At 33.0% G+C, this 144,179-nt stretch overlaps 3 protein-coding genes across 5 annotated transcripts in view; 1 reads left to right on the forward strand and 2 right to left on the reverse strand.

The window, feature by feature from the left end:
* LOC139512414 (transient receptor potential cation channel subfamily V member 5-like) overlaps nt 1-22,498 on the reverse strand; it is a 24,050-nt gene extending 1,552 nt beyond the window's left edge. The window contains exons 1-3 of one of the 3 annotated variants that reach the window (XM_071300024.1): nt 22,234-22,353; nt 17,972-18,060; nt 242-3,478 (exon numbers count right to left, since the gene is read on the reverse strand). In XM_071300024.1, coding sequence (XP_071156125.1) covers nt 681-3,478; nt 17,972-18,017 — 2,844 coding nt within the window. In that variant the 5' untranslated portion in view covers nt 18,018-18,060; nt 22,234-22,353 and the 3' untranslated portion in view covers nt 242-680. Of the gene's footprint in view, nt 3,479-6,424; nt 6,592-17,971; nt 18,061-22,233 lie in introns of those variants that run through there. The other 2 variants (XM_071300025.1, XM_071300023.1) reach the window with 2 other exon arrangements.
* A 6,118-nt stretch (nt 22,499-28,616) lies between these two features.
* Nucleotides 28,617-45,381, reverse strand: LOC139512417 (dolichyldiphosphatase 1-like). Its single transcript, XM_071300027.1, has 8 exons — nt 45,217-45,381; nt 39,436-39,536; nt 38,072-38,156; nt 35,008-35,104; nt 33,832-33,924; nt 31,826-31,954; nt 30,555-30,644; nt 28,617-30,103 (listed from the first exon to the last, which is right to left on the reverse strand). Exons 1-8 carry the CDS (start codon nt 45,320-45,322, stop codon nt 30,064-30,066), a joined length of 741 nt encoding a protein of 246 aa, XP_071156128.1. The 5' UTR covers nt 45,323-45,381; the 3' UTR covers nt 28,617-30,063.
* A 54-nt stretch (nt 45,382-45,435) lies between these two features.
* On the forward strand, nt 45,436-69,105 carry LOC139512416 (queuine tRNA-ribosyltransferase catalytic subunit 1-like). Its single transcript, XM_071300026.1, has 9 exons — nt 45,436-45,688; nt 49,581-49,649; nt 50,546-50,684; nt 51,245-51,323; nt 52,282-52,397; nt 57,297-57,435; nt 64,156-64,231; nt 65,099-65,293; nt 68,844-69,105. Exons 1-9 carry the CDS (start codon nt 45,467-45,469, stop codon nt 69,078-69,080), a joined length of 1,272 nt encoding a protein of 423 aa, XP_071156127.1. The 5' UTR covers nt 45,436-45,466; the 3' UTR covers nt 69,081-69,105.
* The last annotated feature ends 75,074 nt before the right edge of the window (nt 69,106-144,179 follow it).

The following is a 144,179-nucleotide window of genomic DNA, read 5'->3' on the forward strand; positions in this document are numbered from 1 at the left end:
ACAAAAGAAGATAGGCGACAACTGCACTGTCCTTGACAGCTGTTTAAGAGTACATATAAATAGGTGTGTGCATACTGTTGGTACTGAGTGCAAATTGATGATTAAACGGAACAAAAATAATAAAAGAATTATTTAAAAGCTGTATCAAATTCTGAAAATAGACATCACATGATCTAAAGAATGACAACTTTAAATGAAAATAAGCCAGTTTGTAATTGATTGCTATGTAACCATCTTTTTTTTTTTTATTAAAACTGTATACACCCGAGAATTTATGTGGGATTGCTCAAAACAGCTTCTACAATGTTGATTATTGTACAGCACCAAACATAAATTATTGTGGAAGGGATAACGTTAGGCATATGTTTTGTTCTCAGGATGATAAATTTGTCGCCTTTATGTCAATACCAACACCTTTTGAATCACATACAGGAACAAGAAAATATTTACAACTCAATTTTGTTTTTATTTCTCTTCCCTAATTTTCACGTCCCTACTGAAACAAATTATTTTCTTAATGAATTTGAGAGTTAAAAAAATATGAAAGTAAACTTAAAAGTTCAGGCTTTCAGATATTTGCCCATTGGCATAAATTTCAAAATGTTTGTTACGTACTTTAATAACTGGATTCATTAATCTTTAACCATGTCTAAAACTTTCTTTCATATCGAACGTATGATTCATTCACTTGCATGAGGATATGGTTCTATATCAACGTGGGGATAACCATTCGGAATGAAAAGTTCTTTTCTTTCAGGGCAACTGTTTAAATGACCATGAACATGCAATTTATTTTCGACTGGAGTAAGTAGTCCATCTGACCGTGTATAGTCACTCGCCACTGAAGCAACAGACGGAGATTTTCTATTTTCCTTTTCATGCATGTTTTCCGAATGGTATCTTCGCCTTCTGCTCTGAGGTGATTTTTCTGACCTAATCAAATCTGGTTCAGAACCTAACTTTGCAGCCGACTGTTTTGTAATTATTTCCTCTTCTTCCCTCACTCTACTGAGATGCTTATTTCTTCTCGGTGATTTCTTTCGTTGTGTACCATCTACATCATCAATGCTTATAGATGGCGTTTTCATTTCAGGTTGGTTCATTCTACGTGTTGTCCGTCTACGAATGGACGGTGTATATGCTGTTTTCAAAAGATAATTTAATGTTCCTTGATCAGACCGTAACGATCCGTCCATTCTGATTGGCTCTTTTTCTTTCACCGTCTTTTTCATAGCTTCTCGATCTTCCTCTGAAGCATATGTTGTTTGTAATGAATGTATTTTTAAAAAGTATCGACTGTAAATTTTATTTTGCTTTGAAACTGGGTCAAATCCACGAATTTCTTTCTCTGTTCCCGGGGATCCAAATATATATCGAATGCAAGATAAACAAAAGAGATCTTCTAGGAATAACACGACAGAAAGTTGTTGCAGTCGCCATTGTGGGTATCTATCTTCAAGAACCACTGCGCATGTCTGTGACATCATGGCTATAAGTGAATTTATTAATAGCACGTAAGTAAGCAACGCAAACACTATGTAAAGCGCTATTGCTAAACCTGGGATTCTGGCTTGATTTAAAACTCCAAAATCATCCAAACCTAACATTAGTTTAAACATAGTTAACATGGCACCTCCAAAACTACTAAAGTGTTCAGTTACAGCTTCCTCGTATGCAGGAGTTTGCTGATCTAATCTAACAGCACCGACAAAGACGGCATACATGCCTGCGGTAAATGCAAACAACATAAACGAAATAATGACTGAAAATCGCAAAAGATCTCCTATAATGACTCTTCGGATCATTTCTGTGAAAAAACTAAATAGCCGGATAGCTCGTAAGAAAAATACGGAAAACCACCAACCAGCAATTACGGCTAGTATTAAAGCAATATTGTCATGTGTGCTTTTGGTTCTTGTCATGAAAAAGTCAACAAATAAACTTACAGAAAACGCGATTAAAAAGAATACGTATCCTAAGTTATGAAAAATATATCGAAGCGTATTCGGTCTCCTTTTCTTTGCAATCAGCAACAAAAGAACCATTAAGCAATACACTCCACCACCAAGAACGACACTCATCCAGGACACAAATTCAGCAAAAGTCTTTGATGCATCCGGAACAGTTATTTCGAGTGTACTTGTGTTTGAAGCAGTTTTGAGGGCATATAACTCGGACCTGATGACTATTTCCATAGTTAAAAACACGGTCATTAACACATGCAGAAAGCCCCAAATGAAATAAATATACCTTAACTTCTGCCATTTTTCAAGAATTATATTCTTAACTGGTATCGTTTCAATTATTCTGAAGGCAGAATGACTCTGGTAGTCGAAATCAAACATCATTTCTAAAATTGACTCAGTTTCTGGATTATCAAACTGGCTACATTTAAAAGGGTTGCAATTCGTTTTTGACTTGATACTTGTACGAGAAACACCGTCAATATTTCTGGAAACCTTTTTGCTTCCGTAGCCTTCGTTTGCAGTAGTAGTCGATGCCACGTGATGATTAGCAACCGTATCGATTTCGGTGATGTCATACAACTTTACATCAAACAGTCCGTCATGTGTGCTTACAAATGAATAGACGTTTTCAAGATTAATTATAAATTGGAAAATTTCAACGACTCCTAGTTTAGCGGATAATTGTAATGGCGTTAGAAATTCGTCATTTTTCAAAAACCAAACATATGAATCTTCTTTTAAGAAAATGTCGGTATCAATGCCTTGGTATCGACCATGACTCGTATTATTCTCTCTCATCCTCTCGATAAGGTATGTAAACATGTTAATAACATTGTCGGTTTTGTTTGGATAAACAGCAGCGTATTTTACCAGAGAATGTAAAACAGTGTCCCCACAACTGTTTTCAGAATGCATATTAGCACCATGATCTAACAAGAGATCCACGATGGTCTCGTTAAAAGTCAATGCCGCAACACTTAATGGTAGTTCACCCATCATTACCGTATTAGCAAATATCCTGCCAACTGCCGGTGTATTAATCATAGTTAATTTCGTCCGGCTTGAATACTGCTTTCTCTCCGATTCTAAATTCGACGACGAAAGCAATAATTCTGTTACATTATCATCGCCTCTAGTTATTGCAATATGAAGTGGTGTTTGTCCTTGGTAGTTTTCGGACGTTTCCCTTGCCAGAGACAGCAAGTCTGGACATAAATCAATTATTCTCTTTATAATATCAAAATCATCTTCGTATTTTACGGCCATATGAAGTAAAGTCTCACTTTTATCTTCACCTTCGCGGTATTGTTTCATGCAGTGTAAAGGACTACATTTGTTTTCCATTATAGTGAGCAGTTCGCGGACTTTTTCGTTTGAATTCGCTTTGATTCCGGACGACAGTTCTTGTAAAAAACTGTCAGGATTTGTATCCAGTAGTGTGATGAAATGTCTTCTTGTGTTTTTATCCATCTTTCGTCGTGTGCTGAATGTTTTTTTCTTGTGTTTTTCACCTGTAAATATAAGAAATCTAATTAACGTACGTTGTCCGTACAAATATTTCTGAAATTCATAATCAAGTTAACATGAATATTAGTAAGTTATGCACAATAACTGTTTACAGTATCATTTGGTTTAATAAGTAAAGAAAATATATATAGTATTCGACTGAATTATAATAATGGGCTAATAAAATGTGTTGGTTACAACAACAACAACAACAATAAAACTTATATTGATAAAAGATAAAGATAGAAATGACAACAGTAGTAATTACGTGTAGCTCCTATTCTGTTCAACCCGAATATTGTACTTAACATTGTTACTGATAAAATGTGTATTTTGTTTTTATATTGATCCTGTCAGTACTATATGACCTGTGAGAAAAAGGGGATTTTTTTTAATCAGTCAGAAAAAAATGACTAATTTAGGACGATTTTTTTGGTTTCTTTAATAGTACAGTAAGTATGATCAAATATTGGAATAAAAATTAGAACGAAATGATATTTAAAATACAAGAATTTTCCTTTAAAGTATTTGAAAGTCTTTTTCAAAATATTTGTTTTAAATGAACTATGAACTGGGTCCGAAATTAGGGTCAATTCATTATTAAATTAATCTTGTTCTCGTGTCCCTAAATCTTAAATGTATTTTGGGTAAACATGGTAAAGGAATCTTATCCTATTATATATAAGTAATACATATGCAACATGTAACACATATTAAAATATGTTGTATACAATGTAAAAATGTAATCAATTCATATCTTCAATCTAATGTACACGTTAGCAATAACAATTTTGAATTACAACAAAGATCATATGCGACCGGAACTTGCGTCTGAAGTTCAAAGTTTTAATCCTGGTATTTCTTATGAGTTTATGCAAAACCACCGGAGGTTCTTCCCCTGTGGTATCACTTCTATTATTAGCATGAAGTATCATTAATATGGTCATAAATTAATTTTAAAATATTTTATTACAAGACTTTGAATTTTTTATAATACTAAGAATGTTCTATCTACGGAAAAGGTTACATTGGTTGTATTTGGCAAACCCTTTCGTAATTTTGTACCCTCTATGCTCTTTAACCTTTTACTTAATTTTGGTCTCTTTTTTTTTTTCTTCTTTTTTTTTTATTCGAGCATCACTAATGAGTCTTTTGCAGACGAAATTAGCGTCTGGCATACAACATTTGAATCCTGGTATCTATAACAAGATTATTGTATCTACGGTAGCGGTACTCGGTTATGGTGTGGGAATGTTGAACAAAAAATATTCAGAAGTGGAAGTAAATGTTATCTTCATGCAAACAATACTCAATGTTCATTTAGTTAATGTGCTGTGATATTGCTATATATAAAAAGTAAAATCACAAAACTACTGAGCTCCGAAGAAAATTCAAAACGGAAAATACCTGATCAAATGGCAAAATTAAAAGCTCAAACACATCAAACGAATGGATAACAACTGTCATATACAACCTTGGAATATATCTCTGTTTTATATTGTTTAAATGTATTTACGTTTTCAAATCAATACAGTGAAATGGAAAAATCCCGATCACTTGATACTATATATTAGTATTAAAAAATCCTTATCACATCCCACTTTTTATTTTTAAGTCCACCTTACTCTAAAGTGCATATACCTGATGGCTAAGCTTCACTTTTTGAACTAAACTTTATAATGTTTATGTGCCAATTTACCCCCGATGGCATCAGCAACCGCCTTGTATAAGTCAAATATACATACAGTAAGAATGTGGGATACAGATGCAAGCGGGTCTAAACATTGTACGTGACACGTTATACATGTATTAATTGCTGGTGGTAAAGTTGTGATGGGTAATGAATAGCTATGTATTTCAAGAGAGAAATACATGTAGCTACTTTAACAGATAAGTTTCTTGAGGGAATTTTGTATATGTACCACGTTATATTAATCATGTACAGTACTGAAAAAAAAACTTCGATTTTCTTGAAGTTCACACAATTCAGTATCGTGATCTTGAAGAAGATATTGTTTTTTTAATTATTTTTGCGCAAATCATAATATTGTCACCATATTTCGCATGATCTATTAAGTAAATAGACATTGATGTGAATCACGACTCCCCAATCGTGGCAAGTGTCCATACCGTCAGTCATTTAAGCTTCTAATCACCTCGAATATATACAACCTTGGAATAAATCCTGCAGATATTGCCAAGAATTTGTCATCGAAAACAGATTATTTAAAAAAAAATATTGGCAAAGCAATCACAGAAGAGTTAGTCGACAAATTTAAATCAGTGGTATTGCTAATCAAAGTTAAGTACTGCATCCGGCGGATCGTTATTCCTCAGTCAACGTAGATAACACATAGTGCTTAGCCAAATCTGTTTTTAAAATCAGTTTTGAAAAGCACGACATAGTATGTCAACATATTAGTATACACACGATACCCATAAAAAAGAATGATAGGAAAATCGTAAAACATAAAAAAAAAGAGATGACCAAGAGACCAAATGACACAAAAATTAACGACTACAGGTCATCCCATTGCCTTCAACAATGAGAAAAGCCCATACCGCATATTCAGAATCGTTAGGATCTGCAAAACTTACCTTACCTTGCGTGCAATATTCCTGTCTTGATTTCGTTACGCGGAAACATTTTTATTATTCTTAATAAAGATATAAATCTTTTCAAAAATAAAGCCACCACTTTTTGAGTCCGTCAAGACAATTGCACATGCGTTGGGTTTTTTTTTATATTTGTTTGTTAGCATATCATAACGTTTTGGTCGTAATTAATTCTTAACTATTATATGCACACTGTTATATGAATCCATATCTAGATTTTAAATTGTAAAGCTTATAATAAGTCTATAATAATTAGTTAATAACTTGTAACCTAGTAAGATTATTGTCATACTTAAAATGGTTTTGTGAAGCAGTTAGTACATAGCCTATATTACCTGCCGGTTGAGATTTACTCCTTTTAATGATTTTACGACCTTCATCAATTGTTACATATCCCTTTTCTCTTTTACTTTCGAAACTGCTGTATCCCTTTTCGTATTCTTCGTCCATTTTTGTAGTTTCTAACGATATTTATACTAACAAAATACTGTTCATATCGAAGACCATAATTTTTACTGTTATTGAAAATCACTTTTCCATTGAATGCATTTGAATAGTATAATGTTCATTCAGTTATTGTTTTAAATATTGAATTTATAATTGGTGAACTTTGATTTAATTTATTTCATTATTGCTACGAGATTTTACGATAAAATGTTTTCCTTTTTAACGATGAAATAAAAATTCGGGTTTTTTTTCTTCAGAAAACGTTTTCTTGCATGGTGCATGCGATTTGATTCTTATGGTAGGTATACGTTTGAAACGCAATTATATAACGGCCTTACTTATGTTTTAAAAGGAAAGACGATTTTAATATCGTAATTTTACAGCATACCGTCATAGAATACGTAATTATTTAACCAAATACACACAAAAAAGTCCTTTTAAATAACATTTTCTCCACTCGAAACTTTTACAAATTATATAACAAACTTCATTTTGAAGATTTGAAAGAAGTGCTGGTCATGTATATATAAACTAAATAAATGCTTTTTGTACTATCTTTTTAATGCACAATGACCCGACCAATGTCACAGAATTAACCATAGGATACATTTTTAAAGATTGATTTTTACGATCAAAAGGATATTTTGGCTTAATAACCTTGGCAAATGTAATGTTTGATTTAATCCGCCTTTTTTAAAATTCAAAATTAACTGCAACTATTATGCGAGACCTTTAATTATTATATATTTCGAAACTAAAGTCGGCCTTGTTTAAACAGACAATATATATATTGCAGAAGGATGTTTTTAAAGGTTGCCAATTCAATGAATTACATACGAACTGTGAGATAACAGACAACGTAAGATTGTTATTCTTGTCAGGTTCATGAATAAGGACAATCAAAGAATTGAAAAATATATGTCAGCAATTATTACAGACGTACAACAAAAGAATTTATCAATAATATACAGAATGTATTTAATAGCCATCGCTTTACGAAAAATATGTAAACATTTTCAAGATATTTTGCACGCATCGGTACTGGTTAAAGAATGTGAAGATTGTTTTATTGTTGCAGTTTTAAGATTTTGGCAATGTTGTTGTTGTTTTTTGTATTGCCTTAAACATTATTGGACAAACAGAAATTGCCGAAATGCACATCTGCTACAGTAAAATATGTATCGTTATATCGACTTCATCAGCCAAGATAGATAAATCTTATAAGCCTGGTATCTTTGGTGCGTTTTTTTATTCTCCTTTTTAAAAACATTACAAAATGTTAAAGAGGAAATAATTAGTACTTATAAATATATATATAAAAAGAGCGCCATGATTAACAATGAGACAACTATCAACCGTAGACCAAATTACGATAATGTAAGCAAGGATAGTACACTAAATAACCATAACTTATACGATAGAGTTAACTTTAAAAGATCACAGCATGACAAAATGGGAAACAATTTAGAAGAGGGCTTTAAAAAATGACTTTTTTTTAAACCTAATAACATGAAATCAAACAGACCTAGAAAATTCTACTTACACGGGGTCCCTATCTAATTATATTTGTATTTTATGTTAATATCGGGCTATTTGACCGTCGCCAGTCGTCGGATGTCATCTTTATTGTTAGTTAGCTGGCGTCGAGACTAAAATACACACAAAGTCCTGATACATATTATATAATCCATGTATTGTTTATTGTTCTTTTTATGCTTTTTGCGAGTTGGATACACGTTTTAGTAGGTTTATCGTTATAAGCCAAGTATGAGAATTAGGTCAAATCGGTGGATACGAATTTGACAGCTATATGTAGCTTACTCAGAAAATCCCCTTTTGAATGGTTTTACATGAGTTATATAAAGCTATTATAGCGCACATTGCAATGTTCTTAACATAAATTTCTAGAAAAAATGTAGTAAATGAATAAGATAGCAAACTATTTCAAATAAATGAAATCACTTTGAAGCAGCTAAGCGAAATTGGACAAGGTCTTTTTCCCCTTCTGTCACGATCAGAACACGAACAAACTATTAATTGTGCAATTTGATTGCAATTCTGAAAGTTATATTTATATTACCCAAGACACTGATGCTGAATTGAAACTATTGCTAAAGTTACTTTATATTTCATCGGTTATTTCAGTCTTTAGTGATAATCAAAATATAATGTATATTTTAAGCGTTGTTAATTGTTATTCGATTTTTGATTACCAACAAGTACAATATTCAGTGGCGGATCCAGGGGGGGGGGGGGTTCCGGGGGTGCGCACCCCCCCTTTATTTTTGCCGATCAATGCATTTGTATCGGGACATATGTTTTGCACCCCCCCCCCCCCCCCCCCTTTGCCCTGGGTGCCCTGGGTTAGCACCCCCCTTTCGAAAATTCCTGCATCCGCCACTGATATTAGTAGATTTGAAAACGACGATTAAATGAACAAAGTCAGCTGTTTGCATTAGACCACTTTCGAGTTCATCCGTCACCGGCAAAAACTCGTCAATTCTGTGCGCCTTTATGACGTCATTTACCAGATAGAGGGGGTCGCCTGTATCCCTGCACTGTTAACGTTCATCAAGCGTCTTAGTGATCATCATTGTTCAGAATAAACTGGAAATAATATTTGTTTTGTAAGTACTTAATTACAATTCCCAAATGACAGCACTACTATTTGTCAATTATGAGAATTCAATTTGCCGAATAATTCGTGCAATATAACATTATAGTTTCTCAACCACTTGCTCAACATTGGAATGAAAGTGACGATGCCCCTAAACGCACGAATGATGGTCAGAATCTCTAAAACCAGAGTTTTTGACGGAAATGCACCGAACTCGAAAGTTGTCTATTATCACTTAACCATCGAATACTGTCAAAAAAAAGGGTCACGTGATGTGTTAATAATACTTGATGCAATACATGATTGACAAGCAGTAAAACAATTCTTTCCATGATATCAAAGATGGCTTCGTGCATGACATTAGAAACGAAAATGTCGGTATTCGTCCTAAAGAGCAAGACAAAGGAGTTGTATAGACCAAAACCCGTAGTTATTATGTACATTTGCAAAAGGGTAAATATTCAGATGACATTATGATTTTCCGACAGTCTTCCAAACAGTCAATACAACTATTCGATCAGTAACCAACACCTTTAATTTGTGATGATAACAATATTTTAAAAGTGAGAAATACCATAAATAGCACAAAGAGATCATGATCCACTATTGTGAAAATACATGTCAAGCATAGAACTTAATACATTCATGCAATATTGTTGATAAATCAAATTACATTCACAAAACAAGACGTGCTGGATTTTCTTGCTGTGTTGAATACACATTGGTGGCCTTCGATTGTATATTACTCTTTGGTCGGGTGTAGTCTCTTAGACACATTTCCCATTTCTATTCTCAATCTTATTTTTACATCTAGCAGTTAGAATTAAGAAACAAATTATAAACAGACTATACTGTTGCTGTGTAAAATTCCGAAGCAAACCCATGTGAATGGGATTTCACACAGCTAAAGCCTGCTTTGTTCTGTGATTGCTTCTGGATTTTACAGAGATATAGCATGGTCTGTTCTGTGATTGCTTATGGATTTTACACAGATACAGCAAGGTCTGTTCTGTGATTACTTCGGGGTTTTACACATATACAGCAAGGTTTGTTCTGCATGTGATTGCTTCGGCATTTTACAGAGATACAGCAAGGTCTGTTCTATGATTACTTCTGGATTTTACACAGATGCAGCATGGTTTGTTCTTTGATTGCTTCGGGATTTCCCACAGAAACAGAAAGACATGTTCTGTGATTGCTTTGGGATTTTACACCCTGAATTTTTTAATGTTTTGCCAAAAACAGCTACATTTGTAACAGGTCATCCTGGGGTATTATTATGATGTATAATCTCAGATGTAGTTTAAACATGACTTAAAAGACAAATAAACCAAACAAAAAGGCATTTGCCTTATATAGTTTTTGAGAAGTCGTCATAATAAAAATAATTCTACATTTCAAAAGTCAGATTCTTTAATGAGCGTACTGTTTGTTTCTACACAATCTCGTTGATAGGTTGAATCTTCATCCAAAGTCAGGGTTTTCTACAAAAAAAAATGCAACGTTACTTGTTTGGACATATATTGGTCTAAACATATGAATATTTGTGATTTTTAAAGACAAACGCGGGAGGTGTACAGCAACAATATCGATGAGTTACGTAAGCAAATAAAATAAACGGACTGAAATAATTGTTGATTACCTAGTCTGTTATATTCATATTGTTTTACTACAACGTGCTTAAGAACCTTCATTATATGCACTATTTAATGTTAATTTTTTAATGTAAATAACGTTAAAGAGAAAATTTTGCAACACACGGGACTTTATGTTTCCCTTTTATGTTTTTGTTTTGTTATTTTGTTGCTTTCTAATTGAAATGCTGACGTATACTCAGATGTCCTAATTTTTTTCATTAATGTAAATCACTTTTTTAATGTTAACAAATCTCGACATATTCAATGTATCGAATATTGTCCGTCTTTTTTATTTGTCTTAGGCCAATGTGAATTACAATTTCGACACATTTTTGTGCTGCCATATCAAAGAACACTTGTCAGAAGACTCATATTTTGCTATGGATGTTTTGTAGTAAAGGTAACTAGATATGATAAGAAACTTAAATTGGTATCTGTAAATATTTGCAACATCGAAATATAAAGTACCATTATTGGTGCACTTAATTAACATTACCAGAATTTGACAAATTTAACATCTAAGATGAACAAATACGTATAAGGAGCTAATCAATCGAAACTTCATACATGATTATAAACTAATCAAAATGTAATCAAATATAGAATGAAATTCAAAACAGTGTGGCTGTGGCCATTGATTGACACATTAAATTCATCCATTGACTGGGACAATTTACGTGAACGTTTGTCTGTAACGATCACTGTTCACGACGTACCTACGATAGACATTTAAACTGTGGGGTCACCAAAGGTTTCTTACGCCTTTAATTATAAAATAATTCGAAAAATTAATCAGGAATAACCTTTATGTTTTGATTAATATAATTGATATAAATCAAAACATCGTGTTATTTCTGATTAATTTTTTCGAATTACTTTATTAAGGTGTTGAGAACCTTTGGTGACCTCATAGTTTAAGTGTCTTTAAAAAGTACACAGTGAGCAATGGTCGTTACATACAAACGTTCACCTAAATTGTCCCAGTCAATGGATGAATTTAATGTGTCAATCAATGGCCACAGCCACACTGTTTTGAATTTCATTCTATATGAAATTTTGTATTAAGTATTCATATATATGTATTTACCAATTTTCAAAATGGCTTCAATTGAGAAAGAAGTAGGTCCAGTAAGACCCCTTTTTGGCCCCAAAATATAGCAGTTTAACAAAATTGTTAAAATGTAAACTTTTAGTTATTTATAAGACAGTAGAATACTTCTGCTACATAAATATGGACTGTTTTTGACAATACAATACACATATAGCGGGTACTAGCACCATTAAGTCATGCTAAATTACTGAAATCTTCACAATTCTAGCATTTTAGTTCAATTTTAGACGGTTTTCGTGTAAAACGAAAGTGGCCGCATTCGTGTTCATCCTTAATATTAAAATATAAGTTGTATTTTATGATAATACATAACATATATAAAGGTTGAGGATGAACACGGATACGGCCACCTTCATTTTTGACAAAAACCATCTGAAAAGTGACATTTTTTTACATATTAGGTAGATTTTCAAATTTGAGCTTGAATCGGAATGACTAAATCAATTAAAATCTTTCACATAAACTAATTGATTCAAATGAAATAGACACTTAAGTGTTTAAAAAGTGGTCAAAATCTTTCGTCAGATGAACCTGAAATTTGAGGCCAAAATCGGTCCTTACCGGACCTACTTCTTTTCTGTTAATAATATACTTACTTCCGTTACAGGATCACCGTCTGAATATGAATAGACGTGAGCTGAATCAAAAGTAATGTCCGGCGAATGTCTTCCTTTTATCCAAAATATTATAATGCTGGTGACAAAAATTGCTATAAAAATGCCAACAAGAACGACACTCAATGTATTGTTCGTCACTATTACACGAAAATTGTCTAATTCTGTATCCACTGTCATATTTTTCATAACTTATCAGCTAGGCACTCTAAATCAAAATATGATATATTTTAGTCATCACACAATTCTAATGCCGAGTTAAAATATTCTAATGACATTTCGAAATGATAGACAACGTCTGTATGTTAGATCCTTTATATTTTCATGAGCAGCTGCGAACATTGAATTTCCTTGACCTTTTATATATATTATTGTTTTGTCTCATTGGTGTCTACCATATAATGGTTCAGCTCTTTCGTTTACTGATTTTTATTGTGCTTTCATTTACCTTTTTATTTCAATTTGGAAGAAAAAGAGTGAAGATAACTTGTTAAACCTCGACCCATGTTCATGTGTCCTTACCAAATTAGAAAACTTTCAAGATGTTCACGTGTCTTTACCAAGTCAGAAACATCGTCATATGTTCACATGTCTTTACCAGTCAGAAACCTCGTCTAATATTCACGTGTCTTTACCAAGTCAGAAACCTCGTCATATGTTCACGTGTCTTTACCAAGTCAGAAACCTCGTCTAATGTTCACGTGTCTTTACCAAGTCAGAAACCTCGTCATATGTTCACATATATTTACCAAATCAGATACCTCGTCCCATATTCGCATATCTTTACGAAGTCAGAAACCTCACCCATTGTCCAAGTTTTTTTTTTAACTTAATCAGCAACCTCGTCTTATCTTCAAGTGTTAATACCACTTCGGAAATCTACCACATGTTCATGTGTCTTTAAAATCAAGGCAGCAACCTTGCCCCATGTTAACGTGTCTTTCCCAAGTGAGAAACCTTGCCTCTTGTTCAAGTATCGTTACCAAATCAGAAAATTGCCCCATGGTCACGTGTCTTTATCAAGTCAGAAACCTCGTCAATGTTCAAGTATCTTCATCAAGTCGGAGACCTCGACCTATGTTTATGTGTCTTTATCAATGTGTTGAGAAAATGAAGGGACTGCTTTCATTTTGAAATATCAAAGTTTTTAAAAATTTATCATTGTCTATTAAGAAATTAGTTAAAATATTGTAACTTATATGATAATATGTTAACATATATATATATATATATATATATTGTTTTGTAGTAACCATAATAATGACTATATATGTATTTTGCATCTTGTTGCACATGTAAATATGTGTTTCCAAATAAAGTATATTGTTATCGTTATTGCCTAGACAAAAACCTCGCCCAAAATTCACGTTTCTTTACAAAATAAGACAATTTGCTAGATGTTCACCAAGTCAGAAACTTCGTCATATGTTTACATGTCTTTACCAAGTCAGAAACCTCGACACATGGTCACGGGTCTTAAAGTTTACCAAATCAGAAACCCCGTAATATTATGTTCAAGTTTCTTAAACAATTCAGAGACCTCGCCTCATGTTTATGTGTCTTTGCCAAGGCAGAAACCTCGCCTAATGGTCACGTGTCAAAATACCAAGTCAGACTGTACATATTCTAAGTTACATGAACCCCACATATCATTTGGTTATATTTTGTAAAATCACATGATGGTCTCTTTAATTGTAGGTAATATGATAATATATCACTATGGCATGTACTTTTCATGTTTAATTTTGTTTCACATGGGTTTTGTTTGCGATGATATTTTTTTTAATCAATGCATCTTTGAACTAAGAATATATTCTTTGGATATAAATTCGACAATTAGAAATATAGAAGGTTAAATAAACTCAAAATGAACACATAGAGGTTTCACAAAGATTTGGTAAATTTTGCTTAAAAATAGATTAGATATTCTGACTACTAAAGTAATTACCTGTCACATGTACGTCCATTTGCTTGTTGCCAAAAATAAACCGCAAAATAGATCTCGAGACAGATGTTTCAGCAAACACACGTCTGACAAAACGTAGTTTAACACATTTATTTAACAGATTCAAAATTACTGTGTCTTTTAATTCGCACCTCTATATTGAGTGAAGGTTAACGCTTTAGACAAGTAACATATTCTGATCAAATACAGAACACCTGTTCCATAAACCATGCAGACAATATTTAATTTTAGTTTGGCCGTCAATGTTTTACTCTTGAATTCATAAGTGAAATCATCAAATACGATAAGTGTTGTTTTTTCCATTGCTCGTCGATTTTCAACCCTCATCAATAATACAAACCAGGGCTTAATAGTCACAAAAATAACCCCACAAGAGCAGACAAGCGAAATGCCATTTATAGCGCAATTTTACAAGAATTTGTGTGTTTAGAATACATTTTCACGAAAACGCAACGTCGAGCAATGAACCGCAAAAATGAGGTCATGATAGATCTAGTTTAATTCTTGTAGAATGGTACACCGGGCGATAATTTTGTATATCAAATATGCGTGGCACTTTAACTTTTTTTGAGATACTGACCATTTAATGAAAATAAAGATTGGTCTATTATATAGTATCATCGAAAAAGTGAGATCAAGATCAGATGAAGTACATCTTACCCTTGGACAATATCGTATTCACATAAAAAAGACAGATGGTCAAACGCCTATAGTATCTACAAAATTGACCTAATCAATAAAAACACGTAATGTTGATTGTTGAATCCTGTAATTAGGTAAATTTCGGGCTCGCTGTTTCTAACAGCCAAGATATAAAGGTAAGCACATAGCCACCGTATGTCTCGTATTCTGTGTCATTTCTGTTATATCATAAAAATGAGTGAATGGAAAAGATTTCAAGGATAAGACGACAACAATACAACATCATCTGACCAAAGGATATCTGTATTTAAAGTCCATACCAACCTATTAATATAAAACAACTATATATGTACACGAGGAGTGCCAATATGAGAAGGAATTGTTTAGCCAGAAAGGCGCGCCTTTTTTGTTCTCATACTTATGTTCACTTCATGATAATTCTGTGCTTCTTAATGTTGCATTTTATTTTTAGATTGCTAGATTGTTTCTATATTGAGCGTGGACTGGTCTTGTCGATCCTTTTTCTTGAAAACTTTCTTAAACGTATTGTTTTACATCCAATCATCATGTTGTCTTTGCTAGGATTTGTATGTACGACGGTTTGTGCATTTTGTATTGTCTTATGGTTAGAAAAGCGGTATCTACAAATCCATTTTGATATGAAGACTTACCAACGATTATAAATCATAAATCGTGTTTCTCTTTTGAATTGATTTACAATTGTCATTTTATAGCTTGTACGTGGTATGGCTTTTGCTAATTGTTGAAAGCCGTACGTCGACCTTAAGTTAACCTTCATCGTCATTTGGTCTCTGATATAAAGTTGTCTCATTGGCAATCTTCTCGTACCTTCTTATTTTTATATAACTTCTCAAATGGCAATATAAGAAACTAGCAAACATGGAATGCCAATCCTTTTAAGCATCTTACTTCATCCGTGATGTGCGTTCGATTTGTTTTACTCAGGCTTCAGTTCTCGGTTAATTGATTTGACGTACTAAGTTATTTGTCCCTTCTTCATTTTTTTTCTTGACCATTGGACGTTCTATTCCTTTTCGACTTATGATTATTACTACCCTTAGCATTGAACCTTAAAAAATCGTTTTAAAAAAGTTTTTAAAAATTTCAAACCGAATTTATGGAAATCGTGTTTCATTGGAAATATGCAAAACAAACTTATGTCATTAGAAAGCAAAACATATTACCCCCTGACATTTAGGGAAATCGTGTTTCATTGGAAATATGCAAAAACAACTTTATATCATTAGAAAGCAAAATATATTACTACTGAAATATGTTTCTTCAATTCTCGTTGGCACCTTTCCATAAAAACAAGGATTTACATTATTGATAACCTTATGGGGTTAATTTAAGAAATAAAATATCGATTATTAGACCTGTTACATGTTGTGTTTACTTTGATTAGAATTGTGTATCAATATATTATATGATTAAAGGTTAAGGGTAAGTCATGAGAAAAACACCTAAGACTGAATATTTACCAACAAAAATCATCATGGAAGTTCTAGAGAAAAAGAAATTATAAAAGGATATCATTAGAGGCAACACAATATCCATGGCGTTGAAGCGTTGAAACAACACTTTTTGACGAGCAATGCTTTTGAATGGGAAAATATGGTTGGATCCCCCTTTTTTTCTGGGTTGGAACCTCCCTTTAAAATATGGCTGGATCCGCAACTGAACCACGCGATTTGGGAATAAGGTTTTATATATAATTCTCTTTGTTCTTTCAAAGCAATTTTAATAGCATTCTACATCTACTTGAAACTAAACAAACAAAAGTTTAATGAATCATATAATTATAGTTATAAGCGATCATAAATTTCGCCTTGTTCTCACCTTTTCTTTTCTTTAAACAAGTAATTAAAGGGAAATTAAACGGAAATTGACACAAAAGTTGATCATATCAAGTACTACATGCATAAGTAACGATGTTGGACCTTGAACCTGAATTACATAAATAAAACACGAAATATAGGTACGAATGAACTAATTTCGCCGAAAGTTGCTAAACTCTCTAAAGTCAAGCTACATTCTTACAGAAAGTTAATTGAATCTAGGTCTTTCACTATCTAAATAATTAATACAAATATAAGAAATGAAAAGTAAGTCCATGAAGCGTAAAATATAGGTCAGAGTGATCTACTTTATAATAAGCACGTTTACTACACTATAGAACCCACAATTGAGTATTTGTATCTTCCGTTATAAGATCTGAAATCTGCGTACAACGTAATGAAAGTCAACATGAACGCAATAAACGAATACAGTGTGTCTTTTACTTTCTTATATTTGATTCAGATGCATTACCATCAAATTCAAGTAGGCGTAAAATGTAAGGCTTTAGTGACCTACTTTTTTTTCGGTCTGCCACTTTGCTCCCAAATGTGCATCATTACACAGAGTGTTATACTTATAAGTCACTTAATATCTGAGATCCGAGTATAAATTTTTGTTTAGGGGCAAGCTATAGCCCGATTCCGGCTGCAAGATTTGTTCGCTGCTTGGAAGACCAATTGGTGGCCTTGACCTGTTTTCAGCTCTATGGTTATGTTGTTATCTCCTTTACACACTCCCCGTTTCAATTATAAATGCTATGAAAGCTTATTCGATTCTTCGAAATGACTTCAAACGCTAACTTCCAGTAGTCCCGTTGAACTTGGATACGGCAAACAAACAAAAAACATCAAACAAAATAAAACAAAAGACTACTATCATGGTTAAATATGCATGAATGATTTATGCAGCAGAGTTAAGCCAAGCAATTCAAAGGCCACGCAGTAAGTCTAGCAACACAGAACTTCAAACCTTTGATATCCAAAATTACCTGCCAATATGTTCGTGCCAGATCGCTTCTCTCCCTTTTCTGCCATTAAATATTTATTTTTATAGAGACTGTTTCAATAAGTTGATAATCTACGAAAATCCCAAACTAAACTGTGTTTTGTGTCATTGGTTAAGTACATGTGTAAGACAAATTTACCATAATACAAGTAATGTATATTCATTCACAATTTTTTTTTTTTTAACTAAAAACAAGGGCATAACGAGATAAATTGGGGAGGGGAAACTGCTGGAAACCTATGAATGTATATACTGACTGTTTTAACGTCACTTCAATTGTGAGATAAATCAATACAGAAGAATATATTTGATATAGTTTTGATTATATGTGTTGAGTGTGAATATTGAGTAAACAGAATAAAGGAACAATAATGAGTGTCAAATCAAAGAACTGAGAGAAATGGACCAAGAATAAAGAATAACGAATAATAGTGTGCTAAAATATCAAATATAGAGAATAATGGGCAACACCAATAAAGAAAGGAGAAAATTAGTCTAAAAAAGATACACAGAAATCAAGACCCACAATCCAGCCCCTCATACCGTGGCCTATTGATCTACAGTATTAGTTAATTGTTACGGTAGCATGCTCTATTATTAAAATATAATTACATGTAATTAAATTTAATCTATATAAGCCTTATTGGATTTATTATAAAAAGGGATTTTGTAGAATGTGTAATATGTTTTTGAAGTATGACGGTACACTACGTACTGATCTCATCAAATACCAAACTTATAAATGCTTGCGTTGCATTCTGATTATGTATTTAATAAAAATCGATTTATAATTCAAGGTCACCGATTACACGGATAGCTTTTTATAGTCTTCGTATATATATGCAGAAAGAAACTTATCGTGTATATATATATATACATATCGAATATTAATCTTTCGGTGATATCTGTGCAGTTTTTATTTTGATTGACATGTATTTTAATAGTTTCTGTTTAAGATTAGAAGAAGTATAGTCTATATATATCGTATTTTCTTAAAATGTCTCTCTTTGCAATGCATATATATTTAAATCATTCATGTATCAAGTGTACACTGTGGCTTGAACTTTATTCCTACTAATAGTCAAGTCAATCTAGCATAAATTTGACCCTAACCTGAAAGTAATTGCCACAGAAGATTTTAAAGTTTTAATCTTTAGCATTATACCCCAAATATACACCGAAAAAAAGTCCCATAAAATCTTACCTGAGGAAGACTAAAAAAAAATCGCCATTTAAAATTCCTATGGAGATTTGCATTGAAAAGGGAGATAACTCTTGCAAAAAAGGGAGAAATATCAATAAAGATTGATACAAAATTATAACTTCACCGCTTTATAGACCACTTTCGAGTTCATCCGTCACCGGAAAAACTCGTCAATTATACGCGCCTTTATGACGTCATTTACCAGATAAAGGGGGGTCGCTTGTATCCCTGCACTATTTACGTTCATCAAGCGTCTTAGTGATCGTCATTGTGCAGGATAAACAAGAAATAATGGTTGTTCTGTAGGTACTTAATGACAATTCCCTAATGACAGCAATGCTGATTGTCAATTTTGAGAATTCAATTTGCCGAATAATTCGTACAATATAGAATTATAGTTTTCCAACCACTCGCTCAACGTTGGAACGGAAGTGACGACGCCCCTAAACGCACAAATGACGTTCACTAAAACCAGAGTTTTAATTTGACGGAAATACATCGAACTCGAAAGTTGTCTATTCATCAGATATGAATAATGCTTATATGAGTAAGACACTCAGCGTGATTAAAAAAACGGCTTCGCAAATAAATTTTAATATTTTTAAGGGGACGGCCATTTGATTTTCTGTAGGGTGCAAGATGATTTTGAAAAACTTGGCCTAGTAAGAATTAAAAATGAAGGAGTTAGCACAAGACAGGATGAAAATGAATATTTTTCAACATTAAATGCAGGATAGTTGCGGATACAAATGTGTACAAAGGAAAATATGTTTTAGTGCTGCACAGACGCAGAAAAATAAGCATGTGCGTGCTTAACAACAAGTGATAATAATTGATAAATCCGGAAAAATCCTCTTGCCCACCCCTCAAAATATCATATAGTCGTCCCCTAAACTCAAATAGTCGAATTTTATGCAGGTTTAGTTTCTAGATTGTTATTTTGCCTAACATCCATAATAACAAAAAGTACATGCATATTCAGAACAAGAGCACGTTATTTTGATATTCCAATAGATTTTGCAACGTGTGCCGATGATAATGAGAGCAAGCATTTCGATTGCAACTTGAAATTGAAAGGATGTCCTTCCAGACATGGCAGCGTAATCAAACATACCGCACTGATAAACGGACGTCAATTTTAAATGGTTTTATACTGCAATATGAAAGATTTGGGAAAATAGCGTATGGTGAAATGTGTCTGGTTATAGAATACGTACCGGTGCATCCCTAAACGCCAAAACAAACGTCTCCTACTTTCGGCATAGGCTTTACTGTCGCACGGAGCAAGTTGAAGTGACCATGATTCTATTATCCCAGTAAACACTAAGGGTCAATGGTGGTTACAATTTCAATTCCCGGTACAAGTATTCCAATAAAGCCTGAGGCCCTGATTGAGTTCGCCGATAATAGACACAAAAAAATGGGAATATAATTAACTTCAATTATAAAAACGTAAATTTCATATTGCTTATTGTTTTGTAATTCCTTCAGCCCTAAACCAAGTTAATACATCAAATGAATTATTATGTCTCAACACGACTGTATTAACAAGATTGTATAACATGCTACTATCTGTTTACACAAACAATGTACTCTGTTAATTTTCAAATAGAAATTGATAGAAAAAAAACTTAAAATCACCTACTTATAAATCAAATTTGTTGCAAGAAGACAATAAACAATTTAAAAATAAACTACACCTCGTTAAACTATAGCTTTTCATCTTTTTCTTGGTTACAGCAGCAACGGAATATCATCAGTAAAGTATTTTATTTGTTTTTTCAAAGCTGACCACTTTTCCCTATAATGACATTTTCTGTAAGAATAACGGCAACTGTAACCTATTTAACATCACTGTAAGACAAATCAAAATTTGTTGCAAGAAGTTTAAACATTATTCTAAAATAATTGATATCATTAAGGATTATGGTGATCAGAGCATCTAAGAAAACAACTGAGAAGAAAATTAAATATATCGTTTGTTAAAGATTATTTTCCATATAACTTCTATATGACGATTGTATACATGTAGGGTATCTGAATTCACGCATGCGCAGTATGGACCGGACTGATTCTTGACAATGGTTTGTATTAAAGAATAAGATCAACTATATCTTGCAAATTTATACGTTAAGGATTGTTTTCACGGTGCATTGATAAATTGCAACTAGATAAACTATTGAGTCATCCTTGTGTGAGTACAGGAATATGACGCTGATAAGAGGAGCGCAGTTCGTTCCCATATGAATACAAAGTGTCTGTTGAAAACAACGTCCACTAACACAAATAGGTTGGCAATAAAAAATAACTTAGTGTCAGTTTAACTGTTCTGATAACTTGTTTGAACCTATAATAGTTGTTAATTTCTGTGTCATTTTGGTCTCTTGTGGACAGTTGTCTCATTGGAAATCATACCACATCTACTTTTTTATATTTGTTCATACATTGTAGGTATACATTGTCCGTTATCAACACAGGATAGTTGTTTGGGTATATATTTATGAAAACAAGTTGTACTAATAAGTTTGTAATTTAATTATATGGAATGCGTGCATAAAGTGCAGAAAAGCCAGATAATGCAACTTCTTCATTTTTAAGTATGGAATAGATTGTGCATTTCATTTCTCTTTCTCTTTGAGTTTCATTGGTCAAACATTTAGTGAGACTCGCAGCCTAAAGCGAAGCTACGCCACTTCTTGCAATGTGTAAATATAAGCTTGATATATCTTTACTTAATACCAACTGAAACTGATTCAACAGATGAATTTAGAAAAAAAAACATTGAAATAATACGCATTGGACAATCTCAGTTTTAAAGACTAGAAGCTTTAGAAATATCCGAACAAAACAAAGACCTGACCTTATTGATCAAATCCAAAACAAAACTATTGCATGTAGATTGTCTTTATATTGTTCACCCTTTATTAAAAGGTTTGTATCTGAAATTCTCTCTTGCATTTTTTTTTTTTTGCTTTGTCCCCTCCCTTGAAAAAGCCTCTTACGAAATACGTTCTAACTTTTCCGAATTAATAGCATCTTACCTTTGTTTTCAATCAATGTTTAATTGTATCCATTTTGAATGCACCACTATCTTCTGTCCTATGGAATATATATGAATGTTTTTGTCATGTTCCTAAATATAATTTTCGCATTTCGACGTATATCTTCTTTGTGTACAAAAATAGATTTAAATGTCTTCATGTAAACAAAAACAGCTGATCGATCATAAGTATATTTAAATATGAAAAATCCTTTTAAATTTCCCTTTTCATATAAGTAATATGCGATATACAACAGAAAGTATCTGACTAATTCCTTTGTAAGCAATGACCACTTTATTAGCTCACGGATATATAGACAAAGCAATCTGTGTCACGTGGATTGGAAGCTTACACAAAGATTTACCTTAAAAACTGACAAACTTTTTCAATAAATTAATCATATGACCTCAAAAGTGAAAAATTATTTGGAGAAATTCCAAAATCGGACGCTGATTTTTCTTTGTGTACATATTTGGAACGTTATTTTCACTTGGTTAAAACGGAAAACACATGACAGGAACAAAGACGAAATCAATAGGGATTTCTAAATTAGTTCACAGGTAGATCTAGATCTGATCTGCATAATTACAACTTTGCATATATACCACTTTGCAGTTGAAATCGATAATAAGTGAATAGCTTATATCTTGTTATAGTAGTATGAACTTTGGCCATGAAAATCAAAGGTTGTTTCATTATCTAACTTCGATTAAAGCGCAAATGTTTCAATGTCACGAAAACTCTAATTAAAGAACTTTATGCAGGGAAGCGATCGATTACCGATGACCTTATAAGCTCCCTACCTTTCGAAGACATACAAAGTATTGAGCGATACTTTTTATCGATGCTATCAAGAATTACTTCCTTTTGTAGAGAGTGGCAATTTCGTCTAGTTCTTAGAGCACCAAACTGATGATGTGCACGAGAAAATGAATAGAAACAGAATTTTCATATTGGAAGAGATTAGGGAAATGTCACTCGAAGGCTTTCTGAAATTTCGTAGTTGCAGAGCGGGGTTTTATTGGGTTTTTAGACACTGTTGACAAAACGTATTGATTTAAATACCAATTTTGTGCTTTATCATCGCTGAATAAGTTACGACTTCAGTCCAATATTTTGAAAATCGATTGAGGTAAATTGATATAGATTATCACGAATGATAATGCTTGTTCCTGGAAATCGATCATTTCCAGAATTCTTAATACTGTTTTCAGAAGGGCTTTAACTAATCAAAGATACCAGCGACAGTTAACACAAAAAAATCTTATGTTTAAAATTGATCAAAGTTATACTGAAAAGAAAATAGTCGCAGGCTTATAATTTTGTCGCGCGTTTCTTCTACAGAAGGCTCAATCATGTTCGAATAAAAAAAATGCCATATTTAGTAAGAAGTTGAAGAGGATTGAGGAGCAGTACTTCCGAAAGGTTTTACAAACATACATTGTAAGCGATCCTCGACACTGCAATTATTAGTAATTATTTGTAGTAAATAAAGCTTTAAATTTAGAAAGCGATATATAAAAAGCACCAAACTTGGAAATCTGCAACTGGACACAAAATATTAATAGATCATCCCATATTTTCTCCGAATCAATAGAAAATAAGACCTAAATAGGCAGATTCTTGAAACGGAAATGTAAAACATTTACATAAAGCAGTCGCAAATCCAGGAAATATTTCCGCATTTAATCAAGCAAGTCTTAGAAAAACTAAGTAATATATGTAACTTCCCTTTATCAGATTCCCAAAAGACTGCATGTTTGATACTGAGTTGATTTTTACAATCTCGTTAGCTTTAAAAGACAATATCAAACATTTATAAATGAAATTAATGAAATGATATGATCATGAAAGGTTGGGATGGTGCATTAAAGAGGAACGGGGTGGATCCTAGATTTCAAATTCATAGGCTGCAGCTTTCTCATATGATTCATGATCCTCTCATCCTTTTTATAGAAGAGTTTCGGGGATTTTGTCATTTTGTCATTATTGTACGCAAATGCCTTCAATAGTTGCACACCCTTAAATGAGCGCCTGTTTAATCGTTGTTAAGGTAACTTTATAAATCTGAATATTTTTTTTAATATTGAACACAATTGTATTTCTGTTCTTTTACATCAATTGTTTCCTGACATTAGTCCATAAGGGTCAACAGAAGACGAGGCACTATACATATATATTTAATACAATATCGTATCTATACAAATGTAAAATTTAAACTGTTTACATGTTTACAATTTGATTGATTTTAAATTTTATCTATATGTTTTAAGTTGGTTTGAATTAAAATTGATAGAGCAGAAATATGTCAAACTGTGGAAACGTTATTCGAGTGAGGTAAACATGAGGTGAAGTCGTTGAGTTCTTTCTTTGTAAACTATTTACAGTATTGATATTTATTCAACGTGTTGGGTAGATTTGGGTACCAGAAGATTATTTGCGTGTTCAATATTGGCAAAGTTTCATCTTTGTTGAAAAATTAGCTAATATTCACAATATTGGACATGTAATACAAACTTTCTTTGTGACTGTTTCATATAGATAATATACTTACGAGAGTATTAAAATATGAAATATTTAAATGTAAACACAAAGAAAGGAAAGATATCTACATGATCCCTTATTACATTAAAGGTAGAACTTCGACTCTGGATGTAATGAGTCAGAGAAGGACAGATCATAGTATGCGTATATTCATAGATGCCACAAAAATACCTAAATTTCCTGATATATTTCGCGTTAAAAAATCTATTTATACTGCATTTTCACTACAAAAGAAACACGTCGATTGTCACTTTATAGGACATTCTATATTTTTGTTTAAATGTCCTAGATTTGAACCTTTTAAACTACGCAAACTGTTATAATATACCAAAACAGATATTTGTGTTTTAACACTGAAAAGAACAAATAGCGATTATATGCATTGTAGTAAATATACATTGTATGAGTTAAAAATTCTACTGATATACATCTTTATAAATTTCTTTTAGTTATTCTAAGATGACTTTTCGCCTTGCGAAGTTATAGTCCTAGCGTAAGACTGGAAATACATTATAAAATTGGTAGCAACTCCCTCTCTGCTAAACATGCGGCATTTGAATTCGATCAGCTCCCAAATGTGACCGAGATGAGTCCTTTTGAACAAGAAATTTTACTTCTAGAGCTATATAGTTTAAAACCAGCCAAGATTAAACAAACAAGAAAACAAACCGGGTTCGTACTGATATTGCATATACTAAGGACATGTGTTTGTTCTGAAGATGGTTAAAAAATAACATTATATGAAAAACCGTTCACTCAAAATTCTACTTGATGTTCAACAGTATTTCAAATCCGTCTTTTGTACGTTCAATACTAGTATCAATGTATTCATCTGTCTCCGAAATTATGAACATGATAGTTCAAAAATTAGATTAGCAAAGCACCGTCACCGCTGTTCCGGAGTTTGAAACCACAGATGACAGAAAAAAAATATGGCTATCTCGTTTCCGTTACAACCTTTTGCAGGATTGAAGAAAATCAATTTTTATTGTTTTATAATCGTCCACTCTTTCTGCAACTGCATTTAACTACTAATTATTCAGTCCTAGGCTATCACACTTCGTAGATAATTTGGTGAAAAACAAAAAAATATTTGTGCGCTAGAATAGCAATGACCTACAGTGAACTATATGTGTTATATCGTCATATTTTGTATTGAAACATAAATAGTATACCAATTTTAAATGAAGATCGTTCCAGCTGTTTCGTGTACATGTATATCCCTTTAACCAAGCTTTAATTTTGACCATTGACCTCAGTACACACTCGTCTCCTGATTAACAACATTAAAGATTGTCTATAAAAGGTTTAATGAGGTTTGCTTTTTCTGTAATGTGATTATAAGGTAATAAATCACAAACCTGACCTCTGATTGGCAGGGTCATTGGCAGTCACATCTTACCTTGACAATAATGGGAGTCAACATCTTTCATTCTTCTTGATTCTGACTAGAAAATTTGATGAAAAAGGAAGGGTCAACTTCCCCTTCATTTATTTTACACTGGAACCATGTTCAAAGTATTTCAATCTTTATACTAAAAGTTATTGTAACAAGATTACAGCTGTTGAAATGCGTGTACTTTTATGTTGAAACAACTATAAGAATTAGTTCTGAACTTGCAACCAAATCTGAAGGGTTAAAAATGACTAACAGATTGCAATTTTGAAAGATTTTGGGGAATATTGAGTATCTATAGGACATAAGAGTTACGACATTCTTAACCAAAATTGAAGTCTGTAAGACCCATACTAATTCATCTTGGTTAATAAAATTGAGAATGGAAATAGGGAATGTTTCAAAGAGACAACAACCCGACCACAGAACGAACAGACAACAGCAGAAGGTCACCAACAGGTCTTCAATGCAGTGAGAAACTCCCACACCCGGAGGCGTCCCCTAGCTTGCCCACAAAAAAACAAACACATATACTAGTTCAGTGATAATGAACGCCATAAAGTATATATGTTCCAGACCATATGAGTATTTGGACTGTACACGTACGGTCCGGACCGTATACGTATACTCATACGGTCCGACCATACGCGTACGGTCGGACCAAATGAGTATACGCGTATGGTCCAGTATGAGCTGACCATACATGTTATTAGATCATATGGGTTAAATTTAAACAAACATTTAATATTTATTTTTAGTTTTACAAATTGTTATTATTACAATAAGATGGATAAAATAAACAAACGAACACTTGAAATCAAATATTTGTTTAATTGAATATCTGAATCCTATTTTGGTACTCTCGCCCAAGGTGACACTTGCTACCACAAGTAGCGTAATATTTTTTACATTTACATGTTTGCAGTTCATGCTTGTTCCTTTGCATTTGGATTTTCTTTGTAAAGTTGCTAAATTGGCCTCCCACATTATATTTACTTCCGAGAACTTCAAATTCAGTGATCATTATTCAATAAATGTATTATTATATTGATCCAGATGCTAAATACTAGAGATTAACATATTTAATAAGCATAATTTTTTTAAATAGTTAAAATATAAAGTGTTTATTTTAAAAAAAGTACGCATACGGTCTAAATACTCATACAGTCTGGAACATATACATTGTATTCAAAAACAAGTACAAGTTATGATAATTATAATCACAGCAATAGCTTTTTGATTTCATAGCTATATATTAAAATTTAAGTCTTTGAAGCATATCATTTTTCTAGGTTTCAACAACTTTCAAATGTTGTGCTTCTGAGTAAAACAGGTTCAGAGGAAATTTGCCATTATCCATCCGTCTATGCTCTAACAATTTAACTTGCATTGCCTGGGCAGGTTTTTTTTTAGAAACAAGAGTGCACACCCTGAAATGTCTTGCCTTCCTTATAATTACTGATCATTGATTTTATGTTGATAGTTTTACTACATCACATAAAATTCACTTGATCCAAGAAAATGAGACCAGACGGACATACAGACCTTACAACCATTTTATACACCAAATATAGTTGACCTTTTGCTTAAAGTTAAGAAAACCAGACAAAAAGCAAAAAACTTTACACTGAGCTATGAACCGTGAAAATGAAGTCAAGGTCATATAAAACCTGCCAGACTGACAATTTCATAGAAAAATATTTCCATACACCACATATAGTTGACCTATTGCATGTAGTATTTGAAAATTAGACTAAAACAAAAACTTAATTTTAACCACTGAACCAATAAAATAAGGTCAAGGGCAGATGACACCTGCCAGTTGGACTTGAACATCTTAAAATCACTTTATGCACCAAATATAGTGTACCTTTTGCTTATAGTATCCAAGATATGGACTTGACCACGAAAACGTAACCTTGTTCACTGATCCATAAATGAGGTTGAGGTCAAGTAAAAACTGTCTGACTACCAAGAGGACCTTGCAAGGTACACACATACAAGATATTTACCCTATTACTCACAATAAGAGAGAAATTAACTTTTTCTCAAGTTGTTACTGAACCATGAAAATGAGATCAAGGACAATGGACAATTAACAGACAGAAACTTCATACCATATGGCATGTTCAGTGGACCGTGCAAATGGGGTAAAAACTCTAATTTGGCATTAAAATTAGAAAGATCTATCATAGGGAACATATGTACTAAGTTTCAAGTTGATTGGACTTCATCAAAAACTACCTCGACCAAAAACTTTAACCTGAAGCGGGACAGACAGACGGACGGACGCACAGACCAGAAAATATAATGCCCATAAAAGTGTAGGAGAACTGAAATTCAGAATTATGGACAAACTGACCAAAGAACAAAGAGTGAAATATTATTTATAATCAATTATGCTATGCCAATGAAGAATTAAAAATAAGATATTTAAATCTAATGACACTTGTATTTTTTTTTATTACAGAATTATTAAAATTATGACACATAATTTAAAATAAATGGCAGTGTATCAAGAATCACAACATTTAAAACATTTTAAATAATATAAAAAGAACACATACATGAAATGGTCATTTTAATGTATCATAATGCAAACTGGTCAATTAACCATGATTTTTTACATACATTTACTATACATCCATTCATCATTCAATTCAATTAATTTTTCATACTATGATTTATGCAACTGTATTCTGATTATTTGTTTACTCCAAATTAATGCTTTGTAATATCAGAAATTACAGATTTAATGGGAAGAAGGATATGACAGTAACTCTTTCTGTTTCTTTTTTCTACAAAATCATTTTCCAGTCGTTCCTCTAAATTTATTGATGAACATTTTAGTCAGCACTAACATTAGAAAATCATTTGACCTGTTTCTTTTAGGTCAAACTTATAAATAAAACTTATTTAGAACAATTTTATGATACTTCAATTCTTGTATTCATTAAACAGTAAGAGAAATTTCTCATATCTTATGCCCCAGTGGAGAATCATACTATTGTTTTTTTCTACTTCTTTTTCAACCTAGTTTTGGTTCAACCTTCCAACTATTAGTCAATTTAGTCTATGATATTCAGATTATTAAAAGAACCTTCTCCTCTCTTTATCAGGCTAATATTTCACATCACTTTCCTTGGGACCTTGAACTTTTGAACTCAAAGGAATAATCCAATTCAACAAATGGGAGATAACTCAAAAAGAAATTTAAATGCAGAGATAAACAATTATAGTTATCTCCCATCCTTTAAAAGCTTTTAATGGGTAAAGACATTGGTCAGATTTTCCCATAGTATCAGTATCCTGTTCATGATTGAAATGTTAAATGAGTTAATTCAATAGACACCTCTAATCTGGCCATGAATATGTAGTGATTTGCAGAGTTAACATCCAACCAAACCTTGTAGAAACATACTAAGTATTGAACACTTTTGGCATTAAAGGGAAATAAAACACATTGCTCATTAGTGATTAAAGAAATTTACCAAACTGGATGTGAAACAGTAAATTTATCAAAATAAAAACATTTGATAATTTAATTTGGTACTTCTTGCATGTTTTTATCAAAATTTTCACCTGTTTTTATTTTTGATAAACAATTAAATCTGAATAAAAAGTTCCAAATATGAATACAAGTACCTTAAAAAAGGCTATTATTTTAGTGACCTGATGTTTACCAGTACATAATAGCATTTGTGATGTAATTGCAGATATCATTTCCAAAATACATAACAAAATCTTCTATAGAAACATACATATCCTTCATGAAAAATACAACAATACAATATGACCTTCGACTTAAAATCATCAATTGCTGTAATGCATTCTGAATAATGTCTTTGTCTGGGTTTTTATTCTTTGGTTTTTCTCTGAAAAACTTGCTGTTATTGGGATTTTCTGGATGTCATTTTTCTTTGCCTACTTCTACAATAAAAAATATATAAATAAATAATTTTATTTGACAATTTGTAAAAAATTCCTACTTATTCAAATATTGTTTGTTGAATCTTAATTTTCCTGCACAAACCATTATTGTAAAACATTCTGTGCTCTTATCAAGTTATGATTTTTTCAACCCTATATTTTATTAGACTGTCCTGAATCTATTTCCGTCATAACACAATAACAATATTCATGCATTTTATTCCAAAAGTGTCCATTTTGAAACAAGTTGGGAATCATTTACTGTATTATTGTGTTTTTATAAATAAAATTTTTGTAATGAAGGCGAAAACTATATTTTTGTTTTCATTTGGTTACAAGTATATAAATTGTAAAAAAAATAACATCTTTTATAAAACATTCAAGCTATTATTGTAGATTGAGTTAGAGCGTAATAATTATTCATCAACATTTTGATTAATTGAACACTTACCTGGCTTCAGTTCTAGATGAAGTATATTCAAACCACATGACATGAGGAATTAAAGTAGAATCTCGTAACATAAAAAATTCTCCAACAGGACTGAAAGTAAAGATCAGAATGTGTTATTAAGTTATTAAAAAATTTCTAAATCTAGACTGCAGAAAATTATTCTATAATGGTTATATCTTGCCACTAATTGATTATTGTTGTATAGTGTGGAGTAGTTGTAGCAGTGAGGGTTTAAAAAGGATATTAAAATTACAAAAGAGGGCTGCTAGATTAATACTAGAAACAGACCCATTCGCTCCTTCTGCACCCTTATTAAAACATTTAAATTGGATGACAGTTGAACAGAGAATAAAATATCATAAGTTAGTGATGACATTTAAGTGCATTAAAAATGAGGCCCCATCATATCTTACTAACAAGTTTCATTATGTTTCAGACAGAAATCCATACCCCTTGAGAAATGCTGTTCAATGAAACCTCATACTCCCTAAACCAAAAACAGAATTGTTCAAAAAATCTTTTATGTATTCTGGACCATTCTTGTGGAATAATTTGCCAATACCGTTAAGAAATATTACAAATGTTAATTCTTTCAAATACAAAATAACAGATCATTTATTGAAATCAACCTAGCTATATCAATAATATTAAAAACTGATCATGTCATCATGTTTATTTTTTTTTCATCACATTTTATCAAGTTGTATTAAACATTATTATCATACTTGACTTTTTATACTAATGTATGCAATGTATATGTTTGCATTTTGTTTGATTTCTCATGATGAGGGCCTCAGGGAAGATTAGTTGTATAGCTAACTGTGTAACCCTCTTAAAATAAAGTATTGTTGTTGTTGTTGTTGTTCACCTAAAAAAATCATTTACCCTCTCAGGCCATGTTTAGAGTTATGGTTAGTCTAAATGATATATAGAGGATGAAGAAGTTTAAATTTAATTTTGACCTGATCATGGTGTAATATCTTGATAGCAGGAATAATTAGATGAGGCAGAAAGATCTTTTAAATTTCTGTCAGAAATCTGAGCAAAAAAAAACCATCTATGAACCTAACTAAAAATAAATGATTATATATTTTTATACATTTGATTCTATTAGAACAATTAACAAGTTTTACCATAAGATTTTTGAATAACAGCACCATTCTTGAATGTCTATCTTTTTCTGTTATAAAGATATGCTTTCTAATGTTAGTTTCAAATATAGAGCTAGAATTAGATTGATTTTTCTGATTATACTACATGTATTTACTTACTGAGCAGCTAAAGTTGGAAATAAAGGAGTTAAAACAATTTGTACAACACCAAACCATACAGCTCCTAGAAATACACCCATTAAAGCACCACAAGATACTTGGAAAAATGTATGATAGGCTAAATATACCCTGAAATCAAATAAAAAGAAATTATTTAATGTAAGAATTCAGAATGGAAGTCTGAAATATTATACTGCGGATTCATTATTATTTGTTGGATACCAATTTTTGTGGATTTGGTAGGTACAGATGAATCACAAAACTAACTGTTCAACGAATAACAAATTTTCTATAGGCTTGTAGACATTGTCTTATCGGGGCCTTTTATAGCTGACTATGCGGTCATTGTTGTCTGTCTGTTGAAGGCCGTACGGTGACCTATAGTTGTTAATGTCTGTGTCATTTTGGTCTTTTGTGGATAGTTGTCTCATTGGCAATCATACCACAACTTCTTTTTTATATTGTATGCAGACTTTATTTAATCACGGAATTATCCATGAACATGTAAGTTTTCCTTAATCCTCGAAAATTGGTACTTACAAAATAAATGAATCTACAGTAGTACTTTTAGTTATACAGGTATGTTGTTTGTCCCAAATTTTGTAGTTTAGGTTTAAAGTTTCTAATGTTTCAACTTTCCCATGATATTTTGTAACCCCTTTTTGGATTTTACCCAGCTACCCATTGATATTTTTCAACTGCAGTCCATAAAATTATCACTATTCTTAAAATTTAATCTCAAATATACAATCATGTACTTCCTTCTGTTCAATATTTTTTATTTATAAAACTCTGTCCTTTTTATTTCTGCAGCCTGACAGAATTGTATTTAACTATATATACTTATATGTAAAACGCCAAGTTCAATTCTTTTTTGAATTTTGTCAAATGTATTTTAGAATATTGTCAATTTTGAAACCAGGTTTCAGTATTAAACTGTGCCTATTCCATGTACTCTTTTGATCTGTAACTTTTTTACTTATGTGGTTTTTTTTTTCTTTCAAATTCAGTTATTTTTTTCTTGTGCACTTAATGCCTACTTTATAAAATAAGCCCTTTCTAATTTTTTTCCATATATATGTTGAGTCCGTTCTAAGTTGTGCTGATGCACCATTGCCCAAGTTATGAGGATGTTTGAGTCCTCACATAAAAGTTTAACTCCGTAACATTACTCATGTGTCTGACATAAGTCATTAGCATATCCTTAAAGGAGGCTCGTGGGTCTAAATCAAATTTTTTATTTAATATAGGATTTCGCTATATTTTTCTCTAAATGAACTTTATCTTATACTTAATAGAAAAATGAAATAAAAAAATGGGGTCATCGTTCATTTACGCTCACAATCTACCTTCGAAAGAAGCATACATTTTTGTTAATGTCCTATTTTTCTGTTGAACTAATAGGAGAAATAGCGGTAATATCGAAATAAAAAAAGAACTTAATTACAGAAATCGCTTAAATTTTACAATTATTTAGTTTATGTACAGCTTATTCGAAAACAACAATACAAAATATAGGTCACCGATGAGTTAAAAAAGATATTTCAATTTTAATGCAAAAATGTTTATTTTTTTTCTCAAAATCTTATACCCGCGAGCCTCCTTAAGTGGTTGTCATTAGTTGTTGCGCAACTCTTTTTTTCTTAGTTTTTTATAAGCATCAATAAGGCCGTTGGTTCTGTCTTTTGAATTGAGTTACTTTTGCAAAAGCCGAGAACTTTTTATAGCCCACTATTATAAAGTACAATATGGAATAAGCTCATTTTATTGATGACTGTACCAAAGTGTTATATAGTTGCTATAAAGTACAATGGTCTCTGGTGGATTGTTGTCTCAATGGCATGATATCACATCTACTTATCTCAATATTCAGGTCACTACATTTGCAGCCTTCAACAAGGAATAGAATGCATACTTGATAAATGATTGTTTAAATAGTGCATGCTTATAGTAAAACTGATCTGATCATTATGCCTTAAATGATATCAACGCTAATTGGAACTTACCTACTATAAAGAACTAAAGAAGATACAAAAAAACAACCTATACTTGTTATGTATTTCCATAAATCATCTACCCAGTTACTATTTCTGTATACTCTGTAATTAAGAATGATACAAATTTAAAACAATTACAGAAATGATTGTCACTTACCTTTTTTTTAATTGAAGTAGCAATTATTCAGTGTCAATTAAGTATCATGTTTATATGGTACATATATAAATGCAGGTAAAAAGAATGTTCACCATAAATAGTTCTATAAATTTTCACCAATTCAAAATAGATTATCATTTGGACATTGAGATTAAATGGGTACCGTTAAGGGACCACATCAAAAGTTCAATGTAGGATAAAAAACTTAATCCACATAGTTTTTTCACTTTTTATCCTACATCGCTCTTTTGATGTCGTCCCTAAATGAGAAAAACAATTGAACTGAGACGCAAAAGATAATCTGTTTATCTCTACATGAATTTTGCTGTATCTGTACTGGTAAATACATTTTATTAGATCAGCCAATGAAATTTCAGCCTTCAAATTTTTTGAAAGTGTGTTTTTATCTGAGAATCTGAGAATCCAATAAGGTTATTTAAACAAAAATAGAAAAGATCATTATTAGATTATTGCAGGGAAAGTATTAACACAGGACAGGGTCCTTACTTCATTGCTGTTTTACTTTCAATGTAGTATTTATTTGTCAGATTTATTAATCATAGAATTTCTGCACTCTAAATGTTTTTGTATACAATTAATTTAAAGAACCTTAGTGAGTGTTATTAAGTACACTCACCTACCTCAAGCCCCCACATTGAGACTGGACAAACAAATCTCACCAGATTCCTAAATTCAATTCAAAGACTCAAAACTCTACAAAAGTCAACATATCTAGTTTCATGACTGATGTGTTGTTTCAGAGGTGTCTTGATGACATGAACAGGACTGAGAGAGGAACAGGTCAAAAACCTGGAAGCAATACATTGTGTGGGGTATAATAAACATACATGTATTTTTCCTGTTTTCAGTTAATGACAAACACAACTTCTTCATTTGTTTATGTGTGATATTGATTATTTTAACACTTGTGATCATTTATATTCTCAATTCTTTGAAATATTTGAAAATTAAATCCCTTCTGCAATCGACAATTTTTGCAGTGTTTTCCCATATGAATAAACCCTCACCTTATAAATAAAAAGAAAACCATATATGTAGAAAAGAACCAAGCAAACTGTGCATGACTTGATGGCATTCCATATTCTGTAAATAATGTCTGTCTTCCTGCAAATATTGATAAACATGATCAATAACAGCACAAATACATAATTATTAATTAAACAATATAAGATATTTAAGCGAAATGTAAATCAAATGTGAGCATGTACATAAAGATCTTCTGTGAAGCACAAGAGCCTCTCACATCGCATTTTATTCTTTAAATAAAACTATCAACATTTTTTTATTATTGAAACTTATAAAAAGTTGATGAGAACTGGGCTTTTCAGTCCTATAGAATTGATAACAGAAAAATGTTAATTTTAAAAACAATATTTCCATTTAGCAAGTTAATGTATTTACAAAGAAAGCAGTTAACAGAACAGATAATTACAAAGTCCATAACATAATCAAAGAGCAGATTGCTCTGAGGGATACGATTGCCATAGTTTTTCATTGATACATGTATAGCAGTTCTGCCAACTTTTCATTAAGCAAATGCATGAGATTTGGCCAACATTGAAAAGATCAAAGGGAAAAAATAGATCCAAGGATACTGCCGCAAAAAAGCATGAACATGCGTGAGTCTCACGCATTTTTGGCAGCCCTGGTACAGCTGGATAGTATTATTTTCAAAACTAATTCAACTGCACATGCAAAATGTATTAATCTGGATAGTCACTTAACTTTAAAAATAGCCAATCCCGGATACAAGTGTATGAGCAATTTACTTATTAGGTCTTTCCACTTTTCTGTGGAAATACCTATTGTTTTTCTTCTGATTATTTTTTTTTTTTTCTTCCGCCAAATTTTGTTCTTGCGATAAACATTTGTTTCGCAATATGTCGCTTAGATATTTGGTATATGATATCGAACAGTTTATGCGCTTTTGAAATTTACCCTCCGTAACTGAATACTATTCTTTGTAAAAGTTATCTCCCCAAACACTGTTTTCCTTGTGTCCACAACTCCTTCGCAACCGTAAAAGATTACGACAAATTTATTTTATAAAATTGCTCGTTATATCCTTCGCATGATTTGTCCAATTTCGACTGAAGCAATATGAACGCTCCATATGAGAGTTATTTCCCTTTTTGTATTTGAAATTTTGAAATGTATTTTAAACTGGAACACCATAAGTGATAGAGACCTAGGATCTTTTGATTTGAGGTCCTTGGTCCAAAAAAATGAAAATTAGGTCAAGGTCAAAGGTCAAGGTCATATTCTAATTTTTGAATTTGTCTTATTTTCACTCATTTTCATTAACCTTATAAGATATTGACAAATTATTTTGTATAAATTGTTAGTTGCGACATGTGGTAACTAAATAATTTTAGTTGAAAGGGTGCGTAAACAATGAATGGGAGTTTTAGCCCTTATCATATTTTAAATTATGTTTAAAGTGATATAACTTATTAACCATACATATTAGAGACTAGGGTCTTTTGATTTGAAATCCTCAGTTTGTGACCTTGAAATTGAGGTCAAGGTCATAGGTTAATTTGACGTTCTAGATTTTGAACTTTGCTTTAAATTCATATCTATACATCATAAAGCCATATGAACTGACATTTTAGACTGATTTTTTATATTTTAATATCAAAATAGATATTAACTGGTGGAAAGACCTTCAATTGTTCTCTGAACAATTGGTTTTTAATTGTGTTTTATTTTTGTACTATCAATTCCAAGTTTACTTTCCACAGCAGTCACTGAGAGTGAGAGAAGGTATTTCACTTCGTATCTTATCACCGTTAATTCTAGGAGGAACCCCAATTCTAACTCTTTAAATATTAATTTCCTTTGGGTCAGTGCTCTGTTTAAATTGAGATCGTTCTTAATATAATACGATGATAATCGACATCTAACAAGTTAAGTTTTCTTGACGAGTCGTATTGTATTTCGATTTTGACGGAAAATACTTCTGGAAGGGAGACAACTCGAAACGATAATATGAAAGACTCCATGTCAATTATGCAACAACAATAACCCTCAATAGCAGACAGACATAGAAAAAATCCCATGAGTTTCAAACTAATCAATGAAGCAAGGAATCCAGAGCAACCACTCAATCTGATACCCCTTGAAATTAAGAAAACTATACGCATGCGCATTAATACATAAGCAAACCCCCGACTTGGAACAAGAACTTTTATTAAATGATATGGTGAATGGTTTCCATTTCTTTTATGAGAGTACTGTATCAAATCATCAAATATCAGTTTCATAACGGTAAAATATGGAAAAACTCCACTTCAGTTCTTATATGACAGAAATAGAATTATCGGAATTCAGAGAACTTTCGCATTTATGAAAACTGGGGAATTCCCTCTGACGTGTTTCTAAATTTATAAAAACACTAAATATAAATACTGCTTAATTCTGATTTTCCGTGTTGTTAAAAACATGCACATATGTCAAGGAAAATATCAAACATAAATATTATGAGAAGAACATTACAGGAAAGTTGTTTATGTTCAATCCTTTTGCTTGTTTATACCTTTTAAAGCAAGACAATCATAAAAATATGAGATGTTGCCGAATGTTTAGAATAAAACGGTCGACGTGAGGGAATGCAGCCCTGAGTCAACGGTAAAAGTCTACAGATTGCTTGAAAGCAATCGTATCCCAAAAATTAGAATTCTAGGGAACCTTCGATAGATCTGACTTATTTTAGTATAATTTTTACACTTCAAGAAAAAGTTTTGACTTTGTAATTTCAATTGCTGTATAGCTACCCATTCCAAAGATGTAGACATTTGCAATAATTTGCACATCTTTTAATTTGTATTTACATGCTCCTTTAATAAATAAGTTAACATACATGTATGACATGAATATGCCTTAACTAAAAGTTAAAACAAGAAGCACCATACAATATTAAAAATAAAGGTAGTGATAAGCCTTGGAAGATTTAGAAATCTAGCCAGTAACATACATGTAGGGTTTTGATTGCATTTCTTTACCCCCCAAAAAATACCTTCCTCCTCCTGTTCCCTGTTTACAATCAATTATAGAACAGTTCTTAATTACCTCTCAATGGTCTGTGTTCCCTAATTACATGTTTTAATACTAAATTCAACACTTCATTCAGGAGTATACCAATAAAATAGGAAATCTGAAACAAATTAAAATAGAAAGATTAATTAATATCCAAGTATAACTTTTTGAAATAGTTAAAATGTCAATTGGAACTATCGCTTTGCACTTTATGTTATTAGACTAGAGATTTCAAAGAGCCTGCACCACTTATATGGATTAAGAATATTGAAACAACATAGATAAAGGAAGAATTTCAAAAAAAATCATTTGTTTGTATCTGGATATATCATTCAACTATTTATCCATAAGTACTTTTAATGTTTAAATTAACAGTCTTAAAACTCTTAATAGGAAACAAATAATGCATGTGTTTTCCTGACAATAGCACTAGCATTATCAAGAGCCTGCATATCAGTGGTTGTTGTCTGTAATATTAGTTTTTCATGTACATGTTGTGTTAAATTTCATCAATCATGCTGTTTTCAGGTAACTAGTCATTTAGATTGTTACTTTAATCCATCATACCATGTCTTTTGACTCTGATGGAAATTTATCTGACCAACAATCATATCCTTTTTTTTTAAAGGTGTGTAAATCTGAACAAAAACTAAGTAATTACACTTCCATTTGATACACAGATCTGTTATATTTTACACTACAGCTAAGGTGGATTTTGTTATGACCACCCCAATGCAACAGATGGGCAACATTTCTAGCCTTGTCCACTCTGCCCAATCAATTGAAAAAACAGATAAGCATTTGTAATCAATATTTTTACAACAAGAATGTGTCCATAGTACACGGATGCCCCACTCGCACTATCATTTTACATGTTCACTGGACCGTGAAATTGGGGTCAATACTTTAATTTGGCATTAAAATTAGAAAGATCATATCATAGTTAACATGTGTACTAAGTTTCAAGTTGATTGGACTTCAACTTCATCAAAAACTACCTTGACCAAAAACTTTAACCTGAGCTTCACACTATCTTCTTCTTTGTTCAGTGGACCATGAAATTGGGGTCAATACTTTAATTTGACATTAAAATTAGAAAGATCATATCATAGGGAACATGTGTACTAAGTTTCAAATTGATTGGACTTCAACTTCATCAAAAACTACCTTGACCAAAAACTTTAACCTGAAGCGGGACGAATGAACGGACGAATGAATGGACGAACGGAGGCACAGACCAGAAAATATAATGCCCCTCTACTATCGTAGGTGGGGCATAAAAAAGAGAGAATATAGCCAGAGTGGGCACAGGTAGGCTGTCCTCTGTGGGCAGGTGGAAAAAGCAAATCCACTAGGGGCCTAGGGCTGTTGTGTATGTACACAATTCATGTACTTACCGTGTGTAAATCACGTCTAAAAATAATGAGAGCAGCAAATCCAACACATACAAAAATTGGAACCAGACTAAACCATGCTAAAACATATCCAATCAAATCTCCTGGAACAGAAATATGAAAAGGTTTTAATTACGGTACAAAAAAATATTGCATTCATGATTTATTTACATTGAGTACATTTTGTAAGTAAATTATCATGTCATTTGCATGTCAAGTAAATACTTGAAAAAGTTTTCCATGTTTAGTAAAGCTGTAAGGAAAGTAAAAGTCAAAGTTGAAAGGCACTTAATTCTGTATTCGGAGCAAACATTACAATTTGATTTATATTTTTTTAAAGTTTTTCAATTCAGTCCCTTGAACCTTATTTTTCAGTAAATTTTTAAATGAATGTTTTTGAATTTGTGTTCGGTGATATAAATGATAAATAAAGTTGTTCCATCCCCAATCTTTTTGTAATATACATGAAAACATGATAAACGTCAAATTCTTTGCATGACGCACACTTTATTTGGCTTCAGTACATGTTTTTTGTTCATAAGTTAACTAGTGTTGTCAAATTGAGCATTTGAACCTAGAAGCGATTACTAGACAATCCTTTGACTCATTAACCATTTAACCTGTAAAAGAGTTGATATTCAAGGACTGGTCTTGTTTACAGTACAGTACATGTACAACAGGTTGAAGTTTTTAGACATTTTTTAGCATTTAAAGGTATGGCCATAGGTGTTCGAGATAAGTATTATTCAGTAGACTTGTATCACTTATAAAGAATTTGTGACCATTGACCCCAGAACTTCACTCTTGAATTACTGACATAACAAATGTACATGATGTATGCAACAGCCATTTTTCTTTTGTGGTGACAGACAATTTTTTTTTTCTTACAACATCAAAAGTTTTATGAGAATGGCTGTCATGTCCAGGAATGACTGACAAACAGCAATAAGGTGTACATGTACAGTTGAAGGGTAGAATTTATACTTCTCTGTAGTGTTCTCACCAGGCCAATATACAAATGATATAACACAGTCCAGCAGTGCCCTTGAGATATATATTTTTTATCCTGCAGTGCCTTAATCATGTAAAATTGACCAGTCACTTAATACTTGATCCCTCAGCGTGTTAATTTTCATAATTCAATTATGAAATGTAAGATAGTTTGGGATATCTACCAGGGGTCACCACACTTCAAAATTATAGGGAGAAGTCACTTCTCCCTGGCAGCCAAACAGGGAGAAGTGAAGACCCAACAGGGAGACTTCAGGGAGAAGTGAAGGCCCAACAGGGAGCCTTCAGGGAAAATCAACAGATCGCGTTTATACTTTTTATGAATAAAATTTTCTAAGAATCTATACCTTTTTGCTACTTTTCTAATCATTTGTGATTGACAATTGCTAAGGAAGTACATTTTGTAAGTCCTTGTCTTGCCATGCTTGTAGTCTGAAATACTTTTTTATTTACATGTGTACCTATGCAAATTGTCACAAAATATCATGACATAAGGACCATAAGTTAATGGCATAAGAGCTACATGTATGTTTATTCTGGTAGGTCTAAATGAATTGAAGATTTGACATGGATCAAATTATGCTGCATTTCAAAGACTTTAAAATTAAACTAAGTCCAAGAACCTTTTAAAACAAAAATAATAATCAATTGAGAAAAGTTAAAATATGGTTTCAATGTCTTTCATAGCTAAGATCATGATTCAAAAATGTATTTGTTCTTAAAATAATATGTTATTAGAATTCAGAGAGAAAACTGTTTGACATGTGTTGAAAACGTAAAGTAAAACTGTTTATTTCAAATCGTGTATATGTAATCGCACATGTTTGCGATATTTTCATGGAAATGCCGATTTCCAAAATCAAGTTGCCGTTAGAAATGTATGTAATTGATTCTAAAACACTTCACGAGTGTTTAATATGACTAAATCACAAAAAGTAACATCGGAAAAGTCGTATTTTTCATAACCCGAATTGAATTGGTACTTGTAAATTAAAAACAAATACGGTGCGATCCGCGTCAAAAATTCTTACTTTATATTTTTCAAAATATACGACTTTGGAAGTAAATATTGCCGTTCCTAATCAAATTCATGAGCAGATATTCATTGAAATACTGTTTAAGGACCTTTAGCTGAAACAAAGCACATGTATCAGTCTGTTAAACAAAATCCTGAACAAAAAAAACGACTGCGTTATAGTTTATAATCGTTGTGCTGGTTCCCGGCAGTGTACTAAACTACGTACGTAGTAAAAATACAAGCAGATACCAGTTGATAATATTCCGTTTTTGAAAAGAAATCTAAAAATTTTTATGGGACATCACATATTGTCAGTAAATATAAGAAAATCAAAATTAATAGTGCATATCAATATGGATTAGGTAAACGATGAGAGTTGAAAAGATGAAATGGCGCCATCTACAATTTTCAATAACAAAGATGGCGGACAATTAACAATCATAAAAAAATCGAGATTTTTCTTTTTTCTTGCTTATAGTACACCCGGGCAAGCAATTTTTATGTTGAAGTATGATACTATCGCGGAGAAATCAGTTCTGAATTTGAGGAAAACATGCTTTGTATTTCAATACCTATCAGTCGTTTACGTTTGAATCGAGAATTTCTCAAAAACCATGAGGCGACATTGGGGAATTTTACTGAAAATCGAGGGCGACATAAACTTCTCCCTGGAGCTTCTCTAGAGCGAAGTGGGGAGACCTAGAGCGACTTTGTCGCTCACTTCGCCTGGTGTGGTGACCCCTGATCTACTAGACTGTAAAATTTCTTTCTTAGAATTAAAGATTTGTTAAATTCTTTGTCATTTAAAAAGAAGAACTAGAGGCTCTAAAGAGCCTGTGTCGCTCACCTTGGTCTATGTGAATATTAAACAAAGGAAGCAGATGGATTCATGACAAAATTGTGTTTTGGTGATGGTGATGTGTTTGTACATCTTACTTTACTGAACATTCTTGCTACTTACAATTATCTCTATTCTTGCTACTTACAATTATCTCTATCTATAATGAACTTGGCCCAGTAGTTTCAGTGGAAAATGTTAGTTAAAATTTACAAATTTTATGAAAATTGTTAAAAATTGACTATAAAGGACAATAACTTCTAAGGGGGAAAATTGATCATTTCAGTCATGTTGACTTATTTGTAAATCTTACTTTGCTTAACATTATTGATGTTTACAGTTTATCTCTATCTATAATAATATTCAAGATAATAACCAAAAACAGCAAAATTTCCTTAAAATTACCAATTCAGGGGCAGCAACCCAACAACATGTTGTCAGATTCATCTGAAAATTTCAGGGCAGATAGATCTTGACCTGATAAACAATTTTACCCCGATGTCAGATTTGCTCTAAAGGCTGCGGTTTCAGAGTTATAAGCCAAAATCTACATTTCACCCCTATGTTCTATTTTTAGCCATGGCGGCTATCTTGGTTGGTTGGCCAGGTCACAGGACACAATTTTTAAACAATATACCCCAATGATGATTGTGGCCAAGTTTGGTTTAATTTGGCCCAGTAGTTTCAGAGAAGAAGATTTTTGTAAAAGATAACTAAGATTTACGAAAAATGGTTAAAAATTGACTATAAAGGGCAATAACTCCTAAAGAAATCAACAGACCATTTTGGTCTTGGTGACTTATTTGTAGATCTTACTTTGCTGAACATTTTTGCTGTTTACAGTTTATCTCTATCTATAATAATATTCAAGATAATAACCAAAAACAGCAAAATGTCCTTAAAATTACCAATTCAGGGCAGCAACCTATCAACGGGTTGTCCAATTCATCTCAAAATTTCAGGGCAGATAGATCTTGACCTGATAAACAATTTTACCTCATGTCAGATTTGCTCTAAATGCTTTGGTTTTTGAGTGATAAGCCAAAAACTGCATTTTACCCCTATGTTCTTTTTTTAGCCATGGCGGCCATCTTGGTTGGTTGGCCAGGTCACCGGACACAATTTTTTAACTAGATACCCAAATGATGATTATGGTCAAGTTTGGTTTAATTTGGCCCAGTAGTTTCAGAGGAGAAGATTTTTGTAAAAGATGACTAAGATTTACGAAAAATGGTTAAAAATTGACTGTAAAGGGCAATAACTCCTAAAGGGGTCAACAGACCATTTTGGTCCTGTTGACTTATTTGTAGATCTTACTTTACTGAACATTTTTGCTGTTTACAGTTTATCTCTATCTATAATAATATTCAAGATAATAACCAAAAACGGCAAAATTTCCTTAAAATGACCAATTCAGGGGCAGCAACTTATCAACGGGTTGTCCGATTCATTTCAAAATTTCAGGGCAGATAGATCTTGACCTGATTAACAATTTTACCCCATGTCAGATTTGCTCTAAATGCTTTGGTTTTTGAGTTATAAGCCAAAAACTGCATTTTACCCCTATGTTCTATTTTTAGCCATGGCGGCCATCTTGGTTGGTTGGCCGGGTCACCGGACACAATTTTTAAACTAGATACCCCAATGATGATTTTGGCCAAGTTTGGTAAAAATTGGCCCAGTAGTTTCAGAGGAGAAGATTTTTGTAAAAGCTAACGACGACGACGACGACGGACGACGGACGACGGACGCCAAGTGATGAGAAAAGCTCACTTGGCCCTTTGGGCCAGGTGAGCTAAAAAGGTTTACATGCTTCAATTTTTGGTGCCTTAACAATTTCTTGGCTAAACACCGCTCCAGCACTATTCACCTTATTGCAATTTGTCCGCCATCACTGGACACCGCTTTTAGGTTCGCGAAAAATTTTGACATTACAGTCATGACAGTAGAAAATATCAGCAGACACAATGGAAAAGTGGTTGTTAAATGACGTCAAAAGTTCAACTGGCACAGATTCTAAGGGTCAAGCGAAACAGATTTTCAAATAGTGATAAGATGTACCCAAAGGGGTTTGTTACAATTTGCTGTGACAGTGTTTACTATCCGTACGAAGAACATTTCTGGAATAGAATGAATCGAGGACCTACATTTGAAAATGAAAGTACTATAGCAAAATCTACCGGAAAATATATTTTCGGCACTCTCTGGAGTTTACCATAATATGACAAAGAAACACAGTGTGTACCTAATAACTCCCGTCATTTTGACATTATTGAAACCTAAAATACAGTGGACTTCCAAAAAACGTGACAACTATCGTAAACTCCAGAGAGTGCGGAAAATATATTTTCCTGTAGGTGTAGCTTTAGGACTTTCATTTTCAAATGTAGGTCCTTGATTCATTCTATTCCAGAAATGTTGAGTTTGTTTTAAGGATTACAATAGTTATAGAGGTTACTTAAGGGAATAAATATATGTCATTGAAGATATACATGTAATTCAAGTGGGAAGAGATTTATTCAGATCACAATGTAAGTGAAAGTCTTAAAAAAAAATTTTAAACAATAATTTGAAGCATTGTGGCAAATGAGCTTCCTCCCTTGTGATTTTTTCGGGGTTTGTATGGATAGTAAACCCGCAAAATGATTTTTTGTAACAAACCCCTATGATGTACAGTCAGACCTGGACCTCAGAACAAATTGAATGTTTTTCAATGCAATATTCTTAGGCATGTTAATGTTACAAGTACCAACTTTCTCATTGGACTTCGAAATTTTGTAAATAATGATATGATTATCTTCAATTTGGGATAATGTAGGCATTAATGTATCAATCAATATTGTTAATTTATGGGCCTATATTCATTTTAAACGCGGTGGTGCTGTTTTTCATTACTGACATTAGCTCATAACTAGACCTTTAGGATATTCCACATGAGTTAACGATATAGACTTCCATTGTATGGTTTGTGTGCTACTTTCTAAGACATCAGGTGCCAAATTTCCAGTGTTGACATCTGCCATATTGACCGGAAATCGATTGCAACGCAAGCAGCAGCCAACCGACTAATCGCCAAAAGAATGCAATTGATTGGTTAAAAGCAAAACGAAAGTAGGGTTTGATTGAGAAATGAATTTTGATTGGTTTGAATAAAATTAGAAACAAACATGACTTCCAAAGCACATGCACTCTCACTGAAAATCTTAGCAGAATGTTCAACAACAAAAGCCCGAGCATGTCATATGACACTTCCCCATTCTATTGTAGAAACTCCTGTTTTTATGCCAGTTGGTACACAAGGAACGCTGAAGGGTCTGTTACCTGAACAATTAGAGGAGCTAGACTGTAAAATCATGTTAGGAAATACTTACCATCTTGGTAATAGACCTGTAAGATGTTTACTATGTTGAATGATACAACATTAATTTGAAACCAATCAATATCTTGAATAGTGATTGATCATTTAAAGAGTTTAAACATGAGGGATAATAAAGACATGAAAGACATTAAGGATGTACTTAGGTGAGGTTAGGTGAAAATTAATAAATCAAGAAGTTAAAATTGATTCTATAAGCTGGTAGAGCATCAATTAAAGGGATAATTCGCGATTTTTCACTTTTCATCTTATTATGTTCATAATACCATAAAAAACATATTCACCAAGTTTTATTTTGATATGAAATCTAATAAAGAAGAAAATTGGGAATTATTAATTTTATTTTTTGAAACTTCCTGACTTATGTGACGTAGTTAAGTCTTTGATGCATGCCGGGAGTGAAAATATCTCATTTAAGTCTTGTTCGTTAACCATCTAATAACGCGATTTAAAGCGCATCGACGACTTTTGGTGTAGCTATTAACCAACGAAAAATAAGTGATAGCCATGCAACTTTTAAAATAAGATCGTGTGGATTTTTTAAAACGAATTTTAATAATAAAAGTAAATCATACAATAGAACATTTTTATGATTTTTTTTCTAAAAATACTTTAAACAAACATACGAAACTGACATGATCGATAGTGTATTAAAAATACATGTTTGTATTCTGACCATTGTGCTTCATTCCAGCAATCATTTTCACTTGCTTGTACGGGTGGAAACAATAAAATGTGTATTGTTTTGTGACACCTAAAGAATGTGGAATGCGTAGTTTAACTCAAGGTAATTAAAAGATTAGCATTATGTAATTCTAATCTTTTGATCCTCATTCAGTGAAATCTAGGCGTCACGGTTCACTGGCATTTCAGGTGTGAACAACATTTCGTATCAATTGTAAACGGGAGTCGGACAAAGTTTCAGACACATGAATGTAAAAAAAAATAATTAAAATTAATTAACGGGAATAATAAGATTGCACAATAACTGGATAGCTGTTGTATATTTTTATATTTTGCATAAGATCACTTTTAATGAATTATGACTTTTGATTACTTTAGTAACGATAAAATACTGAATTATTTTAATTGAAGAATTTATAAATAAAAAAAATAGCCTTCTAAACACGAGTTTATGAACTAAAAATTGTACTTTTTCAAATTAGGAACGGCAGCCTTAAATATTTCAAACAGATCATTAACAATTGTAATTATATAATTTAGTCCATCCATAGTGATCTTTAATTACCTATTTAGGAATTAAACTGCTCATCAAAATATTTTAAATCTCGCAACACATGAATACTTCAGATATTTGAAAAAAGATGTTTTAAAAAATTGACAGGAAATTAAAGGATCTAATTGGAATGGAATAAACAAATTACGAACAGATATGCTTTTCAAGTGTGAAAAACATCAACAAAATTTATACATAATCGGGAATGTCCTTCTTAAAATACTCTTTGTCTCACACCGTAACTATATATAATACTTTAGCTATTTGACCAACGATGTATTAAAAAAAAAATGAACGAATTAAATGTCATCTTTCCCAATTTTTTAATGTAATTATAAGTCTGTTTCAACTGGCAAGAATACCACTAAAACGGACAAGCAGTTTATTCTTTAAATTGCTGTCATTGAATATCAAGAGAGAAAATAAATCCCCAAATTGATTTGAAACTTTGATACTCTATAGTTTTCCTGGAAAATATTCACATCCCTCGGTATTAGTGTACTTCCAGTTGCGTATATATTACATGCATGTCGGAACAATTGTGATGATGGCGAATTTCTTCCTTTTTTCGAGATATATTACATTTTACCAAATTTACCCTTGGAAAAAATACGTATATAGATTTTTATTTCATCAAATCTGTTTTTTTTTTTTTTGGTATTATTTATATTTTTATAAATAATTTTCTTTTCACCAGAAATGTTATTCATAAACAAGCGTATGAGTTTAGTAATATCACTTTCGGACACGCAAGATAGAGATGTATATTATACACCTAATAGTTCAAAATGGAAAGTTATAAGTTATCGGCCGTGTACACTTATCAATACACTATGAAGTGAAACGATGCATGAATTTGCAAACTCGACAGGAAATCGCTTAAATACCTGGACGTGTCACCTCACACCCCCTACAATATCTTTGGGAGTAATACCTTTAGCCATGCGGGTGATCAGTGGAGCGAAGATCCTAATTTATTTGAATAAAGTTTATTACTTAAAAGAATTATGAACTAATTAGATTTCCGAAAACAATTCAAGTTTCACGGAAGACTTATTTATGATTTGAAATTTTGACTTTTTCACTATTAAATTCCTATATTATCAGTCTAAAAATAACAGATCATGGTTATTTAAAAAAAAAAGAAGAACATTTTCCGTATCAAGTTAGTTAACTAGTTAACTAGTCGGATAAAACAACTGTACGATTGACGAGATATCGACACACAATTACGACTACATCGGGTTACTGTGGTTTTGGTCCTTAGACATATCGTGACTGCAAATCGGAGAAGGTGACAAAATGGCTGACCTCAGAAAATTGATACTCTAAATTTAAAATCGATGGTGATCTCTTATCTAGCAGAATAAAACTTTAATATCTATGAATTTGAGCATTTTTATACAGAATAAACATAATATCAATTTTTGATTTTTTTGCGAAGTTTCCCTTTAAGGATAAAAATAAGCTAAAAATATTGATAGGTCATGGACCTCATTTTCGACATCTTTGAGATTTAAAATATGGCGGGAAAAGGCTGACTCTGACTTTTACCTTATATTTGCATTGGTATTATTAGGTCTCAAAACAAAAGAAAGAAAATTAAGAATCTTCTAAAATTTTGGTAAATGACCTTTCATGAGCTATTAAGTCTTATATGAAAAAATAAATGGGTGTTATGGGGCAAAATATTTTACATTGTATTGTATGGAAAAACACCAAGGAATCCGAACATTTGACACATATTCCAAAACCTCGCCTAAGTACATCCTTAAATTATGAAAGAGGGGACAAGTCCTACAAAACAAATTATACACAAAAATAAAGACTGTGAAGCCCTTATCCCTGTAAGCATGTTTGAGTTTATGTATTTGTCAGTGAACAGCATGATTAGCCTTCCAAATATGACAGCAAGACGAAGGTTTGGAACTTGGGACCTCTTATGCAGATTGAGTTCTAATTTAGGTAGTGATTAACCTACTATTCTATTGGTATGCCCCTTTTTAATGCAGGGACAATTGCAATTTTTCTGTTTCAGCATTATGACTTAAAAAAATGTACGTTTTACTCATCAGGCTTATCTAAATGTTATGAAACTTGTACATACATGTAATTATGATAATGCTAAGAACCTACAATCATGATAAAAGCAGACAGAAATTGGGGTAGTGAGTCATTTTGTGTGTTAGAGTAATGCCCTTTATTAAACCAAAAATTGCATTTTTTTGTTTGTTTCAGCAACCACCCCAAAGTTTGCCCTCACCTATCCAAATTTTATGAATCTCATACACAATGCTAATAATCAAAGCATGCCCCAAGATTTCAAAATTAAGTTGATGTAACTGGAACCACACATTCTATTTTATTTGGCCTTACCATTGCTTCAAGTTACTGTATTTGGTTTGTGTATTAAATGTGGTAAGCAGATCAGTGTTACTTTTCAAATAATTTTCTAATAATTTTGACATAAGGCACAGAACCAGGCATTTACATTTGTTCATTTGTTGAGAGACTTGGAAAAAAAAAATTGATAAGAAAAATGTGGAAGTTAGAATGCATTTCTTTCATGAAAATATTTATAATTCACAGTTAATTCACCAGTATGTAACACTTTTCTTACAAAATTATATTTTCCTTTTAACAAGTTAAAGACTGATTTTTATTTCAGGGTCCAGAACTATTAGAAAAAGCTGGAGGTCTTCATAAATTTATGAATTGGAACAGATCTTTACTGACAGTAAGCTATATGTAATACATATTATTATGATTCATGTTTAAAATCCCATGATACTTTGAATGCTTTGATGTTAGCATGCCAGAGATTGGTCTATTCCATTGTTATATCAAACATCTAACTGTTAACATGGTTAAATTTTTAATTGCTACTACTTTTCTAAGCACTGGTCATGTGTTTATATGAGATGACACATGTTCTTGTCAACTGTTATATATGTAGTGTTACATGGTGATTCAGAACTTCAAAAATCTGGAACAAAGTGTGCCTTATGTACAAAGAATGTTCATATTCATATAACATTGATATGTTCTTGTCTTGATCATGTTGATTATGGCTGGAAGATAGCTTCCTAATATAAAACATGCACTTACTGAATAAAACTTAAAAATAGAACAATATAATTATCATACTTGAAACATGTTTTGGTTTATCACTGGCATTTATTAAATGTTGTGGAATGATATACATCGTGTACATGAAGAAAGAAAAATGCACAAGTTAAATTTGTATAGGATTTAGTTCAAACTCTTTTAATGTGTATGTTAGTTGTGGTTGCATAGAACAGTTCATCTGTAGGCTTTTAAACTTTCAGTATTTAGCAGGTTTAAGATGTTGATGACAACACATAAATAAAAAGAGTGGTGCTTGATTTTTCTCTGTTTTGATACATGTATCTTTATATTGCAATGTATAGTCAATATTGGTAGTCAATAGCTTTTGAAGATTTCTTCTACTTTCAAAATTGTCTTTTATTCAATAACTTCAAATAATGTCAGTTGTAGTTAAATGTATCTGTAATGACCATTTATATTATTTTTTTTGTGATCTGCAAATGATTTTTTTCCTTATTCTTCCAACTTGTCATTATTCAATAAGAGTTTTCCTTCTTTTTACAGGACAGTGGTGGATTCCAAATGGTTTCCTTACTAAAATTAGCTGAGATTACAGAAGAGGGAGTTAAATTTCAATCTCCCCATGATGGATCTGAAATGATGCTCACTCCTGAGAAGTCCATTGAAATACAAAACTCTATAGGTTGTAGTTTATTTCTGTTCATATAAATATGATTGATTCTAATCAGTATTATCATTCTTATAATCAGTAAACGTTGCAACAATTATGTATGAAGTTTGACTGCTATCAACTTGTTTTAGACATTTATGTGAATGAAAAAGAAAGGTAACTCTGGCATTAAACCAATTTGGACATGTGAAAGTCTAAACATGTTTTGACTTAGGGACACCATCATAAGTTCAATGTAGGATAAAAAACTTAATTCACATAGTTTTTTCACTGATGCATGTTAATCTTAATATGCCCTATATTCTTTGAGGATGGATAAAGGTAATCTTCCTAAATTTTCAAATAATGAAATTTCCACTATTCTTAATATAAAATTACTGTCAAATTTTATAGTTAACTTACCTCCCTTTGAGCACATCTTTCTCATTTTGCCACTGTTTTTAAATATTTCTCTTCATCTTAATACATTTAACCTTGTTTTTTAATCTGACATAGAAGCTTTAGGATATAATTGTAATTGGAATTAATGATTTTTAAATATTTTTTTTTACATTTAAAGCCTTTTTTTACAGGAGCTGATATAATTATGCAACTTGATGATGTTGTACACAGTTCTACAACTGGAGAAAGACTAGAAGAAGCCATGTGGAGGTAGAATTTATTGATTCCATCACATTAATTACTGATACCGATATTGTTTGTAGATAATAATGTAGGTGTAGGAATAGCATGTAGGAATTCATACAATTATTAACCACCAGCACACTGAAAAGGTCAGAAGGAAAGGAAAATTAATGCTTTGACATTTGATTGACTCCTAATATCTTCTAAAAATATCAGCAAAAACACATATATTTAGAAAGTTTTGGTTGAGTGTCTATTTGTGTATTAAGGACTTAAAGGTCATGCCTAATACTGTCTGCAAATGATTATTAAACAATAAGGTGTGATTTTTCAAACAAATAAATACCAAAGTGTAATAATTGACAGCTTTAAAATACATTTTTTTTACTATAACTATTATGACTTGACAGCTTATTTCTTGATGGCAGATGTGTTTAAAAAACATAACAAAAATAGCCACCTGATCACACTGATGTTTTTTTTAACACTACATTGTATTTTAATTGGTTGAAGGTGGGAAGCACAATAAAATACCTGTAACATATTAATATCAGTGTTATTCAACTTTTTTTATTTGGACTATTGCCATGTAGATGAAAATATTTCAGTCTCTTTTATAGTTATCATTTACAATTGGGGTTATTTATATGCCTCATTTATGGGCATTTTGTTTTCTTGTCTGTTTGTTCAGGACTCCGTTTGTTGGTTCGTTTGTCTGTCCGCTTCAGGTTAAAACTTTTGGTCGAGGTAGTATTTGATGAAGTTGAAGTCCAATCAACTTGAAACTTAGCACAAATGTTCCCTATGATATGATATTTATAATTTTAACACCAAATTAGAGTTTTTACCCCATTTTCACGGCCCACTGAACATAGAAAATGATAGTGCGGATGGGGCATCTGCGTACTAGGGAAAATGTTTTGAATCAAATTCTGTGAAGATATATTGACAGAAATGTTTTTTTAAAGATCAATTTTTCTTTCAGGACAATACGATGGCTGGATAGGTGTATTAAAGCTCATAAAAGGCCACATGATCAAAGTATTTTCCCAATTGTACAAGGTGGACTAGATCCTGAACTACGGAAGAAATGTGCTTATGGTAAATGTTAGGGTTATGTTATAAGTAAAGGCTATAAAGGAGCTTGGTTGAATGGATTGAGACTTAAGTTTATTTTCATGTCTGTCCAGCTATCATTCTTTTTGTAATTATTTTTAAAAATTTGTTAATTATCCAGCCTGCCTACCTACATGGCCAATCAGGCTAAAAAAAGAACACAGTGGTAACATATCAGTGCTGTTGATTTATTAATTTTTCATGGAATACCAATTTTCTTGCATTTCTTGTGTATAGGTAAACCTTAAATTTAAATATTCAAAGAAATTCAAATTTGTGTATAGACTTAAGCTTGTTAAGAGAATGTAGCAAAACCACAAAGTCTTATGTCCACAAAGACACTTTGTCTTCAATCCAGGAAAATTGATATCCATCAAAATTAATGAATCCACAGTATTAGCCTATTATCCTGAAAATTTGAGATAATTTAGGGAGAGAAAATTTGACAGGCAGAACTGATTTAATAGAATGTCAAGATCTACCTACTGTCCATTTTGACCTAAAGAGTCTGATAACTCTTCATTTGAGTTATTGCCCTTTAATGATAACTTTAACCAATTTTTTCACATTTCTAGCTTTTATATTGAAAACAATTATAGATAGATGATTAAAACGCCAAAAGTGATCAGCAAAACAAGATATAGAAATAAGTCAACATTACTGAAACTATTGAAAACTACTGTAACTGCTGATATGACTTACTGCTATTGAATTATGTTATTGTGATTTTATTTGAAAGTCAGAAACTACATGACAACAAAATACAATCTAAGAATATGTCATCATTTTCAAAATCATAAGTTGACCCCAATTTGGAGTTATAACACTTGATTGACAATTTTTTTAGGGTATTTTTTGTGAAAATGGCAGGAGAATACAAGAAGCTGTAAATAGCAAAAATGATTGGTGAAATAAGATTGACAATAAGTTGTTAGTCACATCCTTGAAAGAGTTGCCCTTGAATGATGACCATCACCAGTATTTGTGTTTTATGTCAAAACTTTAGCAGATAGAGAGAAACTGTTAAAGCTGATAAGCAAATAAAAACATTTAAAAGTTATTCAGCATGACTGATATTGTTGTTTTTGACTAAAGCGAGGATTTTTTATGCCCCACCTACGATAGTAGAGGGGCATTATTATGCCCCACCTACGATAGTAGAGGGGCATTATGTTTTCTGGTCTGTGCATCCGTTCGTCCGTTCGTCTGTCCGTCCGTCCGTTCGTTCGTCTGTTCGTTCGTCCGTCTGTCCCGCTTCAGGTTAAAGTTTTTGGTCAAGGTAGTTTTTGATAAAGCTGAAGTCCAATCAACTTGAAACTTAGTACACATGTTCCTTATGATATGATCTTTCTAATTTTACAACCAAATTAAACTTTTGACCCCAATTTCACGGTCCACTGAACATAGAAAATGAAAGTGGGAGTTTCAGGTTAAAGTTTTTGGTCAAGGTAGTTTTTGATGAAGCTGAAGTCCAATCAACTTGAAACTTAGTACACATGTTCCTTATGATATGATCTTTCTAATTTTACAACCAAATTAAACTTTTGACCCCAATTTCACGGTCCATTGAACATAGAAAATGAAAGTGGGAGTTTCAGGTTAAAGTTTTTGGTCAAGGTAGTTTTTGATGAAGCTGAAGTCCAATCAACTTGAAACTTAGTACACATGTTCCTTATGATATGATCTTTCTAATTTTACAACCAAGTTAAATTTTTTACCCCAATTTCACGGACCACTGAACATAGAAAATTAAAGTGTGAGTTTCAGGTTAAAGTTTTTGGTCAAGGTAGTTTTTGAGGAAGTTGTAGTCCAATCAACTTGAAACTTAGTACACATGTTCCCTATGGTGTGATCTTTCTAATTTAATGCCAAATTAGATTTTTATGCCCCACCTACGATAGTAGAGGGGCATTATGTTTTCTGGTCTGTGCGTCCGTTCGTCCGTCCGTCTGTTCGTTCCTCCGTTCGTTCGTCCGTCTGTCCCGCTTCAGGTTAAAGTTTTTGGTCAAGGTAGTTTTTGATGAAGTTGAAGTCCAATCAACTTGAAACTTAGTATACATGTGCCCTATGATATGATCTTTCTAATTTAAATGCCAAATTATAGTTTTGACCCCAATTTTACGGTTCACTGAACATAGAAAATGATAGTGCAAATTTCAGGTTAAAGTTTGTGGTCAAGGTAGTTTTTGATGAAGTTGAAGTCCAATCAACTTGACACTTAGTATACATGTGCCCTATGATATGATCTTTCTAATTTAAATGCCAAATTATAGTTTTGACCCCAATTTTACGGTTCACTGAACATAGAAAATGATAGTGCAAATTTCAGGTTAAAGTTTTTGGTCAAGGTAGTTTTTGATAAAGTAGAAGTCCAATCAACTTGAAACTTAGTATACATGTTCCCTTTGATAAGATCATTCTAATTTTAATGCCAAATTATAGAATTTATTCCAATTTCACGGTCCACTAAACATAGAAAATGATAGTGCGAGTGGGGCATCCGTGTACTGTGGACACATTCTTGTTTACCCAATTTCACGGTCTATTGAACATGTAAAATAATAGTGCAAGTGGGGCATCCGTGTACTTTGGACACATTCTTGTTTTTACCTATTTTTGTATTGGTATGAATGCAGTAGGAGGTTAAGCAAAACTGTTAAAAGTAAAAGTGTTTTGCAAAATGAAATCTTTAAATAATAGCAGAAACTGTAAGTTGACACCTTCCTGGATTTTTTTTTTAATATGTATTTTTTTGTCAAAACTGTAGCAGATAAGAGGGAAACTGTCAAAGCTGAAAGGCAAAAACAAAAACATTTACAAGTAGCATGAGCATGAGTAAGTCAGCATAACTGTTATTGTCTAAACTGATGATTTTTATTTATTTTTGTATGTTTTATGGAAGCTGAGTGAGTAGGAGATAAAGAAAAACTGTTAACAGTAAAATTGATGTGCAAAATAAAATCTAAAAAAATGGCAGAAACTGTCGATCTTTTCAAATTCACGTTATATGTCAAAACTTAGCAGATCATTCAGATAGAGAGAAACTGTCATAGCTGATTAGGCAAAATTTAAACATTTACATGTATAAATGAGCAATATTAAATCAGCATATCTGAAAATGTCTTTTTTGCTTTACCTTTTTCTGTATTTTTATGAATGCAGTAGGAGGTAAAGAAAATGTTAAAAGCAAAATTTATGTGCAAAATAAAAATAATGGCAGAAACAGTCAGTTGATTCAATCTTGAATTTTATTTTTTTTTTTTTTTTGGCAAACACTAGTGTAGATAGAGAAAAAAAAACATTGAAAAAGCTTTCATCACCTGATTCATTGAAGAATTTTTACAGCCAAGAATTCAAAATTGTTTTGAATTTTGAGTTGATCTCATTTTGCTGTGTAAATGTAAGCTTATTAAACATTGTGATCATGCTGGATGAATTGTCACTTGTAAAATGATTCTTAGCCCATCTGTGAAAAGTGTGTTGCCAGTAACCTAGAAACACATTATGATTATCAATATTTTAATTCAATGGATCGTTTCTATCATCCACACTAGGATTATCTCATGTCTTTTACAACAGATGCCTGTATGAAGTTTCAAAGCAGTCCTTTTCTTCTCCAAAAGACATTGCAGGCTCAGAATACTTCAAAGTCTTTCCAAGGGCATCTACTGACCTAACATGTGAATATACTTTTTCAGCATACAGACAGACCATAGGTCTTTTATTAGACGATGAAACTTTGTACTTTCACTTTACTATGTGTAACATCTTTAATGTCATAATGGGGACATAAAGTAATCTTACAGTTGACCAATCTCAAGACATTTCAGTGAATCATAGTTCATTGTTGTCCTTTTGTTATATGAAATCATTCAATAATTAAATTAATAATTATTGCAATATTTTGTTATGAGGTATCTTGAGAAATGTGTTTATAATGTTTGTTAAGATATGGAAAATGTCTACATTTTGTATCAAACACAATAAAATAGTATAAGAATAATGCAATTAAAAAAAACAAAAACATGGAAGGCCAGCTAGGGTCATCAAACACAGTAAGAAAGCAATAACAGATATGAAACTAATCATAGAGAGAAATATGCATGCCAAAACAGTAAATGATATAAAATCTTTAAAAAAATTGTCACACAAAAAAAATACCACAGAGAATTTCCGTAGCTTCAATAGCAGTTATGCAGTCCACAAAATGCAAATGAGAAATTGTTACTATCTGCAAAAATTTAACTGTCACTAACATACAGCTCAATTAAGTCCTTTGTATATCCCTCTCACATACCTGCCAACTTTTCAAAATGCCCATGGGGGTTTTGCATGAAAATGACTATCATAGTCTTATAAAACCTTCAAGTGGGCCATCAAATACATTTTAATGTTGTTTTTTTGCTTCTTCATGCTTTTATAAGCCTATAGTCATTGTAAAATCAATTGGTTTGATTAAAATTGAGGACAAAATTGCTCTTTAAAAATTTCAATTTGGGAGCCTTCATAGGGGAAATCCCCCACAAATAGTGACAGTTGGCGGGTATGCTCGCAAACTAAACAGAAATCTTCCAACAACTGTATAAATAAACATTTAAAAAAGAAATGACTTAAGTCTGTTAATTACCCTCTTTTGGTTATTTTTGTTGTTAGGTTGTTGTCCCGTGACATTTACCCCACATCTCCTTTTAACCATACTAATGTAATAATAAACATAAACAGAACAATTTTTCGGCACCAGATGCCCATTTCAACAATCAATGTCTTTTCAGTGAAGCTCGTGGCCGAAATAATTGACATGCTTGAATCTTAAAGCCAGATTGGCCTGTGTATAACACTTTCAATGCTTTGAATTCAATATTTTCTTCTGTATGTCTGTTTTAGAATTAGTAAAAAGAGATGTAAATGGTTATGCAATAGGAGGATTGAGTGGTGGCGAAGAAAAACAAGATTTTTGGAGAATGGTTTCACTGTCTACAGACATTTTACCTGATGATAAACCAAGATACTTGATGGGAGTAGGGTAAGGTTGAAAGAGATGTATGGGTAAAAAGTAGAATAACAAAAATACCAAACTCCCAGTCAAATTCTAAACCGAAAGTCCCTAATCAAATGACAAAATCAAAAGCTCAAGCATATCAATCAAATAGATAACAACTGGCATAATATGTTTATCTCTGTCCATCCATCTGTCTCATGAAATAAGCATCGCATTTTTTTCAGAAGTTTCAACTTTTATGAAATTTAATATCAAGCTTCAAAAAAGCATGTTATACTGTTAGATACATTTTCTCATCCATTGCTCAGCTTTATGTTTTATTTCAAATACTTATATATCTTTATGCATAATGCATAATGACAGTGTATGAAATTTTCTTCACATTTTTCTCAGGAACTATGCATCAGAGAAACCTAAAATTTGGTATCAAGTTTAATATTATTATTGTTTACCAAGTAATACAATTGCATAACAATGCTTATAAAAATCCTGTTTACATAAGACTTATAGTGGTAGTATCATAAAGAGAACAAGTACATCTTTGAATGTTTTTTTGGGGGGGCAGGGGGTGTAGTGCAAGGCCTGATAGTACCAGAGACCAAAATGCATGGGAATTGTTCATCAAGTTCACTTCAATATTTCCACTTACCTGCCTCCTTAACTAATTGCAATTTCCCTCTACTTCCCCATACGTTCGTCGAGTTTTTTAATATAAATACGGTAACACCTCCAGTTATCTCCCTTGCGTAACTCTTCAGTTTCTCTCGGCAGCAGCCATTAAAGCACATGCGTTGCTTTCCCTGTACGTTTATTTGGATTATAGACGTTGTATCGTAAGATGGAGAAACAGGAAGACAAGTTTAAGAAGTGTGTAAAATGTCCGGACAGGATGAATACTCTCGATGAGCACGATGAATGTTATAAACATCATATTTGTAACGAGTCATTCCCATGCAAAATTTGCAAAAATTGGTCAAAGGAACATCGGAGTTTGGTCATGAAAATGATTGAAAAAAGTGTTCAGAAGGCAATTAAATTGAATAAACTGTCTCAACCCGTCTGTGTAGATGGGTTAACAGATTTCAAAGACATAAGTCCACCTGTGGAGGCGGCAGTCGGAGCTTCAAATGACGACACTGTCACTGATAATACACCTGACAACAGCACTTGTATGGTCGATATTTCGGCCATTGTACAAGAACAGGTACAATTACAAAAACAAAACTTATTCAAAAAGAAATTGATTGATATCAATGCTAATGTTCTTGATGTTCAACCTCCTGGAAAGCCTAGTTCTGTAACTTTGCAAAACCAAAGGCCACATTTTGACAAATTCAAAAGCTATGACGATCAGATGTCTTTAATGACAAATGTTGATCAAGATCAAGTTTCTTATCTTGATCCAGAAGAAAAGATTGATGGGTCTGCATCGCCACGATCTAGTCAAATGTATACTTGCACCCCAGTGGAAGTACCACAAGGGGCACCTGGTGCTTCTGATCCAATTGAGTGGATTTCTTTCATTAATAAAATGGCAACTGTTCTAAATATAGAGCCTGAAACCTCAGAGACTCATCAGGAACGTCCTTCTTTTGTTTCGGCAAGACTAAAACCTGACAAGAATGATAAAAAATCAGCAATTAAATTACCTTTGGAAGGAAAATTATTGACATGGTAAAATCTGTAGAAAAGGAAGCTATCTCTGGTCATTTGAAAAACAGAGCTGTTCGTGGCAGGGATGATAAGGCTTTCATGGTTAAGAAAGATGATTTTAATGCTTTCTGTAGTCCTCCTAAGTTAGATGACAATATTGAGGAAGGGCTACCTATTGGTCATAAAGGCAATTCTTTTAAATCTGGAATAAATATTCCACCTTTTCACAGAGAATTAGATAATGATTTTCGTCGTATGGACAATTCTGCCAGAGCACTTTTTAGAGCCGTTTCATATGGTACTATGATTTCTGCCTTTTTGGATGAGGCAACTTGTGAAGATGATAGAATTGAAGGACGTAAAGCATTAATTAATTGCTTTAGAAGTATGGCTGATTTATCAGGCAGAATCATGGCAAATTCAGTATTAAGTAGAAGAAAACTTTTTCTGAAAAATGTTAACTTCATTAGTAAGTCGACAGAAAAGAAGTTGTTAAAGTTGCCCGTTTTTGGCAGTCAACTTTTTAATTGAAAATACTTTGACACACTGCATACATCAGCAGAAAATTTACGGGATGCTAGAGAAACCCAGAATGTTTATAATAATACTGGTAGTTATAGCAAGAACTTTAACAAGTCTAGAGATGATCGCACTCCGGTAAATGACTTTAACAGAAAGAGGAAAGGTGACTATTCTGAAAATTCTGAAAGTGGAGCTAAAGTTGCCAGAACTAACACTTACTCCAACAAAGATAATTTTCGTCCAGGAAATTTTTCAAGGAAAGGAAATTTTTTTCGGAAAGCAGCTGGGAGCCCAAAAAGTTTTCCAGCTCCAAGGAAATAAGTTCAAAGAACCTTGTACAAACTGTAAATATAAGTCCCCAGGTAGGGGCACGTTTGCTAATGTTTCACAGGAAGTGGACAAAGATCACAGGAGATCAATGGGTTTTAGAAACTTTACTGGAAGGACTAAAACTGGAGTTTATGAGTCATCCATGTTTAAACATAAAAGAGACAAGTGTTCCAAGATATGGTATTCACGAGTCGGTTATTTTAACAGAAATAAGTGTTTTATTAGAAAAAAATGTTATAGAACATGTTCCTGTTGGGCAAGAAAACTTTGGTTATTACAGCACAGTTTTCGTAGTTCCAAAACGACAAGGAGGTTTGCGACCGAGTCTCAATCTGAAACCTCTAAACCAAATAGTAGTGCCTCATCATTTCAAGATGGAAACACTCCGTTCAGTAATGAAAGCTTTAAAAAAGGGAGACTATGCAGTAACTTTGGATTTAGCAGATGCGTATTTTCATATCCCAATTCACACAGATTACAAACAATTCCTGAGATTCCGATTTCTAGGTCACAGCTACCAATTTCGAGCAATGCCATTCGGGCTCAAATCTGCCCCAAGAGTGTTCACAAAGATTATGGCTGTATTAGCAGCATACCTACGAAAGTTAATGATTCAGATATTCATGTATCTAGACGATTGGCTGATCAGCAATTCAGACAGAACAGCTCTTGTAAAGCAAATGCATTTTGTACTCCGTCTAGTTCAAGATTTGGGACTTATAGTAAATCAGAAAAAGTCAAACTTAATACCAACCCAACATATAGAATACTTGGGAGCCCTTTTCAATCTAGAGAAAGGGATAGTAACACCAACAGAGACAAGATTTCAAAGTATTTTGGAAATAATACATGCATTACTAAACAGTCAACAGATTCAAGCAGTAGTAATTTTAAAATTACTAGGTCTGATGGCTTCATGCATTTACCTTATACCCATGGGAAGATTACATATGAGGCCAATCCAACTTTATTTGTTAGCACTATGGAGGCCAAACATCCAACCATTGAATCAGTTCATTCCTGTACGAATGAGCTTGACAGTACATTTAAGATGGTGGACAAATCGGACAAATATTTTCAAAGGAATGCCTTTACAGGAGCCGACAATTCAGTTGACATTGATCACAGATGCCTCAGAACTAGGATGGGGAGCGCATCTAGGAACTTGGCAGACATCAGGAATATGGCCAAAGTCTTATCAACTAAAACATATAAATTGGTTGGAATTGAAGGCTGTACAGTTAGCTCTTCAAGAAGCTGTACAGATCGTGAAAGACATGAATATTTTGATAAGGTCGGACAATACAACAGTGATAAGTTATATCAACAAACAGGGCGGAACCCATTCGCCAGAACTGTGTTACCTAACTTGGGACCTTTACCAATGGTGTATTCAGAACAAAGTAACTATCCGTGCAGTTCACATTCCGGGAAAGATAAATCTACTAGCAGATGCTCTTTCGAGGGGGAAAAATCTTTTCAAGATGACAGAGTGGACACTCAACAATATGATAGTAAATATGATATTTCAGAAACTGGGAACTCCAAGTATAGATCTGTTTGCAACAGCTCAGAACAAAAAGTTAGCAGTGTATTGCTCTCCGGTTCCAGACATAGCAGCATTTCAAGTAGATGCTCTAACTGTAAATTGGAGCGGCATGTATGCATATGCATTTCCTCCTCCAATCCTTGTTCCTCGGATATTACAAAAGATTCGAGAAGAAAAGACAGTTGTTCTTCTAATAGCACCAATGTGGCCAAGACAATCTTGGTATCCTCAGATGTTGGATCTACTGATAGATATTCCAATAAAACTACCACTTCTGCCAGATCTGCTTTCACAAATTCACAATCGAATACAAATATTTCATCAGAGTCCAGAAACATTAAATCTTGTGGCATGGAAATTATCAAATTGCGTCATAAGTCAAAAGGATTTTCTGAAAAAACTGCAGAAATTATGGCAAATGCCAGAAAAACATCTACTCAAACAGTGTATGATGCAAGACTCAGAATATATGACAGTTGGTGTAAAGAACATAATATCAATTCCACTTCTTCAACTATACCAGAAGTAGCAGAATTTTTGTTATATCTTTCTACTGTAAGAAAATGCAAACCACAGACTATTACAGGTTACAAGTCAGCCATAACATTGATTCATAATAATGGATTAGAAATTTCAAACAGTTCTGAGTTATCATCATTGATTAAAGGGTTATTTAATATGAATCCACCAATTCGTCAATTGACCCCAAATTGGAATTTACCTTTAGTTTTATTGATGCTAACAAAACATCCTTTTGAACCTTTAGATTCGATTGAATTAAAGTTTTTAACATTCAAAACAGCTTTTCTAGTAGCTATTGCATCAGCCAGTAGAGTTAGTGAAATTCATAGCTTATCATTAGATGATGGACATTTCAGATTTGAAAAAAATGGAATTAAACTATTACCAAATATGCAGTTTCTTGCAAAAACACAGACTTTGAATAGGCCTTGGGAGCCATTATTCATTCCTTCATTTAATTCTTATGCAACTGATTCTGAGGATTTGAAACTATGCCCTTGTCGTGCATTAAGGATTTACATAAATAGAACAAAATCTATAAAGAAATCAAACAGACTGTTTGTTACTTATCAAAAAAACCATCATAAAGAAGCTTCAAAGGATTCTATTGCAAGATGGATTGTTAATACAGTGCGTTATGCATATGAAAATGCAGATAAAGACACTTTAAAAACAGCAAGAGCACATGATACAAGAAGACTCTCTACTTCATGGGCTTTATTTTGTGGTGTATCAGCTGAAGAAATTTTAAAAGCAGCTCACTGGACATCTGAAACTACTTTCACTTCATTCTATTTGAAGGATGTTCCAGACCACCAGTCCATTTTTGGCAAGTCAGCAATTTTGGATTCTTTCAAGAGAGGAAGACAGAAATAGGTGAATATAATTTTTTAATTCCTTATTTTATTCCTTTCCCACCTCCTTTAGTAGGGCTGCAAATTCTTTTGCAATTAGTTAAGGAGGCAGGTAAGTGGAAATATTGAAGTGAACTAGGATTTTTGTGGGTAAAATCCTTGTTCATGAAATATTTACACTTACCTGCCTCACCCGCCCTCCTCCCCTCTCGAGGAATTACTTTATATTGGTCTCGAGAAACTGAAGAGTTACGCAAGGGAGATAACTGGAGGTGTTACCGTATTTATATTAAAAAACTCGACGAACGTATGGGGAAGTAGAGGGAAATTGCAATTAGTTAAGGAGGCAGGTAAGTGTAAATATTTCATGAACAAGGATTTTACCCACAAAAATCCTAGTTTATAACAATCGTGCCTGCCATATTAAATATGGAGATGTGGTATGATTGCCAAGGAGTCCAAAATAACATGGATTTATGCAACATAGACAACTATTTTGTCTGATAAGAAAGTGTAAATATTACTTCAAGTTTAACACTGTATTACCTATTTCAGCTTTGCTGGTTGTATTGTGCAGCTTTAGGATGTGACATGTTTGATTGTGTTTTTCAGATTTGCTGTAGACGTCGTTGTTTGTGCAGCTCTAGGATGTGGAATGTTTGATTGTGTTTTTCAGTTTGTTGTAGACCTTGTTGTTTGAGCAGCTCAAGGATGTGACATGTTTGATTGTGTTTTTCAGATTTGCTGTACACCTAGTTGTTTATGCAGCTCTAGGATATGGAATGTTTGATTGTGTTTTCAGATTTGCTGTAGACCTTGTTGTTTGAGCAGCTCAAGGATATGGAATGTTTGATTGTGTTTTCAGATTTGCTGTAGACCTTGTTGTTTGAGCAGCTCAAGGATATGGAATGTTTGATTGTGTTTTCAGATTTGCTGTACACCTAGTTGTTTATGCAGCTCTAGGATGTGACATGTTTGATTGTGTTTTTCAGATTTGCTGTAGACCTGGTTGTTTGTGCAGCTCTAGGATGTGACATGTTTGATTGTGTTTTTCAGATTTGTTGTAGACCTTGTTGTTTGTGCAGCTCTAGGATGTGGAATGTTTGATTGTGTTTTTCAGATTTACTGTAGACCTGGTTGTTTGTGCAGCTCTAGGATGTGGAATGTTTGATTGTGTTTTTCAGATTTGCTGTAGACCTGGTTGTTTGTGCAGCTCTAGGATGTGACATGTTTGATTGTGTTTTTTCAGATTTGCTGTAGACCTGGTTGTTTGTGCAGCTCTAGGATGTGACAAGTTTGATTGTGTTTTTTCAGATTTGCTGTAGACCTGGTTGTTTGTGCAGCTCTAGGATGTGACATGTTTGATTGTGTTTTTCCAACAAGAACAGCTGTAGGTTTCTTATTTAGATATAAATACACAATATAAAAAAATCATTTACATATATTTATATTATCACTAGAGAACAAACTGTTTTATTGGAATAACTGTTAAAATTTGATGAACATCTTCCCACATGATTAAAATGGAAAAACTTGTTATTAATGGAATTCTGAAAACAAACATATGTTTCTCATTCTTAAAATAGTCCTTAAAAGGAAATAGATAAAAGTGACATTTGAATGGACTGTATAACATTTTATATTGTGCTGAAACTGTATTTATAAATGGGCATTTACCATTATAGTTATAAAAGGAATAAACCAGTAAAATGTTGTTCCGAAATTGATTTTGCATAAATGAAAATTCCATCATCACCCCAAAAGGACACAGTGTAATGCAGTTATTTATGGTCTGCAGTTGTATGATAACAAAGGGTTTCAAAAAGTGTTTTTCACCTATTCAAATATTAAAACATTTGAACATGATTAAGTTTACCTAAATACTTATAATTTGTTTGTTTTTATAGGTATCCATTTTTTTTCGGAAATAGAATAATTTGTTTATTTTTTAAGGTTATCTGATTTTGTGGTTTCACCATTTTTTCTTAGCAAAACTAATAAAGAACTGTTTTTCATTTGAGTATTTTTTTTTAAAAGTTGTGATTTTCCTTTACCAGTTCCCACAAAAACTTCAAAAAATTGGTTTCTGACAAATAGTGTCTGTCTTCTTTGAACAACCGTAAGATAAATTGAACTGTGACATATAGTTATATTAATTATGAAAACCTTCATCAGGACTGTATAATCTGTGGCAGCTATTCATGTAAAGTTAACTATACAGGCTGACACAAGAGTTAAAGTTTATTTTTCATTTCAGAGATTTGGATCAGCTTTGGTGCCCAGTGGTCAGTTGAATCTAAAGTCAAAAATCTTTTCATCTGATTTTCGTCCTATTGATGATCAATGTAAATGTTCCACATGTAAAAATTACACAAGAGCATATCTTCACACTATAGTCACCAATGAAACTGTGGCGTGTCATCTGTTGTCAGTTCATAATGTTGCATATCAGGTATTGTATAATGTGTATTCAGTTAGGAAGCTACTATTAAACTTCAAGGGGGTGTAAAGGTTTTTTGTTTGATTCAGAATTTTTTTTTGTGTAAAGCAAATTTTTTTTGGATAGATTTTTTAGCTAAATTTTTTTTTCAAATTTTAACACTATTAGGTAAGCGGAAAATCTGGATTCAGAATAAAAAAAAAATTTCATATACTTGACCTCCATAAATTTTTTTTCATTGAATCGGGGAGTAAATTATTTTTTTAGGAAAATTCTATAACACCCCTGCCCCTTAATGTTGAATGGTAGTTCCCTTATTTTTAGGGATACAAATATGGATAAAGCAGGGCTTCCAAAAAATATTTGAGCCAGCCGAACATTTTATATCTGATCCCGATTTTAATCCCTTAAGACTTAGTCACAAAAGACAATTATGGTAATCAGATGGCCATTCCAATGATTGACATTAGATTAAAAAAAAACGATTTTAAACTTTACATTGTTATGAATTTGATGTTCGGATGTAAACTGTTAAATTGGCAGTGTATTATTCAAAGTGTGCACATCAGCGTGCTCATATCTGCCTTAGACTCTTTATTTGTGCAAAATGACATTGTTAAAATCTTTACTTTCGTTTTTAAAATCACGTTTTTTCTCAAACCGGATGTTGACTTGACAATGGTAAAACATGAACCATAAATGGATACGTAAAATCCGTGTACGTTACAAAGCACGACTGAGTGAAGAAGCTCTTTCCACGTTATTTCTTCAACAAAATACTTAAAATGAACGTTAGATAAGGTATCAATGATAATTTTAGCATTTTTGAAGAAATGTAGGATGCATAATTAAATTTCCCACCTCCGCACATGAGCACACGTGTTCTAGTTCATACAACGTAGTTTCGACGATTTTTCATTTCAAACCTTTTTAAATTTTTCATCAAATCATGTTGATAAACTAATTTCTTATAAATTTAATCTTTTGGACTAAAGAAAATAATTGTGAATAGACCGATCAATTTATACGATGTCCGGTACTGAAAATAGTTCACCTGTCACCTGAACAGGTAGATTTCAGCTGTCCAACAACTAATTAGCCTTGATTAAAATTAGAAAGCATTGAAGTAGGGGTTGTTTTGATAGTAATTAATCATCATGTCACTTTTATGACCGGAAATGTGTGGATGTTAAAGGCAAAAGTTTGGAATTATGTTAAAAATGACCGAAAAAGCCTTGAAAACTAAAAAGTATATGACCGTTTCATGCTTAAAAGTTTGCCCAGCCAGACTTTTAACGGACATTACACAAATGTCCGGAATATATGATCGTTTTGGAAGCCCTGGGATAAAGATTCATTTGTATTTTCATTGATAATTTATTTCCTGGTTTTGCCAAAGTCTGCATACAAGTTAATAGAAAATTTCTACTTAAACAATTTTATTTTCTTGTTCAGAATTTAAAAAAAATAAAGACAGTGCTTTGGTATCGTCATGGTTTATTACATATTTTTCTAAAACATCTTGTTAATAAATTAAATTACTTAGAAATAAGATTCCAACTCCCTCAGGCAAAGTTAACCTTAGATAAATTTGGCTTTGGCTTTAGGTGTAATACCACCAAATCAAGGTACATCACATCCAGTTGTATGCGAATAGGTGAAAAAAATATTCCCTTGAATTTGACAGTTGTAGGTTATTAATCCTACAATTTATTGCAGTAAAAGATTTCTGTGTCCTAAACATATGTCTTTGGTATTTCAAAGCACCATTATTTTTTTATTTGGGATTTCTATAAAATTGAGAATGGAAATGGGGAATGTGCCAAAGAGACAACAACCCGACCATAGAAAAAAACAACAACAGAAGGTCACCAACAGGTCTTCAATGTAGCGAGAAATTCCCGCACCCGGAGGCGTCCTTATAGAATACTTTGTAATCTTGAGGTTACATGGTGACTAAACCTTGTACACAGATAAAGTAAGGGGAAAAATTTGATTGGTTAACTTCCAGTGATGGTTATTTTCTTATATGCAATGAAATGTTATTTGCATTTTTTTCTATAGTACTGGACAGGATAAAACTTCACTCGTGCCAAGTATTTCTTTATTTGAAACAAAGATAAATTCTACAGATTTTTTTGAAAAGTGCAAATTTAATAAAGACTAATAGGGGAAAATCAATGGTGGTATTACACCTAAATTTAGGTTCCTTTTTGTCAAATAGCACGTAACATTTCTACATATTTATACATCCCTTGCTTTCAAATGATTTGGTTTGAGCATTCCTGATGAAAATAAATTAAAAAAAAAATTCCAAGGACATACAAAAATTTTCAGGTGATAATTTTTATTTTATTGACATCACTAGTGACATTTCTGCACTAAATCACTCAGATTATTTGAACCTATTTATTTAGAAATGAAATTCATAATTTTGAAAGGTTTAGAAGAATGTTACTATTCTAGCATGTTAAGGATCTAGTTGCCTTATCATATATCCTCCTTTCAGACATTGTACTTTTACAACTACTTAAATGTGATAATAATGAGAACTGCAGTGCTAAAATATATTGAAACATAAAAATTAATTATCATTAATTTCCTTTTTAAAAGCATTTGCTTTTATGGTCATCGTGTAAATGACATTTTGTTTATGTGGAATAGAGTGCACACATTTTTCATTCTACAGTTCTTTGAAGATCGTGTAAAAGTAGGTGTTTGCTTGACTTTTGTATAGAAAATACAGTTTATTTGATTAAGCATTCTGCAAACAAAATATTGAAAAGAAGTTTAATAGTTAACCCTTTTACTTAGAAATTTGATCCACTAAAGGTTACGTAACAGACTTCATTTACGAACGCAGTGATTCAAGAAATTCTGTGCCCTCTATCGGCTAATCTTGATCCGTCTTATTACCTGTTTAAAGTTTACCAACACCATTAATTTTATGTTGTACAAATTAAATTTTGCTGTTATAAAAGAATGAATAGGTTCTCTCTTGCTTGTTTAGATATAAAAATACTTTTGTTAATTTAATCGGAGTATCATATTGGTAAGGCTTACTGTATTTGCCAATCTGCATCAAGTCATGTTTATTTACACGTGATTAAGATATAGCATTACCGGACTGGTTCAAGATGCCAGGTATTTCGTATAAAAACAGTTTAAAAGAAACGAACTAAATTTTGACATTTTCTTCTTCTGTAAGATACACATCAAATGCTTTTTCCAGCTCCATAACCCTTTGATTTAGTAAATATTTAAGTTAGCAAACCAAATTTCATATGTCATAATGCGTATGTTTTAACGTCATGGTAAGAACCAATTGTTCAATAACTTTGTTTATGCCAATTGATGCCGCATAAACGGGTGAAACGCATTCATAAAACACATCTGGAGATTGGTGTATAGTGAAAATGTATATATATATGTACTATCATTGAATGTACATAAATAATCTTTTGATTGTTTGAATCATTTGATCTCATTTATTACATATGCCACACATATCTTCTTTTATTTATATTTTGTAAGACAACTAATTATAACTTGTCTTTTCCAGTTGAATTTAATGAAGTCTGTCCATGATAGTATAAAAGAAGACAAGTTTCCTCAGTTTATAAAGGCGTTTTTCATCCAGCAGTTTCCAAACAAAGACTTTCCTCAGTGGGCTATTGATGCATTAGATTCAGTTAATGTTAAATTAAATGTAAATACACCAGACAATGGCCAATCTTCAGTAGATGTAAAGAATAAAGTCACTGACTCTTCAAATATAGAAAATTCTAAAATATCATGATGCTAATAAATTCATTGGTAACTCATATAGTTATTTTTGGTGCCTCTGAAATATTTCTGGGAAACTTGAAGTCACTGATTGACCACTACATTAAGAATTACTATTCTTCTATTGCATTTGCACTTCTGTCATCATGAAAATGCTTCAACTCATTCATGTCATTGTTTATCCTGCTTGATGCTTAAAAATATATATAGTAATTTCAGTTCTTGAAAATTTTTAGTATGCAAATATAAATTATTTTATTAATGGTTCCCAAGTGATACCTTATTTGTGCATTGAATAAATGACCTTGCTCCAGGGTTCACCTAGACAAAACTTGGCAATTAATGTAATAACCTCTGCCCATATGATCAGTGGTGGATCCAAAGGGGGGATTCCGGGGGTTGGAACCAGGAACCCCCCTTTATTTTGGACGATCAATGCATTTGAATGGGGACATACAGTTGGAACCCCCCTTTATCCTGGGTTGGGAACCCCCCTTTTTAAATGGCTGGATCCACCCCTGATGATATCCACATGTGTACGAGTATTCACAGTCAGTTATCATGTATACTAGTTTACTGGTACATTAAGCTGTATGATTTAGTGTACAGTTACATCTTAGAGACTGAGCCTGTGGCATAAAGATGAAAGTCATATGCTTGACATTTCACAGTCCACTGGCTTTTAATATTAAAACTAAATTCAGTTCAAAGTTAAAGTTATAGAATACTGGCATTTTTGTTTTTGATACCGACTTAATCAGCAAGAATATCATGCCAGCCCGCTAGGGGTCTTAGGTTTAGCTTATATTCAAGCTGATGAAGGCGGTATCCAGAAAAATAAAATGACATTATTCTCCGTATCACCAATGTGTCTTATATATATTTTGGTTGAGAATATGAGATAAAATAAAAAAAAACTATTTTTACGTGTACAAAACGTTGTGATAGTTGTTCAGTTATATGAATGAAGTCGCATGCATTTCATTGATAAATTGACACAGATGGACATGAGCATGTGACGTTGCTGAACTGATACATGACATCATTGCCTTATATTTTCAAGTATTAAGTCATGTCTATGATATTAAAAATATTAGGCATTACAGTGACTTGACTGTAAGTGTTGCTATCCACCAATTGCAATTCATTCAAAATTTTGACCAAATTGCAATTTGTTTTATTAAACCAAATTGTTCAACTGGTCAGAAATTTGAACCAACTGCTGTAGAAAACCACAGTCAAGACTGAAAATGCAAGGTGATAAAATAAAACATACTTACAATCCTATTAGACTTTAACTCCACTTTATTGATGGTATTTTTAAATCAGTCTATCAATCTGTATAGTTATATTATAGCCGTTACCATACTAAAGGTGAACTGTTTTATTTTTAATTGCTATAAAAATGTCCAAACTAAGCTTTTATATAGTTTTTCTTTCGAAAAGTATTCTATATTCATAAGAATCACACATTATGTGAATAAAAACATTTCATATTCAGTAAAATATTTGTGAAATTGCAATATGTTTGTAGGAAGGGGAGATAATCTTTTTTGGTTTCAAAAAATCTTTATTCAAAAGAATAGTATTTTAGGTTATCTCCACAAGGAAACTTATCAATAGCATATTTTTATTTCACACATATTTTACTGAATATATGATGTATTATTTTAAATGATATATGATTCTTATAAATATAAAATCCTTTTCAAAAGAAAAACTATATAAAAGGTTAGCTTGGACATTTTTATAGCAATAAAAAATAAAAAGGATTTTATATTCATAAGAATCATATATCATTTAAAATAATACATCATATATTCAGTAAAATATGTGTGAAATAACAATATGCTATTGATAAGTTTCCTTGTGGAGATAACCTAAAATACTATTCTTTTGAATAAAGATTTTTTGAAACCAAAAAAGATTATCTCCCCTTCCTACAAACATATTGCAATTTCACAAATATTTTACTGAATATGAAATGTTTTTATTCACATAATGTGTGATTCTTATGAATATAGAATACTTTTCGAAAGAAAAACTATATAAAAGCTTAGTTTGGACATTTTTATAGCAATTAAAAATAAAACAGTTCACCTTTAGTATGGTAATGGCTATAATATAACTATACAGATTGATAGACTGATTTAGTAATACCATCAATAAAGTGGAGTTAAAGTCTTATAGGATTGTAAGTATATTTTATTTTATCACCTTGCACTTTCACATTTTGACCGAACAATTTGTTCAATATTCTGACCAGTTGAACAATTTGATTTTATAAAACAAATTGCAATTTGGTCAAAATTTTGAATGAGTTGCAATTGGTGGATAGCAACACTAACAGTCAAGTCACTGTAAGATCAAAGGGAAAATGTAAAAATTGCCGATAAATTTGTGCACAGAGGAATTTATTAGAGATTAAAAGTGGAAAATGATTGCCGCGGTGAATAATGGGCAATTGTTTACAGTAACAAATAAGGCGGTAGAAAAAAGCGGAGCATAAACAGATGATACGATTAGTTACCTCCTTAGATTATATTACCTATTTACCTTATTGCAAATAACGGGTTAAAAAGGAGAAGCATGATCAAAAGTGTACACCTTCATCACAATGGAATTTAACAACACATGTTTGCAACGTCAACATTATTTTGATGTGAACAATTTAAAAGCGGAGCAAAGACGTAAACTTATGAAACATAGTGATGTTGATCTAATTGAAACTAATGCAAATTGTTACCAGTTGGAGGAAAATCTGTTGAGAAAGTGTGTTGAAGAAAATGAAGACACTTATGTATGTGATGCATGTTTTAAATCTCTTAAATTCATATACAACAGCCAGAAAAAAATGCAAACAGTTGACTGACACTCTCAAAGAAAAAGTTTTAAATAACTTTAAGAATCTCACCATAAAGTTAGAATATGTCCGTGGCAACAATAATGAAAAGCGAAACAGGGACTGTTTAACCCCTTCTAAGACTGGATGTACACCAAAAGGAACGAAATTGAGCCCACCCAAAGGAACAACTAAAGGCAACAGAAGGAGACTGCAGTTCTCTACACCCATTCCAAGAACTCAAACACAGTCACAGAATCAGTCCCCTGGCCCCAAAGTCAAGGTGTATATATATATATAACATTAAATTCTTAAACTTATGATCATTGAACATTTTTAACATGTAAATTACAAATACCCTGTCAATTAACACTGTAACTTAAGCCATGATTTTTATGGCCCCGCAACGAAGTTGTTGGTGCCATATAGTTTTACCCCTGTCCGTCATTCTGTAAGTCCGTAATTCCGCATTCCGTCATTCCGCAACAAACCATTATATAGATTTTTTTCTAAACGCTTTCAGATATTGGGATGATTTTTGGCATGTGAGTTAACCAAGATGAATTACAGATCAAGTTTTAAGTTTTGTTCCGCACGGCTAATTTTTGTCGATATTACAATCTATGGACTTTGATGAATTGTTGAAAATCACAGTTATACAGACTTTTTCTATACGCCTCCTGATTTTGAGCTGATTTTTGATATGTGAGACTACCATCATGTTTGTGTCCACATGTGTTATTGAAATTGCAGATTTTTCAATTTTTTGATACAGGGCCATTCATGTCGCTTTGACACATCTAGTTGAACTTTGTATCTCTCACTTTTTGATTTAGAAAAAAATCTAGTCAACATTCATGTAATGCAGTATTTGTGTAACTTATTTGAAACATGCATGCATCTCAGTTTACTGGTATTAAGGAATGCAACAAGTTTTGCTATTGTACATGTAGGCCAGTTCTATAAGCTTGTATAAGCAATTAATTGTTTTGTTTATTTATCATGCTGAAGTAAAGTAAAGTAACAAAATCATAATACTTAATGTACATTTCTTACTTTGTTAAGTTGCAAATTGATTACCGCCAGGGTAAAAGAAAAACTAATTTACAAGGACCTACTAATCTGGCCTGTAAGGCTCTTGTAATGAAACAATACAAGACTGCACTGAACCATCTACTTCAAATTGACAGTCAAGAAAGAACTAGTTAACACTGTTAAGAAAACTATAAACCAGAAAGTATGTTCAGATAAGAACTCTGTTTTGAGATCATCTAAAATAGCAAGATTTTCGTGGAAGACAGTACACAATCAATTGCTGAACACATGCCCCACTACAGTTGACCTCCTCAGACTTCTTGCTGGCAAAAAAGAGAATAATGTACCAAGAGTTGTGTCAAATCTTGCCATCCTACTTTTTTCAAGAAACCAACAGATCAACACTTTTCAAGCAATAAACAGTGTACTAATGTTCAGGGGACAAGTAAGAACTAAGGTAAATATATAAAAGATAGTAAGATTAGTATGGTTTACTCCTGGTTTGTCCACTTTTAATTCTACCAATTATCTTTTAGTTAAGAAAACAAAAAAGACAAAAGGTTTAATGAGCATACAATTGTCTAGTCTGTTCCAACTTATAGGTATATAGTTTGTAAGTGTTTTCTAGATATTCAGGTTGTTTTTTTTGTTTAGAAAAATAATTAAAAAAATCAAATATTTTTTCTCAACTAATTTTGATATCAATTAAATCAATTCATTCAACATACATATATAACAAATAACAAACAAATTGTATTCATTAATAAGAGTGTCTTTATAGTTTATTAGTTTCTGTATGATTTTCATGATATGAAATATCATTACAAGTTCTCTTTTATTGCAAACATAATTTTATAAATTAATCAATTTTATCAATGCATTGCATAAGGAAATAAAGTAAGCACTATGGTAAATAAGTAATAAGGGCACTATATGTAAAATGAAGAGAATTCAATATTTTATATATATATCAAAAGTTACAAAACGTCCTATTTACAAAGTCACAATTTACAGTATTTAATTCATTGTTCAGTTCAACTTGAGAAGATGGGATGCTGTGTCAGAGTAATCTACCACGTTGATAAGTCCTTGTTGGTATCGGTCTTTCAGTAGTTGGAGTCTGGTGTTTATTACTCTGTATCGTCGTCTTTTTTGGTGGGCGGGCTCCTCCTGCTGCATCCTGGATACTGTTGCATTCTGTTAGTGCATGTGTCTTCTTCAGTAGCTCAATGATCTCGTAGATATTGGGGTGGGCATGTTTGAGTCTCTTCTTAAGTTTGTTGTGCCATCCTTCCAGGTGATTTGTGGTGCGGGGTCCTTCTGTGTAATAGTGGTTCCATAGAAAGCGGTAGTTTTCAACCCGAAACTCGGTCACGTAATCAGCTTCTCCAATGTCTTCTAAAGTGTTTAGCCAAACATCATCAACAATGTAGTGTGGAACAAGAGGTAGTACTGCGGCTCGTCGTATCAGTTGAGTTATGTCTTCATTTTCTTTATAATAGGACTGTAGTCAATATTTCTGTACCTTTCGCCAAATCCAGTGGGTGAAGTGGAGGAAGCAGCCTTTCACGGTTACCCCTTGCCACACTGTCCGTGCTGTGTTGTTGGTTGCTGTCTCGTAGTCAATAAACAGTGTTTCTGGTTGAAGTTGTAACTGGTGTTGTTGAGCGATGTCTCGTATGTGGCTGAAAAAGCGCGAGTAGATGACCTGGTCTTTTCCTGGCAGTAGAGCATACACTAGTGGGAACATAGAACCATCTATCATTGCATGAACTGTGTATAGCTGATGGAAGAGCGTTGGACATGAGTAGAATGTGCCGTCGCAGAAGATTGTGTTGGCAGCAGCTAGGTGGGTCAAGTTGTGTGTTGTTGAGAAGATCAGCATGGGTGGGTAGATGTTGTCTGACGGTAAAAAGAACTGTTGTCTTGTAGTAGTAAGGCACCATTCATCCTGCAGGTCGATGCCGATAGTTATCTTGGGTAGGACGGGTCTGTCGAGTGCCCTTTGGTAGTAGAGTGATGTCTTGCAGGATTAGTAGGTTGGTAGTTGCTCAACAATCTGTCTGGTGTAGTCGTTCCATTTTTGAGTGCGTAGCTGGACAAGTTCTTCCTCATAGATTGATTGTATTGGAGTAACTTCATTATTGGCTCGTTGTTTCATAGTCTGCATTATCTTTATCGCCTCTATCTTAGATTGGTTGGCTTGATGGTTGTGTGGTGGACCTAATTTGACTAAATGACCCTCATGAGTGTTAACTGTTGAAGGGCAGGCTGGAATAGTACATCGCCAGTAAACTATGTTTTTTCTTTTGTTTTTCACTTTGTAACGATGACCTCCTAAGACCAAACTGTCTCTACCAAACTTATTCTGTACATACTGAAGTGGTTGAACTTGTGCTTTTGCCATAATTGGTTTGAATGATTTGAATGACGATATGTAGATGTTTTACGTCCGGCTATCCTGTCTGGATATTGCGAACTGGAATAACCTATTTTACAGACCGGTGTCTGTTTGTCTTTTGGCCTTTATTTTACTCCGACTGCGTTGGTGTTGCTGGTACAGAGTATCAGGTCGTGCTGCTAGCATGGCTGTTTGTATTGCCTCTTTGGAATCTGCGTTAATGACGGGCGATGTGTGTGGTGGTGTGCGCGGTAGGTCTGGGTCGTCGAAGTCGATCCTACTGCGCTTGCCCCTGTCATTTGTGGAGGTGTAGAATACTAGGCGATGGCAGGCCTTTTTGGGGTTGTAGGGACTGATGACAATATCCCTATTGACTACAACCCCAACTGGTTCCCCTTTGTACTTAGTTGGTGTAAGTACATGTCCAACTACGCTGTCTCTTGCCTCGGTTTGCGTGATGGTGGTTTGTTGGATTTGGGTAGCAGGTACAACGGCTGTTTTGTTTGCCATCCACTGGTCATAACGCTTGGCGTCCCTTCTCCTGGTGAATGGTGGTTTACTCGTTTTCAGGGCCGGCTTGGGTTTACTGGAGGATGCCTCTTGTTCCTTAGCCTTGGTCCACGTCAACTGTACTGTCACCTGGTCAGTACTTGCCGAGAACTTCCAGGCAGGTTCTTTACCAGTCAACTTCATGGCTGCTAACAAAGCGTTCAGTTCATCAGGGATATCCATGATGATTTGTCCAGAAAGTGAGTAATGTTAAGCTGTGATCAGTACGAGTATTTACGAATGATTTGAACGTTGTACAATTTCATATTTATAATACTATAATTCATGAGAACTGCTCACAAAAAAATCAGACGATATTAACATCTTGGGTAAATTTTTAAAAAATGATTAAAAATTTAGCAATCATGATTATTAAATGAAAGATGAACAAGTTCGCTTGGATGCAGATTACTGATCAAATTATCTCATACTTGTAGCTTGGTAACTGATATCATTGGTAGTGAGTCCAATGGTGTCCCACACGTCGCACTTTGTCTATGTTTGAGCACAATTTTTGTTTATATTGTTTATACTGTATTTGATATTCGTACTTTTTATATTTACATTTACTTAGGATTCTAGTTTTACAGGAGTCTAGTACATTTAATTTAGTTTAAATTTTTAAGTAGATATTTTGAAAGTCACCATTGCTTTTGCAATGGATGACAGTCAACATTTTACAGGGAGTGGATATGAGGTAGATCCCCTTGAAGAGTACATGCATAATTTACAAGATACTCATGTTGATACCCCACATAAGAATTTTGATTCTATTAGTGTTAGGTCAGGTACTGACAGTGAAGTCAGTACGTCTGAATACGAAGCAGCCCATGATTGGCAAACCCAGCGTCATAAGAAAAGGAAGATTAATATCTCTCCTGGTTTAAAAACTTATAGTGAAAGTGTACAAAGCACTATCAAGAAAGCTCCTACTAGAAGGAGACTAGAAGTGAAAAAAACTGTTAGCAAAGCGAAGAAGTTTTTCGCTGTTGTTACATGTGTTGATACAGAAACAAAACTGGGTCTTAAAAACCCTATTTTAATACAAAAACTGTTTAACAAAACAGTTGGTATAATTAAAACTTTAAATAAAACTAAAACAGGCAATTTATTTGTAGAGTGTTTTGATGTAAATCAATTTAATGAGTTAAAAAAGCTCAACAAATTAGGTGAGTGGGAAATCAGAGTTAATATTCCCACAATTATGTCCACTTCTGTGGGGTGTATTTATAGAACCCCATCAGATATAAGTATTGATCAGGTTAAAGAAGCCATAGAGGCATATAATGATATCAAGGTAGAAGAAATGTTCTTCTACGATAAAGTAAAGAAACAGAAGGTACATTCTGCCACTTTAAAATTATATTTTAATACTCCGGAACTACCGGAAAGAGTCAATCTGGGCTTTACATCATATATATATTTTTGTTAAAAAACCTATACAATGTTTTAAATGCCAAGGCTACGGTCACATGCAGAACGAATGTTCTAGTAAAGAAATATGTGTCCGTTGTGGTGGTGAACATGCAACACCAAATTGTGATAAACCCCTCAAATGTATTAATTGTAATGGGGAACACCCCGCCTCAAATAAAGACTGTCCCAAGAGGATGGAAAATATCAAAATTATAACAAAGGTCGCTAAAGAGAAGTGCAGTTATAAGGAAGCACGGACAGAAGTAAAGCATGAAATTAAAAAACAAGATATAGTTCACCGTCCTAAAACAAAATGTCCCCTTCCCAAAGAACACAAAGAGATAGAAGAACTATTAGTATTTATAAAATTGAGAATGGAAATGGGGAATGTGCCAAAGAGACAACAACCCGACCATAGAAAAAAACAACAGCAGAAGGTCACCAACAGGTCTTCAATGTAGCGAGAAATTCCCACACCCGGAGGCGTCCTTCAGCTGGCCCCTAAACAAATATATACTAGTTCAGTGATAATGAACGCCATACTAATTTCCAAATTGTACACAAGAAACTAAAATTAAAATAATACAAGACTAACAAAGGCCAGAGGCTCCTGACTTGGGACAGGCGCAAAAATGCGGCGGGGTTAAACATGTTTATGAGATCTCAACCCTCCCCCTATACCTCTAGCCAATGTATAAAAGTAAACGCATAACAATACGCACATTAAAATTCAGTTCAAGAGAAGTCCAAGTCTGATGTCAGAAGATGTAACCAAAGAAAATAAACAAAATGACAATAATACTTAAATAACAACAGACTACTAGCAGTTAACTGACATGCCAGGTCCAGATCTAGACTACAATTAAACTGACTGAAAGATTATGATTTCATCATATGAACATCAGGCACAATCCTTCCCGTTAGGGTTTTAGTATCATACCATCATAACATATATGAGAAGAACATAACCCGTGTCATGCCAACAACTGGTTTTTGAATAAATGTGTTTAGTTCCGATGCAAAGACCCTATAAGTGAATCAATATTAACGCCAAAATATGCAATCTTTAATGACCTGACAACAGTATCGTAACTATATCCCTTCTTAATAAGTCTATTCAAAGGTTTTGTTAGTTTTTGAGGTAAATACTGACACCTTTGTGCTTGATAAAGAATATTTCCATAAAAAATTGGATGTGAAATACCTGAACGTATAAGAAGTCTGCATGTTGAGCTATATTTACGAATGATGTCCTTATACCGATGATAAAATTTAGTAAATGTTTTGACTAGTTTGTGATATCGAAAACCCTGGTGTAATAATTTTTCAGTAATACATAAATTTCTCTCGTTAAAATCTAAAACATTGTTACATACACGAGCGAATCGTACAAGTTGAGATATATAAACACCGTAAGATGGTGACAAGGGAACGTCACCATCTAAAAATGGATAATTAACGATAGGAAATGAAAAATCATCTCTTTTATCATAAATTTTAGTATTCAACTTTCCATTAACATTAGTGATATAGATATCAAGATCGAGGAAAGAGCAGTGGTCATTGTTAGTATTAGCTTTATTTAAAGTAAGTTCAACAGGATAAATTTCTTTAATATACATACTGAAGTCGTCATTATTGAGAGCCAAAATATCATCCAAATATCTAAAAGTGTTATTAAATTTGTTTATCAGATGTTGTTTCGATGGGTCTTTGCTTATTTTTGTCATAAATTGTAACTCATAGCAATACAAAAACAGGTCCGCAATAAGTGGTGCACAGTTAGTCCCCATTGGAATTCCGATAATCTGACGATATACGGAATCCCCAAAGCGAACAAAAATGTTATCTAATAAAAATTCAAGGGTATATATAGTATCAAAGCATGTCCAATTGACATAGTTTTTTTGTTTATCGCTACTAAAAAATGACCTAAAAGAATTTGAACATATATATTCACATTCTGACTTTTTAAATGCCCATTTAATTAGGTGTGTGAATTTTTTCTCAATGAGAATGTGAGGCAATGTGGTATACAGGGTAGAAAAATCAAAACTTTGAACAGATTCAAAATCACCAAGATAAGCATGCAACTTATCAAGTACTTCCAACGAGTTCTTGACACTCCAAAAGTAATTAATTCCACTATTTTCGAAGGCCTTATTTGAACAATTTATTATTAGGTTTTTAATTGTACCAAGTGTGCTGGTAAGAAGAATAGACAATTTAGTAGTGGAACAATGGCTTGACGACGAAATAAATCTATATTTGTAAGGTGTTTTGTGTAGCTTCGGAAGCCAGTACATAGTTGGGACTTTCATTGTATTTGGCTCTGCTTGTAAAGCGGTAGCTAAAAGTTTATGTTTGTTACAGATGTCGTTTTCTGAAAATGGAGTCAGTTGGAATGTTGGTGAATTGGTGATTTCTTTTTTCAGAACCTCAATGTAAAATTTACGTCAAACAACAATAATATTATTAGCAGCTTTATCGGCCGGGACAAAAACAAATTTCTTGGCTAGTTCTTTTAGTTTATGTTTGATACGAGAAATAGGTTTTTTGTGGTTATTGTTAATAGTAAAATGTTCTTTAAAATGTTGAATACGTATATCAACTATCTTCATAACTGAATTAAAAAAAGAGTCCAAAGATTTTTTGTCAGCTTTTTCCCGTTTTATCCATTTCATACAGTAAGTATGGAGTGAGTCGTGGATGATATTACGACACTCATTCCAATTAATAATTGACGGAAGACGATATTTAGGTCCTTTACTGAGGAATGATTTTAACTCTCGGTCTTGAACGATGTTAAGATCTCCTGTTATAACATGGGAAATGGGTCCATAAATATATTCGGAGGTACTACAATTACATGAAGTAGGTGTATTTTCACTGATATTAACATCTTTACACAGTTGACTATAATTAAACACAAATTTCCGGGTAGATTTCTTGTAAATATAACAAATAAGAGGTAGCTCAGTATTGTCAAAATATCGAGGAATTTGTTCTTTAATAGAATGGTCGTTAAATATACCGGCAATATTTACAAAATCAAAACCTTTATTGACATACTTTATTTTAAGAAAATGTTTTTTATGATCTTCAGGGCGATCAATTTTGGGAAATAGTTTAGAATAACAATATGCCATAATAATTTGAACAATTTCATACTTAGGACTGCTATATGAAATTGTGTTGCAATCCTCCAAAATTTTATTTAACTTATTAACCAGTAATGAACAGAGTTTTGTTAACAGATAATGTCTGCCGTTGTTTTTTGAAATAGAAATTAGGTCCGAAATATTGGTATGATTGGTCCGAAATTTTCTTTGATTGCGATTTGTTCTACGACCGTGAGAACGGGTTTTACGAATAGTTTTAGAAACTATATCCAAAATGTTAACGGAATCGGTTCTAGATATGTTACCAATTCCCATGATATTGTCATTAAGACCGAGAGGGTAGACTGTCTGTAATTTTTTAATCCAATTTAATTCAATTATTTTCCGTGATCGAATAAACTTTGAATGAGATTCACCAGGCTGATTATTTACTACTTCTAAAGGTTGAACTGCTAAATATTTAAAAGGATGGTTGTGCTTCTTAAGGTGTTGGTAAATGATACTTTTGAATTTATTGGGTCTTTTGAAACGATACAGATGTTCTTGAGTGCGTTTAGATAAATATCGTCCAGTTTCTCCAACGTACTGAATACCACATCCCGCGGGTTTGTTTCATGTGAGTAAATAAATAATACTGTTTGTTTTTCAAGTTATATCAGTTTCAAAATTCAAAGAAAATGTGCGACCATTAAACGTGGACCTTACCGTATTGTTGGTGGAAAGACGGGGACATGTAAGTCATTTTTTGGCATGACACTTATCGATAGAAGGGTAACCACGATTTTTATTGTTAAAAATGTTAGCGATGGTAGTATTTTTAGATAACCGATTTTGAAGATTGAGACGTGTAGATACCCTTTGAACAAGTTTAGTATTACTTAAGAAACTACCTGCTATTAAGGAAGAAAATGACCAATTTATTTATATTACAGATTTAGTTAAAAAAGTTTTTGGGTTTGAAATACAACCACAAAATCTTACAAAAAGATTTACTGAACTTATATAAGCAAATATTTGTTTTACAGAGTAAATTGTACAGAATATCTCTTTTAATAATCATGCTAATGTATATATTATATTTGTATTTAAACCTAATATTAGTCATGGCAGCACATTTTACAGTACTGCACTGGAATTGCCAGGGTCTTAAAGCCCATGCACCAGAATTTTTATGGCACTTAGGGTCTGTTAAACACAGGCCTGACATTATTTGTTTACAGAAACTTTTTGTTCAAATGAGTCAGATTTTATAGATATACAAGGATATATGTTGGCTGCCTTCTCCACGATAGGCACAAAAAGAGGGGGGACGGCTATTTATTGTAAAAATGGTATTAACTTTACTAAGGTATCGTTAACCAGTAAATTAGAGATTTCAGCTATTAACATTATTTATAATAAGAAACGTTTATTGATTGTCAATATATACGACCCACAATCTGATACAGTTCAGACAGACTATGATACTTTAATAAACCAATTTGATACCGAATTTATTTTATGTGGAGATTTTAATGCTCACCACAATTTATGGGGTAGTGAAAGAATAGACACGAAAGGTAGAGAATTAGCAAATTCAATTTTATATAATAATATTTGTTTATTAAATGAAGGATCAGGTACGCGCCTGAATCCTACTAACCTTAAAACTTCATGTATTGATTTAGCCTTTTGTAGTTTGAATTTAACTCACAGGATTCAGTGGTCAGTTGACCAAAATACTACTTTTAATAGTGATCACTTTTCTATATCACTTAAAATAGATATCAAAGTTAACAATAGTGAAGAAAATAATAACTTTAAATGGAATTTTAAGAAAGCTGATTGGAAGAATTTTTCCAGAGCTTGTGATGAGAGATTTTCAGATAATTATATTTCTGATAACATTGAAAATTCTAATACTATGTTAATTACTGAGCTTATTGATATTGCAACTCAGTTTATTCCTATTAAAAAATTTAGAAATCAAACGAAACCTTGTGTGCAATGGTAGTCTGACCAATGCACCAAAGCGATAAAGGAAAGAAATAAGGCTAGAAACAAAGCTAGACATACAGGAAAGGGACATGACTTTATTATTTATAAGGAAAAAAAACAAAATTAGTCAAAAAGTTTTACAGGATACACAAGATATATATTGGAAAAATTAATGTAACACATTGAATGACAATTCCAATATTTCAGATTTATGGTATAATATTAAAAAAATGCTTGGTAAAATAAGCAGCAAAAAAGAGATACCAGCTCTTATAGCATGTGGTCACTTTTTAACAAATACTATTGATAAAGCAAACTATTTTGCTAAAAAATTTGTAGAAGTTAGCAGTTCTAACAACTATGATAATGAATTTAAAAAGCATAAATCTACTGTTGAAGAGCAGGAAATCAACACGTTTCTTAAATATTATAAAGAAAATCAAGATTGTTTTAACGAAAAATTCACTTTACAGGAATTTAAAGATGCCATTTCAGATACAAACGATAGTTCACCTGGTAAAGATAAAACAAGTTATAGCATGTTCAGACATTTGAGCGATAAAACTTTAAACATTTTTTTGATGTTTTTAAATAAAATATGGTTTTTACTGGAGATTCATAAAGACCGGAAACATTCTGTGGTCATGCCATGTTTAAAACAAGGAAAAGATTCAAGTGATCCTTTGTCTTATAGGCCTATAGCTTTGACCTCTAATTTTAATAAAATTATGGAAAAGATGGTAAATAACCGATTAAGATGGTTTTTAGAAAAAAATAATTTATATAATCCAAACCAAAGTGGATTTAAAAAAAATAAAAATACGTTACAACAATGTATTAGACTTGGTAATGAAATACATAAACTTTGTGCTAAGAAATATATTACTGTTGGCGTTTTCATAGATTTTCAAAAGGCATTTGATATGCTATGGAAACACGGATTATTAAAGAAAATGGTTAATTTTGGTATCAAAGGAAATTTACTAGCTTATGTCAATAATTATTTAACATCAAGAACACTACAAGTTAAAATAAATAATACTTTTTCAGAAACTTATTTTGTTGAAAATGGTACCCCACAAGGGAGTTGTATAAGTCCCACTTTATTTAATATTAAAGTTAATGATTTATCAACATGTTTACAAGACTGTGAGATTTCACAATTTGCAGATGACGGTGCTATATGGAAATCAGGTTCATGTATTAAGTTCTTATAGAAAAAAATCCAACTAGATAGGATAAAATTTGTAAATGGTGCTCTACATGGGGCTTTAAAATTTCTCCAAGTAAAACTGTTGCTATGATATTTACAAGAAGAAACAATATAAATATATCTTTAAATCTTGGTAATCACACATTAGAAATAGTTAAAGAAATTAAATTTTTAGGATTAATTTTTGACAGAAATTTAACTTGGCATAAACATATTATCCAAAGTTTACAAACAAAGTGTTTAAAAGTTATTAACTGTATGAGAGTACTTAGGGAGCTACCATTTGATTTTTATGGGGGGGGGGGGGGGCTAGGATGAAATTTGAAAAAAATAGGCAGGACAGGAGTTTTGAGTAAAAAAAAAAGGCAGGATGAGACACTTTGCAAAAAAAAAAAGGCAGGATGACAATTTAGGTAAAAAAAGTCAGGATAAACTAATAAAAAAAAGGCAGGACCGAATAGGGTGAAAAATAAAAAGGCAGGACAGAGATTACAACTAAAAAAAAATGCAGGACAAAATTTTTCATCCTAGCCCCCCCATAAAAATCAAATGGTAGCTCCCTTACAGGAACAAGATGGGGCGCAACCAGCAATACCCTTAGAACTATTTATATTTCCTTGATTAGATCAAAACTTGATTATGGATGTGAAATTTATAATTCAGCTTCTTTTAGTACTAAAAAATGTCTAGATAAAATTCAAAATCAGGCATTACGTATATGTACTGGTTCAATGAGATCAGCTTACTTGAAAGCTTTGCAAGTTGAAATGGGAGATCCGCCTTTAGAAATAAGAAGACAAAGTCTAATAGCAAAAGCTTTTTTAAATATGACTAGTTTTGATAACTCACACCCGGCTAAAGCCGCGGTAAATGACACTTTCATTTTTGATTATTACTCCAAAAACGTTAAACGAAAACCCTTTTCAATAACAGCAAGAGATTTTCTGGCTCAAAATAAATTTTCTACTGAATGTATTTATACAGATTCAGAATGTCCATGTCCACCATGGCATATCGAAAAATCATTAGTTAAAACACAACTTCAGGATAAAATAAGTAAAAAGAATCTGCCACATTTAAATAAAAGTGAGGCCGAAATATTAATCGACGCAGAATATTCAAAACATTTGCAAATATTTACAGATGGATCTAAAGACCCACATGGTAATACAAGTTGTGCATATGTTGTTCCAGAACTTAAAATAAAAAAAGGTTTTAAACTACCTAACTATATTTCTATATTTATGTCAGAATTAATGGCAATATTTGTAAGTCTTTTATGGCTAGAAGATTTTAAACCTATTAAAACTGTAATTTTTGTAGATTCTTTGTGAGCTCTTCAAGCCATCAGAGCTCCTATTTTTAATGTACAGAATAAAATTTTATACGATATTCATTTAATTTTGACTTCACTTAAAAAGGGTGGATCAGAAATTATATTTGAATGGATACCAAGTCATGTCGGAGTAATGGGCAACGAAAGTGCAGATTTACAAGCCAAAAACGCACTTAATTTAGACAACAGCATAGATTTTATACCTCTCTTTAAAGAAGACATTAAAACTGTCTGTAAAAATTTTCTGAAAAATTCATGGCAAAAAGATTGGGAAACAAACAAAGATAGGTCATTATTTAAAATTATTGATCAAGTAAATTTTCAAATTAATATTCCAAATTTAACAAGAGAGAAAGAAATATTACTCTTCAAATTAAGAACAGTATATATTGGACTAAATAAGCACCTGAATAAAATCGGAGTAGTTACCTCAAATCTATGTATAAAATGCAACCAGATCAAAAGTGTAGAGCACTATATGTTAAATTGTAAATTATTCAATTTAGAAAGGAAAATTTTATTTGAAAAACTAAAAAAGTTAAATGTTACTGGTTTTTCACTTAAAAATTTACTGAAAGGTTATAATTTTGCTCCCATTTATGAATATGTGCTGAGTACGAAAAGACTACATTATGTCAACAATATGTAGCAATTTTTTTTTTTTAGATTTTATTAGTTTTTATCTGAACTAAATTCAAATGCTGTATTTTGTTTTACCTTTTACATTTAATTCATATTAAAAAAAGGGGTCTACCTATATTAGGGAGAATTCATTTTCTGCCCCAGGAAAAAAATTGTTAAATTTGTTAATGAATACTTTTAATAGTTAAAGACTTTTATCATGCTCTATTCACCTACATCAAAACACCAGGATAGCTACCTTCACAATATAGAAAGAAATACACAAAAGAAACTCTTTGCCTAAGATAAGGAACAGTACTCACCAAGAGAGCGATATCTTTAAATTTTCAACTCGACCTCGATTAAGAATTCACTACTTACGTAGCACTACAGAATTAATTTTCATTACATTCATTTTCATATTTAAGCTGCTAAATTTATCACACTTTTTTTTAATATTCAAGTATTAATTCATGCTAAGTCATCGACACAACATATAGACAAGTAGATTAGCCGTGCCAACCAGTGGTCACCCCCTGACATGGTAGTCGTGATATACAGGGTATGAAATTATGATAAATATTTTACCAGATTGTCGTGTATGTAGCTTGTTTAACAATGGCGTCAGCACAAGTACATCGAATGTACTTACGGGAAAAACAAGCAAGTACAATTCAAACTGGAATCCCTGAGCATCCTAGTAAATTAATATAAAAGTATAAAGTCCCGTATTTTATTATAGAAATAAGTTAATATATTTTTCTTTATATATATATATATATATATATATACATATATATACAATTTGGCTTTTTTTTTGGGAGGGGGGGGAGGGGGTATATCATGAAACAGTTTTTTGCATTTCGGGATCTAGACAGTGGCATGTCCTCTGCCTGACTAATCACCAGACAGAGAACAGGTCAATGTTTGGTTCCAGTTTGCAATTAACCTACACTACCATGGTTAGTACCTCCGTGGAATAGTGCGTATACACGATTCTCACGGGACCACTGGCTGGGGCAACTGATCAAAACTTAAGTCGTACATTTCATAAGCAAATAAGTAACATCTGATTAAAAACAACAAATGAGCGACACACTAGGTTCTTGTAAAACTCACAACAAAAGTCCTAAAAAAAAACATTTTAAGGTAGATTATATATTTTTTTTTTTGTAAAACAAAACAAAAAAAGAAAAACATTAGGAACATATAGGGCGCAATTTCCAGTAGGAAAGCCGTCTTTAAAAAAACCCACAGAAGAAGAAGCTTGGTAACTGAACAGTTGCAGTTATATGCTAGTTGTTAGCATTTATAATTCAGAAGGCTTTTGATATGCTATGGAAACACGGATTATTAAAGAAAATGGTTAATTTTGGAATCAAAGGAAATTTACTAGCTTATGGCAATAATTATTTAACATCAAGAACATTACAAGTTAAAATAAATAATACTTTTTCAGAAACTTATTTTGTTGAAAATGGTACCCCACAAGGGAGTTGTATAAGTCCCACTTTATTTAATATTATGGTTATCGACTTATCAACATGTTTAACAGACTGTGAGATTTCACAATTTGCAGATGACAATGCTAAATTGAAATCAGGTTCATGTATTAAGTTCTTACAGAAAAAAATCCAACTAGACTTGGATAATATTTGTAAATGGTGCTCTACATTGGGCTTTAAAATTTCTCCAAGTAAAACTGTTGCTATGATATTTACCAGAAGAAACAATATAAATATATCTTTAAAACTTGGTAATCACACTTTGGAAATAGTTAAAGAAATAAAATTTTTAGGATTAATTTTTGACAGAAATTTAACTTGGCATAAACATATCCAAAGTTTACAAACAAAGTGTTTAAAAGTTATTAACTGTATGACAGTACTTACAGGAACAAGATGGGCGCAACCAGCAATACCCTTAGAACTATTTATATTTCCTTGATTAGATCAAAACTTGATTATGGATGTAAAATTTATAATTCAGCTTCTTTTAGTACTCAAAAATGTCTAGATAAAATTCAAAATCAGGCATTACGTATTTGTACTGGTTCAATGAGATCAGCTTCCTTGAAAGCTTTGCAAGTTGAAATGGGAGATCCGTCTTTAGAAATAAGAAGACAAAGTCTAATAGCAAAAGCTTTTTTTTTAAATATGACTAGTTTTGATAACTCACATCCGGCTAAAGCCGCGGTACACTTTCATTTTTGATTATTACTCAAAAAACGTTAAACGAAAACCCTTTTCAATAACAGCAAGAGATTTCCTAGCTCAAAATAAATTTTCTACCGAATGTATTTATAGATATTCATAACGTCCAATTCCACCATGGCATATCGAAAAATCAATAGTTAAAACACAACTTCATGATAAAATAAGTAAAAAGGATCTGACGCATTTAATTAAAATTAAAGCCGAAATATTAATTGACTCAGAATATTCAAAACATTTGCAAATATTTACAGATGGATCTTAAGACCCACATGGTAATACAATTTGTGCATATGTTGTTCCAGAACTTAAAATAAAAAAAGGTTTTCAACTACCAAATTATATTTCAATATTCATGTCAGTATTAATGGCAATATTTGTAAGTCTATTATGGCTAGAAGATTTTAGACCTATTAAAACTGTAGTTTTTGTAGATTCTTTGTCAGCTCTTCAAGCCATCAGAGCTCCTATTTTTAAAGTAAAGAATAAAATTTTATACGATATTCATTTAATTTTGACTTCATTTAAAAAGGATGGATCAGAAATTATATTTGAATGGATACCAAGTCATGTCGGAGTAATGGGCAACGAAAGTGCAGATTTACAAGCCAAAAACGCACTTAATTTAGACAACTACATAGATTTTATACCTCTCTTTAAAGGAGACATTAAAACTGTCTATAAAAATTTTCTGAAAAATTCATGGCAAAAAGATTGGGAAACAAACAAAGATAGGTCATTATTTAAAATTATTTATAAAGTAAATTTTCAAATTAATATTCCAAATTTAACAAGAGAGAAAGAACTATTACTCTTCAAATTAAGAACAGGATATATTGGACTAAATATGCACCTGAATAAAATTGGAGTATTTACCTCAAATCTATGTATAAACTGCAACCAGATCGAAAGTGTAGAGCATTATATGTTAAATTGTAAATTATTCAATTTAAAAAGAAACATTTTATTTGAAAAACTTAAAAAGTTAAATGTTACTGATTTTTCACTTAAAAATTTACTAAAAGGTTATAATTTCGCTCCCATTTATGAATATGTGTTGAGTACCAAAAGACTACATTATGTCAACAATACGTAGCAATTTTTTTTAGATTTTATTAGATTTTATCTGAACTAAATTCAAATGCTGTATTTTGTTTTACCTTTTACATATAATTCATATTAAAAAAAGGGGTCTACCTATATTAGGGAGAATTCATTTTCTGCCCCAGGAAAAAAATTGTTAAATTTGTTAATGAATACTTTTAATAGTTAAAGACTTTTATCATGCTCTATTCACCTACATCAAAACACCAGGATAGCTACCTTCACAATATAGAAAGAAATACACAAAAGAAACTCTTTGCCTAAGATAAGGAACAGTACTCACCAAGAGAGCGATATCTTTAAATTTTCAACTCGACCTCGATTAAGAATTCACTACTTACGTAGCACTACAGAATTAATTTTCATTACATTCATTTTCATATTTAAGCTGCTAAATTTATCACACTTTTTTTTAATATTCAAGTATTAATTCATGCTAAGTCATCGACACAACATATAGACAAGTAGATTAGCCGTGCCAACCAGTGGTCACCCCCTGACATGGTAGTCGTGATATACAGGGTATGAAATTATGATAAATATTTAACCAGATTGTCGTGTATGTAGCTTGTTTAACAATGGCGTCAGCACAAGTACATCGAATGTACTTACGGGAAAAACAAGCAAGTACAATTCAAACTGGAATCCCTGAGCATCCTAGTAAATTAATATAAAAGTATAAAGTCCCGTATTTTATTATAGAAATAAGTTAATATATTTTTCTTTATATATATATATATATATATATATATACATATATATACAATTTGGCTTTTTTTTTGGGAGGGGGGGGGGGGGGGGGGGAGGGGGTATATCATGAAACAGTTTTTTGCATTTCGGGATCTAGACAGTGGCATGTCCTCTGCCTGACTAATCACCAGACAGAGAACAGGTCAATGTTTGGTTCCAGTTTGCAATTAACCTACACTACCATGGTTAGTACCTCCGTGGAATAGTGCGTATACACGATTCTCACGGGACCACTGGCTGGGGCAACTGATCAAAACTTAAGTCGTACATTTCATAAGCAAATAAGTAACATCTGATTAAAAACAACAAATGAGCGACACACTAGGTTCTTGTAAAACTCACAACAAAAGTCCTAAAAAAAAAACATTTTAAGGTAGATTATATATTTTTTTTTTTGTAAAACAAAACAAAAAAAGAAAAACATTAGGAACATATAGGGCGCAATTTCCAGTAAGAAAGCCGTCTTTAAAAAAACCCACAGAAGAAGAAGCTTGGTAACTGAACAGTTGCAGTTATATGCTAGTTGTTAGCATTTATAATTCAGAAGGCTTTTGATATGCTATGGAAACACGGATTATTAAAGAAAATGGTTAATTTTGGAATCAAAGGAAATTTACTAGCTTATGGCAATAATTATTTAACATCAAGAACATTACAAGTTAAAATAAATAATACTTTTTCAGAAACTTATTTTGTTGAAAATGGTACCCCACAAGGGAGTTGTATAAGTCCCACTTTATTTAATATTATGGTTATCGACTTATCAACATGTTTAACAGACTGTGAGATTTCACAATTTGCAGATGACAATGCTAAATTGAAATCAGGTTCATGTATTAAGTTCTTACAGAAAAAAATCCAACTAGACTTGGATAATATTTGTAAATGGTGCTCTACATTGGGCTTTAAAATTTCTCCAAGTAAAACTGTTGCTATGATATTTACCAGAAGAAACAATATAAATATATCTTTAAAACTTGGTAATCACACTTTGGAAATAGTTAAAGAAATAAAATTTTTAGGATTAATTTTTGACAGAAATTTAACTTGGCATAAACATATCCAAAGTTTACAAACAAAGTGTTTAAAAGTTATTAACTGTATGACAGTACTTACAGGAACAAGATGGGCGCAACCAGCAATACCCTTAGAACTATTTATATTTCCTTGATTAGATCAAAACTTGATTATGGATGTAAAATTTATAATTCAGCTTCTTTTAGTACTCAAAAATGTCTAGATAAAATTCAAAATCAGGCATTACGTATTTGTACTGGTTCAATGAGATCAGCTTCCTTGAAAGCTTTGCAAGTTGAAATGGGAGATCCGTCTTTAGAAATAAGAAGACAAAGTCTAATAGCAAAAGCTTTTTTTTTAAATATGACTAGTTTTGATAACTCACATCCGGCTAAAGCCGCGGTACACTTTCATTTTTTATTATTACTAAAAAACGTTAAACGAAAACCCTTTTCAATAACAGCAAGAGATTTCCTAGCTCAAAATAAATTTTCTACCGAATGTATTTATAGATATTCATAACGTCCAATTCCACCATGGCATATCGAAAAATCAATAGTTAAAACACAACTTCATGATAAAATAAGTAAAAAGGATCTGACGCATTTAATTAAAATTAAAGCCGAAATATTAATTGACTCAGAATATTCAAAACATTTGCAAATATTTACAGATGGATCTTAAGACCCACATGGTAATACAATTTGTGCATATGTTGTTCCAGAACTTAAAATAAAAAAAGGTTTTCAACTACCAAATTATATTTCAATATTCATGTCAGTATTAATGGCAATATTTGTAAGTCTATTATGGCTAGAAGATTTTAGACCTATTAAAACTGTAGTTTTTGTAGATTCTTTGTCAGCTCTTCAAGCCATCAGAGCTCCTATTTTTAAAGTAAAGAATAAAATTTTATACGATATTCATTTAATTTTGACTTCATTTAAAAAGGATGGATCAGAAATTATATTTGAATGGATACCAAGTCATGTCGGAGTAATGGGCAACGAAAGTGCAGATTTACAAGCCAAAAACGCACTTAATTTAGACAACTACATAGATTTTATACCTCTCTTTAAAGGAGACATTAAAACTGTCTATAAAAATTTTCTGAAAAATTCATGGCAAAAAGATTGGGAAACAAACAAAGATAGGTCATTATTTAAAATTATTTATAAAGTAAATTTTCAAATTAATATTCCAAATTTAACAAGAGAGAAAGAACTATTACTCTTCAAATTAAGAACAGGATATATTGGACTAAATATGCACCTGAATAAAATTGGAGTATTTACCTCAAATCTATGTATAAACTGCAACCAGATCGAAAGTGTAGAGCATTATATGTTAAATTGTAAATTATTCAATTTAAAAAGAAACATTTTATTTGAAAAACTTAAAAAGTTAAATGTTACTGATTTTTCACTTAAAAATTTACTAAAAGGTTATAATTTCGCTCCCATTTATGAATATGTGTTGAGTACCAAAAGACTACATTATGTCAACAATACGTAGCAATTTTTTTTAGATTTTATTAGATTTTATCTGAACTAAATTCAAATGCTGTATTTTGTTTTACCTTTTACATATAATTCATATTAAAAAAAGGGGTCTACCTATATTAGGGAGAATTCATTTTCTGCCCCAGGAAAAAAATTGTTAAATTTGTTAATGAATACTTTTAATAGTTAAAGACTTTTATCATGCTCTATTCACCTACATCAAAACACCAGGATAGCTACCTTCACAATATAGAAAGAAATACACAAAAGAAACTCATTGCCTAAGATAAGGAACAGTACTCACCAAGAGAGCGATATCTTTAAATTTTCAACTCGACCTCGATTAAGAATTCACTACTTACGTAGCACTACAGAATTAATTTTCATTACATTCATTTTCATATTTAAGCTGCTAAATTTATCACACTTTTTTTTAATATTCAAGTATTAATTCATGCTAAGTCATCGACACAACATATAGACAAGTAGATTAGCCGTGCCAACCAGTGGTCACCCCCTGACATGGTAGTCGTGATATACAGGGTATGAAATTATGATAAATATTTAACCAGATTGTCGTGTATGTAGCTTGTTTAACAATGGCGTCAGCACAAGTACATCGAATGTACTTACGGGAAAAACAAGCAAGTACAATTCAAACTGGAATCCCTGAGCATCCTAGTAAATTAATATAAAAGTATAAAGTCCCGTATTTTATTATAGAAATAAGTTAATATATTTTTCTTTATATATATATATATATATATATATATATATACATATATATACAATTTGGCTTTTTTTTTTTGGGAGGGGGGGAGGGGGTATATCATGAAACAGTTTTTTGCATTTCGGGATCTAGACAGTGGCATGTCCTCTGGCTGACTAATCACCAGACAGAGAACAGGTCAATGTTTGGTTCCAGTTTGCAATTAACCTACACTACCATGGTTAGTACCTCCGTGGAATAGTGCGTATACACGATTCTCACGGGACCACTGGCTGGGGCAACTGATCAAAACTTAAGTCGTACATTTCATAAGCAAATAAGTAACATCTGATTAAAAACAACAAATGAGCGACACACTAGGTTCTTGTAAAACTCACAACAAAAGTCCTAAAAAAAAAACATTTTAAGGTAGATTATATATTTTTTTTTTGTAAAACAAAACAAAAAAAGAAAAACATTAGGAACATATAGGGCGCAATTTCCAGTAGGAAAGCCGTCTTTAAAAAAACCCACAGAAGAAGAAGCTTGGTAACTGAACAGTTGCAGTTATATGCTAGTTGTTAGCATTTATAATTCAGAAGGCTTTTGATATGCTATGGAAACACGGATTATTAAAGAAAATGGTTAATTTTGGAATCAAAGGAAATTTACTAGCTTATGGCAATAATTATTTAACATCAAGAACATTACAAGTTAAAATAAATAATACTTTTTCAGAAACTTATTTTGTTGAAAATGGTACCCCACAAGGGAGTTGTATAAGTCCCACTTTATTTAATATTATGGTTATCGACTTATCAACATGTTTAACAGACTGTGAGATTTCACAATTTGCAGATGACAATGCTAAATTGAAATCAGGTTCATGTATTAAGTTCTTACAGAAAAAAATCCAACTAGACTTGGATAATATTTGTAAATGGTGCTCTACATTGGGCTTTAAAATTTCTCCAAGTAAAACTGTTGCTATGATATTTACCAGAAGAAACAATATAAATATATCTTTAAAACTTGGTAATCACACTTTGGAAATAGTTAAAGAAATAAAATTTTTAGGATTAATTTTTGACAGAAATTTAACTTGGCATAAACATATCCAAAGTTTACAAACAAAGTGTTTAAAAGTTATTAACTGTATGACAGTACTTACAGGAACAAGATGGGCGCAACCAGCAATACCCTTAGAACTATTTATATTTCCTTGATTAGATCAAAACTTGATTATGGATGTAAAATTTATAATTCAGCTTCTTTTAGTACTCAAAAATGTCTAGATAAAATTCAAAATCAGGCATTACGTATTTGTACTGGTTCAATGAGATCAGCTTCCTTGAAAGCTTTGCAAGTTGAAATGGGAGATCCGTCTTTAGAAATAAGAAGACAAAGTCTAATAGCAAAAGCTTTTTTTTTTAAATATGACTAGTTTTGATAACTCACATCCGGCTAAAGCCGCGGTACACTTTCATTTTTGATTATTACTAAAAAACGTTAAACGAAAACCCTTTTCAATAACAGCAAGAGATTTCCTAGCTCAAAATAAATTTTCTACCGAATGTATTTATAGATATTCATAACGTCCAATTCCACCATGGCATATCGAAAAATCAATAGTTAAAACACAACTTCATGATAAAATAAGTAAAAAGGATCTGACGCATTTAATTAAAATTAAAGCCGAAATATTAATTGACTCAGAATATTCAAAACATTTGCAAATATTTACAGATGGATCTTAAGACCCACATGGTAATACAATTTGTGCATATGTTGTTCCAGAACTTAAAATAAAAAAAGGTTTTCAACTACCAAATTATATTTCAATATTCATGTCAGTATTAATGGCAATATTTGTAAGTCTATTATGGCTAGAAGATTTTAGACCTATTAAAACTGTAGTTTTTGTAGATTCTTTGTCAGCTCTTCAAGCCATCAGAGCTCCTATTTTTAAAGTAAAGAATAAAATTTTATACGATATTCATTTAATTTTGACTTCATTTAAAAAGGATGGATCAGAAATTATATTTGAATGGATACCAAGTCATGTCGGAGTAATGGGCAACGAAAGTGCAGATTTACAAGCCAAAAACGCACTTAATTTAGACAACTACATAGATTTTATACCTCTCTTTAAAGGAGACATTAAAACTGTCTATAAAAATTTTCTGAAAAATTCATGGCAAAAAGATTGGGAAACAAACAAAGATAGGTCATTATTTAAAATTATTTATAAAGTAAATTTTCAAATTAATATTCCAAATTTAACAAGAGAGAAAGAACTATTACTCTTCAAATTAAGAACAGGATATATTGGACTAAATATGCACCTGAATAAAATTGGAGTATTTACCTCAAATCTATGTATAAACTGCAACCAGATCGAAAGTGTAGAGCATTATATGTTAAATTGTAAATTATTCAATTTAAAAAGAAACATTTTATTTGAAAAACTTAAAAAGTTAAATGTTACTGATTTTTCACTTAAAAATTTACTAAAAGGTTATAATTTCGCTCCCATTTATGAATATGTGTTGAGTACCAAAAGACTACATTATGTCAACAATACGTAGCAATTTTTTTTAGATTTTATTAGATTTTATCTGAACTAAATTCAAATGCTGTATTTTGTTTTACCTTTTACATATAATTCATATTAAAAAAAGGGGTCTACCTATATTAGGGAGAATTCATTTTCTGCCCCAGGAAAAAAATTGTTAAATTTGTTAATGAATACTTTTAATAGTTAAAGACTTTTATCATGCTCTATTCACCTACATCAAAACACCAGGATAGCTACCTTCACAATATAGAAAGAAATACACAAAAGAAACTCTTTGCCTAAGATAAGGAACAGTACTCACCAAGAGAGCGATATCTTTAAATTTTCAACTCGACCTCGATTAAGAATTCACTACTTACGTAGCACTACAGAATTAATTTTCATTACATTCATTTTCATATTTAAGCTGCTAAATTTATCACACTTTTTTTTAATATTCAAGTATTAATTCATGCTAAGTCATCGACACAACATATAGACAAGTAGATTAGCCGTGCCAACCAGTGGTCACCCCCTGACATGGTAGTCGTGATATACAGGGTATGAAATTATGATAGATATTTAACCAGATTGTCGTGTATGTAGCTTGTTTAACAATGGCGTCAGCACAAGTACATCGAATGTACTTACGGGAAAAACAAGCAAGTACAATTCAAACTGGAATCCCTGAGCATCCTAGTAAATTAATATAAAAGTATAAAGTCCCGTATTTTATTATAGAAATAAGTTAATATATTTTTCTTTATATATATATATATATATATATATATATATATATACATATATATACAATTTGGCTTTTTTTTTTGGGAGGGGGGGGAGGGGGTATATCATGAAACAGTTTTTTGCATTTCGGGATCTAGACAGTGGCATGTCCTCTGGCTGACTAATCACCAGACAGAGAACAGGTCAATGTTTGGTTCCAGTTTGCAATTAACCTACACTACCATGGTTAGTACCTCCGTGGAATAGTGCGTATACACGATTCTCACGGGACCACTGGCTGGGGCAACTGATCAAAACTTAAGTCGTACATTTCATAAGCAAATAAGTAACATCTGATTAAAAACAACAAATGAGCGACACACTAGGTTCTTGTAAAACTCACAACAAAAGTCCTAAAAAAAAAACATTTTAAGGTAGATTATATATTTTTTTTTTTGTAAAACAAAACAAAAAAAGAAAAACATTAGGAACATATAGGGCGCAATTTCCAGTAAGAAAGCCGTCTTTAAAAAAACCCACAGAAGAAGAAGCTTGGTAACTGAACAGTTGCAGTTATATGCTAGTTGTTAGCATTTATAATTCAGAAGGCTTTTGATATGCTATGGAAACACGGATTATTAAAGAAAATGGTTAATTTTGGAATCAAAGGAAATTTACTAGCTTATGGCAATAATTATTTAACATCAAGAACATTACAAGTTAAAATAAATAATACTTTTTCAGAAACTTATTTTGTTGAAAATGGTACCCCACAAGGGAGTTGTATAAGTCCCACTTTATTTAATATTATGGTTATCGACTTATCAACATGTTTAACAGACTGTGAGATTTCACAATTTGCAGATGACAATGCTAAATTGAAATCAGGTTCATGTATTAAGTTCTTACAGAAAAAAATCCAACTAGACTTGGATAATATTTGTAAATGGTGCTCTACATTGGGCTTTAAAATTTCTCCAAGTAAAACTGTTGCTATGATATTTACCAGAAGAAACAATATAAATATATCTTTAAAACTTGGTAATCACACTTTGGAAATAGTTAAAGAAATAAAATTTTTAGGATTAATTTTTGACAGAAATTTAACTTGGCATAAACATATCCAAAGTTTACAAACAAAGTGTTTAAAAGTTATTAACTGTATGACAGTACTTACAGGAACAAGATGGGCGCAACCAGCAATACCCTTAGAACTATTTATATTTCCTTGATTAGATCAAAACTTGATTATGGATGTAAAATTTATAATTCAGCTTCTTTTAGTACTCAAAAATGTCTAGATAAAATTCAAAATCAGGCATTACGTATTTGTACTGGTTCAATGAGATCAGCTTCCTTGAAAGCTTTGCAAGTTGAAATGGGAGATCCGTCTTTAGAAATAAGAAGACAAAGTCTAATAGCAAAAGCTTTTTTTTTTAAATATGACTAGTTTTGATAACTCACATCCGGCTAAAGCCGCGGTACACTTTCATTTTTGATTATTACTCAAAAAACGTTAAACGAAAACCCTTTTCAATAACAGCAAGAGATTTCCTAGCTCAAAATAAATTTTCTACCGAATGTATTTATAAATATTCATAACGTCCAATTCCACCATGGCATATCGAAAAATCAATAGTTAAAACACAACTTCATGATAAAATAAGTAAAAAGGATCTGACGCATTTAATTAAAATTAAAGCCGAAATATTAATTGACTCAGAATATTCAAAACATTTGCAAATATTTACAGATGGATCTTAAGACCCACATGGTAATACAATTTGTGCATATGTTGTTCCAGAACTTAAAATAAAAAAAGGTTTTCAACTACCAAATTATATTTCAATATTCATGTCAGTATTAATGGCAATATTTGTAAGTCTATTATGGCTAGAAGATTTTAGACCTATTAAAACTGTAGTTTTTGTAGATTCTTTGTCAGCTCTTCAAGCCATCAGAGCTCCTATTTTTAAAGTAAAGAATAAAATTTTATACGATATTCATTTAATTTTGACTTCATTTAAAAAGGATGGATCAGAAATTATATTTGAATGGATACCAAGTCATGTCGGAGTAATGGGCAACGAAAGTGCAGATTTACAAGCCAAAAACGCACTTAATTTAGACAACTACATAGATTTTATACCTCTCTTTAAAGGAGACATTAAAACTGTCTATAAAAATTTTCTGAAAAATTCATGGCAAAAAGATTGGGAAACAAACAAAGATAGGTCATTATTTAAAATTATTTATAAAGTAAATTTTCAAATTAATATTCCAAATTTAACAAGAGAGAACGAACTATTACTCTTCAAATTAAGAACAGGATATATTGGACTAAATATGCACCTGAATAAAATTGGAGTATTTACCTCAAATCTATGTATAAACTGCAACCAGATCGAAAGTGTAGAGCATTATATGTTAAATTGTAAATTATTCAATTTAAAAAGAAACATTTTATTTGAAAAACTTAAAAAGTTAAATGTTACTGATTTTTCACTTAAAAATTTACTAAAAGGTTATAATTTCGCTCCCATTTATGAATATGTGTTGAGTACCAAAAGACTACATTATGTCAACAATACGTAGCAATTTTTTTTAGATTTTATTAGATTTTATCTGAACTAAATTCAAATGCTGTATTTTGTTTTACCTTTTATATATAATTCATATAATAAAAAAATAGGGGTCTACCTATATTAGGGAGAATTCATTTTCTGCCCCAGGATAAAAATTGTTAAATTTGTTAATGAATACTTTTAATTGTTAAAGACTTTTATCATGCTTTATTCACCTACATCAAAACACCAGGATAGCTACCTTCACTATATAGAAAGAAATACACAAAATAAACTCTTTGCCTAAGATAAGGAACAATACTCACCAAGAGACGTTAGAATAAATAAAGCGATATCTTTAAATTTTCAACTCGACCTCGATTAAGAATTTACTACTTACGTAGCACTACAGAATTAATTTTCATTACATACATTTTCATATTTAAGCTGCTAATTTATTACACGTTTTTAATATTCAAGTATCAATTCATGCTAAGTCATCGACACTACATATAGACAAGTAGATTAGTGGTCCCAACCAGTGGTCACCCCCTGACATGGTAGTCATGATATACAGGGTATGATATTATGTTAAATATTTAACCAGATTGTCGTGTATGAAGCTTGTTTAACAATGGGGTCAGCACAAGTACATCGAATGTACTTACAGGAAAAACAAGCAAGTACAATTCAAACTGAAATCCTTGAGCATCCTAGTAAATTAATATAGAAGTATAAAGTCCCATATTTTATTATAGAAATAAGTTAATATATTTTTCTTTATATATATACAATTTGGCTTTTTTATACATTTTCTGTGACTGTATCTTACATTAATTTGTAGGATCCTTTACTATAGATAATTGAGCTGATCTATATATATATATATATAGACATTTTCTGTGACTGTATCTTACATTAATTTGTAGGATCCTTTACTATAGATAATTGAGCTGATCTGTAACAATAACATCTCCATCCCTTATATATCATGTACTGCAGTACGACGCTAGATTAAAACTGACGAAAGGTAACACACGGCCACTGAAAGCTTTATTATTTGTGAAGCCAAGGTGGTTGTGTGGTCTAGCGGGACGGCTACAGTGCAGGCGATTTGGTGTCACGATATCTCAGTAGCATGGGTTCGAATCCCGGCGAGGGAAGAACAAAAAATTTGCGAAAGCAAATTTACAGATCTAACATTGTTGGGTTGATGTTTAGACGAGTTGTATATACATAATGTACACAGCCATGTATCACCATCATTGCTGGCGATCCGATGGATAAATCTGTTGCAGAGTTAACACTGACTCAGACATACTTATAAATATAATTATTTTCTGTGATTGTATCTTACATTAATTTGTAGGATCCTTTACTATATACAATTTGGATTTTTTTGGGGGGTATATCATGAAACAGTTTTTTGCATTTCGGGATCTAGACAGTGGCATGTTCTCGGCCTGACTGATCACCAGACAAAGAACAGGTCAATGTCTGGTTCCAGTTTGCAATTAACCTACACTACCATGGTTAGTACCTCCGTGGGATAGTGCGTATACACGATTCTCACGGGACCACTGGCTGGGACAACTGATCAAAACTTAAGTCGTATATTTAAAAAGCAAATAAGTAACATCTGATAAAAAAAACAACAAATAAGCGACACACTAGGTTCTTGTAAAACTCACAACCAAAAACATTAAAAAGATTTATTTTTTTTACTTAATAAAAACATTAGGAACTTATAGGGCGCAATTCCCATTAGGAAAGCCGTCCTTAAAAAACCCACAGAAGAAGAAGTTAACTGTCTCATGATAAAATCAAGGGGCTGTAGAGTGCACCATTTAGGAGATAACTATATTGTATTTTACGCTCCGACGGCATCAATAGGGGATTTGATGGTCGCAAATTAAGTTTTCTGGCGACGCGTTAGCGGAGACAGTAAACGGGTATTTGCGACCATCAAATCCCAAATTGATGCCGTCGGAGCTTAAAATACAATATTGTTATCTCAATTCTAATGAAACTGACAGAAAACAACGTTGAAACATGTATTTAAAATCTGTCATATGCTATCTGCGCTTGCGCGTACGTCCCATAGCATCAATTGTCAATTGATGCCATGTAAGAAAGTGACGTTATCCAATCAAAATGAACTTTACAAACGTTGTTGCATTAGAATTGTTGTTCTCTCTCCCGATTTTTAATAAATTTCAAGCATTTAATCGTTTTATCAAGACTTGTTTCGCCTCGATCTGCTTGTCGATATATTTTTTTCCGTTTCGAGAAGTTCGTCAACTCTTAAAAAAATCCTGATACATGTACATATGCGTTAAATGTGGTATACGTTTATGTTTTTCATTGTTTACAATATATTCATTATTTTGGTTTATAGTTGTAAAGTTCATACATACAAGCAATCTTTCAAACAAAGATGACTATTTGCAAGCAATTCGCCCACACTTGACCTTAGATTTGCTTCTGTATTTATGATCAATATATATATATGTGTGTAAGTTTCATCACAGTCGTACAGAGACATGTTCTTTTAATAATTTAATTTGTTATGAGTTAAGTTGTATGGATGAATTAATGAAAAGGGTAACCTTTTAAAAAGCTTACTGGTGTATATTTAGTCTCAAAAAGTGATAAGGTTGCTATCAACCACAGTAATAAGTGAACCAGTCCCCCCCCCCCCACCCCCACCCAAAACAAAACAAAATCAAAAAAAATTAATAAAACATCAGAAATTCCATTTTTTTTTACATGTGGTGTACTACAAAAACGCCGGAAAAGGAACAAATCAATTATAAAGAAAAACTTCTTATTTTTCAGATTAATGATAATTTTGTTAATTCTAGATTCATCTCGGTTCTGGATATCTCTCAATAAAAAAATTTAAATAAAGTGTTTTTAAAAATATTTTTGTTTGAAAAAGAAATATCCGATAAAGCTTTGTTTAAATTCATTATACATGTTAAAAATTTTGTTTGCTTATTGTAATGAAAATTCATTTATTTTTTTTTTTTATTATTTTTAAACAAACCAATTCAACTCGGTTCAATCAACTAAGGCATTCGGATTTTGAAAATATAGCACTTTAATAAGCTAATGCATGCCGCGCGGCGTGCACATTTATAGTCTGTGACTTTTGAAGATAGTTATCAAAGGTACCAGGATTATAATTTAGTACGCCAGACGCGCGTTTCGTCTACATAAGACTCATCAGTGACGCTCAAATCAAAATATTTATAAAGCAAAACAAGTAAAAAGTTGAAGAGCATTGAGGATCCAAAATTCCAAAAAGTTGTGCCAAATACGGCTAAGGTAATCTATGCCTGGGATAAGAAAATCCTTAGTTTTTTCGAAAAATATAAAGTTTTGTAAACAGGAAATTTATAAAAATGACTACATTATTGATATTCATGTCAACACCGAAGTGTTGACTACTGGGCTGGTGATACCCTCGGGGACGAAACGTCCACCAGCAGTGGCATCGACCCAGTGGTGTAAATAGTTATCAAAGGTACCAGGATTATAATTTAGTACGCCAGACGCGCGTTTCGTCTACATAAGACTCATCAGTGACGCTCAAATCAACATATTTATAAAGCCAAACAAGTAAAAAATTGAAGAGCATTGAGGATCCAAAATTCCAAAAAGTTGTGCCAAATACGGCTAAGGTAATCTATGCCTGGGATAAGAAGAGTTATACAAAACTTCAAGTTGGTCAATAGTTGTATGAAATAGAACAGTTATAATACGAATTGCTCGATTAACCTTTATTTGTCAACATGTGATGATTCGAAGTTAGTTTGTCTAGCGATATTTTACGTTTATTTACATACTATATCAAGGTTTTTATTACTCATGCAACTCTCAGACAAAGGTGTTAAAGTTATATACTAGTATACATGGTTTTCTTCTTCACATTTTTTCTCGTCCTCTCGCACGCTCTCTCTCTCTCTCTTTCTCTCTAATAACGGGTCTGGCCAAAATGACGCAATGCAATAACGTTATATGGTCAGTCGAAAAGGAAGTACATTTTGCCATAGGCTAAATGAACATACACTACAAACCAGTAAAAGTCTGAAATGGCCTATATCTGTACTAGACTGTACTGATTTTTACTCGACCAGTCTGAATTGGTCTGAAATCTACTTGATAATACTCGACTGTAGTCTGAACCATACTTAACAGTCTGAATTTGTACTTGACCAGTTGTTAACCATTTTATACGAGTCTGAACCATGCTCGACCTAGTCTGAACCATACTCGACCTAGTCTGAACCGTACTCGACCTAGTCTGAACCATACTCGACCAAGTCTTAACCAACCTAGACCTATTCTTTGTATCTATCAACTGAATTTTATCAATTTAGGAAATATTTTTAATAAAAATGTTTGAACAACAACTTGATATTAAAAATGTATTCAATATAGTATTGAAATTAAAATTTCACAATAATCAATCATAATATATAACTTCAACACAATATTAATCAACACTTTTTTTTATTAATATTTATAAAGTATAGTATATAAAACAACTTAAAAAATTTAAAAATAATGAGACCTCCATTGTTTTGTTTTATTAAACCAAGAATTTAATATAATCATAATAGAATTTCCATACCGATAACCTTTTTTAAAAAGGAAATGTGTTCCAAAGTAAGAGTAAAAATTTATTTCAATTGATTTAAGTATTTTTTGTCAAATTAAAGACATGGCATTCATTAAGCACTTTAATATGGTCTAATTGCCTCAGTACATGTGTGTTTTACCTGTAGGTAAAAAGAAAGCCTTATTTTCTTAAATTCGTGTATTACTTATCTTGTATATTCGAAAGGCCTTGTTTTTTAAGTTAAACAGGTTGTTGCAATTTTGAATAAATGTTATTTAGAATTTAATACCTGTGACCAGGTGTGGTCTTATTTATGAGTTTGCCCAAGCAGAGGTTTTACTTTATATTTCACCACTACTCAGAAAAACAATTTTATTTATTTATTTAATTTTATCCCTTTTTGATATCAATTATAAATAATATATTATTTTTTATCCTAAATATAATAATAGATATATTTCTAATATAAGGTTAAACAATTTATAAATTTTGTTGGCTGTTGTTATATATGTCAGTTAAAAAGAAATTTATTTTAACAGTTTGAAAAGTAGAGGTTATTTGGTCTAGTATGGTTCAGACTGGTCGAGTATTGTTGAGACCCTTGGTTAAGTATGGTTTAGACTGGACAAATAGGTCGAGTACAGATCAAGAATGGGTTAAGACTGTTTCAGACTGGTCGAGTAATAGTTCAGACTATTTTCAACGGCAAAGGTAAGGGTCAAGTACGATTCAGTACAGTCGAGTATGGTTCAGACTGGGGTCTAGTAATGTCAAGTAAAAGTCAGACCAATTCAGACTGGTCGAGTAAAAATCAGTACAGTCGACTACAGATATAGGCCATTTCAGACTTTAATGGTTTGTAGTGATATACATGATTCCAATAACCTCTTATATATTCAAACTTTGATTTCCTGATGTAGAAATATGGCAAGTTTGTCTATTTATTAATTATTATACTTAAATTTTATTATTTATTTTTCAAACAGTTTCTTTAGATTATTTCATCATTGACATGCTGAAAAAAGCACGTCCGTGGAAAATAAAACTAATAATAAAAAATAATGTCAATACACTTTTCATTCATTTCTCGTTCTTTCACTATCTTATTTTTGTTTTTTTACTATGATTGTTTATTTTATTTCCTTTTTTTACCCTTTATGAAAGGTTTATCTCCCAGTATATCTCTCATGATATTCAAGAACAGTGACAACATTATGAAGAAAAATAGGTCTGCTCTAAAATGGCTGCAAATATCATCCTATTCATTTTTCAAAATAAAATATTTGTGACTTTAATATAATGTTTCTAATGAAGCCGCTTCTTGTAACTCTCTTAAAAGGGAAAAAGTACATACAACTTTCAAAAGATCAACATATTTATCTCCCGAAAATTATAAAACGAGTAATGTCTTCCGTTATTTTGGTTCGTTTTTTTGTCAGTTTCCATTCTATTTAAGAATTTTATGGTCTCTTTTTAGATCTTTCGTCTATTTTCTATGATACTCAGTCACATTCAAATGTGTCCATAAATGGAAAAACATATTTTATTACCAGTTTTGAAGTTTGGAGTTATTTCTCTCCTCCGCAAATTCTAAAAACCTAATTTGGAAAGAAATCAAAGTTATTGTATGTTCGACATGACTTATTCATTACTTGAAAGGAATAAATAGACTGCAATTGATATCCTTATGAAATATGTTGTTTACTTCAAAGTCTTGGATTCTCACTAACACATTTAATGACGTTATTTTAAAATCAACACTTCGGAGATACGTATATAAAGTCAAAAACTTTTTAATTTAAACATTAACTCTGTTAGAGACTGTATGACAATTTTTACTTTTTAAGATTTTAAAACAATATTTTAGCAGGGTTCTTTTTACAAAGAAGCAAGAATAGAATTAAAACCAAAATAATAATATTAAGGACGTGAATATGGAGAATAGGAATAAGGCTTTGTATCGAATACTTTATTGCGTTTTTGGAAACGAAGAGGTTTGTATGCGTTTAAAAAAATTAGAAGGTGTAGGTGTTCAAATCAATCACATTGTGTATGCTTACACTAAAAACAGAATTTTTAAAACATTTTTTGTTAAACGCAAGCAAAAATATAATTTTAAAATTAGTTATAATTGTTAAACAGTAGCAGCATCACCAGCATTGGTGAATCAACGAGCAGTTTGGTGTTGATTTAATGTACTTGAAATTTGAATGGAAGACTTTTACTTTTAAAAAGTTATTGAATTAAATATGAAATATAATAGTTATTTTTTGTTTTGCAGGGAGTACAGTTGGACAAACCCTCAACGCCTATTACTAAACAGTTGAACCAAGACTTGCAAGAGTTCGCTCGAAATCTGTCTTCACCAAAACTTGATCTCACAAACCAATCACAATCAATTGATTTAAAACAAGGGGATGAAGTAATGAAACTACAATCAGAATTGTGTACAGAAATGAAAGACAAGTGCACAGTTTCTTGTGAAAAAACAAAGGAAAAATCAACACCAAAGAATTGGAGAAAAAGAATAATGGACAGAAAAAGTAGTGCGGGAAAAATAAGTTCGTTTGACATTGATGAAGCAGTTGAGTTATCTTTTGACAGTACTTCATCTTCATCGGGTCTTAAAGACAGTAAAGTAACATTTACTTGTGATACCTCTCCCGAAACATCTGACTTTGACCTTCATTCAGACACAAAGTCAGTAGATACTAAACAATGCTACACGAAGAAAGACAAAGAATCCAAACGCAGACGATTTAAAAGAATGATAACATGGCCATTACGTCGGAGTCATAGTGATGGTTGTACCAATGACATTCCTGCACATGCACTATTTGTTGACTCTGATCCAAGTAAAAATGGAGATACGGTAGGTGCTTTTTTAATTTATTTTAATACTCTAGTTCAGGGAAAGCTTGTTCGCGACCTAGAATTCTGAGTGGGTCAAGCGTTTGATTAAAATTCATGCGAGAATATGCGAGATTTGGATGGACTGGGGGCAAAGTCATATATGGTACACATCAATATTCGGTGTTCAAGTTAATAGGCGTTTATAGGACGCCTGCCGCTTTCCCGTTTACATGTGAAGTCGTTGAGTGTCATCTGTTTTTTGTTTGTTTATGTTATGTGTAATAAAGTAAAATAAATAATATTTTGAAAAATTTCAGGACATAGTGTTTAAAAATTACGGGAGAAAATTGGAAAAAAAATTTGAAATTACTGCTTGCAAATAGCCAAAACGAAATGTTTGATAAAGAAGGAATGAGGTCCTTCAAGTCCCTGGAAGCTGTTAAAAACTTTGAAGAAGTTTATGTGCAGAAATATAATTTTTTGTCGATTGAGAATAATTTCCAGAAACATGCTGGCGTAATTGCATTAATTGCCAAAACAGTATATCATACAATGGTGACACTACATAATTTATTTTCTTTAGCTTTTTTTCGGGAGAATATAGATAAACAACCTGAACCATATGATTGTCATGTAAGACGGAGCTTTTTGAAAAGTTGTTGCTGGTCATAACACATAGTCGTAATGAATGATATTATGCGATGTATTCAATAAGAAATAAACATCATGGTTTCATAAATGTTATGTTTTCAATATTGTACCGTTAAACCTTGGTACAGTATATATGCGTTCATTGTTCAAACCATAATGAAATAAGTTCCCATAAATTCAAACAGCTACAGATCGTCATATGGAATTAAAATCTTAGCAAACGAGAGAAAGTCCAGCGCAATGTAGAACAAAATAGTTTCAACATTCATATATCATTATCATGATCTTGACCTGCATGGATATGCATTTAACTTGCAACTGGACGATTAAACAAAACGGTTATTGATGACTGCACGAAAATCTTTAACCTCAGACAAAACATGAAATTAACTGTTCAGGAAAAACGAAGTCCATCTAGTAGTAAAATACGGACAAAAAAGAAAATAAATATTTGCAAAATTTTGCCCTGGATACTGTATTTTGGACATAAAGAATCTCCCAATTTCCCGAAATTCCATTATGTTTGACAACAATTTTGATGTAAAACAAAACTTTAACCACAGACTGAACCTAAATGCTGAATTAGATAGCGTGAATGCTGACGACGGAACCTAGCATCGCTAAGTATCGCTTTCGCGAAACTTGTCAAAAAGAAGGATGTATGTCAAAAGATCCAAGTAGGCAGCTATTTCACTCATAAATCTTAAAGACCTCCTTGCTTTCGACAAGACGACAATAATTGTTTTCTTTTTGTCTTTTTTCTATAGTAATTGTAGTATAACAAAAATAAATCGCATTTAGTATCATTTTTCTACCTACTAACGTGAATTTTCTGACACAAAAATAAATATACGACAGAACTGTTCATTAAAAGTGTGTAATCAAATGCCAAACTATATATATATATATATATATATATATATATATATATGTTAGCGGCAATAAGTGAAATTAGGCATTAAGCTTAAATCCTAGGCAATAAGCTAACGCCTAGGCATTAAGCTTATTACCTGAAATCTTATGATGATTATTCATCCTATTGCCGAACATAATTTTAGGCAATAAGTAAACTCTGGAATTTATGCATATTTGGTGATTTATTCTTGATTTAAAGTAGTTTCTTTATTATATTTCTAATAATGCATGTATAAATATACATCCATTTGACAGATCTTCAAAAGTAAGTTTATTTAGTAATTTTAAAAGTTAAAACAGAATTAACTCATACTTTTTTCATGTTTTTGAGGTATTACAAAAAACAAAATAGGGGGAGATTCTATAGAATAATTATAATATTTATTTGAAAATTTTTACATTTCACTAGTCGAGTTGGTTTGAACTGGTCAAAAGTAGACACAATTAAGATACGATTTTTTGCTCACACCATTTTCCCTTTTTTTTAATGGATAAGTAAATTTTCTTTGATAACAGTTCCACAACTTGTGATAACAAAATGATTTGAACACAATTTCTATCAAGTTTTCATATTTTTAAATTATTAATTGATGCGTTTTAATTTAAACAACATATTTTATAAGTGATTTTATTTCCGGTCTCTTGTGGACAGATGTCTCATTGGCAATCATACCACATCTTCTTTTTTATATTTAGGATGAAACTGGGCCCTGTAGTTTTGCATTAGTGAAATTACATTTTTTTCTTTTGCTCATATTCAAACGTATGTTAATATTGCAGTGATAAAATAAAATGTTTGAAGTACTCAGTATTTATATGAAAGATGCACGATTATATATTTAATTTTAACTATTTACGATAAGTTTGTTCAATTCTAATATAAAAAAAAGTTTTGACTACTTTTTTGTTTCAAAGAGTTTAAATGTACAAATATAAATATATCAAAATTATTTATTATTTTTGAATTATAGTTGTTGGTTAAATTGGATACAATATTTCAATTTTCTTTTGCTATTTTCTTTTACGTCAATAGTTAGGACATCCTAGCTAAAATAATCCTCAGATAGCTTCGATGTGCATGTTGAGACATATCGTAAGTCGGTCCAAATTTTATCCTAATTTATGTCCTAAGAATATCTTGTAGGACCGATCTAAGGATAGTTTCGATAAGCAGGCACCAGTTCTCATAAAGTTATAATGTAACAAATAAATTTTCATTTAAATAAATAAATGTCTTTTATTTACTCGCATTTATATTTTAGGCATTAAGTTTAATGCCTGCACACATTTTTCAGGATTTAAGCTTAAATCCTAGGATTTAAGACTAATGCCTAACATCATTTAGGCAATAGACTTACTGCCTAGGCGTTAGCTTATTGCCTAGGATTTAAGCTTAATGCCTAATTTCACTTATTGCCGCTAACATATATATATATGTGTGTGTGTGAAAATTTACTTTCTGAAGATACAACAAAAAAATATAAAGATTTTTTTTTCTGTTTAAGATCTTAATAAATCTTATTGAAATTAACTAGATATTCTGTATACAATATTATGTATGCTACACAATATATCAAAATAAAATGCTGAACGACCCAGATCCCCCTCCTTTCAAAAAGTGTCAATATCCGATGCATTTAAATTAAGCACAAAAAATTTATGTAAATACACGCATGCAATCAGGGCTAGCATTTTGAACATATATTTTAATGGTACCTAACTGTCAGAACATGATTACGATTATTAAGGGTATATTAATTGTCTCTAACTGTCGCCTGGTGAGATTAATAGTTTATAGGTAAAACTTTATGATACCATATGGCCTAGGTGTTGATTGACTTTTATTTTTATGACCTAAGATCAGTTACTCAGATATGGTAATGAATCTGTCCATTTTTGCTTGAAGGTAACACTCAAAGTCAGGTGACATATATCAAACCGTTCATTTTGTAATTAAGATTAACTAACATAACGGTCAAATTAGTCTGTTTTAATATGTCAGTGGAATCTTCAGCTTTAGAAGAATGTAACATTTATAAACGATATAAAGTAGTATTTGGTTTTGAAAGATACTTATAGGTTTTCATTGTAATGTATCTTTATTAACAAAATTGCGTAGCGGCACACTTAGATTAAATGTTGAAGTTGGTCGTTATCTGAATACTCAAAGAGAAAATAGAATTTGTATATGTTGCAATATGAATGTTTTGGAGGACGAATTTCATTTTGTTTTATCATGTCCAACGTATAGATCTGTGCGTATATAATTTTATTCAAATGCAGCCGCTTGGAAAATTAGATCACATATAATGTCATAATATTATTGGATACTCTGTAACTTCTGTTCCCTGCTGCCTTTTGTTTGTCATATGTTGTATATATTTTCGTTTGCCATAGCATGTGAAAATAAAGTATGCATTAATCTGACTACAGTAATAACGATGCCGATCTGATAAATCAATGAACTGATAATGCCCCCAGTTTATCAAATCTCGTATCTAATTAGTCGATAACGCAAAATCACGATCGATCTTGCACATGCGCATTGTTTCCCTGAACTAGAGTAATGGTTCATTTGTATAATTTTCGACAGAAATGTGAACCCTCTTCTACTTGGATCAACCAAATATGTGCAATATGTATATATGGGAATTTTTTTCAAGAATTCGAATGTAGAAACATATTAAACGAAAAGACCGAAAACGAATTAAGTTCACAAATGCGTGTTTTTGAAGAGTGAAACGTCATTATTATTTTGTCACGTGCTGCATATTTTTGATATTTCAATTTTTCTATGATATCATAAGTCTATTGTCACTACGTTTTAATGCAAATAAAGTAGAAAATGCAAGACATTGTATCCGTAACTATGCATTCTAACTTTATGCAGCTTCCTTGACAACATCTATTATAGTATGGTGACAGAGGAGCGAAAACATAGGGGTTATTTCACACGTGCATACATCATTTTTTTTCTTCTGGGAAATCTGTAAACAAATTATTACAAATGCTGTCTTGTGCAATACGTCCAAAAATTAACAACACACTTGTGTAATGAATTACTGAAGGCGTTTGGTACATAATTGAGGTCAAACGGTATTAAACAATGAGTTCATGCAATGCCTTTGCCAAAACAAAACAGACCTTTGTCATTCTTTGTGACATTGCACTGTCCTACAGCTAACCAGACTTGAGAAGTAAAGCTACAATTTTCCTACATAAATATGCCATCTTGGCATTGTAACAATACCAATTTCTTTGTGATCCTTGGCAACAAATGTATTGGTTTTACATGTTAGTATAATCATATCTAGGAGGGTGGTTAGACAAAATACAAGAGACTTAAATAATATTCATTATGTAAATTTAAAATTAAGGTAAGAATCATATTTAAAGATAACTTGCATTTAATGTAATCAAAATTAAATCGATATCTGTTTAAAATCTTTTTGAACATTTGGCAATTATGTAAAACTGACGCCATAAATGTTCCCTTTTTTAAACTGTTGGTTTATCGGCATCATATTTTTACTGTAATATTGGCTGCTGGACAGTCAATGTTTAAAATATCAAACATATACCTTACTTAAATTTACTTACCAAAAACAAGTATCTTTGTGATTCTAGTTTTAATGATTGTATGAATGCTAATCTTCGTAGCCAAGGGTTACGAAGAGGGGACTGGATCGTAGGCCTCGACTATCGTAGATGATGATTGTCAAATACGCATAAATAGCATTCTCATATGTAAACAATGGAACATTATTAGCTTACTTCAACCATGTTCGGCACTACAAAAACAAACGAAAAATAGGTTTATACATTTATCGATCATAATTGTTTTGTTTTCAACATTCTTCGGTTTCCTCGGGACATTTTTGTGCTTTTAAAGGTTTAAAATCAATAATTACTGGTTCATTATAATTCACAGTAAACACAATCTTATTATTAAAACATAGTTTTCAAAAACAACAATAACATCTTTTTTTATTTTTCTTCTAACAAAAGCACAACATCAACACAGTGGTTTTCTTTTGTTCATCGAACTGTATTCATTTACATAACTTTAGCTCAAGAAAACATTATGGTAAACTAACTTGTGATCTCTGTAAAAAGGCCTTATACTTCGTGACAAAAATAAATGCTCGGTCTATTTCTAGCAGCAAATAAAGTAGTTTTCGGGAAGAAATCGACCCTAAATAGAAATGTCTGTTAATGTCTCAAGACGATAGCTTAAGGACGATAATATAATGAATCATAGCTTCATGATGTTTATACATTAAACGTGTTGTAATTGAAATTAAAAAAAAATAATACTGTTGGTTGTTCTGAAATGTATGAGTAAACATCACGCAGATATTTAGATTATAATTATTTTATTTTTGGTAGAATAAACCAAGCCACTACTATATGACGGTGGAATTTTTTAATCTGAAATTGTTGCAATTAACTCGATCTATAAGCATACTATCTATAAGTGTTTAAATTTCAAAGGTATTTGTTTTTGTTGAAAATAGTGTCTTTTAAATATTCAATCATTTTCATTTTCTTTAGATTTTTAAATAATAAGGCGTAAAGAATCATTTTCATTTTGTCACTAAATTAAAAAAAATGTCGCAGATATATGATGACACATTTAAAAAAAAAGTCGGATAATAGCACAGTCAAAATAGTTCAGAAAACAAACAACTGTTACAATTCACATAACACTGCACACGAAACAAAAATCGAACAAGCAACTGTGCGTGAAAGCAGGTTATCTGTATGAATAAAGGGATATGTAGGGGGATACATCAATGAGACAGCAATCTAACAATACAGATATAAAAAAGCCATATAAAGGTAAAAACATGCTCTTCTGCCAAATATTTGTCCCTGTTAGAAAAATTTGAAACTTTTGGGTTGTTCATTACAAATTGAATTGTTTAAATTTTTCTGATCTATAACATTCAGAAAAACGATTCCATGCGAAAAAATTATGCATGATCACCTTGATTTAAAGGCGCTTCGATCTGAGCAAATTAAGCATGGTCATCTTGATTTTTAAGCGCTTCAAATTAATCTTAATCATGTTTATAATAAACAAAGAAAACGTAAGCAGTTGTTTCTATTATGAAAGCGTCATTAGAACTGAGAAAAGGAGACCAATATCGAGCTTTCTTATGTCTGTTTTGTCAATGTATTTACTTTAACCACAATTGTTTTTTGTTTTTTTGTTTTTTTGTTTTTTTTGTTTCGCAATTCTGAATTTATTATCATAATGAATGTTCTTATTTGTTTACAGATGGAAAGTCGTGCTATGGAATTATCATTATATCACCAGAGATTTAGAAGTGATAGTGATGGTACAACAGACAGAGAACAAACAAGAAGAGTTTATAAAACATGTTCTGCAGATGCTGCAATGATGAACTCTCCGGATTTTATGACCAATACTTCACAACCAAAATCTAAATCGAGAAATTCGTAAGTTTTCATTTTCAACTATTCGTCAGATGTCTTATTTGTACCATATAGAGTATGACACATAAAACAAACACCAGATAGAACAAGAAAATGTAAATAAAAAAAAATCTTCACAAAAGTGGTTAGGTTTTCAGTTTTCATGAATATCAAGTTTATCATGAATATCAAATTAATCATTCATGTATATCTGATTAGAATCATTCATAGAATTTTTTTGTTTTCTACTTTCTTCATCTTCGCTAGCCAAGGGTTACAGATTCATTCCCCTCCTTTCATGGAGAGGAGGGGAACGGATCGTAACCCTTATAGCTTTATCGAAGATGCGCCTTCTCATAGACACAGTGAGAATGTACCGAAGAGGAACTACCCTTGTACCATTATTCTGACAATATTTTTTTCACAGTTCATGCTGATGAATCTTATTGAAGACAGTTTCAAAAATCTTAATAATGAAATAAACAAATATATGAAGGCATGTCTGGTTGGTATTGTTCTTAAACTAACAGTAAAACTATATTAACTAGTATATAACTACATAACACACAATTGATCAAGTCAAGTAGGTTTTATTTATTTTTTTGTATATAAATGGATATCAGAATTATGTTTTGTTTGTTTATGTTTTGCAGAGGGTTTAAGAATATGAAGAGGAAATTTCAAAATCTACGACGCAGAAACACGGACACGTCACTTGTTCCTAAATTTTCTCTACCTCTGCATTTTATGATTCCAACATATGATCAAGCCTTTCAGTGGAGTAAATCATTTGAATCACTGTTAACTGATAACAGTAAGTACCTTCTGTCATTTTTATAAATTAGCAGACAAATTTGAATAAAACAAGATGTATGGTTGTCAATGAACTATCCACAAAGATAAAAAAAAAAAAAAAAAAAAATCAAACAAACAAACCAAAAACAACAACGATTACATCAACTTAGGAAATTACGGTATTTATCTATGAGCAAAAACAAACTGTACAGTAAGTTACATGTTATGAAAAGGTATCATCTTTACTTATTTTTGACATTTAGGGCAATGGATCTCAAACTATCAGATAAAACTCATTTAAATTCAGTATTTAGATGTGAATTGCAATAAGAATAAGTCTAAACATATAAAAAGAAGATGTGGTATGATTGCCAATGAGACAACTCTGAACAGTTTGTTATATGAATTATAGAAACCAACATGATCGCACCCACTGCATCAAGACGTGCTAACGCGACATTTTAAAAGCCACGAGATGTCAATCACTGATAATGTTAATATGCAATCATTAACCAGAAACTCTGAAAGTTGGCACATTCATATTAGTCTTAATTTCTTGTAAATTATTAATTAATTGTTCATTTATTGTTAACAGGTGGTTTGGAACTATTCAAGGGATTCTTGAAGTCCGAATTCAGTGAAGAGAACTTAGAGTTTTGGATTGCCTGTGAGGAATTCCGTTTTTGTAAAGAATTTAATGTTCCGGATCTTGCACAGAAAATATATAGAGACTATGTTGCTTTCCAGGCGCCCAAAATGGTAGGTTTATTTGTTTAGTCTCCACGTCAAGTTTCATTTATCCATACCGTCCAACGAACAATTTCAAGTTTTGAAACAAAAACCTGTATGTACAAGTAGAAAGACATGATAATGCTTCCTCTAATTTTTGTTTTTTATGTCCCACTTCGGGGCATTATTTTTTTCTTACACATGTTCCCTATGATATGAGCTTTCAAATTTCAATGCCAAAAAAGAGTTGTAACCCAAGTTTCATGTTCTAATGAACCGCATAGAAAATGAAAGTGTGAGTGGGGCATCCGTGTACTATGGACACATGCTGGTTTAAACTTTTGTCCCGAATTGAAAATTATATCAGGATTTATATATAAAACAGATTGTTTTTTTTTTGTAAATTTTAATTGATCCTTTTCTATTTCATACAATATAAAGCATAAAGTTCCCTATTAACAAACTAACTTTAGAACATTTTAAAAGTATGTGTGATATTCACATTTATTTTTTACATTTCAGGTGAATTTAGATTCAACCACAAGGATGACAACAGTTTCAAGTAGAAAGACATGATAATGCTTCCTCTTCTTTTTGTTTTTTATGTCCCACTTCGGGGCATTATTTTTTTCTAACACATGTTCCATATGATATGAGCTTTCAAATTTCAATGCCAAATAAGAGTTGTAACCCAAGTTTCATGTTCTAATGAACCGCATAGAAAATGAAAGTGTGAGTGGGGCATCCGTGTACTATGGACACATGCTGGTTTAAACTTTTGTCCCGAATTGAAAATTATATCAGGATTTATATATAAAACAGATTGTTTTTTTTTGTAAATTTTAATTGATCCTTTTCTATTTCATACAATGTAAAGCATAAAGTTCCCTATTAACAAACTAATTTTAGAACATTTTAAAAGTATGTGTGATATTCACATTTATGTTTTACATTTCAGGTGAATTTAGATTCAACCACAAGGATGACAACAGTTTCAAACTTAGAAAACCCTTTTAAACAAACATTCGAAGTGGCACAGCACAAAATTCAGGCATTAATGGCAAATGACTCATATCCAAGATTCATAGAGTCAGAACTATATCAGCAGATATTAGAAAGCGTATCGAAAGTATGAAGTTATAAATCGTTAAGCTATTAAATATCATGATGTTATATCATCCCCCGGAGAAGCACCTGTTCCCGGAAAGCAACATACCGATAGTTACGATCTACATTACGTGAATGTAGATGATAGAAGTTGTGAATTGTAAACAGGCATCTTCTTACATCAGCATTTGATAGTGCGTATATATAATTTAAAACATTATATTTGCGTTACATGTTTCTATATTTTATGTGGGATATCAAATAATTTATAATGTAAATACATTAAAATAGAATGTTGATTTGTTTACATTGTTGTTTTATTGAATAAATTTTTATACCGAATGGTTTTATTATTTTTTTGAACGCTCATGAAACAATTAATTGATGAGAAATTGTTTAATTCGTCGGTTCATAGTTCTTCTAAGAGAGTGGGAACATAATATACATTAGACACCAGGCAGAAATTAACCTATTTTTTTTCATTTATAAGTACATGTGTATTCTTTACATATATGTTTTAAAAGGGATCTTTTGTTTTTAAATCACATGACCAAAAGGGTAATGTGAGCTCACCTCATCACTTGTCGTCCGTTGTCGTCTTCATCTGTAACAATTTACAAAATCTTCTCACCTGAAACTAACATGCCTACTGGAACCACACTTTGGGTTACACTAAAGACCTGAAAAGACCTGAAAGTATACGACTAAAATTATTCAAACTGCAACTTTTTTTATTTTTGGATGGAATTTCTTCAAGTTGAAATTTTATTAATTGTAAATATCCATATTTCATTAAAATTTAAATGTTTTAAATTAAAAACAAATTTTTTATGCCAAAAGTTGGACCTAAACGGAGAAATGAAAAGACCTGAAGAGACTTGAAAATCTATGGTCGGACTAATTCTAACTTCAATAACTTTTTTAATATTCAATGGTTATCTTTCAACTTTAGATTTTGTGAAACAAAAAGTTCAGTTTAAAGATAAAATTAAAAAAAAAATAATATGAAAAATATCGTCGGGGTGTGAAAACTCGGACCTGAACGGAATATTAAATACATGTAACATAAATTTGCTTGAAAAGACTGCGGTCAGATTTATTCAAGTTCTTTAACTGTTTTCAATCAATCTCCTTGAAATATGAATTTTGTTATAGGAAAGGTATAATATATTGATCATTGAAATGATAAAGAATTTTATCGAAAATAAAATGGTTGTGATTCAAAATTTGGGCCTTGTCGGGGAAATAAAAGACATGAATGGATCATAGGGGTACCGTCGATTTTTTTAAACTTGCACAACATTGTTGTTTCTATTTGTTTTTATTTTAGACAAAAATCTATTGAAGAGAACGAATGACTATATATTTATACAGGTATATATTTGAATACAAAATACCTTGTTGATGATGAAAAAAAAGAAGATTGCCTGTTGAAATTATTCAAACTAATTCAACTTGCTTAAACTGCATTGATATATATTAAACCAGGTCTTAAACTTAAAATGAAAATAATAGTATTGCTTCCCCATAAATCATGTGTAATTTAAAGACACGTGTTTGTCGATTGGAATCTTTTGATTACATGCACGTGTGCCGGTTGCAATTCACACCTTATATTTATATTAGGTGATAATTGGATCATTAGTCTAAATAAACATTTCACTTTAATCTTTTAATTGGATTATCACTATATATCGTTACACGAACTATCATATTAGTATCTTCCGTCAATAAAAATTACAAAGAAGATGGGGTGTGATCCCAATGAGACAGATCTCCACAAGAGACCAAATGACATCGAACACGAAAAGTTAACGATCATATTTTCGTCTATGTTTATTATTTTCGTTTTAAAAAAATATTTGCGGAATTTTAGGCTCATTCAGATATTTAATTTTCCGTTCAGGTCCGAGTTTGGACACCCAAATGATATTTTTCATATATATTTTTTTTTATACTATCATTATATTGAACTTTTTGTTTCACAAAATCAAAAGTTGAAAGATATCCACTGAATATTAAAAAAAGTTATTGAAGTTAGAATTAGTCCGACCAAAGATTTTCAGGTCCCTTCAGGTATTTTCATTTCTTCGTTCAGGTTCAACTTTTGGCATCAAAAATTTGTATTTAATTTAAAACATTTGAATTTCAAAGAAATATGGATATTTACAATTAATAAAATTCCACTTTGAAGAAATTCCATCAAATAATTAAAAAGTTATTGCAATTTGAATAATTTAAGTCGTATATTTTCAGGTCTTTTCAGGTCCACTTTAAGGTCTTTAGTGTAACCCCCACACTTTGCCCCAATTGTCTAATTTACAAATGTTCCAGTGATCTAACTAACCCTTCAAAGTTACACATTAATTTCAAGTCTAGCTGCTTGCATATTCCAAATGAAATTTGCAGAAATTTGTTTATTAAATTACGAATTTAAACTAAGGGTATTTGAAGTAATTTAAGAATCGTCATTCGTAAGATTACACATACAGTAACAATCCAATATGGCTGACATGTGTAAAAATTGAACATGGGGATAACTAGCTTTGTCTATAATATTGAAACCCGCAGTAGATAGATCAAAGCATTAAGGGAAATGAACGTTAAGAATAATAAGATTTACTGACTGTTTACACCCAAACTATCAGACGACTCATTAAAGTAACTATTGGCCATAAATATTGAAACAACGAGATATTGTATTACGGCCAATCAAACAACCCTCCACAAGATTTCAAACAACGTGGTCCTAAGATCACCATAGTGCCTTCAACAATAAGGAAAACAAATGACACTATATTGCCATCTTCGAAAGGCACATATATTAAAAATTTAAAACGATTCAAATGAATAAACTCAAAGTCATGGCCTAATTTATATCAATACGATTACCGGATAACAAAAATGACAGACATGAACAAAACGACAACCGATGATTGACAAAATCATTATTGAGAACGGGCTCACACAGAACTAAACGTGGACACTAAGGAAAATATGATTGATAAAAGGTTAAAATGAAATGACAAATGTAAACATTCAAGTGACAGATTATTCGGTCGAATACATAATGTGCTGGAATTAAATATGTTTATGAGCGCTCAACCATCCCTTACCTTGGGCTATCGGCATGAACACAACATAAGAACAATAGATCTGTAAAATTCTTTAAAAAAAACCACCAGCTAACATGATAAAAAATAGTCACTTCAAAGCGCTTATAAACATTTTGTATAGTATCGAATTCATAACAGTGTGGCTATGGACATTGATTGGCGCACTTTAATATCCCATTGACTGGGACAGATTAGGTGAACGTTCGTCTATAACGCCCATTGCTCACGACGTCCTTAATATAAACATTTAAACCGTGGGGTCACCAAAGGTTCTCAACGCCTATATAAAATAATTCGAAATACTAATCAGGAATTTGTGTTTTGATTTATATTGATTAATTAAACGTCCTTTACTTGTGTTTTTGTTATGTTTCGACAATCAATTTTCTATCGCAAAGCCATGTTCTTTCAGAAAAAAGAATGACTTACTGAATGCATGTATTGATTGATTATCTTTTTCGGATTTAACAATTGCGATTGTCGAGTTATGTAATCTTTTAACTTTTATATGGTCTAATTTTATTTTAGAACGAATGCATAATCCACTTTCAAAAGTTGTGCAAATACGAAACATAAAGACAAAATATACTTCTGCCCTGTCTTTTTCGTACTTGAAAGTTATTGGATAGTAGGAAAGCTATTTGGATTAAACCTTGTGAAATTTGCATGCATTTACGTTATTGTATTGGCAAAATGTATCATTTGGTGTATATAGGAAACTTAAACCGTTCTGCTATACTGCTACTATACTTGTGAAAAACACTTGGCAACAGAAACGCATTCATCTTATCTATATAAAAAAATCGACCCAATTTACATAGAAATGGACGTCTTCGTGCATTTGTGATCGCAAATAAAATATGTTCTGGACCTTATGAGTATTTGGACCATACGTGTATGGTTGGACCATATTAGTATACCCTTATGGTCATGATATATGCGTATGGTCCAAATACTCATATGGTCCGGAACACATACATGATATTCTGTGCGTTGTCGGTCGTCTATTAATTTTTTTCTTTTGTTGATGGATTTGACGTCTTTCTGTGAGTGATTATTTGTTCATGACTTAAAACTTACTTGCAAATAATTTAAAAACAAGACTTGATTTATAAAAATGTCCAAACAAACCATGATTTTCTTTTAAACATACATCACATCCATTGCAAAAGGCTAAAATTCGCCAGGTCTTTAATTTCAACTAAGTGAGTTGACTAAATTAATGTTGCGGACCATTTTCCAATTTCCATGCGGTATCCCTATTTTTTTTTCTCGCTCATCTTTTATGTTTGTTTTTTTCATTCTATAAAGTACCGCGCTGAAGTACGTCCATTGTTCATAGTTCATTATTCATTATTCAATAATGAATAATGAAATAGTTCATTATTCACTATTCAATATTGAAAAATGAATAATGAATTATGAAATGGTTTATGTTTCATTATTCAAATTGAAGCGGTGAATAGTGAAAAAAATATTAAAAAAATTGACTGTGACACTTAAGCTATATTTTGTTTCGAAATGACCATTAGACGGTTTACGGAGGACCTAAATGCCACAATATGCATAAAAATGAGGAAATATAAAAAAGAAGATGTGGTATGATTGCCAATGAGACAAATATCCAGAAAAACCACAATGACACAGACATTAACAACTATAGCTCGCCGTACAGCCTTCAACAATGAGCAAAGCCCATACCGCATAGTCAGCTATTAAAGGTTCCGCAACGAATATTAGAAGACCTAAATGCCAAAATACGCGTGAAAAAAAAGAAATAGCCAATTTTGAATAATGAAATGGATATTTTGAATAATGGAATGGAGTGCGGCGACCCTTTAGCCCCTAATTATAGATAAATCTTATACCTCATTCGAAAGCTGATTACAAGAGGAACAAAATGTATATAGTCAATATGTTCCGCAACGAATATTAGAAGAACTAAATGCCAAAATACGCGTGAAAATTAAGAAATAGCCAATTTTGAATAATAAAATGGATATTTTGAATAATGGAATGGACTGCGGCGACCCTCTATCCACTATTATAGATAAACCTTATACCTCATTCGAAAGCTGTTTACAAGACGAACAAAATGTATATAGTCAATATGTTCCGCAACGAATATTAGAAGACCTAAATGCCACAATACGCGTGTAAATTAAGAAATAGCCAATTTTGAATAATGAAATGGATATTTTGAATAATGGAATGGAGTGCAGCGACCCTTTAGCCCCTAATTATAGATAAACCTTATACCTCATTCGAAAGCTGATTACAAGAGGAACAAAATGTATATAGTCAATATGTTCCGCAACGAATATAAGAAAACCTAAATGCCAAAATACGCGTGAAAATTAAGAAATAGCCAATTTTGAATAATGAAATGGATATTTTGAATAACGGAATGGACTGCGGCGACTCTTAAGCCCCTAGTTATAGATAAATCTTATACCTCATTCGAAAGCTGATTACAAGAGGAACAAAATGTATATAGTCAATATGTTCCGCAACGAATATTAGAAGACCTGATTGCCAAAATACGCGTGAAAATTAAGAAAAAGTCAATTTTGAATAATGAAATGGATATTTTGAATAATGGAATGGAGTGCGGCGACCCTTTTACCCCTAATTATAGATAAACCTTATACCTCATTCGAAAGCTGATTACAAGAGGAACATCATCCTTATAGTCAATATATTCCGCAACGAATATTAGAAGACCTAAATGCCAAAATACGCGTGAAAATTAAGAAATAGCCAATTTTGAATAATGAAATGGATATTTTGAATAATGGAATGGACTGCAGCGACACTTCAGCCCCTAATCATAGATAAACCTTATACCTCCTTCGAAAGCTGATTACAAGAGGAACAACATGCTTCTAATCAATATATGTTCTGTAACGAAAATTAGAAGAGCTAAATGCCAAAATTCGCGTGAAAATTAAGAAATAGCCAATTTTGAATAATGAAATGGATATTTTGAATAATGGAATGGACTGCAGCGACACTTCAGCCCCTAATCATAGATAAACCTTATACCTCCTTCGAAAGCTGATTACAAGAGGAACAACATGCTTCTAATCAATATATGTTCCGTAACGAAAATTAGAAGAGCTAAATGCCAAAATACGCGTGAAAATTAAGAAAAAGTCAATTTTGAATAATGAAATGGATATTTTGAATAATGGAATGGACTGCAGCGACCTTTTAGCCCCTATTATAGATAAACCTTATACCTCATTTGAAAGCTGATTACAAGACGAACACCATGCTTATAGTCAATATGTTCCGCAACGAATATTAGAAGAACTACATGCCAAAATACGCGTGAAAATTAAGAAATAGCCAATTTTGAATAATGAAATGGATATTTTGAATAATGGAATGGACTGCGGCGACTCTTTAGCCCCTAGTTATAGAAAAATCTTATACCTCATTCGAAAGCTGATTACAAGAGGAACAACATGTATATAGTCAATATGTTCCGCAACGAATATTAGAAGACCTGATTGCCAAAATACGCGTGAAAATTAAGAAAAAGTCAATTTTGAATAATGAAATGGATATTTTGAATAATGAAATGGAGTGCGGCGACCCTTTAACCCCTAATTATAGATAAACCTTATACCTCATTCGAAAGCTGATTACAAGAGGAACATCATCCTTATAGTCAATATATTCTGCAACGAGTATTAGAAGACCTAAATGCCAAAATACGCGTGAAAATTAAGAAATAGCCAATTTTGAATAATGAAATGGATATTTTGAATAATGGAATGGAGTGCGGCGACTCTTTAGCCCCTAATTGTAGATAAACTTTATACTTTATTCGAAAGCTGATTACAAGAGGAACAAAATGTATATAGTCAATATGTTCCGCAACGAATATTAGAAGACCTAAATGCCAAAATACGCGTGAAAATTAAGAAATAGCCAATTTTGAATAATGAAATGGATATTTTGAATAATGGAATGGACTGCTGCGACCCTTTAGCCCCTAATTATAGATAAACCTTATACCTAATTCGAAAGCTGATTACAAGAGGAACAACATGTATACAGTCAATATGTTCCGCAACGAATATTAGAAGACCTAAATGCCGAAATACGCGTGAAAATTAAGAAATAGCAATTTTGAATAATGAAATGGATATTTCGAATAATGGAATGGAGTGCAGCGACCCTTTAGCCCCTAATTATAGATAAATCTTATACCTCATTCGAAAGCTGATTACAAGAGGAACAAAATGTATATAGTCAATATGTTCCGCAACGAATATTAGAAGACCTGATTGCCAAAATACGCGTGAAAATTAAGAAAAAGTCAATTTTGAATAATGAAATGGATATTTTGAATAATGGAATGGACTGCGGCGACCTTTTAGCCCCTAATTATAAATAAACCTTATACCTCATTCGAAAGCTGATTACAAGAGGAACATCATCCTTATAGTCAATATATTCTGCAACGAATATTAGAAGACCTAAATGCCAAAATACGCGTGAAAATTAAGAAATAGCCAATTTTGAATAATGAAATGGATATTTTGAATAATGGAATGGACTGCGGCGACTCTTTAGCCCCTAATTGTAGATAAACTTTATACTTTATTCGAAAGCTGATTACAAGAGGAACAAAATGTATATAGTCAATATGTTCCGCAACGAATATTAGAAGACCTAAATGCCAAAATACGCGTGAAAATTAAGAAATAGCCAATTTTGAATAATGAAATGGATATTTGGAATAATGGAATGGACTGCTGCGACCCTTTAGCCCCTAATTATAGATAAACCTTATACCTAATTCGAAAGCTGATTACAAGAGGAACAACATGTATACAGTCAATATGTTCCGCAACGAATATTAGAAGACCTAAATGCCGAAATACGCGTGAAAATTAAGAAATAGCAATTTTGAATAATGAAATGGATATTTCGAATAATGGAATGGAGTGCAGCGACCCTTTAGCCCCTAATTATAGATAAATCTTATACCTCATTCGAAAGCTGATTACAAGAGGAACAAAATGTATATAGTCAATATGTTCCGCAACGAATATTAGAAGACCTGATTGCCAAAATACGCGTGAAAATTAAGAAAAAGTCAATTTTGAATAATGAAATGGATATTTTGAATAATGGAATGGAGTGCTGCGACCCTTTAACCCCTAATTAAAGATAAACCTTATAACTCATTCGAAAACTGATTACAAGAGGAACATCATCCTTATAGTCAATATATTCCGCAACGAATATTAGAAGACTTAATGCCAAAATACGCGTGAAAATTAAGAAATAGCCAATTTTGAATAATGAAATGGATATTTTGAATAATGGAATGAACTGCAGCGACACTTCAGCCCCTAATCATAGATAAACCTTATACCTCCTTCGAAAGCTGATTACAAGAGGAACAACATGCTTCTAATCAATATATGTTCCGTAACGAAAATTAGAAGAGCTAAATGCCAAAATACGCGTGAAAATTAAGAAATAGCCAATTTTGAATAATGAAATGGATATTTTGAATAATGGAATGAACTTGGCAGGACCATTCAAACCCTAATTACAGATATATATTATACCTCAATCGAAAGCTTATTAAGAGAGGAACAAAAGGTATATAGTCAATATGTTCCGCAACGAATATTAAAAGACCTGACTGCCAAAATACGCGTGAAAATTAAGAAAAAGTCAATTTTGAATAATGAAATGGATATTTTGAATAATGGAATGGACTGCGGCGACCTTTTAGCCCCTATTATAGATAAACCTTATACCTCATTTGAAAGCTGATTACAAGCGGAACAACATGTATACAGTCAATATGTTCCGCAACGAATATTAGAAGACCTAAATGCCAAAATACGCGTGAAAATTAAGAAATAGCAATTTTGAATAATGAAATGGATATTTTGAATAATGGAATGGAGTGCAGCGACCCTTTAGCCCCTAATTATAGATAAATCTTATACCTCATTCGAAAGCTGATTACAAGAGGAACAAAATGTATATAGTCAATATGTTCCGCAACGAATATTAAAAGACCTGACTGCCAAAATACGCGTGAAAATTAAGAAAAAGTCAATTTTGAATAATGAAATGGATATTTTAAATAATGGAATGGACTGCGGCGACCTTTTAGCCCCTATTATAGATAAACCTTATACCTCATTTGAAAGCTGATTATAAGACGAACAACATGCTTATAGTCAATATGTTCCGCTACGAATATAAGAAGAACTACATGCCAAAATACGCGTGAAAATTAAGAAATAGCCAATTTTGAATAAGCAAATGGATATTTTGAATAATGGAATGGACTGCGGCGACTCTTTAGCCCCTATTTATAGATAAATCTGATACCTCATTCGAAAGCTGATTACAAGAGGAACAACATGTATATAGTCAATATGTTCCGCAACGAATATTAGAAGACCGGACTGCCAAAATACGCGTGAAAATTAAGAAAAAGTCAATTTTGAATAATGAAATGGATATTTTGAATAATGGAATGGAGTGTGGCGACCCTTTAACCCCTAATTATAGATAAACCTTATACCTCATTCGAAAGCTGATTACAAGAGGAACATCATCCTTATAGTCAATATATTCTGCAACGAATATTAGAAGACCTAAATGCCAAAATACGCGTGAAAATTAAGAAATAGCCAATTTTGAATAATGAAATTGATATTTTGAATAATGGAATGGACTGCGGCGACTGTTTAGTCCCTAATTGTATATAAACTTTATACTTTATTCGAAAGCTGATTACAAGAGGAACAAAATGTATATAGTCAATATGTTCCACAACGAATATTTGAAGACCTAAATGCCAAAATACGCGTGAAAATTAAGAAATAGCCAATTTTGAATAATGAAATGGATATTTTGAATAATGGAATGGACTGTTGCAGGAACAACATGTATACAGTCAATATGTTCCGCAACGAATATTAGAAGACCTAAATGCCGAAATACGCGTGAAAATTAAGAAATAGCAATTTTGAATAATGAAATGGATATTTTGAATAATGGAATGGAGTGCAGCGACCCTTTAGCCCCTAATTATAGATAAATCTTATACCTCATTCGAAAGCTGATTACAAGAGGAACACAATATATATAGTCAATATGTTCCGCAACGAATATTAGAAGACCTGATTGCCAAAATACGCGTGAAAATTAAGAAAAAGTCAATTTTGAATAATGAAATGGACATTTTGAATAATGGAATGGAGTGCGGCGACCTTTTAACCCCTAATTATAGATAAACCTTATACCTAATTCGAAAGCTGATTACAAGAGGAACATCATGTTTATAGTCAATATATTCCGCAACGAATATTAGAAGACCTAAATGCCAAAAATACGCGTGAAAATTAAGAAATAGCCAATTTTGAATAATGAAATGGATATTTTGAATAATGGAATGGACTGCAGCGACCCTTCAGCCCCTAATCATAGATAAACCTTATACCTAATTCGAAAGCTGATTACAAGAGGAACATAATGCTTCTAATCAATATATGTTGCGTAACGAAAAATCGAAGAGCTAAATGCCAAAATACGCGTGAAAATTAAGAAATAGCCAATTTTTGAATAATGAAATGGATATTTTGAATAATGGAATGGACTGCAGCGACCCTTCAGCCCCTAATCATAGATAAACCTTATACCTAATTCAAAAGCTGATTACAAGAGGAACATAATGCTTCTAATCAATATATGTTGCGTAACGAAAAATCGAAGAGCTAAATGCCAAAATACGCGTGAAAATTAAGAAATAGCCAATTTTGAATAATGAAATGGATATTTTGAATAATGGAATGGACTTGGCAGGACCTTTCAACCCCTTATTACAGATATATATTATACCTCAATCGAAAGCTTATTAAGAGAGGAACAAAAGGTATATAGTCAATATGTTCCGCAACGAATATTAAAAGACCTGATTGCCAAAATACGCGTGAAAATTAAGAAAAAGTCAATTTTGAATAATGAAATGGATATTTTGAATAATGGAATGGAGTGCGGAGACCCTTTAAACCCTAATTATAGATAAACCTTATACCTCATTCGAAAGCTGATTACAAGAGGAACATCATGCTTATAGTCAATATATTCCGCAACAATATTAGAAGACCTAAATGCCAAAAATACGCGTGAAAATTAAGAAATAGCCAATTTTGAATAATGAAATGGATATTTTGAATAATGGAATGGACTGCAGCGACCCTTCAGCCCCTAATCATAGATAAACCTAATACCTCCTTCGAAAGCTGATTACAAGAGTAACAACATGCTTCTTATCAATATATGTTCCGTAACGAAAATCAGAAGAGCTAAATGCCAAAATACGCGTGAAAATTAAGAAATAGCCAATTTTGAATAATGAAATGGATATTTTGAATAATGGAATGGACTTGGCAGGACCTTTCAACCCCTAATTACAGATATATATTATACCTCAATCGAAAGCTTATCAAGAGAGGAACAAAAGGTATATAGTCAATATGTTCCGCAACGGATTTTACAGGAGCAACAAGGGACTTAAATCTCGAAATACGCGTGAACATTGAGAAATAACTTATTTTGAATAATGGAATGGACTGCTGCAACCCTTCAGTCCCTAATCAAGACAAAATTTATATACTGAATTAAAGCTTATTGATAGAGTAATGAACTGAGTATAAACGATATGTGCCGCAATAACCATTAAAGGGTTTACGGAGGATCAAATGCCAAAATTCGCGTGAAAATTAAGAAATAGCCAATTTTGAATAATGAAATAGATATTTTGAATAAGGGAATGGAATGCTGTGACCCTTTAGCCCTTAATTATAGATAAACCTTACACCTCATCAGAAAGCTTATTACGAGAGGAGCAAAATGCATATAGTCAACATGTTCCGCAACACATATTAGAGGAGTAACGAAGGACCTAAATATTAAAATACGCTTGAACATTAAGAAATAGCTTATTTTGAATAATGGAGTGGACTGCTGCAACCATTCAGTCCCTAATCAAGACATTCTTTGTGGAAGAAAGAAACACACACACAAAATAAAACAAGAGTGCACACGCTGAAATGTCTCGCCTTCTTTACTAATCATTGATATTATTTTGATAGTCTTAAATATAAAGCTTTATTACAACTGTCACATAAACTCAACATAAAGCAAGAAAATGAAACATTGATCAATTAACCGTGAGAATAAGGTCAAGGTCAGATGAACCATGCCAGGCAGACATGTACATCTAACAATTCTTCAATACAACAAATATAGTTGACCTATTGCTTATAGATTAAGAAAAACCGACCAAAACACAAACACCTGGCACTTAGCAATGAACCGTGAATATGAGGTCAAGGTAAAAAAACCTGCGCGACTGACATAATTTTATTATAGATAAGTATGTAAATAATTTCCATACACCAAATATAGTTGACCTTATGCATATAGCATTAGAAAATAGACCAAAACTCAAAAACTTAACTTTGACCACTGAACCATGAAAATGAGGTCAGGATCAGATGACACCTGTCAGTTAGACATGCACACTTTACAACCATTCCATACACCAAATATAGTAGACCTATTGCATATAGTATAAGAAAAACAGACCAAAAGACAAAAAACTTAACTATAACCACTGAACCATGAAAATGAGGTCAAGGTCAGATGACACCTGCCAGTTGGACATGTACACCTTACAGTCCTTCCATACACGAAATATACTAGACCTATTGCTTATAGTATCTGAGATATAGACTTGAACACCAAAACTTAACCTTGTTCACTGATCCATGAAATAAGGTCGAGGTCAAGTGAAAACTGTCTGACGGACATGAAGACATTGCAAGGTATGCACATACCAAATATAGTTATCTTATTACTAATAATAAGAGAGAATTTAACATTACAAAAAATCTTAACTTTTTTCAAGTAGTCACTGAACCATGAAAATGAGGTCAATGACATTGGACATGTGGCTGACGGAAAGTTCGTAACATGAGGCATCTATATATAAAGTTTGAAGCATCCAGGTCTTCTACCTTCTAAAATATAAAGCTTTTAAAAAGTTATCTAACACCGCCGCCGTTGCCGCTGCCGGATCACTATCCCTATGTCGAGCTTTCTGCAACAAAAGTTGCAGGCTCGACAATTAAAATTCACAAATAGAATAAACACAATGGATTTTACTATTACAAATATGTCTGATCAGAGATAGAATACGGCGCAAGAGGTATAAATTCTGGAAAAAAAGTGGACGCTGTTAAGGCCAATCGAGAACAGCGCTGCAATGATGAGGAAATTCTCAAATGGCAAGGAGTAGGGCCGGACTCAACATGGATTGTCAAAGACATTAAAGATGTTGACACGAAGTAGAGTCTGCAAAATTATAACCTTGTGCTCGAAAGGGGAAACTATTCGCACATGGGAATGTGAGAGATTAAACAAGCAGCTTTCTACCGTCTTGGCAAAGAGAGAGACCGATGGAGCTGTGCAATTTTTGAGCTATGGGATTAAAAAATCCCGACACGCCGGGTACGTTTCACGACTTTCTTATTTTTCATAAGGATGTAGGATCGAGAGTGTTAGGATATGTTTTGTAGGCCCCAAAACTGGTTCTGAAAACCAGTGAACTAGGGATGGTAATTTTGGGTTGACCTAAATTGATTTTTTTTATTGTTAAGATAAAGACATGAATCCAATATTGAACATGGAGTTAGTAGTTGAAAACGTCAAAGCCCTGAGAGGTATAGCCAAAATGAACCACCTTCCAGGGTATTCCCGGTTGAGGAAAGATTATTTAGTTGAGAGGTGATAGAAACGAAGACAAATCTTAAATTTCATCGTCGTCCCAAACCCCACACGAGGAAAGAGATTATCACCCAGACAAAACAACTTGGGTTGAAAGGGGTTAGCAGGCTGTCGATAGATCGACTGCTAAAGAAGGTGCAGGAAAAGGTTTGGAAAGATAGGAAAGCCATTGCGGATAACATTGAGGTACATTCGCCGAAGAAAGCCTTTAAAGATGTATTTACTACCTGGAATATGACCCCATCATGGCATGGATGTGCAGACCTTCCTTGAGGTCTCTCGGGTGTCACGTGGGGAACTTATAGAATATGGGCATTGTAAGGGGCAAACCAATGTGAACATGCACTGTACCTTTGAAAAGATTAATCCAACAGGTAAGGCGGATGATGAGAACGAGAGATACTTTCACTCTGGAAACTAGATTTTCACCGCGGCCACGGACTTGGTTGAAACCCTTGAGGAGATAGATGAAAAGATCGTAGAAAGATTGCCCGTTGGACCTCTGACAAAACTAGGGAAATGGTGAATACTTCCTCGGTCCAGTGGGGGTGTATCCCTTCTCGAATGTACCTTTCTTCTTGGTGATTCGGAAAATCGCGGTGGTTTAATGGGAGGTATGCTGCCGAAAAGGTTCCAATACAACTTGTTTTCATACTCCTTAAGCTTATGACTTGCGGCAACAGGGGCCATCTTAATAGCGGTGCTTGGTGGTATTGCACTGGCGATCAAGGTCGTCCAGGACATCGATATAGGTGCGTGTGGAGTTGGCTGAAAAGTATTTGAACATTGTCTCTTTCATGGTGCGGTTTCAACGTTTGACAATACTCGACTTATCTTCGTTCCCGGTGGAGTAGAGATCGATATCATGCTTTTGAAGAAGCTGATTTACATGTGTGTTGTAAAACTCAGTGCCTTTGTCTGTACATAGCTTCTTGGGCACACCGCTTGGAAGGCATCCCTCACCATCAGCCCCTTCCTGTTCTTGAGTGGTATCAGCCAGTCATATTTCGAGAAGACATCGATAATGATCAGGATAAATTTATTTCCCTTGATGTCCCTAGAGAAGTCACTCATATCAACGAGGTCGGCCGCCCAGGTCTCATCCACACCACCCACCGCTACACAGCGTTTATGAAACTAACGTCGAACTGGTTTGTGCAACTCTTCAGCTAGCTCATCGGTCCAGCGAACAGTTTTTTAACACCCAGACCGAATCGAACTTTGGTACCGATGATTGGTCCGACGATACTGCAGTCCAAGCGTTCGTGTGTGGTACAGTTGGGAATGGTGTTAAGCGAGGCTAGCATAGCTTCGTCACAGATGGTGTTGCGTGCGGTTGCATCCTTGTGCTGGGCATAACAAAGATCGTGGTGATATTTGGTCAACTTGAATAATGGGTTTTGACCAAGCCTTCGGGTGCCATCGGGAAGTAGTCGCTTTCTAAGTCTAGTTCCTCGCCCGGTGAAGTTGTGTCCGGGTACATGCATTTCCATGGGTAATCGGTTGATTAGTTTGTTCATGAACCCTGTACTGGTTGTAGCAACGAACTGACACTTCTTGGCATCGCACACCTTTCAGTTGCCAACCTTTCTCCGTCGCCCGTTGCTGGTCATTACCTCGCTTGTGTTAACTGTGTCCGTCTTTCTATGACTTTCACGCAGAAAATCATATTTATGTTATTTTAATATATGAACGTTGAAGACATTTCCTACAGTGTCAACGCCCCCACGAGGAATAATCACTACCTCCTACTTCAGCGATCGATAAGACGGTTGATCATTGTGAAATCGGACTGTGGTAAGACGACGCTGCTGAACAACCTATTCCAGCGCGATGGATGGCTTTTTTTTAAGGGAAAAAAGCTTCCCTAAAGAAGATATCGATACCTCCTACAGTGCAAAGGCAAGTCACCCTACTCGTTGATCGATGTGGTCAACACCTTATCACCACCACGACACCCGAGTGGTATCGAGACTTTTTTCGATCAAGGGAGCGATGTACAAAATCCCGAGAACTTGATCCCAGCCGTAAGAACCTCATGGTGAACCTCATGGTGTTCGACGACTTGATGCTGAGAAAACAGAACACGTGTGAAGACAACGTCGATTGTTTCTACCTGTGCCAGAACAACTTCACACTGCCCCGCCAGTCGATCCGGGAGAATGCCAACTTCCCCTGCCTCTTTCAGCAGAATGCTAAGAATATCGACCACATCCGACGCGATCACTGCAACGATCTCACCAAGGAACAGTACAGATGGCGCTCTGTGTAAGCATTGCTAGTCCAAGCCCAATGGTTTTGTAACCATCGATTTTACAAGCACCAAGGCAAATGGAAAATATGCAAATTAAATGAGTTCTTTGAGGTATACGATAATATAAATAGATAATATCTGGACACAGAGGAACCCCAGCCCTGCAAGTTCGAATGGCCCTGCAAATGCAATTTTGAGTGGGTTCCATGTTGAAAATGCAGTTGCGTGATCCTTCGACTGATCTAAAGCGGTGGAGGTGATTTCAATGCATGGAACTCCACCATTATGGTAAGGTGTAGCAATTTTCTCAACCACAATGCCCTGCCAAGACGCTTTGAGGCCACAAGTGCACATACCCATGACACTTGAATCTTTCGAAGAAAAGGTATCCGTATCAGCTGTGTAATACCTTCATGCGCAACTCATTGATTAGGGGCGTTCACACCAACGCTTAGGGGCGTTCAACAGCATTCGATCCTATTAGATAAATGACATTTATCAAGATTATCGACCCTAAGCAGCGTGAAGCACTTGTCAGGGAGTTGCAAGACACCAAACGGAAGATTCAAGCCAGTAATATGCAGCATCGCCTCTACAAGATTGAACTTAGCCGGGACCTTTACAAGGTGTTCAAGCCTGTGGTTGAGGCTTAGCGAGAGGCAGCTTCACAGATCACCAAAAAGATCGCAGACCTTCCTGCAACAGTGCCAGTACTCCCTCCTCCACCGCCCAAGTTTGCCGACCCACTACTAATTGCACCACCTACAGAAACCGTCCTTGGAGCTCGAGCACAGCAGTATTTGCAGCTCAGTATGACTACTTCCGCCGACCACACCTTTTGATTGCGATCTGAAAACGATGGTATCTTCATCAGAAGCTGACTAGTTACTTTTGACGGCGATAATTTGTTCATGGATAGTGTAAAGTACAAAGGAACCCTTGGCCTCTGGGAAGTTATGGTGAAAAAGAAACCAGAATCGTTCGAGCACGACGACCTTGACGACTATGCAGAGATCCTGAAAAGTTCCGGTGATATGTATAAAGGCAATTCCATCTTTTCAAGAACCTCGAAGGCGAATAAGAACTACAAGTGGATGGGAATCGTGTCCCACATCTACCAGAAGTATAAGTTTGGCAGTGAGCTGCAAACCGTGTTTTTTTCCAACTTCAAGCAGCTTCTCGATCGCTTGGAACTGTGTGCTGCAGCATACCGAGCAGGAAATAATGGTGTGCGCAACGAAATTGTGTCGATTATCCATGCTATGAAAAAGGGTAGATATATCAGCATCGAAGAATATATGGCGCTTCATCATAGTATCTTATAATAAATGTTGCAAATCAAGAAAGGTTACGCCTGAAAGTAGGCATACAGTGGTAGAGGACTGTTTGGCACTATTGCCAGTTTGGCTGAACGCATGTTTACTTCCTCTGCCACAAAAACCATAGGAAGTAAGGCCGTGAATGCAAACACCAATGCAGCCTTGAGAGGTGTTGAAAAAGGGGCCCCAAAGCCGTCGACCATGTGGTTGATAAAGTGACCCGCCCCCGAAAACGCAGAATGTCCACTCAACAGTCCAATGGTCAATCAGCAAACCGCAGCAAACCCAGTTGAACAACCTGATCTCCGGTTCTGGCATTGCTGCCAGCCACGACTTTGTGCAGCGCTATAAATAAATACATAATGTCCAACATCCTTATAATCACCGAAGGGTTGATCTACGACGAAAGTCTTCAAAAATATAAGGTTCACGAATACGAACCTCAAGCTGGTGCCAACCTGAATAATTCAGGTGAGATCCGAATCAACATCGAAACCCAAGACTTGTTCCTCCATCCCGCTGAAAGTTATCTCTTGGTAGAGGAGCGACTGTAAAAGAACCTTAGTAGTAGTAGTGCATATACTAATGCAGATCTAGTGTCTCTCATTCACAATGGAATCATGTATCTCTTCAAGACTATCAGTTACAATTAATTCAACGCCAGGTAGTTTCATATTCCGGAAACGGTTTTCCGATGTGTGTTTGACATTTAACATGTACTCTCTCTCTTCCTGTTTAACGATCTTATAACTTGGCATGTTTTACTGATGTTGATCAATAAATAGACAATATCTCAAGTCGTACATTTGTGTAGTGATTTTCCTTATTGGCGTGGTGGCAGCGAGATTACGTCCCACGTTCTTCATACAAAAGTGTGTAAGTCATTCCGTAATAAAAACATTACTGTGAACGCAAGTGAACGACAACCTAAATATTATCATAAACATGGCTAGCTCCACCCGGGCACCGAAGCAGTGGTGCTTAACAAAGATTGAAACTGTGAACACTTTTGAAAACTGGCGCCAGAACCTTATATATACATTATCTTTAGACAAAAACTTTGCACCTTTTCTCGTGTCTGGAACAAAATGGGAAAAGAAAACAAAAACAACAACTCACAGGGGGTTTGCAAATGATGGGGAAGAAGTCCCAGAAGCTAACAGAAAGACACGAAAGCAAAACGTTAGCATGCTAGAACTTATGTTAGGACAGATTGCCAACTACTGCCCAATAATTTCTAGGAACACCATTGTTAAAAACTCCACATCGATTGACAACATTTGGCAAACAATCCGCCTACACTATGGTTTTCAGATTACGGGTGCACATTTTGTTGACTTTGATGCTATCCACTATGACCCAGGCGAGAGACCTGAAGATTTGTACCAACGATTAATGGCCTTTATTGAAGACAGTCTGCTAAGAAAAGATATGGGTATAACTCATCACGATGAAGACATAGAGGATGACGAGGAACTATCACCTACCTTAGAAAACTTCGTGATATTGACATGGCTTCGTCTCATCCATCCTGAGCTACCTAAACTTATAAAACAGAGATATGGTACAGAGCTTCGTGCGAGAACACTAGCATCTATAAAACCAGAAATATCACAAGCTCTAGAATCACTTCTAGAAGAGTTACGTACAACAGAGGACGCCAAATCCATGAGAGCAGCCGTCAAGCGCTTTCCCAAGACAAAACAATCTTCGTTTGTGCCCCGCTCAAACTTCAAATCATGCCCACTGTGTAAATCAGCAGGACGACCAGACCGTCATTTTCTTAGTCAATGCACATACTTACCACAACAAGATCGACAGTTTATGGCTAAAGCTCGTGCTATATCTGAAATTCATGACGTTGATGAATGTGATTTAGATAACCATGATAATAATGATTCAACCTTTCAAGACCAGTTCCCTGTAGCATCTAACAGAGTTCAGATTCAACAATCACCTTATATCGATGCTTATTATGGCCACAATCCTACAAGATTTACCATTGACAGTGGTGCTACTGGAAATATGATACGTGCCTCCGCCGCTACCAAACTTAACGCAAAAATAACCAGCAGCTCACAGTCAGCCCATCAAGCAGATAGATCATCACCTCTGACTGTTGTGGGAGAAACTAGACTTACATTTACGAGAGATAAACACCAGTTGTATTTTGAGAGACTAGTAGTTGAGAACTTAGATTCTGACATCTTGGCTGGTATCCCATGTATGGAAAAAAATGATATATCTATTCGTCCCGCACGCCGACAGGTACTTATTGGGAATGATTGTGTTTATAAGTATGGTTCATCCGCTAACGGAACTTCTAATTGCGCTATGCGCAGAGCACATGTAGCACGAGCACCATCTGACGCTACAACTTTATGGCCAGGAGACTACATAGATGTAAAAATACCTACAGACATGGTTTCAACTGATGACATATTTTTCATCGAACCTCACAAAAATGATTCTTCTGAAAATCTCAATTTTTGGCCTGAACCCAGCCTAGTTTCTAGCGTTGCAGGAAACCTAAGAATACCTAACCTCAGTGATGAACCTCTTGTTTTGAAACATAATGAACATTTCTGCAATGTACGTTCTACATATTCACCGGATAATGTTGAAATTAAAAGCCCGGATCATGCGATTGCTCCTAAATCTCAACTCAATAGGACTCAAGTACTACATTCCGATCTTGTTCGAGTTGACCCAGATGGTCTATTACAGCCAGGTATTAAGGACAAATTTAAATCTTTACTTAGACAGTATGACAATGTTTTCAATCCAACATTTAAAGGCTACAATGGAGCAGTTGGAGCTCTAGAAGCAAAAGTTAACATGGGACCAGTTCAACCACCACAAAGAAAGGGACGGATACCACAATATTCAAAAACGCAGCTAGTTACTTTACAGGAGAAATTCAATGAACTCGAAGACATAGGGGTGTTTAAAAAACCAGAAGATATAGGTGTATCAGTAGAGTATCTTAATCCGTCTTTTCTTATCAAAAAGCCAAATGGAAGTTTTCGACTTGTCACAGCATTTGCTGATGTTGGCCGCTACAGTAAACCTCAACCCTCATTAATGCCAGACGTAGATTCTACACTTCGATAAATTGCTCAGTGGAAACATATTGTGATTTCTGATTTGACTAAATCTTTTTATTAAATACCGTTACATGGAGACTCTATGAAGTACTGTGGTGTCTCAACCCCATTTTGTGGTGTAAGAGTATACGTGAGATCTGCAATGGGGATGCCTGGATCAGAGACAGCATTAGAGGAACTTACTTGCCGTGTACTAGGCCACCTACTAGTAGTACAAGAAGGAGTCGTAGCCAAAATTGCGGACGATCTATATTGCGGCGGCAATTCACCAGAAGAACTTCTTACTAACTGGGAAAGAGTGCTACAAGCCTTACAGAAGTGTAGCCTCAATTTATCAGCTACAAAAACAATCATTGCACCCAAACAAGCTACAATTCTCGGTTGGATGTGGGAACTTGGATCGATCCGTGCAAGCCCTCACCGCATTGCTACACTTTCAAACTGTCAGCCTCCAAAGACCGTACGTGCACTTAGATCATTTGTTGGTGCCTATCTCGTGTAATTAAGAACTCTTCTGGATTTCTGTCACTTCTTGAAAACGCAGTAGCTGGATCTGAGTCAAAAGATACAATATTATGGACCGAAGAGCTTAACTCAGCCTTTACAAGTGCACAAAACGCACTTTCGACCAATCGTTCAATTGCTCTCCCTCGTCCTAACGACCAACTCTGGATTGTTACAGACGGAGCTTTAAAAACATGCGGACTTGGAGCTACTTTGTACATTAACAGAAACGACAAACTTCTTCTTGCTGGATTCTTCAGTGCGAAACTTAGACAAACTCAACGCCAGTGGTTACCATGTGAAATTGAAGCCTTATCAATTGCTGCGTCTATCAAACATTTTAGTCCGTACATTATTCAATCTCTATCTACAGCATGTGTTCTAACTGATAGTAAACCGTGTGTTCAAGCCTATGAAAAGTTATGTAGAGGTGAATTTTCATCAAGTCCTCGGGTTTCTACTTTTCTGTCGACTGCAAGTCGCTTCCAAGTATCTATAAGACATGTTTCTGGATTGGCAATACTTCCATCTGACTATTCAAGCCGTAACGCACCCAATTGTGACAATCCCGCCTGTCAAATTTGCAATTTTATACATCTTCAGGAGGAATGCGTTGTGCGTCACGTAACAACTGCAGATATTCTAAACGGAACAGTAAAGCTTCCTTTTTCAAGCAGGGCAGATTGGCTTTCAAACCAGACTGAACGTTCTGATCTCCGGCGAACGGTTGCTCACTTACGACAGGGAACCAGACCGTCTAAGAAACTCAAAAATATAAAGGACATTAAGCGCTACCTGAATGTAGCTTCATTAGCTAACGACGGACTATTAGTAGTAAAAAGAAACCTTCCGTTTACACCTTGTGAATTAATAATTGTACCGCGGAAAGTATTAGATGGATTAATTACTTCAATTCACATTAAACTAGACCACCCGTCATGTCACCAGATGAAATCTATATTACAACGATACTTTTACGCATTAGACATGGACAAGGCTATCGAATCTGTAACTAGTAGCTGTCATCAGTGTGTTTCATTGTTGAAGACCCCAAAGGTCCGCGAAGAGTAAAATCAGCAGACCCACCTGAAACTATTGGTTCTTCATTTGCTGCAGATGTCTTAAAACGTGAGCGTCAGTTAGTTTTTGTTTTACGAGAATGTGTAACTTCTTACACCTTTACAAAACTATTAGATACCGAGCGCCATCACGATTTAGGAGATGCAATTATTCAACTGCTTGCTGAAGTCCACCCTCTAGACGGCCCATTTGCTGTTATCAGGACCGACCTTGCATCTGGTTTTAAAACTTTAGTAAAAGACGAATTGTTAGCTAGACAACGCATCACTATAGAATTAGGCCGCCCCAAAAATGTAAACAAAAACCCCGTTGCTGAGAAAGCTATTCAGGAACTAGAAGATGAAATACTTCGTTCGAACCCGTCAAGCCCAGTATTAACACCATTAACGCTTTCACTTGTCACAGCTCTACTGAATACACGTATTCGAAATCGAGGATTATCCGCACGTGAAATGTGGACACAGAGAGATCAGTTTTCCAATAACCAAATACCGCTTGCCGATCAAAACCTTATTATCGCCCAACACGAACAAAGATTAAAGTATCATCCACACAGCGAAAAGACAAAGTGTCCATCAGGCAAATTACCCGTGTGTCCAGATTTAGAAATTGGCGACATAGTATATCTACGATGTGATCTCAACAAAACTAAGTCACGCGATAGATACCTTGTGGTAGCTGTTGATACCCCATGGTGCAATATCCGTAAATTCATTGGATCTCAATTAAGACAAAATTCTTATCGTGTAAAATGTTCAGATTGTTACAAAGTTGCCTATGAAGTTTCACAACTTGAAAACATTCAACGTCTACTACCGCATTCCGACGATGACGACGATGAAAGAGTGAACGACATCTCCTCACCTCCATCCGTGCCGATAATTCCTAAAGCTATATCCGACCTTCCAACATTGCCGTCAGTAATACCGCATCAAAATACTCAACTAGAAAATGTTGAACATTCTCTTAGTTTTAACAGTCCGGACATAAACTTAAGTAACGATAACTGTGAAATAGACACACCAGAGGAAACATGTATTGACTCTCAAGAAAATGAACTAAATTTCTCATCCGATTTAATAAGTCGAACGGATCGCAAGCGCTCACTTCCAAAGAAATTCAATGACTAGTGTAATGGAGAGATTCCTAATTGTATATAGAACAGTTCATTTTTATTTTTGTTTTAATTATTGCATTAAAGGGGCAGAATAATCCCCAACACCAGAGGGCAGTCTACCCTGTGAAGGTGTTTATAATTGTATAAAAATAAAGAGAAAAAAAGCGATAACGCCAGGTAGTTTCATATTCCGGAAACGGTTTTCCGATGTGTGTTTGACATTTAACATGTACTCTCTCTCTTCCTGTTTAACGATCTTATAACTTGGCATGTTTTACTGATGTTAGTCAATAAATAGACAATATCTCAAGTCGTACATTTGTGTAATGATTTTCCTTATTAGCGCAAGCTCTCATGCCAGCTGATCGAATATATCAACGACCCAGTCGTTGACATCACTATGCTGGAAATGTTGATTTATCCCAACAATTTCTCCAAATCCCAAGGTCTTAACTAGCTGTGGTACAAAGATTCATCTACCGAAACGGAGGCCGAAAACACAGGCTTTGCAGCACATCATGGGTGTATTATCACCAAGGCCGCCAATAAAAGGATCGTTTTCATTCACCATACCCCTGAGACATATTTTCGGCTTTGCAGACGAAAAAGATTGTGTATGGATTCAAGCACGAACACGAAAAAGATTGTGTATGGATTACAACAAGATTGTGTATGGATTCAAGCACTCGTGCGCGACTCGGACGACAATGCCATCCTGCTGCTGCTGCCGTCAACGACATGGCGAAAATCAACCTGAGTAAGATCTCTTGCTTTGTTCCTCACTCCTTCCTTCCTTCCGATAAAAAAAAACTGCGGTTGTAAAAGACCATCCACAGCAAGAGTAAGATCGATTGTGGTTTCCGAATACGACAGTGTGATTCTACAAGTGCTACCGAAACCTTACAGTTCCACTGGCGTTTGTCTGCCAAGAGCGGTCGGGAGAAACCGAGATACATCATCGTAGCCTTTCAGACCGGTAAAAGTACGATCGGACTTTTAAAAATGAAGCCGTGTTCGACCACTGCCGGTTGCAAACTATCTAGGTCACCCTCAACGCAGAACGCTACCTGGCGGTAGACTTCAATGCCAGTTTTACACAAACCAAGATCGCCAGAGAGTACAAGAATGTCGCAGAGTTCTAACTACTTCAACATGGACCGTTTTATCAGCAACTGCAACATTAACCCCTCCAATTTTAACGATCTGTATCTACTGTTTGTCATTGATGTGAGTCACCAGTCCATTTAAATCCGATAGTCAGAAGATGAACGTCGTGTACAAAAAGTAAAAAAATGGATAAAATTCACCTACAAGTATTTCCTCTTTGCAAGCCGCCCTGCCGAAGTCTATGCGATCGTTGTGATCAACAACTGAGAAGTATGACGGTATCGAAGAGTGGAAGCAAAAATATGTGACAATGGTGTACCATAAATAAATGGATAACACATGGTTTCAGCAATTGCTAAAATCACCAACCCCACGCATGGGTTTTCCTTCATCGTTTCTGGAAACGATAGCCAAATTCTTACCCGGTTCAACCTCCACTGCAACTCAAGGAATCAAAGACCTACGAGATGGCATTGGTAAATCTGAAAACCAATAATTCCACCCCTAACATTCATATGTATACAGGTAACCATTCCTTCCGCTACTCTCCCGATGATGGTCCCAACTGGTTTTCCATCGCACTGAGCACAGGTTCCTATGACATCGAAGACATCAACAATGAAATCCAGCGACAGCTACGGCTCAACAAACACAAAACGAAGATCATCATCGATGCCAACCGGGCGACCCTAAAGCAACGCTGACCCTCGCCAAACTCTATCAAGTAGACTTCAAAGTTGTCAATAACATCAACACCGTCTTGGGATCTAAGTGGCAGATTTACACGTTCGGTATGATCACAAACGGTTATACAGAAGGGGAGCACATTGTAAATATCATCAGAATCAAGAGCATTCTGGTGAATGGTGATATCAACCATGAAGTTATGTAAATGGTACACAACAGTCTTCAATCTACAGCTTTTTTTTCCCGCAGACGGTCCTGGTATGAAAATCATTCAAACCCCCAAGCACCTTTTGGTAGTATACTTGCTAGTGATCTTGCGAACCAGCAATCGCATGCAAACATATCTCAACGATCAAGACGGTAGGCTCATCGATCTCATAGGTGAACATCTCACTATCCGTTTTCATCTTCTTGCGTTTACACAGTGAATCCCTGTGGCAACGGTCTCTACCTCAAATCCCCAAACGCCCGGACTCTACTTGGAGCGTGGTCAGCAATTCCATGAAGGAGCCGTTCTGAACTTATATTTAGATGCTTACAGTCCCTTCAAAAACATTCCCCTCCTCGGTATGCTCCTATAAAATAAATGAACGATTTAGATTCTTGGTACCGACAATGTGTGTCGAATCAACTCGATGCAGAAATTTGAAGGTATCAAACTACCTTGAATGCCTATAAACGTCTGGACAAAGCTGTATCTGTAGCACTGGGTGCTTGTTCTGTGGTTAGTTTGGTGTTAACCAGCAGTACCCTGGGTTCAGTCGTGACCGGTACAGGTCTTATAGCCACCCTTCCTCTGGGGTTTCTAGCTTGCTTGAATGATACCACCGTAATGGATCTCACACTAATTTCTAGGCATGTAACCAAAAAGAAAAAAGAAACACCACGATACCTTGCGATTGCCCCAGTCCAAAAAGTCCTTGGTTGAGCAATGTATCAGCTCTGCTTTAGCTAATGATGAACAGATCTATGATGCCGAGTTTGGGAAAGTCGTCACCTGCCTCAAAAACTCAATTCATTGGTTTTAGACCCGATTTTCAGGCTTAAACAACATATCCTAACCGTACTTATCAAAAATATAAAAGCCGTGGTAATCATAGCCGGTGCGCCTTTTTTTTTCATCCCATAGCTCAGCTCACGATTTGCACTGCTCCATCGGTCTCTCTCTTCGCCCCGACGGTGGTCAGCTGATTGTTTAGTCTTTCACATCCCCAAGTGCGGATATTTTTCCCTTTCCTGCACAAGGTTATGATTTTTGCAAACCCACATTTCGTGTCAACTTCGTGTCAACATCTTTAATGTCTTTGACAAGCCAGGGTGAGTACTGACTAACTTCTCGCCATTTGAGAGTTTCCTCAGCAGTATTTTCCAAAATTTCTACCTCTTGCGCCATATTCTCTCTCTGATCAGACATATTTGTAATCTTACAATCCATTGTGTTTATTATCTGTGGATTTTTCTTGGTGTGTTTTCTTTCTTCCACAAGGATTCATTTTCCAACGACCCAAACCCCCACTTTTTTCCCTCTTAACCTCGTCCACGAGCGTGCAAGATTTTTGAATTTTTCGGTCCGGTCCCAGCATAAAATTCCCCTCAAAATGTTCACGCATATTTCGATATTTAAGTCCTTCGTTACTCCGCGGAATAAATTGATTATATACCATATGTTCCTCTCTTTATAAGCTTCCGAATGAGGTATAAGGTAGATCTGTAATAAAGGGCTGAAGGGTCACAGTATTCCATTCCATTATTCAAAATATCCATTTCATTATTCAAAATTGGCTATTTCTTAATTTCACGCGTATTTTGCCATTTAAGTTCCCCGTAACCCCTCAAATGGTCATTGCGGTACATATTGTTTTTTTTTCTCAATTTATTCATCTATTATTTCGACATTTAAGTCCGTCGTTACTCCTCTAATATGCGTTGCCAAACATATTGACTATATACCTTTTGTTCCTCTCATAACAAGCTTTCGAATGAGGTATAAAGTATATCTATAATTAGGGGATAAATGGTCGCAGCATTCCATTCCATTATTCAAAATACCTAATCATTATTCAAAATTTGCTATTTCTTAATTTTCAAGCCTAATTTGGGATTTAGGTCCTCTGTAATCACTGTAATGGCCATTGCGGCACATAATGTTTTCTTCTATTAATAAGCTTTAATTTGGTGTAAAATAAATCCTGAAGAAGAGGTGACGGGTTGCAGCAGTCGATTCCATTATTCAAAATATCCATTTCATTATTCAAAATTGGCTATTTCTCAATGTTCACGCGTAATTCGATCTTTAAGTCTTTCGTTACTCCTCTAATATGCACTGCGAAACAAATTAACTATATACCTTTTGTTCCTCTTTTAATAAGCTTTCGATTGAGGTATAATATATATATGTAATAAGTGGTTGAAGGGTCCTGCCAGTCCATTCCATTATTCAAGATACCCATTTCATTATTCAAAATTGGCTATTTCTCAATGTTCAGGTGTATTTCGATATTTAAGTCCGTTGTTACCCCTCTAATATGCGTTGCGAAACATATTGACTATATACCTTTTGTTCCTCTCTGAAGAAGCTTTCGATTCAGGTATAATATATATCTGTAATTTGGGGCTGAAGGGTCCTGCCAGTCCATTCCATTATTCAAAATATCCATTTCATTATTCAAAATTGCCTATTTCTTAATGTTCATGCGTAATTCGATCTTTAAGTCCTTCGTTACTCCTCTAAAATGCGTTGCGGAACAAATTGACTATATACCTTTTGTTTCTCTCTTGATAAGCTTTCGATTGAGGTATAATATATATCTGTAATTAGGGGCTGAAGGGTCCTGCCAGTCCATTCCAATATTCAAAATATCCATTTCATTATTCAAAATTGGCTATTTCTTAATTTTCACGCGCATTTTGGCATTTAGGTCTTCTAATATTCGTTGCGGAACATATTGACTGTATACATTTTGTTCCTCTTGTAATCAGCTTTCGAATGAGGTATAACATTTATCTATAATTAGGGGCTGAATGGTCACCGCACTCCATTCCATTATTCAAAATATCCATTTCATTATTCAAAATTGGCTATTTCTTAATTTTCACGCGTATTTCGGCATTTATGTCTTCTAATATTCGTTGCGGAACATATTGACTATATAAATTTTGTTCGTCTTGTAATCAGCTTTCGAATGAGGTATAAGGTTTATGTATAA

The sequence above is a fragment of the Mytilus edulis genome, chromosome 2 (genome assembly GCF_963676685.1).
Source record: "Mytilus edulis chromosome 2, xbMytEdul2.2, whole genome shotgun sequence".
In the NCBI taxonomy this organism is placed as follows: Eukaryota; Metazoa; Mollusca; class Bivalvia; order Mytilida; family Mytilidae; genus Mytilus; species Mytilus edulis.

Coding starts and splice junctions, on each gene's coding strand:
- LOC139512416 (XM_071300026.1), top strand. CDS start 45,467: ATGACTTCCAAAGCACATGCACTCTCACTGAAAATCTTAGCAGAATGT. Junction 49,650..50,545: donor GGAACAGATCTTTACTGACA/GTAAGCTATATG, acceptor TTCTTTTTACAG/GACAGTGGTGGATTCCAAAT. Junction 64,232..65,098: donor TTTTTCCAACAAGAACAGCT/GTAGGTTTCTTA, acceptor TTTTCATTTCAG/AGATTTGGATCAGCTTTGGT.
- LOC139512417 (XM_071300027.1), bottom strand. CDS start 45,322: ATGGCAGATGTCAACACTGGAAATTTGGCACCTGATGTCTTAGAAAGT. Junction 39,537..45,216: donor TCATGTGGAATATCCTAAAG/GTCTAGTTATGA, acceptor TTTCTGTTCCAG/GAGATTTGATTGGATATGTT. Junction 30,645..31,825: donor TTTCCAACTTTAGCTGCTCA/GTAAGTAAATAC, acceptor CTTTACTTTCAG/TCCTGTTGGAGAATTTTTTA.